This window comes from Oryctolagus cuniculus, chromosome 6 (assembly GCF_051225735.1).
Source record: "Oryctolagus cuniculus isolate XC-2025 breed Fujian yellow rabbit chromosome 6, ASM5122573v1, whole genome shotgun sequence".
In the NCBI taxonomy this organism is placed as follows: Eukaryota; Metazoa; Chordata; class Mammalia; order Lagomorpha; family Leporidae; genus Oryctolagus; species Oryctolagus cuniculus.
In genome coordinates this window covers 21248599-21392777 of record NC_142872.1, presented here as the reverse complement: position 1 = coordinate 21392777, position 144179 = coordinate 21248599, and the positions used below count along the sequence as shown (strand labels likewise).

General features: G+C 43.5%; 1 protein-coding gene and 1 long non-coding RNA gene across 19 annotated transcripts in view; one reads left to right on the top strand and one right to left on the bottom strand.

Moving 5' to 3' along the window:
- Positions 1-23837, top strand: part of RAPGEF6 (Rap guanine nucleotide exchange factor 6) — a 200629-nt gene extending 176792 nt beyond the window's left edge. For 10 of the 16 annotated variants that reach the window (XM_089335844.1, XM_070076077.2, XM_089335843.1 and 7 more), the window contains 7 exons: positions 3136-3356; positions 3555-3743; positions 6521-6655; positions 13336-13564; positions 15197-15699; positions 19526-19840; positions 20539-23837. In XM_089335844.1, the coding sequence (XP_089191970.1) occupies positions 3136-3356; positions 3555-3743; positions 6521-6655; positions 13336-13564; positions 15197-15699; positions 19526-19840; positions 20539-20564 (1618 nt within the window). In that variant the 3' untranslated portion in view covers positions 20565-23837. Of the gene's footprint in view, positions 1-3135; positions 3357-3554; positions 3744-6520; positions 6656-10316; positions 11035-13335; positions 13565-15196; positions 15700-19525; positions 19841-20538 lie in introns of those variants that run through there. The other 6 variants (XR_016236064.1, XR_016236065.1, XM_089335845.1 and 3 more) reach the window with 3 other exon arrangements.
- Positions 23838-39260: 15423 nt separating this feature from the next.
- Positions 39261-142565, bottom strand: LOC100353408 (CDC42 small effector protein 2). 3 transcript variants are annotated; one of them, XR_007918940.3, is made up of 5 exons: positions 110487-110651; positions 78315-78635; positions 45935-46036; positions 41886-42000; positions 39261-41498 (listed from the first exon to the last, which is right to left on the bottom strand). It is a non-coding gene; the product is annotated as a CDC42 small effector protein 2 (long non-coding RNA). The 3 variants fall into 3 exon arrangements; XR_007918941.3 differs by having other exon boundaries at positions 39261-41411; XR_016236066.1 differs by lacking the exons at positions 39261-41498; positions 41886-42000; positions 45935-46036 and adding an exon at positions 141917-142565 and having other exon boundaries at positions 78464-78635.
- Between the last annotated feature and the right edge of the window lie 1614 nt (positions 142566-144179).

Below are 144179 nucleotides of genomic sequence, written 5' to 3'. Positions count from 1 at the left end.
TCTTACCGCTTATTAATGGTGAATCCAACCCAAGTAGTCTGATTCCAGGGTCTACACCACTTTGTTTTAGTCAAATGCCATATTTTGCGAAAGTGAATACATCCTGTAAGTTTCTAGAAATGGAGGAAAGATCTGTTCATAAAGGTTGCATATTTGCAGTGATTTTCCAAAAAAAGCCAACCTTTATCTAAGCTGTACTTTAAAATTGAACTAGATCTACTAATGCCACTAGACATTGACTGAACTCCATTTAAATTCTTACAAACTTTAATGAAAGACTCCTTACCTCCCTTTAAAATTGTTACAGAATCAGAAACTGCCACCTTTTGTTTTTAAAGTAGTTTGAAGTCTCTGCTCATGCATCGCCTAGCTATTTGGAATCCTAAAAGGTTAAAAATCTCATAAAATTATATATTTAGTCCTTTTGTTTTTAGGTATAAAAATATGACTTTTCTTGATGGAGGAATTATGTTAAGACTAGTAAGTCATGGCATTAGATGGCTTTTAGTCCATGTTAAAAGAATTTTTTTCTGAGCCACCTCATTTACTTGAGTCTTGTCTTATTTGTGGTCTTGTTTTTTCATTAAAGTTTGATGAAACTTGACTTTTATTCTTTGTTCTCTCTTTCTGTGTGTTTCTCATGTACTATTATTATTTTTGTATCATACATTGGTGTCTTGGTCTTCTCTGATTTTTCTCACTGAAAATAGAAATTGATACCTGGCATTACAATTGTAATGAATTGTAATTGTAAAGAATATTTGACAGTATATTTTAGTGGGTATTTGGAGTGATTGAAATGTTAACACATTGACTGTTCAGGTTTAAAGTTGCTTTGTGTGATGACTGATGCTTGCAAACACTAGGTATTTTGGTTTCCCATAGTAGTACCTTTTGTTTTAGAAGTAGTTTAGGAGACTGCAATATTTCTGTTTTTTAAATTTGATATCTATCCTAGATTTTTCAATACTCTGCCCTTTTTTTTCCTCACATATCAACTAAAAGCTTTAAGTTTTGTATTATAATATTGAAACTTTAGTGCATTTCTTTGAATGCATGACATCAGTATTGTTGAATGTGTTATTGTTTGTAGCACCAAGAAAAATCACTATGGTGTCAAGTTACCACTGAGAATTTTTAGTCTGTGCTCTTACAGCCTTAGCTTTGGGTTTTTTATTGTGTAATATTCTTGTGCATACATAAACAGGAAAATACAAGCCAAGTCATTTGGTTTAGGTCTTTCTAAAACTTCATATTCAGAATATGAATCTGATGAATCTCTTTTTGAGTCATTAGTCCCTGGGATTATTTGGGTTGATTGGTTGGCTGGTTGATTGGTTGGTTTTTGTTTCCTGCATAGTAGTGCCCAATCTCTTAGTAATGCAGCATTTCTTAAAACATGTCCTGAAGAAAGATATACTGGGCTTTTAGATTGGCTTTGCAAATATTTAGAGCAAATCTATTTTTGATATCAGTTTTCAGAATGTTGTTGAACTTGTCAGATTCACTACACCTTTATAATCATTTGGTTCCTGAGAGTCAAAAGGGTAATTCATTAATCAGATTTTCTTCCAAATCATTCTGCGGGTCTTAAGGTTTCTGCATGTGGAAGTAGTAACAATCTTATCACAGTTTTGGCCAGACAAGTAGCGATTGAAGATTGCCGTTAAGTGTAAGACACACCTCTATTTCAAAGATCTTAAAATGTGAAAGAAAAAGGCTGGCACCCCAGCTCACTAGGCTGATCCTCCGCCTGCAGCACCGGCACACCAGGTTCTAGTCCTGGTCAAGGCGCCGGATTCTGTCCTGGTTGCTCCTCTTCCAGTCCAGCTCTCTGCTGTGGCCCAGGAGGGCAGTGGAGGATGGCCCAAGTGCTTGAGCCCTGCACCCGCATGGGATACCAGGAGGAAACACCTGGCTCCTGGCTTCAGATCGGCGCAGTGCGCTGACCGTAGCAGCCATTTAGGGGGTGAACCAATGATAGGAAGACCTTTCTCTCTCTCTCTCTCTCTCTCTCTCTAACTCTGCCTGTCAAAAAAAAAAAAAAAAAAGTGAAAGAAAAAAATAACTGTAATACCTTTTCAATTAGGTTCTACTTACTTTATTATGAAAACTAGGATACTAGTGTTTGTTTGAAACTAGGTATGTGAATACTGAAGAACAAATTGTATGATGGAGATCTGACATTTAAAATATTTGTATATAAATAGGTTAGCTGAGAAAATTCATAGGTGGTACCCTTAGCATTTTGGAACAGCAGCTGCCTTCATAATAAAGAGCATGTAAGAGCTTATATTTGCTGGCCTTCTTTAGAAGCAGGAGCAGCATTGTGATTGGTATTTTCTGTTGATTTTGCATGTAGTTGTTGTGGAAGGGGATTTGCCAAGAAATACAGAGTTTGGTGCAGCAGTGACTTGTGTGAATTGTGATTTTTTTTCCACCCAGCTTGCAGTTCCGGTATATTCAGAAGCATTGCAAAAGTAAAATCTAAGATCCTCAGTTGTAGAATCCAAATACTGCCTAACTATTCCAAATGTTATTGGAAGCACTAAGTAGCTTTTTATTGCATTTCTGATCTTGACTATATGCAATTAAATGTAAGATATCTTATTGGTTGTTCTCTGAAGTTTGACTAAAATCTGGTTACTGGTAAAATTGATTCACATCCTCTGAGTGAGTCTGCTGCTATAGGCAAGAATGGTGACTACAATATTGTGTTCAAAGCAGCACAGAAAAGCAAAGCCACTCAAAAAGCTTACCTAACAGCCTTGATGTAGAGATCTGACTGTGGATAGACTTGTCCTGATACTGCCCCTTGCCATATCTCCAGGAGTATAGGTGGCCTCCAGAGCTGGAGGGATGCCTTTTCTTTTCACAGTTGTGCCATGAATTGCATAGGCATAAACACTGACTAGCTAAAATATGTCACTCTTTTGAATTCTACACTTTGTCAAACCTGTTCTTAATCCAGAACATTGCCTTGTGTACCAAATTACTTTGCATTAATGCTCTTCATCTTTTAACTCATTTGTATCAGCATGCAATAGCATTAACAGAACAAAATCTTTTCCTCTTCCATCTCCTTGCTGAATATCATCTTTATAGCCCCTTATTGTGATCTCCATCTTCCTGCAGGTCACTGAGTCAAGGCAGCACAAATTCAAACATGCTGGATATTCAAGGAGGTAGTCACAAAAAACGAGCACGCCGCAGCTCTCTGCTTAATGCCAAGAAGCTGTACGAGGATGCCCAAATGGCACGGAAAGTAAAGCAGTATCTTTCTGGTCTGGATGTAGAGACAGATGAGGAGAAGTTCCAGATGATGTCCTTGCAGTGGGAGCCTGCATATGGTACCTGTGAGTACAGGTTTGCATTTATGTGACACTAAGGTGCACAGCAGCATGGAAACTTCTCCAAAATTATGCTGTGGTGCTAATAAATTGTTAAGTTTGTTTCACAAAAGATTATTGACATACTGCAAGCTGTTGTTTTTGTCATTGACAGTAGCCTTGCCTAAACAAACAGTTACCCTTTTTTTTATTCCCTCCTATTAGTACCCAAAAATGTAAATGAGAAAAGATCTGCTAAATCATCTGAAATGTCTCCAGTGCCTATGAGATCAGCTGGCCAGATTGCTAAAGTCCACTTGCATCAGCCCCACAGAGTAAGCCAGGTCCTTCAGGTGCCAGCTGTGAATTTGCATCCTATCAGGAAGAGGGGACAAACTAAAGACTCTGCGTTGAGTGAGTATTCACAGTTAATATTGCATTCTTCTAATTGCAATTTCCAGGAGACTTAGAGTTACAAATCATTTCAGGTGCTCAGAAGATCAGCTGTTGTAGGCCATGTAATAGAATCATCACTTCGTGGGTCAGAAATGTTTGATTTTCTTCCTGCATTTGAGGACCACATATATGTTTTTATTAAATCTGATATTGTTCTTTCTGTAATGCTGAAATCCATTCAAAACCAGAAAGCTTAAAGCAGTACATCTTGTAAAACCAAGGGCTCCCTGCATTCAGTAAGTTTAATCAGATATCTAGTACAGATGGAACTACAAAAACTGAGAATGAAATTAATCATTCTAAGAATGACTGTACATTGATTTTTCATTGATGTCTCCTTCTGAAAACTTTAGAGTCAAGAAGAGAGTATAAAATATGTAAAGGGTCCAGCTTTTCTGTCTAGAAAGTACAGTCTGTCCTTTAAATACCAAAATTACTTCTTTTGATTGTTTTCACAGTATCATAACTTAAACTTTTAGATGGAAAGCTAGATTACTTTTGGTTCCTAACATCGTTATTATTCAGTTCATGCATAGTACATATTCAGTAGAATTTTGTGAATATTAACGATCTTATTTGAGATATAAAACTGAGTAAGAGGCTGGCGCCGCAGCTCACTAGGCTAATCCTTCGCCTGCGGCGCCGGCACACCGGGTTCTAGTCCCGGTCGGGGCGCCGGGTTCTGTCCCGGTTGCTCCTCTTAGAGTCCAGCTTTCTGCTGTGGCCCGGGAGTGCAGTGGCAGATGGCCCAAGTCCTTGGGTCCTGCAGAATTCATGATTGTTTCTGTATGGGAGACCAGGAGAAGCACCTGGCTCCTGGCTTTGGATCAGCAGGGTGCGCTGGCCACAGCATGCCGGCCGCAGCGGCCACTAAGGGGTGAACCAAAGGAAAAAGGAAGACCTTTCTCTCTGTCTCTCTCTCTCACTGTCCACTCTTGCCTGTCAAAAAAAAAAAAAAAAAAAAAAAAAAAGACTGAGTAAGAAATATCCCCTCCTTTGCCAGATTTTCAGTCTGGTGATACAGGCACGTAGCAGGTACCTTGAGTGCAGTGTGTTTGCTGTTATGCCATAGCTGCTTACAGAACCAGGGAAAGAACAAAAGAGGAACTTCTAGCAGAGGCAGTGATAAGGTAAGACTTTGGAAGAAGAAGGTGAAGTCAGTCTCCGAGGTCACTGAGGAAGGAGGTTAACAGGCGGAGGCAAGAAGTTGGTGCCTGCTGAGTGCTGGCTGGGTGTTGGGGGCCCTTTGCTGCCTGAGTGTCCTTTGCGTTTGCAGTGTTGATGGACAGTAATAATGACACCTAAGACTGAGAGGCCACTTCGTGCTGGACACCATTCACATGCCTTCCTGACTGTGTATATTCTTGTCATCTTTAGGTTAGTTGTACAGCATCAGTGATATTTTGCCCTTATTTCATGGAAGGTCAGGGTAGCCCACACACTCCCAGTAGGTCATGGAGCTAGCAGTTGAACCCTGGCCGCTAGCTCTGAAGTACTTGGTTTTACCACTCTATTTAACAGCTCTCTAGGGTGAGAAGGAGTGGTTATAGGTAGGCCACAGTTAGAACTTGCCATGCTAAAGGAAAGTTGTGAGTGGGAAGCCATTGAAGAGATTGGAACGAGGGAAAATTAAGATCCAGTTTATGTTTGAAAAAGATGAGAAGAAAGCACAGTGAGACTGGAGGTAGAGGACCTGGATCCAAGACCTGTTTAACAGTTAAATTGGAAATTGCTTGGGGCTTGGAGTCCTTCAGTGTCTTTGAAATTTAGAATTGTATGCAGAATTGGCAAAGTGTAAGAACTGAAAGAGGGACAAGTTTAACTCTGGTGTCTTGGATATCCTCAATGGAGAGGCAGGGTTCCTTGTACCAGGTGGCTTTCTTAATCTTGCTGTAATGTGGCTTTTATGGATAAATAAAACTTTATTTAATGAACAGTAGTGGGATATACTATGACTTAAATTTTTTCATGATTCCAAGGCTTCTTGTCATCATAGTTGGGCTTACTTTCCTAGTTAAGAAGTGCATCAGTGGCTCTCTGACATTTCTTACAGAAGGCGTATGTAAAAACATCAGTACATTGAACAAAACCATTGCTAAGTTTGACCTATGCTAACCCAGACCAGCTTGGATCCAGAGTAATGAGGGAATGTTTCCAGTGGGCCCCATACTACTTTACTCTAAATTCGTGATTGTTTCTATTGTTTACTTCTCTCCTGTAATGTGAATTTAGTGCTCTTGAAAAGGGCTGGACTGGCAGCCCTGCACCTCTTCTGTATACTCTCAGCACAGACACACCGCAGGTAATGACAGTGCCAGTGTTTCCGCACTGCCCCTGCCACGTGCCTCGTTCTGAGTTGGAGAGGCCACCTCTAAAGGGGGGGAAGAGTTGGAATCCATGCCTTCTGTATTCAGATTGCAAACAAGTATGTCGATTTGGAGGGTGAAGCACCATATGCAGACTGTTAAATTGGTTTCCCTTATGCAAAAAAAGAAGCAAATGATTGAACTATTTTGGTCTGGTCCTTGCTAACAGCTATGTTGTTGAACAAGTAACCTGGAGGTGAGAATCTCTGTGTGCTATTACCTGGTCATTCGGTCCGTTTGTCATTTACACATTTCAGTTCCCTACACTAGCCACTGTGCATCATGGCTTTAGTTACGTAGTGATTTAGGCAGTGACAAACATTTTAATTGTGAAATGATGCTTATCTGCTTCTTTGGTTTTATTTTCAGGTACAAGTTTACCTCAGAAAGTTTTAGGAACAACTGATGAAACAAGCAGTAAGAAACATACGGAAGACACACTCTCTGTGGCATCCTCCTTACACTCTAGTCCTCCTGCCTCACCTCAAGGCTCCCCTCGCAAAAGTAAGACAAACCATTTCAAGCTAATTCTTCTCAGGGCCAGCAATGCTTCTCTGTGTGTATTTTGCACTGTTTAGTCTATAGCAGATAATAGAAAGCACAAAGAAAAGCATAACTGCTGGTGCTTATTTTGGATTGCTCATGTTTGTATTGAAGTGTTCAGATGCTTTTCAGGTATGGTGCTTCAGGTAGCTAGCTCTCCTATGCAAACTGTGATCCTTAACTTTCACAGAGTGCAAGCAAAGATAGGAATGGAGGCAGAAGACATCACCACATTGATCTGCACACAGTTTTTTTTTTTTTTTTTTTTTTTTTTTTACTTTGAAAGGTAGTTACAGAGAGGCAGAAAGAGAGGGAGAGATCTTCCATCCACTGATTCACCCCCCCAAATGGCCGCACTGCCAGACCTGGGCTGATCCGAAGCCAGTGGCCTGGAGCTTCTTCCAGGTCTCCCACACAGGTGCAAGGGCCCAAGGACTTGGGCCAGCTTGCTTTTACAGGCCATAACCGAGAGCTTGATCAGAAGTAGAGCAGCCGAGACTTGAACCGGTGCCCATATGGGATGCCAGCACTACAAGTGGTGCCTTTAGCTGCTGTGCCACAGTGCTGGACCCCAAGAGAGCATTCTTATATCCAGTGGTTCACTTCAAATGGCCTCCACAGCTAGGGCTGGGCCAGGGCAAAGCCAGGAGCTCAGAATTCCGTCCTGGTCTCCTACATGGGTAGCAGAGACCCAAGTACTTGGTCCGTCTTCTGCTACTTTCCCAGGTGCCTTAGCAGGGAGGCATTGGAAGCTAAAGCAACTAGGGCTCAAACCAGTATCCCCCCCCTCCTTTTTTTAAAGATTTTTTTATTTGAAAGGCAGACTTAGAGGGAAAGAGAAAGGAATCTTGTATCTGCTGGTTCACTCCCCAGATAGCCACAATGGTGGGACTGGGGCAGGCCAAAGCCAGGAGCCTGGAACTCCGTTCAGGTCTCCTATGTAGGTGGAAGAGCCCCAAGTACTTGGAACAACATCTTCTGTTTTCCTAGGCATGTTAGCAGGGAGCTAGAAAGGAAGTAGTAGAACAGTCAGGACTGGAACCACCACTCACATGGATTGCTGGCATTGTAGGTAGCTGCTTAACCCACTGCACCACAATGCAGGCCCCATCAAACCGACACTGATAGGGGATGGCAGCCTAACCCACTGCATCACAGCACCATCCCTTATCTGTGAAAATTCAAGATGTTGTCATACATTTGAAGTTTTCTGTAGAATATTTATAAATAAGGCCGGCGCCGTGGCTCAATAGGCTAATCCTCCACCTTGCGGCGCCGGCACACCGGGTTCTAGTCCCGGTCGGGGCGCCGGATTCTATCCCGGTTGCCCCTCTTCCAGGCCAGCTCTCTGCTATGGCCAGGGAGTGCAGTGGAGGATGGCCCAGGTGCTTGGGCCCTGCACCCCATGGGAGACCAGGAAAAGCACCTGGATCCTGGCTCCTGCCATAGGATCAGCGCGGTGCGCCGGCTGCAGCGGCGGCCATTGGAGAGTGAACCAACGGCAAAGGAAGACCTTTCTCTCTCTGTCTCTCTCTCTCACTGTCCACTCTGCCTGTCAAAAAATAAAAAAAAAAAGAAAAAAAAAAAAGAATATTTATAAATAAAAATTTCTACAGGAAATTATTTTTAAACAACTTTAAGGTTTAGAAAAAAGCATATTAGCTTGATGTTTTCCTTTTTTTAAAAGTAATATAGTATTATCTTTTGATTAATCATGATTTAAAATAACCTATACCCTTATGGATTTTTACAATTAAGCTTAGGGAGAACTTTCAAGATGAAAAACATGAAATCCTTATTCATTTCATGCATGTAGATGCCATTTCATGGAAGCGGCAAATGTGGCAAACTAAATAATGCACAGGATGGTACCCGAGCAGAGGGAGGACAACCTTATGAGTTCTAGCAGGAACCATAAGCTTCCAGAACTTGTCTCAGCTCCTGTGGTCTAAATTAAATCTCCTACCCTGGGGTTCATTCTTATTTGTGCCATTTGTGTGGCAGTGATGTCAAAATTGATTCTGTTCCCTGCTAACACTATGTTACTTCAGGCAGTTTATTTGTGAGATCACATTTCCTGCCCGTAAGATGAGGAACAATCCATCTATTTTAGGGACCTCATATAAGATTTAAATAAAATAGTATATGTGAAGCCTGATGCATGCTAAGTGTTTAAGTGTGTGGGAGTTTGTCTTCTCTCCCTGCTCTCTTGCTCAGCTGCCCTTTCCAGCCTCATATGCTTGAGACTGTCTATAATGCGCATTTAGATTTTACTAAGGAAAGCTTAATACAATCAGAACAGATAGTGCATAAAATGCGTGTGCTTCTAAAACAGGTTTCTAATCCTCTGTGAGTCATATACTTGTACACAGCTTTGTAAGACACTCGGAACTCTTTGGTCTCTTTACCTGTCCATGCAGTGCTACCCAAAGTGCCCCTCTTCAGATCCTAGTGAATGAGACTGGCAGAAGTACCTCTAGTCAGACAGGTAGTGCAGGTGAACAGAGCCCATGTGTCCCTAATGCTCATGCTCAGGAAGACTGTCATGTCCCCCACCGCATTATCCTAGTGTCGACAGTTGTCGAATGAAAACCTGGTCGGATCTAATTCGATGTTTTATGCCTGAATGTAGCATGTAAATAGAAGTATCAAGGATAGGAAAACACCCATTGATTGCTTCCTCCTTGCAACAGAAAACCCCCCTCAGCACGGGAACAGAGAAGTCTCTTCTCCTTTATGGCTTCAGTGTGTGGCCAACAATTGATCTTTTTTATAGATTCGAGAGCCTGTCACAGTCAGGTCTAGAATCTTTAGAGATCAAAAGAAGTTCTTCTACTCAAAACTGCTTGATTTTTCCAACAAATGTGCTATCAAAACCACAAATGAATATGATACTTGTGTTTGCACACACAGGTTCTTGCTCATGGTCTGTGATTGAACAAAGTGTCACTACACTGAGTACTTTATTAGGATCTGTTCCTAGTTTTTCTCAATTTTGGAATTAGGTCTTTGTTTGCTAACAATTAAGAAAAAAGCCTATTTGTGTGTTTTGTTAAAAGATAATTTAAATAAGAATATTTAAGAAGTAAAAAGTCAAGAAGTCTTAAACATTCATTTTCCCTAATGTTTAAGAATGGCAGCCTCGCTACCTTGGACTTACAGTAGGATCAGAAATTTTGCTTTATAAATACAGCAGTTATGTATGTTATTTTTATGTCTTACTTGGTTTTAAGTAAGCTTTTACTTAGTAAAATCTAGTTGAAAATTCTATTGACTTTTGCGAAATATTGTTATACTTGTCATGTTCTTCATTATGATATTACTAACATGGCTTGTTTTCTGATAGTTTCTGACAGGAGAAAAGTCTTTTCTCCCATGTTTTCTTGCAATGGCTATTGTGTTTATGGTGTAGTACATTTTCCATGCATTAAAAAAAGGTTGCTGGATTTCAGTTTTTCCTATATTGTCAAGATGTTGTAGTGTTTTTTTTTATTAGAGTATTGGTTTTTATTGACACAAAGTAATTGATAGTTAAGTGTTAAGTATGTAAAAACAAGACTGATTGTGATTGACTGGAAAGAATTAAATGACCGTGACAGGGTTTTTGCATTTTTCCCTCCAGTTGGCAGTTTTCTCTCTGATCCCAGCCTCCAGCTGCACCTCTCAGGGTCTTCCTCAGCCCCTCCCCGTGAGTCCAGCACCAGCATCAGTGGCCTGAGCTGCCCCGGAATAGGTGGGGTTTACTTGCAAAAGAAAATCCTTCAGATTACCAGGAGCACAGCCAAAAGACCAGACAGTTCCAAGAAGGCCACTGAGGAGAATAGAGACAGGACAAGTTGTGAGAACACAAGCAGGAAAAGAATGACATCCCCGTTTAGAAGATTTAGGGAAAGAACTCTTTCAAGGGAGAGACTAGTCAACAGCAAAAAAGAGGACGCAGATCACAAGCAAGCTGCAGACAGCTGTGAGCAAGTGAAGGATGTTGGAAGCAACATCAAAGATGAGAAAGGGAATGACATCTGCAATTCAAATAGCCGAGGCAACAGTAACAGTTTAAACTGCTTCTACACACGGTTCAAGTCTAAGAGGAGAAAGACGCTCTGACGAAGTTCCTTCAGTTTATTAATGTAAATGTAGCTTAAATTAAGCCCTTTGTCAAACCAAGATTGGGAGACAACTCAGTAAAATGCTATTACTTATACAAATAAAAATAAAAGATATTATTTTTATAAGCATTTTATATTTAATATACAGGTTCTGTAGCACAGTCATATTGATTGAAAGTGCCTTATTTGTACATGTTATTTCTCTAATGTATTGAGTTAGTAAACTTTGTGTTCTGATTTTTTGTAGTTGCCTTTATTTCCTCCTGCTAGCAACTGGGTGTGTGAATGAAATTACTAGAGGGAATTTTTAGGAACCAGTAGTCACTCTGAAACCTCCAATGACAATCTGGTCAGAATTTGCCTCAAGAGAATTTTATTGCCACAGTAGTGCTTCAGCTGCTTTATAAGCTAAAGACAATAGAAGTATGGAAGAGCAAGAAATTGCACCTTGTTCACGTACACTTTGTGTATCACATACTTTTCACATTTTTCTGATTGGGGGAGGAGGAGCTAATCTCAATATAGCAGGTTCAAAATCATCTAGAAAACTTGTTCTAAAACTACAATTACTCTGTCTAACCACAGACATCATAAATTTGAATTTTCAAAACTGGCCCAGCAGTATATATATATATATTTTAATAAGCTCTCTAGGTGATTTTTAGACTTGATTATATTTGTTTTAAATTTTTATTTATTTTCATTTTATTTGAAAGGCAGAGGAAGAGATCCATTCATCCACCAGTTTACTACTCAAATGCCAGCAGCAGCCAAGGCTGGATTAGGACAGGCCAAAGCTAGGAACCGAGAACTGAGTCCAGGTCTCCCACAGTGGGTGTCAGGGACCCAAATACTTGATCAATCCCTGGCTGCCTCCTAGGGTACACATTATCTGGAAGTTAGAATCAAAAGGTGAGCCAGGACTCAAACCCAGGTACTCCAGTATGGGATGCAAACAGTGAAGCAAATCTGTTCTATAAAATAAAAGAAAAACGATTTTTCTTTACAGGTAGAAATTTTTTTCCTGTTTTTTTGCAAAATTAATTGCATCTGTTTTCTTGGTTATCTTAAAAAAGCAACATTGACAGATGGCAGTGATCCCGTGTTCAGAGCTGTGAGATACATTTCAGGAGGGACTGAGTTGTCTGGATTTACCCTGCTCCAGACCCCATGAACCAGGTCTAAATCACATTTTCTGGGTCTGAATTTTTCTCTCTGAAATAGTTAATGAAACTACTTAATAAGGTTACTGTGCGACAGTTATTGTCCATAATGGCTTGCGTTTTATGTGAATAAATTCCAAGATCCTTAAAGCAGAGAAAGACCTGTGCACGCAGGTTGTTATCTTGGTTCTCCTAGCTTGTAGAAACTGTGGCCCTGAGAATTCCAATAACACAACCAAAGCCTGTAGTTCTGAGTGAGGTTGGCAGGCTTTTTTGATTCAAAGGTCATGCGGCTATTGTGCCCACTGCCATTTGTGAACAAGACAATAGTGCTTTTCTTTTGTCAAGATTAATGAGAGCATTTTTTTTAATCCTAAATAAAAGTTTCGTCGTGTCTTCATTTCTCAAAATAGACTATTACATACATTTAACCATCATGCTGCATACTTGGTTTTGGATCCTTCCACCTCACTCCATCCTTACCCCTTCATTCCAAAAAATGCAGAGGAAAATCTCTCTAACCATCTGCTGTGCAGTGTCAGAGAAAAACATAAACATGTAGACACTGGATTTTTCATAACACATTCTTAAATTTGTCAACTCAACTGTTTAATTCTACATGTTGATGAGGAAAAGGGAAATGTGTAAAATTAGGTCCAAATCTAAAATAATTAATTTAAAAATAATAAAACAGTGGCTCTCAGTTTGAGGCAAGCCTTCTTAGGTAGCATAAGCAGAGTACCTAGGGTAAGTATATTAGTTTGAAAAAGCAAAAATAGAATTCTTTCCCTTGAATCCTGACTTCCATCCTCATCCCTAGTGAAAAGTGGAATTTGTTTATTTGAAAGGTGGAATGAAACAGAGGGGAGGAGAGAGGTGTCTTTTGTCTACTGGTTCACTCCCCAAATGGCAAGGCCAAAGCCAGGAACCAGGTACTCTGTCCAGGTCTCCTACATGGGATTCAGGGACCCAAACACTTGGACCATCTTCTGCTGCCTTCCCAGACACATTAACCCGAAACTGGATCAAAAGCAGTGTAGTTGGGGCACAAACCAGCTCTCCAGTATGGAATGCCGGCATCATAAACAGCTGTCTAACCCACTGCAGCACACCATTGGCTCCCTAGGCTAATCTTAGTGATACTGTATTTTTATTTTCTTTTTCTTGAATATGGAGTTGGTTTGATGTGGTATGGGTAGATAGGTTAATGGCTGTGTAGGGAAATGTGTGGAGAAAATTGACACCATTACGTCTATTTGGATGGAAACTGAAACTGCTGTTGTCTTTTCTTCTTTTTTTCTTTATCCTCTCTGGCTATCCCCATCACTTATTCCCTGTTTTGTAGTTTGATAATTGTTGTTTTCTTGTTCAGGTTACACACTTACTCCATCAGCTAAATCTGACAACTTCTCTGACTCCAGCCACAGTGAGATTTCTTCACGGTCCAGCATCGTGAGCAATTGTTCTGTGGACTCCATGTCTGCAGCTCTTCAGGATGAACGGTGTTCCTCGCAGGTCCTGACAGTCCCTGAATCCACCAGAACATTGGAAAAGACAGAGCACCCCTCAGGAACAGGAGACCATAGTCATCATGGTCCTGGGTAAAAAATCCTTGTCTGTATGACCACAAAACCCAAGTCAAGTGGCCTTTGTCAAAAATGCTCCTCCATTGGAACTTTCCCTCCTTTTCTGCATGGTATCTATGCAGGCTCCATAAAAACAGAGTGCCAAGAACATGTTTTAGTACTGAATATAGACATAAGTACTCTTTTGAAAGATGTATTGTTGCTAATTTTTAAAGTGCTAATGAATTCAGTTAGCTTCCTATTATTATGTATATTTTCAATCACTAACCCAAAATTGCACTTGTTATTGTTAAAAGGGGAGGTTGTTCTTGAAATTCTGGCTGTAAGGGTAGAGGTTATGTTAGGTGAAGTACACCCAATTGTGTGCATTGTTAACAGGTTGGGTGACTAGGTGTAGTGCTTATTTTGCTTTCTGTTAGTGTAATTTGGAGAATAAAAAATAATCAGCTAGCAAAGGCTAAATTTTTTATTTATTTTACTTTTTTTTCAGACATAGAGCATGTTCCTATCTACTTGTTCACTCCCCAGATGACTGCAGTGGCCCTGGCTGGTCTGAGCCAAAGCTAGGATCTTGAGTTAGTGGAGGTCTCCTACATGGGTGGCAGGGACCCAGTCAGTCAGCTGAGGCAGCAGAGCTTCTTCCCAGTGTCTTCATTAGCAGGAAGCTGGACTTGGATGCTTGAGCTGTGCATCAAAGCCAGGTTTTGATATGGAATGTTGGCATCGCAACTGGCATTTTAACCACTGGCTAAATGGCCACCTTAATTTGAAAAATTTTTAACTCTACGTTTCTGTTTAGAGTTAAACAAAATGGAAATCTTTGAGAAAACATAAAAAAACTTGGTTCTACACTGATAAATGCTGTTTCTGTAAACCAAAGTTCAGCAGACTCTTCTTTAAAAGTTAGTATAGTTTTCAGATTATAGTATCTCTGTTGTACCTCTTCTGCTGTTGTTACATCAATACAAGCATCAACTATATAGAAAACAAGACATTTTATTAATAAACAATCAGAGGACCAGAATTGACCTTAGCTGTAGTTTCCTGACCCCCTGCCTATAGAGTATAGCTCTGAGTCAGGGATCGAGAAACTTTTTGTTTGTTTTTTGTTAAAGCCCAGACAGCAAATATTTTAGCTTTAGCAAGGTATTTATCTCTCTGTTGGGTTTTGTTATGTTTAAACCTTTCAAAATCTAAAATACCATTCTTTGTTTTGATGCAAAAACAGGCTGTTGGCTAAATTTGGCCTACAAGCCCTATTTTGAGGACCCTCCTCCTAAAAATGATAAACTGATTTGGTGAGTAGTTGAGGAAGTTATTATTGCTTGGCATTCTACAAGGCTAAGCTAAAATAAAATATGGTTCCTCAAGTTGGAAATTATTAATTCTGTATACATAGGACACAGTATATTCACCAGTTGTTTTGTTGACCGTGACTGAAGATGTGCACTTAATTTTATTCATTTCAAACCTCACCTTAGTATTTGAGAGATTGTGAGAAAACTTTGCTGACAAGCATTTGAGTTTGTTCATTATGCTATGCATGTTTCATACTTTGTTGTAGCAAGTAGTACACACATGGAGAAAGGAAAGTTTTTCCAGTAAGCCAATAAATTACTTCTAATTGGATCTTATTTCCAATTTTAGGGGCACACTCTCGAAGCCATCTCTAATCAAGGGTCTAGCTGTGTCATCTTCCATGAGCAGTGAAGAGATTTCTCATGAACATATCATTATAGAAGCAGCTGACAGTGGTCGTGGAAGTTGGACTTCCTGTTCCTCCAGTTCACATGACAATTTCCAAAGCCTTCCAAACCCAAAAAGCTGGGATTTTTTGAACTCTTACAGACATACCCATTTGGATGACCCCATTGCTGAAGTGGAACCCACTGACTGTGAGTCATATTCCTGTCCTAAAGGTTGCTCTAGAACTTGCAGTCAGTGTAAAGGAAGCCTTGAGAGTAATCGCTCGAGACAGAGTTGGGCCTCCTCCAGTTCTCTGTCTGACACATTCGAGCCAAACTATGGGACAGTTAAACGGAGAGTATTGGAGAGTGGCCCTGCCGAGTCCACTGAAGGCATGGACTCCAAGGATGCCACCGACCCAGTTTATAAAACTGTCACTTCAAGTACAGAGAAGGGCCTGATTGGTAAGTTGTGTTATTTTTAATTGCATCTTTGGTATTGAGAAATTAAGTGGTAAAAATATGGCATTGGGAAATCTTGGCTTAGAATTTTACTCCTTTGAACTTTTTCCACAAGTTATTTCCCCAGAGTTCAAATGAAAAGTTTGGTATGAAGGTATTTCATTAAGGGAATAGGTTGGTTTCTATTGTTTTTAAAATGTGTTTGTTCTAATTGAAGAATATCACAGTACTATGCAGAAATAATGCAGGGATTATTCCCTTTTGTCACCTCTTCAAGTGTTTTGACTGCGATTGCTACCTGTGATAGGAGCTTTATATCTTCTGTTACTGGTAGTTAGTGAAAATAAAAGGAAATGTGATGAAGTCCAAAACACTTTGCATGTATTTGCCTGGATGTACATCATAAGTGTTTGTGATTTCATTCTAAGCTTTTTTAGTGCATTTTGGTATTTAGCCATCAAATATTTTTGTGTGTCTTCTGTGATGTGTATATACTTGGATAGAACAGCTCCTGGTTTTCTATTAATGTAGAATGACTATACATACTTTGTGTTTTTTAAGATTTCTTTAGGGGCTGGCATTGTGGCAAAGTGGATTAAGCTGCTGCCTATGACGCCCATATTGCATTTGGGTGCCAATTTGAGTCCTGGCTGCTCCGTCGGTGATTCAGCTCCCTGCTAATTGGTTTGCAGAAGATGGCCCCAGTGCTTGGGCCCCTGCACCCTTGTAGGAGATCTGGCTGAAGCTCCTGATTGATCTCTGTCTCTCCCTCCCTTACTTTTAAAATAAGGTTTTATTTATTTGAAACAGCAACAGAGAGGGAGACAACAAGAAATCTTCATTTGCTAGTTCACTCTCCAGATGGCTGCAACAGCCAGGTCTGGGACAGGCCAAAAACAGGAACTAGGAACTCCATCCCGGGCTCCCATATCGGTGGCAGGAACCCAGTTATTTGGTTCCTCCTCTGCTAACTTCCCAGGAGCATTAACAGGTAACTGGATAGGAGGAAAGCACTCAGGGCTCAAACCGGAGCTTGATAGAGGATTCCAGTGTCAACAGAGGTGGCTTAACGCACTGGGCCACAATGCTGGCCCCTACTTTGAATCAGTATTATCATAGTCTCTCTTAATTCTATAGGATATTCAGGATGGTTACATTCAGTTATTAAAATTTAAAGAGAAACACACTGATCTTTTAGATGTCAGATTGCATTATGAAGTCGAATTTTAGTTCATTCATGTTTGCAAGGATTTTTTCATTATAAAAGAGCTTTTTTTTATTTTTGGCAAGTCAGAGTTACAAGAGAAGAAGGGACAGAGTAAGCAAGAGAGATCTTGCATCTGCTCATTCCCTCCCAAGTTGGCCACAACGGCCAGGGCCGGGCTTGGCTGACGTCAGGGGTGAGAAAATGTCTGGTTCTATCACATGGGTGGCACAGGACCAAGTACTTGGCCGTTTTCCACTGCTTTCCCAGGCCTTTAGCATGGAGCTGGATGGCAAGTGAAGCAGCCAGGACATGAACCGACACCCTTATGGGATGGCAGCATTATAGACTGTGGCTTTCCCTTCTAAGCCACCACACAAGCCACTATTATTATTACTTGTACTGGTATTATTATTATTATTATTATTAAAGCCTACTTTTAGCAATACTATTACCCAGACTTCCTTTACATCTGTAGATTAATAAAATTTAACTCCTAAAACACAGTAATCACTCAATCACTCAACAGTTAAGACTTCCTCTAAGACTATTCCCAAGGCAGCTTATGTACAGACATACACTACTGAGGAACAAATGAAGGTCTGGTCTTTAACAGGAAGCCAGAGTCAGGAACCAGGGCTGGTATCAAACCCAAGTACTCCCAATATCTGATATAGGCCAAATGCCCACCCTTCATGGTACTTATTTCTTTTTTAAAGATGTATTTATTCATTGATTCATTCATTTATTTAAAAGGTAGCATTGGGAAAGGGGTGGGGGGGCAAGTGTGCCCATGCTTCCATCTACTGGATGACTTCCCAGATGGTTGTCACAGTCAGGCCAAAGCCAGGAGCCAGGAATTCCCTCCTCGTGGGTGGCAGGGGCCCAAGTGCTAGAGCACCTTCTGCTGTTTTCTCAAGTGCATTGACATGGAGTTGCACTAGCAGAGCAGCTAGGACTCTATGGGATGCCGGTGTTGCAAGCTACAGTTCAGTCCCTGCACTGTCACAATGACCCCTAATGGTTATTTTTTAAAGTATTTTGTCTGTACAGGTAGTTGCATTGTAAAAGTCACTTGTTCAATCAACATGTATTCAGATCCATTCCTCCGTTGGATTTTTTAAGATTTATTTATTTATTTGAAAGTCCGAGTTACACAGAGAGAAGAGAGGCAGAGAGAGAGAGAGAGAAGTCTTCCATCCATTGGTTCACTCCCCAGATGGCTGCAGCTATATTGATCTGAAGCCAGGAGCTTCTTCTGGGTCTCCCATGTGGGTGCGGGAGCCCAAAGACTTGGGCCATCTTCTACTGCTTTCCCAGGCCATAGCAGAGAGCCGGATCGGAAGTGGAGCAACCAGGACCTGAACCAGCACCCTTTTGGGATGCCGGCGCTTCAGGCCAGGACTTTAACCCACTACGCCACAGTGCCGGCCCCCAAGTAATTTTTTTTTTTTTTTTAAGATTTGTTTATTTACTTGAAAGATGAGTTATAGAGAGGGAGGGACAGTATACTGGTTAACTCCCCAAATGGCCCCAATGGCCAGAGCTGGGCCAGGCTGATGCCAGGAGTTCCTTCCAGATCTGCCACATGGGTGCTGAGTTCTAAGGACTTGGGCCATCCTCTGCTGCCTTCCCAGGCACATCAGCAGGAAGCTGGCTCAGATGTGGAGCAGTTCCAACTCAAATCGGCATCTGTATGGGATGCCGGCACCACAGGCAAGTGGCTTTACCCACTACGCCACAGCACCAGTCTTGTTGTCTTTAGTGTCCACCAAAAATCAGAGAAATTTAAGGTGAATTTCCAAAAATTAGGTTTTTTTTCCTTGTTCTCCACTTAATCATAAAGCAAATGTTAGTAGGTACCTGAAGGAGTTTTTCTTTATCAAGAGTGGTAAAGTTAATTGCCCAGACTGGTAATGGGTCTCGAGAAGTGCCAGCTAACAATGGATTCTGTTTCAGGAAGATTGTGAAAAGACCCTGAACCACATGGCCCCATGGCCCCATGGATCCCATCATTTCTAAATCGTGAATGACTGAGAGAGAGAGAGAGAGCTTCTATTAGCTGGTTTACCACCCAGATAGCTACCATGGCCAGGGCTAGGCCAGATCCAAGCCAGGAACCTGGCACTTCATCTCAATCTCCCGTGTTAGTGGCAGGGGCCCAAGTACCTGGGCCATCTTCTTTTTTCCCAGGCCATTGGCAGGGAGCCAGATCAGAAGTGGAGCAGCCATGACCCGAATAAGTGGTATGATGTGGGGTGCCCACTATAGCACAACACCAGCCCCTAGGGTGAACTTTTAAATGTTTCTGACTTGGTTACATTTAGGGCCAGTGTTCAAGAGTTTATCAGACGTTTGTGTGATAATGAAGAAGGAAGCTTGTCATCAGCATCACCTTCATCTCTTTTCTAACTTGATGTTTATAAAACCATAATGCAGTTTATGTATTTTACAAATAGGGTTAAATATTAAGTTTATTAAGCTTTTTAAAAATGTTTTAAATCTTTCATTGATTTCAGATTTATTCACTTTAAGTTCTGTTTTGCCATCATAATAAGTCTCATGGTTTTTTGTTTGTTTCTCATATTTTTCATTAACATTTCCATTGTTTATTTTTCATACCAGTGTACTGTGTCACCTCACCCAAGAAGGACAATAGGTATAGGGAGCCACCTCCCACTCCTCCAGGATATATGGGAATTTCTTTAGCCGACCTAAAGGAAGGACCCCACCCGCACCTAAAACCTCCAGATTATAGTGTGGCAGTGCAGAGGTCCAAGATGATGCAAAACAGCCTCTCTAGACTGCCACCAGCTTCTCCCAGTAGCAACCCTGTGGCCTGTGTTTCATCAACGATTCTAACTCAGCCTCAGAGGCAGAATCCACAGCCATCACATCCCAAGTTAGCAGATGTGACTGATGCAGACAGCGAAGCAGATGGTATGTTGACACAGCACCCTAATGGCTCCTAAATGAACTGCTGAAGACACTAGATGCTCTTTACTCTGATACTTTTTATTAGTAATGTTTTCCTTAAGTGCCTTAGAAATCTCTGGTAAAAAAGATGAGAAAACCCCATGTGGTGGTGTGGTTCTGAGGTGGAGCTGACAGGCTGCTGGTGTCTGTGTGCCCAGCACCCTGGTGCCGGCTCTCACAGAGCCCTCCTGCCTCCGGTAGAGCAGCAGCGCCCTCCAGCAGGATGCGTGGAGAGAAGGCACTGGATGGGAGTGGAAGTGTGTTTTATGTTAATGCGTGCAAACTTAGGACTGGGCTTCAGGTGCCAGGAGACCTGGAATAATGCTGTTAGTGTTCTGCCTCCTAACAGTAAATGCCACCTTGACTTTGCAGCTGTAGCAACAGCCTGAGTAGTGGTTGACTTTATTAAAAATGAAGTTTACCCTTTTAAACAAGTAATAAAGTGATGTGAAAACACTTATGAGGCTGTAGTTTATCATCAACATTCAGTGTGGTCAAAAATTAGAAATGTCATTACAGTAAAACCTGGGCCTTGATACGGGATATTCAAGAGGATCTCTTGGTTGAAATTGACATAATTGTATAAACAGATAAAATTAGATTATTTTCTTCATTAGTATGCTGCTCTACCAGTAAATTTTGTTTTTATTTTTTATTTTCAGAAAACGAACAAGTTTCAGCAGTGTAGCCTTTGGATGCCCCTTTTGAAGACCACCGAAAGACACAGCGGAGCTGGCAGAACCACGTCATCCCACAGGCCGTTGCCAACCAATAGCTTGCTGCTACAACTAACCCAGAGGTTTCGTCCCCTGTTCTCTGAACAGTGAGATAGACCCGAGTCATCCTTTCTTTCATGTAATCCCTGCAGACAGTTTCCTCAGCTGTAGATGCTGTGCCTGGAGACGCTGCACGCCAGAACTGCCTTGGGACCACAGTTACAGAACAAATTCAAACTCAGAGTCATCCCCGTGTATATCACTGTAGATTTTCCTTTAACAAGTAATTTTTTTAATAGTGGTATTATTTTTTCCAAGCCATAGCTTGGGCTTATGAACATATTCAGAATGTCTGCCAATACCAAGGATATTCTTAGGTATTTGAAGAGTAACTTATTATTTAAGCTATTGTGTTTGTGTTTGCGTTTGGGAGCTCTTGCTAGTTGATGTTTAGGGTTGAGGCTGTAAAACTGTCTCTGGTCTGACCCAACAGAGGTCACCTGTAGGGAGACGGCACGCTTGCCTGTGCAGAGATGTGACTTGCTCCGGAGCACCGTGCAATGTAGGGCTCAGTGGAGTGGACAGGAAGCCCTTTGCCACTGAGGTGTCGGGAGCCTGCTGCTCGTGGGAAGGCCAGACGCGGCTGCCACAGGATTTCTGATCAGTCCTTTGGGAAAAGAGGGAGGTGATACAATGGAGCTTGTCGGAACTGTACTTTCCAGAAATCCAAATGTTGATGTTTGATGTTTAATGACATGTCTGAATTCTTGAAGTGAAAAATCATGCTGTATCTAATGGTAACTGAAAGTATAAAGCTATACACCCATTCAGTAGAGAACTCTATGGAAAACCTATCATGAAGTTTCTCTCAGATAAGGAGTTCTTTTCTCTTTTTAAAGGAGAAAAGGTGTTAGATGTTCATAGGTGTTAGGGTCACAAAGATGAATTTGTGTGTCTTCTGCAGCGTACGTACCACCCCACCTCGTACCCAGTCTGCATAATAAAGCTTGCAGCTTTCGGCTCCCGAGAGTCGTGCTTAGGAACCCGCCAGGGTAGAATTGGTTGAAAATACGTGGGAGAAACAGAAGCTAGAATTGCAGAAATGATTGTCTTGATTCTCATTTAGGCCTTGAGAGGACTTACCTTTCCATTCTCCGTGGGCATGGCATTCTTACTTTCATTATTAAAATTTCTGTAACTGTTTACTAGATGAGGCAGATTCCTCACATTTTTATATAACACTTGCTGTGTGTATTAAGTTTAAAATTTTTCATTTGCTTTTCAAGCATAAAGCCAAGTAAGAGTCTCATAGACTTCAGTGACTGCCAAAAAAAAAAAAGAAGAAAAAGAAAAGCCAAAGTCACAGAGGTACACTCACTACCCAAGCTAAACTTGGAGCTGGAATGGATCTGCTTCATAGTAGATTGGTCAGACATGACTTCTGTTGTAATAGTTTGCTCTTTTCCCCAAGCTGTGTCTTCCTCTCTCTGTTTTCCTGCCTGTTTCCTTTATTTTAAAATAGTGACTCACTTCCAAATGATAAATGTTAATAGTTTGCGTCCCCATCAAAAATGATTATGTCTTTATTTTAGGAAAAATAGCATGCCTGAAAAATCCCCCTGAAAGGAGGCAGGGCGGGGAGGAACATGGCCCTGAAACATAAGCCTTAGAAATTCAGTGTGATAGAAGGAAGCAGGCAGATTCCATAGCTTTCTTGGCCCTTTGAAGTGGGCAGTATCCTGAATCAAAAATCCTGGTTTGAATATCACACTGTGGTGATGTGGCCCATGATCAGCAGTCTTCCATTACAGATTTTTTTTTCCTTCACTGCTTTACACAGTATTGTTTTCATGTCCACAGCAAAACAAAGTGGAAAATATTTTTGCTATAACTACCTTTTTTTTTAAATCAACTTTGGGTATCTATTTTTGCCATTTTATATCCAGTACTCAAGAAAAAATGTGCTTTGTGCACAGTATCTGTTTATTTAGCAGGTCTTTCAAACCAAATGGAAGCCTTATGTGTCTTTATCCTTACTGATGTAAATAATACCCTGGGCGGAGAGTTTTGGTTTTGGACTTGCACATTATAGCTGCCTTTGTTTTATTTTGCTTTAACTGTGTGAGTGTTTGGATCAGCTGATCACATTGATCAGGAACTAAAGCCAAATGCTTTGTGGTTTGGTATGTTTGAATCTCTCAAAAACTCATGAGGTTTTGATTTTTGTATTTTAATTTGGGGTAACTTTTACCCCTTTGGGTTTTTCATAGGACTAAAACAAGGGAAGCCTTAACATGTATTCTCTCGGATTCCAAGTCCCCATTTGTCTTTAGTTGATTTGTGGCTTTAATGAAGAGACGAGTTGCCCTGTCTTCCCATTGACAACTCTGCATCTATGAGAGCAACTGAAGCAGTAAACCCTCGTGCAAACTCCTGCCGATTACTGCGTTACATACTTTCGTTAGTCTTTTGAGATCAGCAGTTTCTCCAAATGCTTTCAAAATAATCTTTGGGGAGAAAAAACCCTTTTATGGATTTTCCTAAAGGTGGTAATTCCCATATCATCATCATTTGTGTCCCCTCCTAGAGGGTATCTCCAGGCTGCAAATGTCGCAATACTCTTGAGGATATCTAAGAACAAACCTAAATTTTATCAAGTTCTTTCCCCTACATAGGAAAAGGGGAAAGTTGCCTTGTTTGGTTAAAATAATGATTTGTTATTCTGATAGAATTTTAAGTTTCAAAAAAAAATGTGATGTTAAGGAATGTGTGTCCACTTAGTATAGCCTTAAAGGCTAGGAAGAGGGGCTGAATCTCCAGAAAAGTGTCAAAGTTTTCAAACTTAACCTTGAATCCTAGTTCACCTTCAGCTTTTGTTTTGCTTTCTTAAGGCTTCTTTATTTTTCATACACATGATGCAGTTGAACTTAATTGTTTAAAATTGAAACATGTAAGCTTATCAGCAAAAGACAAAAATAAAATTGCACAGTTGTAATAATCAAATAACAATTGTACTGCACAATTCCATGATTGTAAGGTATCCTGTAACAAGCAATGTTGTCTCCTATTTTTTGATACCTCTTAAACTTATGTCTTTTAGAAAGACAGTGCCTCTGTATGCTTTTTGTATTTTTACTGAGTGTAAATATTTGTTATATTTTTGGTTAAGAGAATGTAAAAGTACCATTTATTATTATCATATCTAATACATTGGTGGAATCAATAAAGAATCTACATTAACTTTCTCCATATCTTATTATAAATGGGTGGTCCCGACTGAGTGACTGTACCCGTCATTTAGTGGTTCCAGTCTGTGATCCGCGTTGATGTGAACACTGTATTTTGTGTCTCTAGAGAAATTGGAGTGGCCCAGTTACTGTCAGACAGAATCTGTGAAATGCCTAGTTGTTGTTTAGATAAAGGCAGTCGTGTTTGATTGCCAACCAGAGAACAGTGGCTTAAACTCTACTGGGACACACAAGTTCACAGGCAAACTATCCAGGCTCAGATAGTAGCTCCAGTCCTGTGGAAGACTTGCATCCTGACTCCCAAAGGCATCATCTCAGTGCTTCCAGAAGGACAGAGAAGGGAGTCTTAGGGGGAAAGGTGTCAATGTGTTTCTGCTTACCTCTCATCAGAACCAGGTTGTGTGACCAGTAGCTGCAGGGAACCTGAGAAATGATCTATTTTAGCCGAGCAGCTGGTGTCCAAACAAAATGAGAATTGGTGTCAGTGATGAAGGAGAGAATAGATCTGAGGAGGGGCTGCCACACGTGCCTGCGTGCACCGTGTGGGGCAGTGCATGCAAACGCAGCCACCCAGTCTAGGGGATCACCCCCCAGGACTCTGGCCAAGGAGGAGATCTGCTGTAAGGCCCTGTGCAAAACCTTCCCCCATTCACTCCTCCCAGCGAAACACACACATACTTCGTGGCCATTTCTCCACAGTCTCACCATTCATTCCATTATTTAGAAAACACTCAATAGAAATGCAGTAGATGGAGTAATGGTACCAGAAAGATAGCGTACCCTAATATCTGGAGCTTGCTTCTCTGTTTTGGAAAAGGGTCTTGGCGGATGTTATTAAGCATCTGGAAATGATGAGGTTACTTTAGATTATCTGAGTGGCCCTAAAATATCCTTGCAAGGGACACAGAGGAAGGTAGCAGGCACAGGAGCTAAGTGTCGTGAAGACGGCAGAGAGAGATGCAGCTGTGAGTCAGCACCCACAGCCCCGGAGCTGGGCAGGGAGTTCTGCAGCGCCTCCAGGAAAGCGCTGCCCTCTGAGCCTGCTCGCTGCGCTTGCTTGCACACTGTCCTGGCCTGCGGACTGGGAGGGAATACATTTCACGAATCACCCAGCTGTGGTGATTGGTTAGCAGCTCTAGGAAAGGAATGCAGTTTACCCCCTGAAGTCCAGTCGCTGTGGCTAAAGGCTCTGGTGGCCCGGTAACGTGCCACAGGGCCTGTCTTCTAGCTCCAGGAAGCACTGGATGAAGCTAAGAGAAGAAGACGTTATCCCAGAGCCCTCCACGGCAGCAAGTATTATCAGCCTGTTAGTTTTATCGTTTCAAGCATTTTGGTAAGTGTGTGCCATGTGTGGTACCATGTTTTGTACTTTAGTTTTTAATTAATGACTAATGACAATATCTTTTTTAGGATTTATTTACTTGGAAGTCAGAGACAGGGAGAGACAGATCGTCCATCCACTGGCTCACTCCCCAGATGGCTGCAGTGACCAGTGCTGGGCCAGGCCAAAGCCAGGAGCTTCACCCACATCTTGCGCATGGGTAGCAGGTGACCAGACACTTGGACCATGTTCCGCTGCCTTCCCAGGCCGCTAAGCAGGTGGATTGGAAGCGGAGCATGTGGGACTTGAACTCAGTGCCCAAATGTGATGCCGGCGTTGTAGGAAGCGGCTTTACTCACTCGCCATTTAAAACATTTTGAATAACTAAAATGTGCGTAGAAATAAAATGTTAATGGAAAAAGCTTACCAAAACCATGACGGGAAAGTTGTAATTATTAAGGAAATTGAATCTGTAATGTAAGAGCCGTTGCACAAAGAAAACTCCTGGATGGCTTTACTGGAAAGTTCCACCAAACATGGAGGAGATAACTCTGAACTTACATAACAAGATGTCCAAAGCAGTAGGTTGATAGGGTATATGGTACTTCAAAAAGTTTGTGGAAAATGGAATTAAAAGGTGTGGTTTAAGCGCAAAAAAAAAAAATTGCAAATTCTTGCATCTGAGGGATTTTAAAGTTTTTCGAGAGGCCAGCATTGTCACTCAGAGGCTTGAGCCCCGGCAGCTCCACTTCAGATTCATCTCCCTACTGATGTGCCTGGGGAAGCCGCGGAAGGTGGCCCAGGTGCTTGGGTTCTTGGGCAACTCAGGTGGCATTCCAGGTTCCTGGCTTTGGCTTGACCCAGCTCTTGCCATCACAGCCTTTTGGAGAGTGAGCCAGCAGAGGGAAGATCTCTCTGTCTCTTCCTGTCTGTAACTCTGCCTTTCTAATAAATAAGTCTTTAATAATTTTTAAAACGATGGATTTAAAAATTTTTTTGCACCAAAACTTGTTTAATGAAATGCAGAGTAACATGGTGGGGGAGAGAGCCTCCATTGCACTGTTCATTCCCCAGATGGCTGTGACGGCCAGGGTTGACTTCATCGAGGTCTCCCAGGTGGTGGCAGGGCCCAGTGCCTGGGCCGTCTGCTGCTGCTTTGCTCTTGTCCAGGTGCGTTAGTATGGAGCTGGATCAGAAGTGGAGCAGCCAGGACTTGAACTGGTGCTTAAATAGGATGCTGGTGTTGCAGGTGGTGGCTTCTTCCACTGTACCACAACACCCTGGCATCAAAACTTTTTTTTTCCCCAAAGAAATCTTTGATTTAAGGAGTACAAATTTCATAAGTACAGCTGTACGGAGAAGACCAACTCTATATTAAGTAAAGATTTCAACAATTTACACAAAGACACACACACACAAAAACACTGTTTGAGAACAAGTTTTATAGTTAATTCTCCTAGTACAACTTCTTGAGGACAGAGGTCCTACATGGAGAGCAAGTGCACAGTGACTCCTGTTGTTGATTTAACAATTGACACTCTGATGTATGATGTCATTGATCGCCCGAGGCTCTTGACGTGAGCTGCCAAGGCTCTGGAAGCCTTTTAAACCTACAGTCTCTGTCAGTATTCAGACAAGGCTGTAAGCTGAGTGGAAGTTCTCTCCTCCCTAGAGAGAGAAGTCCATCCTTTCATGGCCCCTTCTTTCCACTGGGACCTCAGAGATCTTCATGTAGGACATTTTACTGCCTCAGTGTCTTGGCTTTCCATGCCTGAACTGTTCTCATGGGCTTTTCAACCAGGCCAGAATGCCTTAAGAGATGTGCATCAGAACTTTTAATTGCGTTTTCCACAAACTTCTCTGAAGAGGCTTTGTAGCACAGCTGGTTAAGCCACTGTTTGGTGTGCCTGGGGAGTGCCAGCTACTTTGTTGGCAATTCAGCTTCCTGCTCATACGTTCTAGAAGGCAGGAGATGATGACTCAAGTAGTTGGGCCGCTGGCACTCAGCTGGGAGACCTAGATGGCATTCTGGCCGAACCTGCACTGCTGTGGGCATTCGAGGAGTAAACCCGTGAATGGAGGCGCCTCGCTTCTACATCACTGTTAAAGTGAAAATAAGCGATAAAAATTAAAGTCATGTTTAGAAACTACCAGTTAAAAAACAAAAAGGCCGTAGAGTTGGAAAATACATTGTGGTTAATTATGACCTTCAAGGGACTAGCTTCCAGAATTCATAATATTAATACATACCAAATAATTGACAACACCCAGCAAAAAAATGGGCCAAAGACGTAGACACCTCCTAAAAGAAAATTGTTCATCCAACGTAGGGAGAGATGCTGAATCCCATGGTGAGAAAGACTCTAGGTGGGTTGGGGTTCGGCTAGGAGCAAGTGTTCTGTGCTGCTGCCTGGCGTGGTGGCTGATGATCCTGAGCAGGAAACTTGAAAGATTCAGAAACGTGATCCACCAGGGCCAGCAGGTGGCGCCATGTTACTATATGACCGGTTCTATAAAGAAATGAGAGTGAGGTAACTTTTTTTTTTTAAGCTTTATTTTTTTGAAAGAAGTCTTCCAGCCCCGGGTGTACTCCCCAAATGGCCACAGCGGCTGTAGCTAGGCCAGTGTGAAGCCAGGAGCCAGGAGCTGCTTCTGGGACTGCCACCTGGGTGCAGGGGCCCAAGCACTTGGGCCATCCTCTACTGCTTTCCCAGGCCACAGCAGAGAGCTGGATCGGAAATGGAGCGGCTGGGATTCGAATCAGCACCTGGCCACCTTTCCAGATACGTCACCGCCCCGTGGAATACTTGAGAGGAGTCTTCCTCTACAGAGGGAACAGACCTGAAGTGTCTCCACAGTGGGAAGTGCTGTAGGATTTCAAGCAGCTTCTAGTTGTAGAGAATGTGTACTTGTGAATGGACAGCCTGCTACAACCTTAATTCTGTGCTTCCTAAATTTGGGCTTAAGATTTAGAAACGTTCATTGTTGGTCTTTTCTAGGGGGTCCCAAGAGAAATGTACAGAAAATACAAGAGGTGGCGTTCTGAAGAGGAATGGGAAAGCAGGTAATGCGGGTAGGGATCGTGTGACACTATGCACTGAACAGCCGCGTGTTCGGGAGATCCCTGCAAGGTGTTCCTGTTTGCCTTGGCCGTGCCAGTCGGTGTGTGATGTTTCCTTGTGGTTTCAGTTTGCACAGGTTGAGCTTTTCATATTCCTATGGACCACTTCCTTTCCTGTCTCAGGAAATGCCTCGCAAGTCTGTCTTTTCCTCGTTGACCTGTGGGTGCTCTTTATAAATTCTGCATGTGATTGCCTTGGCTCCTCCCACTCTGGCTGCGGGGTGTGTGTGTGTGTGTGTGTGTGTGTGACACATCCTTTAACAGTGTCTCTTGTTGAAGAAGTTCCTAGTTTTAAGCTAACAAAATTTATTACTCTGTGCTCTGCTTCAGGAGTTTTTCCCAGCTCAGGTTCATGAGCACATTCTGTGCTGCAGTGTAAGCACTCGAGCGTTTTGTGGTTTAGGTTCAGCTGTGACACTGCTCGTGTGTGGGGTGAGGAAGCAGCAGGTCTCATTCTGCAACCCTGCGCCACCTGTCGGGAGGCCTGTTCGCCGTGCAGTTCTGCGCCATCCTCGCAGTGAATCGGGTGTCCCCTGTATGTGTGCGAGTCTACACTTGGGGCCGGTGTTTCACTTGTTTCTCCATCCGCCGGCACAGCACCGTCTTCATCGCGCTCACACTGGAACACGTACTACCGCCTGGTAGAGGAAGCTCCCCGCGCCGCCTCTCCCCATTCGGGAATAGCTTAGCCTTACTTACATCACCGCATTTCCAAGTAAACTTCAGAACCAGCTTTTCAGCCCACATACGTGTGCCCACAGCCTTTTGACTGGAGTCATCTTGAGTTTGTTAATCAGTGCGAAGGAAATTATTAGCGTCCTGAAATTTAGCGAAGCAGGCATGTTGCTCTGCGTCATTAGATGTTGCCTTGCCGTCTGTTTCCTTGGTCTAAGTGCTTTCGTGAAGGGTTTGTCTGTGTGTGTGTGTTTGATGGGGGTGGTTGTTGATTCCTGTCAAAAAGTGAAAGTGTTCAGTGTCGCGCTTTCATCCCTCTTACTAAAGTAATAATTAGACGGGCTTTAGACACATAATTCCCAGCTCACGTCAGTTCTGCTTCTTCCTAATTCTTTTTACTGTTACTGGCTGGAGCTTTCAGTCTAATGGTTGCAGATTTGAGAAGTAAAATGTCTGTATTTCGCCACTAAGTAGGGTGTGCTGTAAGGTTTTGTGTACACTGCTATCAGCTTGAGCAAGTTGCATTCCATGTCTAGTTTGCTAGCCCTTATTAACGATAAATAATGTTGAACTCTACCAAATGCGTTTTCTGAATCTGCCGAGATAGCTATGGTTGGTTGCCTCTATTCTGAGAATGTGGTGGCCCACTCAGTGTGGCTGTGTGACAAAACAGCTCACCTCGGTGGCACGAGACTGCCATTCGTGTTACTGCTCATAGCACAGCAGTGCTTAGTCAAGCTGGCTCGTCTCTTCCGTAGCAACGGAGACGTCTGCTCAGGGACCAGATGCGAGGACAGGGCCTGGCTAAAGGCTCGGGGCGGGGGCTCCTGTCCACTGAGTGCTGGCTCACCTGAGTCCCAGACCTTGGCTTGGCGGACCTGTCTGTGTGTCCGCATGGACTTGGTCTCCTGGGGTCCCTGAAGTTGAGTTTCAAGGTTGTGCACTGGGACTGAGGCAGGCACGCTGTGACTCTTCACCCCAGTGTGTTCAGCTCAGCAGTCCCGGGGCTCACCCAGGTTCAGTGGCAGGGACAGGTTAACACAGTCCACACACAGCCCCAGAGCTGCAGCCTCCAGCGCGGTGGACTGTGGGCCCCCGGGGCTGGCGTGCAAAGCAGCATCGCGCCAGCCTTGTTCAAGCCAGCACGGGCGTACAGGCATGCGGGCGGCAAGGCCGCCAGGAGAGGCTGTGCATGGCGCTCGGGGAAGGCTGTCTATCCCGAGTGCTCTTGGCTGGGAAGAGGAGCACACGGGCTGGAGCTGTCTGTCCCTGGCCGTCGGGTCGCCAGGCAGCACACAGCGGTACCTGTCGCTGCTCCTGAGCCTTGGAGTCCCTGCGCTTGCTAACTGGTGGTTACTTCATTTAACTGTCAGATTGTTTACGCAGCAAAAGGAATCAGAACGCCTTCGGCACCCGTCCTGTAGTGCTAGAACAGAGAGGTGCGTGGGACTGTCAAACTGGGATCAGAGGAAACAAGCAGGCATGGTCCATGGTCTGCGAGGTCGGGCCAGGAGAGACTGGCTGACTTCCCGCGAGCTCGGCCTTCTCTGGGCTGAGCCGCCTTCTTTACACGCTGCTTCCTCCAGTGGCTGCCATTTGCCACGTGCTGTCTGGGCTCTGCTTGCACAGCGGGGAGCAAGGCCAAGGCACAGGCCGGCAGTTTGTTCTGAGACGAAGCGGATGTTGACCAAGGATAGAGCAGCTGTGCTGTTCAGGATTTCCCCAAAGGAACTGGGAAGCCAACGTCCCTGCAGAAGCGTGCCGGCAGGTATTTGTGCGTCAATGCAAAACTGTGGGTGCAGTCGGTGAGCAGGTACGGGCGATGTGAGTCAGTGTCACTCAGTGCTGAGACGAAGTGAGTTCTCAGGCCGTGAAAACACATGGAAGAATCTTAATCGCATATATTTTATTAAAGATTTATTTTATTTATTTGAAAGGTGGGGTTAGGGAGAGACAGAGCGAGGTCTTCCATCTGCTGCTCACTCCCCAGTTGTCTGGAGCTGGGCCGGGATGAAGCCAGGAGCCAGGAATTCCCATCAGGGTCTCCCACGTGGGTGCAGGGGCCCAAGCACTTGGGCCATCCTCCACTGCATTTCCAGGCTAGCCCGTCCGCGTGTGGGCCTGGGCCTGAGAACCGGCTGCTGTGACTTGAAGAGAATCAGTAACAGGAAACTAACGACCGCGTGGTGGCAGCACGCATGGGCGGGTGCTGTGTGCGAGGGCAGCCACCCGGGCCCAGGACGCGCGCTGGGCCGTGCCCTAGCTGGCTCTGGCGCTGCCCGCTACGTCCCTGCGCCCCTCCAGGGAGCCATGCGTGTAAGTGGACTTAGAGAAAAGTGAGGTGCGGGGCCCTCGGGGTCTTCGGAGCTGATCCAGAGTCCCCTGCGTCTCCCTCCCCTCGCTGGCTGCCCTTGGCCACAAATGCCTCGTGAGGTTTATTAGGTTTATGGAAATTTTCACATTCTTTTTGTGGCATTTTGTGGGCCTCTGAGCCAGTGGCAGGGTACGGTTAGGCACACTGACGCTCTGGCGCGCCCGCGGCGCCGAGGTCAGACTCCGTGCCCGCTCCGCCCTCGCCCCCGGCTGCTCCGCTCTCCCTGCTGCGGCGGTGACCAGCGCGCGGTGGGCACCGGTTGGCATGGAGTCCCGTGTGTCTCTCTGCCTGTGCGCCCTCAGGCTCAGCCGCTTGCAGCTGTCTCCCTTTGCAGCCTCCAGTGCACTGCGCTCTATGTGCAGGCTGCATTTTGGTTCGCACGCGGGGTGTTCCCACCTTGGCGCCTGCAGGTGGCGCTGCCTGACCGAGGGTGTGCACGGATCTCCTGAGCCCTGCTCTCAACCCAGAAACGGGGTTGCGGGATCAGATGACAGTTCTGTTAGGTGTCTGAGGCGCCCCCACGTGGATCCCGTGGTGTCTGTGCGTTCTGCCTTCCCGTCTCTCCAGCCTCTATACATACCGACCATCTTCGTGGATGTGAGGCGGTGCTTCGGTGTGGCTTTGATTTGCTTTTCCCTAATGATTGGTGAGGTCGAGCATCTTCTCATGTGCTCGTTAGTCAACTGTGTGTTTTCTTTGGAGAAATGTGTATTTAAGTCCTGTTCCGGTGTCCCTTGCGGGTGCAGGGGCCCCAGGGATTTGGGCCATCTTCTGCTTTCCCATGCGTGCAGCCGGCACTCAAATCGGCGCCCATGTGGGATGCCACCGTCACAGGTCCAGGTCTTCCAGACCACAGCACCGGCTCCTAGGTTCAAGTCTCAGATCCTTTTGAATTTCTCTATATGGTTCAAGTTAAAGTCTGCTTCATTGTTTTATATGTGGTTATCCTATTTCCTAACACCATTTGTTGAAAAAAAAAATGTTTTGATAATGGTAGATTTGTTCTAAAATCACTAAGTGCAATAGTTTCTTCTTTGTCCTTTATTTGTCAAGATCTTTTTGGATCTTAAAGGTTTCTTGAGATTCTAAATGAAATTTAGGATGTGATTTTCTATTTCAAAAAAAAAAAATTGCATTTATTATTGGAAGGTCAAAGTTACATGGGGCCACTGCCTGCAGTGCCGGCATCCCATATGGGTGCCGGTTTGAGTTCCTGCTGCTCCACTTCCCATCCAGCTCTCTGCTATGGCTTGGGAAAGCAGTAGAAGATGGCCCAAGTCCTTGGGCCCCTGCACCCACATGGGAGACCTGGAAGAAGCTGCTGGTTCTGGCTTTGGATTGGCTCAGCTCCGTCCATTGCAGTCAATTAGGGAGTGAACCAGGGGATGGAAGATCTCGACCTCTCTCTCTCTCTCTCTCTCTCTCTGTGTCTGTGTGTGTAACTCTGACTTTCAAGTAAATAAATAAATCCTTAAAAAAAAAAGTTACAGAGAAACAAGGTTCATTCCCAAGATGGGCACAACGGCTAGGCTTGGGCTGGGCAGAAGCCAGGAGCGAGGAGCTTCATCTGGGTCTCCCACATGGGTGGCAGGAGCCCAAGGACGTGGGCCATCTTCCACTGCTTTCCCCAGGCCATTAGGGAGCTGCATCAGAGGTGGAGCAGCAGGGATGCCAGCAGCTTTACCCACTACACCACAACACCAGCCCATCACTGGGGTTTTGATGGAGATTTCGTTAATACTGTAGATTAGTTTGGGTAGTACTGACATAGTAAAAAAAAATTGTCTTCTTGGGCCGGCCTTGTGGTATAGTGCGTAAAGCCATGGTCTGCCGTGCCAGAATCCCATATGGATGCAGGTTTGTGGCTTAGCTATTCCACTTCTGATCCCGCTCCTTGCTCATGGCCTGGGGAGAGCAGCAGATGGAGTGGCCTGCCATCCACATGGGAGACCTGGAAGAAGCTCCTCCTGGCTTCAGCCTGGCCCAGTGCTGGCCATTGTGGCCATCTAGGGAGGAAATGATGGGGCCCTCTGTCTTTCCCTCTAACTCTGAAACTAAATACATCTTTAATTCTCCTCATCAAAGAACATAGTTTTTTTTTTTTTTTTTTTTTTTTGTTTGTTTGTTTGTTTTTGTTTTTGACAGAGTGGACAGTGAGAGAGAAAGGTCTTCTTTTTTCCGTTGGTTCACCCCCCAATGGCCGCTGAAGCCAGGAGCCAGGTGCTTCTCCTGGTCTCCCATGCGGGTGCAGGGCCCAAGCACTTGGGCCATCCTCCACTGCACTCCCTGGCCACAGCAGAGAGCTGGCCTGGAAGAGGGGCAACCAGGACAGAATCCGGCGCCCCGACCGGGACTAGAACCCGGTGTGCCGGCGCCGCAAGGCGGAGGATTAGCCTAGTGAGCCGTGGCGCTGGCAAACACTTTCTATCAACTGAGTTGATAGTGTGCGTTTTCTGTTTTGTATACTTGGTCTGCTGGGTAGTTTTCATACGTTGAACCATCTTTGCATTGCTGGGATAAACTCCACTTGGTATGGTTTATTCCTTTTAATGTGTTGCTGAAACGTATTTAGTTTTTTCTTTCCAATTTATTTATTGGAAAGTAGTGGGAGACAGAGGGGAAAGTATCTCCCATCTACTGGTTCTAGTCAATTTAGTATTTTCTTGAGAATTTTTGCATTGTTTTTCCTCTGGTTGTTTTCAAGATTCCCTGTGTTTGAGCGATGGGTTTCTTTCATTGGATCCTACTTGGAGCTCACTGATTTGTATTTATATATTTGTATTTATATATTCACTTCTTTCCTCAAATCTGGGAAGCTTACAGCCAGTATTCTTTGAAACTAGGCTCTTGTCCCTCTTTTCTTTCTTGAATCCCTGTAATGTGTATATTGGTTGGCTTGATTGTGTCCCAGAAGTCTCTTAAATGGCAAACTTGTTAAATTTTTTTTTCTTCTCTCAGTAACTGCATATGACAACCCCATTGCTGCCACCGAAGGATAACCACGGTAGTGTATGTGTTTCAGAGTCTTCCCTGGGGTACCCTCCTCACTCTGCATCAAAGAGGCACACTTTGATTTCTTGATTCACCAGCTTTGTTCACAGTTTCACATATCCAAAGATGAGGTTTTATAGACTTGGCCTTCTTCCCTCTCATTCTTGTTGTATTGTCATATTTCTTATTTGTTAAAATTTTATATTTTAAATGGAGGAGCAAGGAGAAAGGGAGCGAGCTGTCAGCTGATTCACTCCCCAAGAGCACGCAAAAGCCACACCTGGGCCAGGCTGAAGCAGGCCTCCCATGCAAGTGACAGAAACTCAGTCATTGAAGCCCCCACTGCGCTCCCCACGGTTTACGTTGGGAGTCAGGACCCAGAGCCGAGGATTAGACCCGAGCACTCGGATGAGGGGTGCCATCATAACCAGTAGGACAACGTGCCCGCCCCTGTTGGGAATATTCTAAGCACGTGTATACAGAGAATTCGTGAGCTCCAACAACATACACAAGGGAGAGTAACACTTAGTTCTCCTTCTCTTCTGTACAACTTCTGAACTTGTTTTCTAAAGTGTAATTCATTTCATTAAAGGGTATATGCATGTTGTACCTGGATGCTTTGAATTACCCCCTGGAGCTGGGCCAGCTGATGAGGACTCTGGACAGTAGCACCCCTGCCAGGTGAGCTGTTAAAGAAATTCAAGTATTTTTCTCAGCAATTGTGCTGGTCAAACAATTCTCCATGCGGCACGTTTGTTAAGTGCCTCCTGCCCAGCCAAGCCTGTTGTAGGCCCTTGGGATTTAGCCATCCAGGGTTGGAAAGTGCTAGCCCTTTGCATATGTTTCTGGTTTATGCAAGAATACCCTGAATTGTCTTTTTGTATTTGGTAGCAGTAAGATGTGTTCATTCAGTTACTGAGATCTTCACGGTGTGAATCTCTCTCCTGCACCTCCAGCTGTTTGTCCAGAGCACTTCTGTAACCCACTTACTTACTTGTTTTAAAGTCTGTCTGTCTGCACCCACACTGGCAATCAAGTTCCTGGAGGGTAAAGCAGGCTGTTTTGTTCATCACTGTATTTCCAAATGCTTAAACATAGACAAAGGTAAAACACAGTAATTAAACACAGTAAGCTAAATAAGCCTAAGACGTTATGAACTGTGCACAGAATGCTCAAGAAAAATTTTTTGGATGCTGAGATCTTCCCGTGCAGTTGTGCTAGTTCGGTCAGTGTGAGTGTCCTGCTCAGGGAAGTGCTGGGCAGGTTGCTTTCTTGTGCCCCCTGGTGGTGTGGAGGTGGCAGAACCTTTCAGAGGCAGTGCCTAGTGTGCCCCACCTTTGGATGGGATTAATTTTGGTCACAAGCATAGTTGGGAGAGGTTGTCATAGGCCAGGCAGCTCCCTTTGGCCCCTTCTACACATGGCCAGTTGCCTTTGGGCTTCACCGCCGTGTGGTTGTGACATGGCTGGAGACCCTGCTCAGGATGCCAGCACCATGCTCTTGTACCTCCAAAAGGGTAAGAAGCTAAATACACATTTCGGCGGCAAGTAGCCAGCGGCAGGCATTGCTACCGCAACACCAGACAGACTCATGCGGGTGTGACCCACCTGAGCATGCTTCTCATAGACAGCTTTTCCAAAAGCACTCCTCACTCAGCTGTGGGGAGGACCTCTCCTGGTCCTGTTTCAGACCTGGAAATCCTGCAAGTTCACGCCCTCTGTTCTCAGTCTTGCAAAGCAGATGAAGTGTTTCCAGGAAGGGGTTGTGAAAAAGCAAGTCTTTGATTCCTCTTTGTTTTGACATCTCAGTTGAGTACAGCTGTGCACAGAATTCTAGTTGTGAGAAATTCTCAGATTTGTACAACTGTTCCATTTGTCCCAGACCACAGAGTTACTGCCGAGAAACCAGGCAATCCTCAGAGGATAAGGGAATAACCAGAGAAATTTCCAAAGCTGAACAACCAAGGCTTTTTTTTTTTTTTTAAAGATTTATTTATCTGAAAGGCGGAGTTAGAGATCCTCATTCTGCTCGGTCTCTCCGCAGAGGGCTGCAATGGCCAGGACTGGGCTGGTCCAAACCCAGGAGCCAGGAGCTTGTGGGTCTCCTACGTGGGTGCAGGGGTCCCTGAAGCACTTGGGCCATGGTTCACCGCTTCCCCAGGCCATCAGCAGGGAGCTGGATCGGAAGTGGAGCAGCCGGGATCCAAACCGGCACCCTTGTGGGATGTTGGCGCCGCAGGCAGTGGCTTTACCTGCGCCAGCCCCGGGCGTCTTTAGGGTGAAAGGCCCGCTGAAGGCTGGTAAATGAAAAATGCAGACATAAAGGAGATCATTAAGCGCTTACGTCACCCTATTGAATGGCAGAGGTTTCCCCTCTGCTGCTTGACTCTGCAACTGCCCTGAACTGCCGGGGCTGGGCCCTGCCAAAACCAAGGGCCAGGAGTTCCACTCTGGGGCCCTCTGTGGCCGGCAGTAGTGCAAGGCCTTCCCGGGGTGTGCATTTAGCAAGACGCTGGATCAAAAGCAGAGCTGGGATTCGAACTGGGTACTCAGTAACAGGCAAGCCGCAGCCCTGCTGCTCTGCCAAATGCCTTCCCCTCCCCCCACCCTCCTGGAAGCATTTTCCTTGCTTTCTTTTCTTGGTCTGGCCCCGAACCCTCTGGCCCTTGTCCCTCCCATCCCTCATTACTTACAGGATGGTTTCTTCCTCAGCTACCGGATCACATTTGTCCCTTCAGAATACAGGTTGGAGAGAGGAGAACGGACTGTTTGCTTGTTTGCGGTTTGCAGGAGCGGCTGACCTGTGGAGCCCCGTGAGCGAAGGTGCGTGTGGTGCAGGGAAGATGTGGCTGCAGCCACAGAGGAACGCCTGTCTCCTGGACAGAACTCAGCAGCAACAATCGGAGGTCAAACCTCCACACGCTTGTGAAAACTGTTTACAGGGTAAAATGTTTATGGCCTTGACAAAAAGTAGTCTAACAGTCTGTACCCCTGCTGAGACATGAGTGAAACGTGCAACACTGGTTTTTAAAGAAAGAAACAGCAGCAGTGGTGCTGGCAGACAGGGCACACTGCTCAGGGGCGTGGCAGCAGGCGGGAGACTGGGGACGTGCAGCCCAGAGGCAGAGCGCACGCGCTGGAGACACACACGGCCACGTGGAGGCCACATAGGCTTAGATAACTGAAGGCAGGGGAGGTACTAGAGATTCTGAAGGAGGTATCTATCTAGTACCTATCTAGCAATGCTTGCTGGACCAGGGCGGGCTCTCAGCAGTTACGTGCCTGAAATGCTGAACAGTGAGCCCCAGTGAGCTGCGCAAGCCCTAAGCAGCACTGGAGCGGAGTTCACGTGAGAACGAAGCTGGGCGTGGAGCTGAGCACTCCCTCCTCCCGTGACGAAAGGCACCAGGATCGCATTCTGCACACTTGCTCCTAAGGTCACCGATTAAACACCTGACTGTCGTCTTCAGAGACGACAGTAAATGCTTCCAGTAAATGCTAAGATTTTTTTTTGTCCCGGGCAGGCCTAACGAAGGCCAGGACAGGAATGAACAGGATGATGCTTTAGGTCACAAGAGGCCCAGGGGCTGCAGACACCTGAGGGACAGGATTATTTAAAAACAAAAAAAAAAAAGCATAACCTGGAACAGAAAAACAGTTCAAGGGAAAAACATGAACCGTCAGATAAAGGCGATATCCAATGGTTGTCGTTGTCTTCACTGGACCACCTTGGAGACAACACAGGGTAGAATTTCATTCCGTTTCTTCCCAGGTGACCAAAGCATTCAGTAGAGGGCGTATCACTTGTAGGCACTTTGACTACACTTTTTTTTTCTTTTTGACAGGCAGAGTGGACAGTGAGAGAGAGAGAAAGGTCTTCCTTTGCCGTTGGTTCACCCTCCAATGGCCGCCACGGCCAGCGCACCGCGCTTATCCGAAGGCAGGAGCCAGGTACTTCTCCTGGTCTCCCATGGGGTGCAGGGCCCAAGGACTTGGGCCTTCCTCCACTGCACTCCCTGGCCACAGCAGAGAGCTGGCCTGGAAGAGGGGCAACTGGGACAGAATCCGGTGCCCCGACCGGGACTAGAACCCGGTATGCCAGTGTCGCTAGGCAGAGGATTAGCCTAGTGAGCCGCGGCTCCGGCCTTCGACTACACTTTCATGGATGTGTCTTTGTGTATGTCCTTCAAAAGCAGAAACTCAGAATACAGGTCCATTTCTGTAGCTTTGAAAGGCTGCCAAAGACCTCCCACCCAGCGGTTTACTCCCAAGCTGTGCACAGCATTCAGGCGTGGCCAAGCCGGGAACCTGAGTCCCTGGGAAGCTGGGACTGGGACTTGCACCTGTGGACAGCCCCAGCATCAGCCTAACTGCAGATCCTTACTAGGATCGTTAGAAATCATTGTCAACAACGGATTTTAAGCCAGTTTCCTTGTAGAGTCTTTGACAGGGAGTGAGGACAGAAGTCACCGGAACTTCCCGAAACTCTCTTCCCTAATTTTCTCACGGACCCATGCGCATGGCCCTGTGCAGTGAGGTCTGTGGTCTGTGCGAGGTGGGAGTGCCGACAGCAGATGTTCTTCTAACCCTTGGTTAGCTGTGACGTCTTAGCCATGGGGCTGTCCTGGAATCACATGATGCGTAGCAGCCCACGGCTCCCCTTCCTCAAGCTGTGACAACCAGAAATGTCTACTGACAGTGCCACATGTTCCTTGGGGTGTAAAATCACTCTGTAAGGGAGTCACCCTGAATCTGCTGAATACAAAAGTAATTTAACAGGTTAAAGAAAAATAAAAAACCCAGGCATGAATCAAACCTCTCTAAGTACATATTAAATTGAAACCCTCTTTTAACATGAAAAGCATGCTGAAAAGGTGCTATATGTGGATCCCTTAAACAGAAATGGAAGATTATTCAGAGAAAAGAAAACAAAACAGGATTGGAAGAAAACATTTATTGAATCAAAATCAATACTTTCTTTTAATATCTATAAGCCAACACTGAACTCACTTTATTCAAGAATGAACACAATGTACAAAAAAAGTATGCTTATATTATAAAAATATGTCAATTTTATCTTCTGGGTGCTAAGCAGAAGTCATTTTAAACAAAATCAAGGCAAACTTTTCTCTAATGAAACTGCTATAATTTAGTAACACGAGTGAAAGCGGATGCTGCCCCAATCCGTGGGATCACTCTTCGTCCCGCTCCCCTCGCCTGAGCAGCTGTTAGCAAAGTACTGACAGCGTCGTGAACCTCGAGCCGGACCTCCGTTGATTAAATTATCTTCGATTCAGAGAGGTGTTGCTAAAGGGAGCAATGCCTCCTGGGAACCATGGCCCCACGTGTGAACGGGGTTAGCCGCCTCCCTGAATAATGGCACGGGCTGCTCTACAGGGGTCGTCCCTGGGCCTGTGGGGTTACGGCAGCTGCACCACAGCAAAAGGCTGAAGCGCCCAGCCCAGGGTTCACCGTGAAACACTCTTGCGCTGCCGGCACGCACTGCTCCTTGGAGAAGCCGCAAACATAGCGATGAGAATAAAGAATAAAATAAACCAGGAGCTGGGCGAAGGACAACGGCTCCTGATCCTCTTGTTTCAGGAGCAAAATGACAGGCACAACAAGTCACAACTGAAGTAGACAATCATTTCAGTGCTCATAATGCCAAAAACCCTCATCTGTCAGAGAGCTCACACCAGCAGTGCAGCTGGGCAGATCCCAGGATGCACCATGAATTAATGACAGCAGAGGAAGTGAGGTTTAGAAGTTGTTAAACTGCTTATTTCTGAAGAGTCCAATGTTTTGCCTTGACAGATTGTTTCTCTGTGCTTGGAACTGGCAGGTAGGAAGGCTCAACATGGCAAAACACAAGGATGGAGTACGCTGGTGCTCTACTCTGGGAAGATGCGGAGGAGAAATGCATTCATGTTTTGCCTGCGTCAACCTGACACTCCGCTCAGGCAGCGTTTCGCCAGCACCTGGGACTAAGGTAAGTGAAAGCAGAGGGCAACGGTTCCTCAATAGCACTGCATGAAACGTTAATCCTACCAAATACCGTGGGATAGGCCTAAATCGGACCTGGGGTTTAAGCAGAACACAAACCACTGACTGGGGCGTAACAATACTCTGGTGTAGAAAAAGAAACATTTACAGAAGTATCTGAAATACACAAAATCAGCAAAGGATAAATATATTTTGGAACCTGAGCCAAGGCTGTTTTCCCTGGCAGTGGTTCAGCCAGGTCAGTGTGCTGTTCTTGCCGACTTCCATGGCCTGCAAAACATGTACACTTCAGAGAGGCCTGGCGGAGTGCACTGGCCACAGCGCCACACACTGGACAGCGTCGTATTAAACGTAACTGAACAGGTAAAGGGAGACGCGTACACAGAGCAGTGAAGATGCTCAGAATCAGACTGGCGGAGCAGACTGCCCCACACGCAGATACAGAACCACACCTTTTCGCATTCACAGGTCCTGGCGCTCAGATAAATACCCTGACCATTTACAACAGACGAATGCTGTCAGAACGCTAGCGTTGCTTTTACTGCAATTCCAACCAGACGCCACGCTGCGCCTCCACACTGGGCTGCGAGGTGCTGTAGCAGCAGCAGCATCACTAACCCAGAGCAGCGAGGACCCTTCAGCGCTGCATCCTGAGGGCTCCCAGCGAAGCGCCTGCAGAAAGCACACACAGCCCTAGTCTGTCGACGTTTCAGATAAAAAGGTCACGCCTGTGGGTCCCACCCCTTGCAAGTATGCATCCGTGGTGACAAGTTAGCAAATAACAGTGTGTCCCTGCTTACTGGGAAAATGCTAAGGCAGAGGGGGTGGAAGTGAAAGAACAATGTTTAAAATGGAGAAGAACTACAAAATGGTGTTCGCATTCACAAAGAAAAATCATGCTGCGGTCAGATCCACACTGATTAAACTGGGAAATCCAGCTACAACCCCAGAGCTCTGTCCAGGAGTCCAAAGGCATGCACGGCAGCTGAAGGGAATGCAGGGCTCGGCTGACAGAATCTTCTTGAAGCAAAACAGTAACATCTCAGCGGAGGAATCACAAGGAGGTGAACAAGCTGTCATCACACTTCTTGTTTGTAATTAAAAATAAGAGAAATGCAATCACAAGACCAAATTTAGAGAATAGTGGACAAAAAATATAGAAATTCACAATAACCTACAAACCAAAAGAAAAAAAATCAAATTACTTTCATATTCTCAGGGTTTATCATTTTAGAAAGTAGCCTTTTAATTTGTAATGTAAGAGTTCTAAATAGTACGCTGTTAACTACAGAACTACTCATGAGACAGTGCCCGTGTTCCCAGTCATAACTGCACTGCTGTTTAAAGGACACAGAAAGCAAAGCCACCTCCCCTTCCGGACATCTCAAAGGTTTTCAACTTCGTTAAAAAACACAATTTAACACTGACACGCCAACTCCTGTAACTACCTAGGACATTCCCTTGAAACACACTCAGCCAACTAAAATATTTTTGCCTTCCCCAGCGCTCCATGAAGGCTGGTGGCGCCTATGCGGGGGCCTCATCCGCCCCAGGTACTCACGGGGAGGGAAGCACGGCTATCCTGCCTTCGTGTCCACCAGCTGCATCTGCACGTTGGCAGACATGCCCCCGCCATAGCCGCCCTTGGACTGCATTTGGTTCTGAATGGAGCTAACCTAAAAATAAAGCAAATGAAAATGAGGTGCAAGGTTCCGTACAACTGAAGTGATCCTTCTGGTACCGTCTTAGCTGGTGTTTTCAGAAGGACAACTTTGGGAAACAGTAATAATCCCATAAACAGATTTCCAGTTTAAAAGGCAAATGATGAGACTGGTCACTTTAAATAACTGCAATCAACTTAAGACATCTCATAGTTGATACCTTAATTACTTAGAATAAAATCAGAACGAACAGAAACTGGACCAGCAAACGTAAGTCTTACCATCTTAATTAATACAGCCTCACAAAGTTACCAAAAAAATTCAAGTCCAAGAATCCAAAGACAGATCACAGTCCAAGTTTGTTAACACTGTTGTAAGTAGGCGAACTATTTGTCCTCTTTGCATAGCAGGCTTCTTATCTGCTCACTTTGACAAAGTCATCTGGAAGCAGAATCAAGGAGTCCAGCTAGACAGCTGGAAAGCAGTGACTAGCAGTAGCGTCTCGGAAGCGACGAGCACCACGGAGCAGGAGCCGTCACTCTGGGGGAGTAATGCGTGGCCTCAGCTCCCAGGCCAGCACACTCCACAGTCCACTCATCAACACTAAATGAGCACTTCCTGTGATACAAAGCAGGCCATGCCTGCTTCTTGGTGACCCTAAGGGAGTGCATTACGTTTAAAGAAGGAAAATGCCTGCCTGCGTTTGTGTTGCAATAAGGCAGGTTAAATATGTGCTAACAGAAGATACTAGCAAAATATAAAATGCAGTGGGACATCTAATATACAAGAAAAATACCTGAAATCTATAAGCCTGTTTTTTTTTTTTTAATAGATTTTATTTGAGAGGTAGAGTTACAGACAGTGAGAGGGACAGACAGAAAGGTCCTCCCTCCATCGGTTCACTCCCCAAATGGCCGCAACAGCTGGAACTGTGCTGATCTGAAGCCAGGAGCTTCCTCTAGGTCTGCCATGTGGCTGCAGGGACCCAAGCACTTGGGTCATCAACCGGCACCCATATGAGATGCCAGCGCAGCAAGTGCAGGATTAACCCATGGCACCAGCCCCTCAGGCTTGTTTTTAAAAAACAGGATCTCTGGTTTTATGCCATTCTAAAAACTGAAGTATTCTTCCTCTAATCTTTCAGTGTTGAGACTCATTATCTCACTGTGACTGTGGATATATAGTATTCTGAGTTGTCTTGGGAGAACAATGTATTTGGTGGGGGGAGGGGTGGAATTACAAGTCTTCTGACCATCTAATAATACAGCTTAAGCAAAGCTATCTTCTGTGCATCGAGTCATGTCCATAATACTAGCTGCTCAGTCCTTAGCATATAAAAACTTAACAGAAATTACTTCTTTAGATAAATAGCATATCTATTTGTGGTTATTACTGCATAGGAGAACCTAATTGTATGAGTTAGGCTTCTGCGAGTAGGATTGAGACTTTTAGCAGACTCAACTGACTCAGCAGTTCCCTCCACAACAGCCTCAACTCAGCTCAGGTGGTGGAGACGGGGGAAAATGCCGAGTATTGCTTAGCAGACCACCAATTCATACATGAACTGACTACTACAAAACGACTGGGGGGCAGCGCTGTGGCGTAGTAGGCCAGAGCCTCCACCTGGGGCACCTGCTTCATTCCATGTGGACACTGGTTTGTGTCCTGGCTGCTCTTCCTCCAATCCAACTCTGTTAATGGCCTGCAGAGGACAGCTCCAGAGCTTGGGCCCCTACAACGGTGTGGGACACCCGGAAGAAACTCCTGGCTTCAGATTGGTCCAGCTCCAGCCATTGAGGCCATTTGGGGAGTGGACCAGCAGACGAAATACCTTTGGGAGACATATTAGTCTGGAAACAATGACATAACTTCCTAAAAAGTCAAGAGAAGGCTTCCTGGAGACTCGGAGCACAAGCCCCTTCTTGCTGGTCAACAGTCTCACAGTTCTCCCCTAGTGTAAGGCAGGCAAAGGAGTTATGCATACGACTGAGAGCCTTTCACTGAGACACGATGCAGAGGAGGAGTAATTCACATGTACATGAGCAAGATGTAAATTGCTACTTAACATCCAAACTAAACTTAATTCTTCCTGTATACTTTTAAAAATCTGAAGAAGAAAGTATCTGCTGCTAAGAAATTAAAATTCAACAAAACAAATTTGAAACAATTCATTCTAATTATACACCCCTAAGAACTTCAGAAGTTCATGAAAAAACGTGTGCAAAACACATTTTAAATCGGTGCATGGTTTTTCATAATATGTGCTTGTCCCATTAACTTCTTGAAGCCCCCTTGTATTATAATAACCACAGTGATTCGAGTAATACGGTCCTGTGTGATCTTTTCACTCTGTGATCCAGAAAACGAAGCTATCGAAACCAGTTTACACAAAAGCAGTCAAGTGAAACAAAGTACTCTTCCTACAGATTTAGAACAAACAAGCTGTTTCCTTTCCAGGAAGCCACAATGTCATTCCTTTGCTTACCTAGGAACTGGGGGGACAACTCTGTTGGCGGTATCCAGGATACTCACCTACCTATTTTAAAAGTCCCTGTTCTCCTGTGCTGTCTGGGGCCAAGGCTGCCTGGTCAGTGTGGGTCATAATTTGTGTTTCAAAGGCTTCTTGGCTTTCTGGTTCTGAACACTAGGGATCACCAAGGACCCATTCACTTTAGGCAAGGGGGAAAGAGGGCCGTATGCCTGTGGCTTCCTTAAGGGCAAAAGTGAGGCAACACCCAATGAGAACCCTCATTTGTGGCTTCTAATACTGCATTCTGATTTTCTCTTAAATGGTAGGGATTACAACAGTTTTGCTAAATAACTCTAAATCCTTGCACAATTCACTGAAATCTCTAATTACAACAAATATCAGATTGTCTATATTTTTAATTTTTCAAATTTTACTGCCCAAAACATCAAATTTTGCTGCCTTGCTCTAAGAGACATATATGAGAACTCAGAGTAAACTGGTAAACAATAAATACTCTAATGTTAGGTAGAAGGTAATATGTTATGAATGGAATGCAGTAAAAATGTTTGTAAAATCAGCTGTGGGGCTGGTCTTGTGGCACAGCAGGTAAAGTCACTGCCTACAACACCAGCTCATGTCTGGGCTGCTCCATTTCCAATCCAGCTTCCTGCAAATGGCCTGGAAAACAGCCTACATGTCTGCACTTTTGCCACCCACATGGGAGACCCACATAAAATGCTCCTGGCTCCAGCCTGGCCCAGCACTGCTTGTTATAGCCACCTGGGGAGTGAACCCCAATAGACAACTGTCTCTCTTTCAAACAAATAAATACTTTTTTAAAGATTATTTATTTGAAAGGCAACTTACAGTCAGAGAAAGAGAAACAGAGAGAGGAGAGAGTTATTCCATCCTCTGGTCCACTCCCCAAATGGCCGCAACAGCTAGGGCTGGGCCAGCCAGGAGCTTCTTCTGGGTCTCCCAAGTGGGTATTGCTTTCCCAGGCACATTAGCAGGGAGCTGGACCACAAGTGGAGCAGCAGGTCTTGATCTAGCACCCTTATGGGAAGCTGATGCTGCAGGCCACAGCTTTAACCCACTGAGCCACATGGCCAAAATACATAAATATATAAAGAAAAAAAAGTCAGCTGCCTGGCAAAAGTCCAACATTATTAAAAGGCTCATCTCTTGTTCCTTTTTGGTGAAGGCATGAGAATCAATGGAACTATCAACCTCCATTCTGAATTCATCCTTTTAAGTTTTAAATAATTTATTCAAGAGAAGGCCTGAAGAATTTAGTACCAAAACTAAATACATAAGTTGGCAAAGTAGGAGTGATGAGGTTTTTCATTTTTTCTCTCCTGGGCTCACTGTCTGTATTTCTATTCAATGTCTACACAGCCATTCCGCACTGTGTCTCCACAAACAGGCTTCCTACTCTGTGCCTCAAGGCTCTCGGTGCATGAGCATCAGCATACTCACTGAATTCATCCCACTGAACAGGTCTCCTGATCCTACGTGAGCCGTGTGTACAAAGTTGGTTGGCTCTCCAATCATACTTCGGTCGATCCGTCGTCGCCTTTTCTAAAATGTGGGGAACAATGTGTTGAGAAAATGATCTGACAAAAAAGTTACTCTGACAGATTTATAAACTGTGCATAAATGACTTTGCTTAATAGTACAATAAATTGATCAAGGACACAAAAATATCTAACTCTTGGACTAACACAATGACATCTTATGATAACCCACATATTTGTACAACCATTTAAGATTTCCTTTTTTTTTTTTAAGGACACAAGTATAAAATGATCATTAGTCTCCATTGTTAGTAAAAAAGCACACTGATCACAAGCTGACTTTATACCCAACTACCTCCAGGTCCATCTGCTATGCTGTCCTGTGGAGACTGTGCGATCTGGCCCTAATGTGTTCACTGTTGTTTGCTGCTCTTTCCTGGCTATGATGGGAACTCTGTTCAAACTCACCCAGCCTGGGGTTTGACTCTCAGAAATTCTGGGTGACTTTCTCAGGGTGCTCGTTCCCTGTTTCCCAGTGACTTCAGCAACCAGCAGTCCCTTTCCCACCAATATGTCCATGCACCTCACTGAACGCACCTCCTGACCCTGCTGTTCACTAAGCATGTGAGATTTTTCCACAGATACACGTTAATATCTTGGACCATCCCGAGTGTCCCATGACCCCTGAGAGACAATATTCTATTTGGGAGAGGGCCCAGGCATAGCCAGATTAGTGTCCTGAAACCAACTCTACCTCCCAGTTTCCCTTCCTCAACAGTACACTGCTACTGAAACAGCAGCTTGTCTCAAAACCAAGGCAAGTTATAAATTTGTGTAAAGCAGCTTTTAAACATAAAATTCTAATGTGCACATCTATTGGCGTGTTCACAAACCCTCAAATCTTATCAAGACAATCCCACATGGCAGAATTCTATAAAACCACACAAGCTAAAGGTGGAATGCAGGTTGGAGGCGATCAAAAGGTGAAGCCATTGTAGTTAACACAGTTATTGTTGTTGCTATGGTCATGATGGTAAAAGGCAATTGATTACTTTGATTCAACAGCAGAGAGGTAAAGAAGTGGATGAAACTGAAGAGGTGTTTAGGCTGGCGCCATGGCTCACTGGCTAATCTTCCACCTTGAGGCGCCGGCACACCGGGTTCTAGTCCCGGACGGGGCGCTGGATTCTGTCCCGGTTGCCCCTCTTCCAGGCCAGCTCTCTGCTGTGGCCAGGGAGTGCAGTGGAGGATGGTCCAAGTGCTTGGGCCCTGCACCCCATGGGAGACCAGGAGAAGCACCTGGCTCCTGCCATCGGATCAGCAGTGTGCCAGTCGCAGCGCACCGGCCGTGGCGGCCATTGGAGGGTGAACCAACGGCAAAGGAAGACCTTTCTCTCTGTCTCTCTCACTGTCCACTCTGCCTGCCAAAATAAATAAATAAATAAATAAAAGAGGTGTTTAGTGACTAAAATCACTATCTGTTCACTGGCTGCATTTGGGAACTGACAGGGCAGCAAGAGTTGAGGGGTGTGTACAGTCCTTGAGATCTGAGTAGAGAAAGTGAAGAACCCTGGACTAACAACACCAGAACAACACCAGGTTCTAGGCAGATGATTCTGTTTAAGACACACTGAATTTAAAGACATGCGAGAGATGTTCCCAAGAGGGCAAGGTGGATATAGGGAAGCAGGGTTCTCAAAGAGATTAAATGGGAAAGGAGTCCACATTTCAAAGGTTGAGTGGAGAATTAACTCTCCAAAGGAGGCCCCATAGACAGCCTGAAAGTCAGGAGGAGGTTCAAAGGTGTGTCACAGAGGGAGCAGGCAACAGAGTGGAGAAGCAGAGAACCAACAAGAGACAGGCCTTTCACTGGTTTCACACATGGACTCAAAGGGTACCTCAGTGAGCCCCAAGTCCATCAAGCAGGAAGACCCAAGAGTATCTAGACAACTCTAGAGGGAAGTCCACCTCTGGACAGGAAGAAGAGCAGCAGCTGAAGAGAGAACAGGGAGTGAAGGCAATGGTTTCCCTTTACGATGGGGAGACTTGACCTCCTGTTTCTGATGGGAAATATCCAGGGAAAGAGGTAAAGAAAAAGGATTGCCAGTGGTAAAAGGTTCCAGAGAAGGCAGGTCACAGGTCAAGGGGTTCTTGTGACATCTGTCACAACACTCCTAAAGAACCAAAGACGGACACTCAGAATAAGTGAATACTAACATACGCAAACCTGTTTCCAGGCACACTATGGACATTTAAGAAATGACTGTGTGTGCACACGTGTGTTACATTTAGAATTCAAGACAGACACACGATTTACATCATGTGCAAACCAGGGGAATCCCAGCGTCAGGCCTCTGCAGAGAAAAACAGGAAATGGTGCACTTGGCACTGCTGTCAGCAGCACAGCCACTGAGCTTCCTGGAAACGCGCTGTACTCACTAAGGGGGACCTTTAACACTGTCCAACTTCAAATTCTGCCATCCTTAAAATACTAACTTTTACTCTGCCCAAGGTCAAGAACTAGGGTATGCAGACATGAGTGGTTGTGCTGATGTGGAGGCAATTAAACAAACCATCTCTTCCACAACATATCTGCATGCGTTTCAACAAGCACATTATTAAAGATAATGAAGTAATCATTTAGAGCAGGCCCGCGGAGAAGGAAATGACAGGGCTACTTTAAAAGGAGTTGCTATACTGTGAACACTGTTTGTATCCCGATATGGACAAACCAACCTTACATATACACTTTTTTGTCAATGGAGAAATTTTAAAACTGGGTATTAGATGATTATTTTGGGGTAGGATAACACTGTTATAAACAAAGACGTCTTGGGTGAGTCTCAGAATAATGAAGTAGAGTCAAAGACACAGCAATACAAAAAGGTACATACTCTGACTCCAATGCAAACTAATGTATGCTGACAGAAAGCCATCGGCGGTTCCCAGGGGAAGGGTTCCCACACAGACACCTGAAGAACTTTCAGGGGTGGTCAAAATATCCACAATCTGAGCCGCGCTGAAGGTTCCAGTGATATATGCCACAAATGAAACCGTGCACTTTAAAACATGCCATTCACAGTGTATCACTTATACCTCATCAAAGCTGCTTTATAAAAAAAAAAAATTGAAATATTTCAGGGTGAAATGTGATGTCGATCATTTCCTTTCAAAGTGTCTGGGTGAGGAGGCAGTTAGAGCTAGCGTGAAATGGCCCCTGTAACTGCTGAAGCCAGGACTACACGTAAGTTGAGGGACCGTGGAGGTCTTTGCCTACAGCAATACTGTAAAAACTGTGTTACTTCATGTAGCTTCCTCCTACTCCTCCTATGTCACATAAAAAACTGTGTACTGTATTACAGTAAAAGTGGAGACACCATTATGAGTAACAAACATCTGTAATGTATCATTTCATGTCTGATTCCTACGAGAACTTAATATTGTTCTCATTCTTTCTCATGCCCTGGTACTTCACAAGTTAACTCCTTATTCTTCTCTTGTCTTCCTCCTGTATCTGTTACAAGACATTGTGCTCACAGTACTTTCAGTTTTTAGAAAATGGGTTGCGCATCTGGCATCGAATATGCCACCTGGGATGTCAAATGCCTGTGTCAGAATGCCTGGTTCTAGCCTCAGCTGTTGTGGGCATTTGGGGAATCAATCAGTGGATGGAAGATCTCCCTCTGCCTTTCAATATGCAAAAACACACACCCCACACGAGTTACCATTTAACATCAGGCTAGCTCCAACGCCATTATAGAGTAACACTGCGACTCATATACAACACACACACACTTCTCTGAAAATAACACAGAACAGCAGACATAAACAGATGCAGCGGCAGTGCGTTCAGTATTTCTGTGTCATTTCTCTACAATTCTCTCAGCTGTGTCCTTCCCCGACTGTCAGTTTTAGTCTGAGGCTGTAGCAACAGAGCTGTAGCCAGTCTAAGTCTTCTGTATGTGTACAGTGGCAAACAGAGGCCTTGCTCTTCATTAAAAGAATATTTTCCTGAGATGTCCAGAGAGCTTCTTCAGGCCTCTCTATAAGGTTTCTACCCTCTTTCTTGAATGAAGCCCTCTCACTGGTAGAATGACTTGCATGGGCCAAGCTCCTGAACTCAACGCTGAAGGAGATGAGATTCCCCCTCCAAGCTCAACAAAGAGCCTGATCGAGGACCACAGCTGTGTGGATGCTACATAACAGATGTGATCACGGTGATAATGTCCATCAAGACAAATGCCTGCTTAAAAATCACTGGGAAAGGGGCTGGCACTGTGGTGCAGTGGTAAAGCTGCCTCCTGTGGTGCTAACGTCCTATTTGGGCACCGTTTGGAGTCCTAACTGCTCCACTTTTGATCCAGCTCCTTGCTATGGCCTGGGAAAGCAGCGGAGGATGGCCCGAGTGCTTGGGCCCTTGTACCCACATGAGAGATCCAGAAGTTGTTCCTGGCTCCTGGCTTTGGATCTGGCCCAGCCCTGGCTGTTGCGGCAATTTGGGGAGTGAACCAACAGATAAAAGATCTGTCTCTCTCTCTCTCTAACTTTGCCTTTCAAATAAATATATAAATCTAAAAAAAAGTCATTTGGCAATATTTATTTTCAAGACTTGGAATGTAAGATTCAGAGAAAGGACTATTCTGAGATGGGTCTTCCAGGACATGTCCCATTGGTAACTGCAGACTGCTGACTACTAGGTCTACCTTCTCTTAGTGAGACATCAGACTGCATTTTCGACTGCTTGCTGCACACCACCATGCCACTGTTGACAGGATTTTCAAACGTCCTGCTCAAAATGGAATGTATACTCTTACTTCTGTAACCCGTTCCTCCTCTTTATGCCCTATCTTGCTAACAACATTACCAGAACTACAAGCAGCTTACCAGGGCATCCCACTCTGCCTCTCTCAGTGCCAGCTCTTCAGCATCCTGGTCCTTAAGTACTCTGCACCTTCACTCTCCCCATTCCCATGTGGCCTTATTTCAAGCTCCCCTCACCTCTCACCTAGATGGCTGAAGCAGTTTCTGATTTCTTCCAGCTTTACAAAGTTCTTTTCCTTGCTCATCCTGTATCTACATCTCCCTCTCCAATATAACAATATGATCATGTCATTCACCATTTCCAAGCACCTCAGTGACTTTTCAAAACTAGGATATATTCAAAACTTCACAGCACGTAACAATCCCTTTATCTCTTCAGGACGGTCTTTTACTACTTCCTTGCACTGTAAGCTTGCCTTTGCTACACACACTTCTCCACTTATGCCGTGCCCTCTCACTTCTGTACCCGTACCTGGAGGAATCTTACTACTTTATCTCCTCTAGGCTGGTGCTCCCAGAGAGCCTTGTGTCCACCTCCAGTGCCTGCTGGTAGCTGTACTCCTTCAGAAAGAGTGCATACAAAACTGGTGTTCACAAGGGCCACCACCATATGTGACACGTGGCAATTTATCAGTCAATTTTTGAATACATGTATAAACTTAAACATACAGCTTTTTAAGCCTTAATTTTTCAAACATATTTTTGTAGCAATATCATTACCCAGACTTCCTTTACATCTATAGATTAATAAAATTTAACTCCTAAAACACAGTAATCACTCAATCACTTAACAGTTAAGACTTCCTCTAAGACTATTCCCAAGGCAGCTTATGTACAGACATACACTACTGAGGAACAAATGAAGGTCTGGTCCCAGGGGGTTCACGGCCAAGGGAAGAGCACAGCATGGTGCTGCTGAGATGGTTCTAGAAGCAGACATACATGGCAAAGGAAGAGAATGGAAACAGCTGGATTTTGGGCAGCGGGACAATAGTGAATACTTTCAGGGTACAAGACAGTACTCCCTTACACCAATTTGGCCTGAATAAATGAAGGGTTCAAAGATAAACCAACTGGCCTTGGTGACCTAGAGAAACTCAGCTCAGCCGTGCAGCAGACTCTCCCATCTGTGAATCACATAAAATAAGATCAAAACTTCCAAACTGTGTTATCGAAGTATCGCAGCAAACACCCAGAGACTTCGCCAGGGATTTTCATTTCGAGGGAAACACGCAGACCTGCCTTATATGATACTATGGGAACTACAAGCTTGAGATAATTCCCCATTTCAACACATTAACATGCATTCTTCTTCAGTGGTGCATCTCTGGGAAGCTGGGCTGTCAGTGGTTGCTGTGAAAAGTAAGCACTGTGCCCCAGTTCTTGAGGAGGTGGAAGAGAGGGTGGTAGTGGTCACTTTTGACCCGGTGGTCTGAGAAGATGTATGATGCCCGGCAGGCACAAATACCCCCTAAGTAACTGTGGTTATTTTACAATGAAATGTCCATGTTATTTTCTCAAATGACAACAGAGTTACGACACAATTTCTAAGTTGTGTGGGCCAAATTACTTAATAAATATATCTGTACAATATTTTTCTTGGCACTGGAGCCCTGTGGAAAAAATTCCTGAGTTAAGGGCACTGAAAACAAAGCTTTGGAGCCTCTGAAATAAACTTAAGTTAGTTTTTTGAAACAGTGATAGCGTAATTAGGTACCAGGCATTTCTAAAGCAATTGCTAGTTTTTAGATGATGCCATGGACAGTGACTCCCTGTGTGTATGAGCTGAGTCTGAATTCCTGCCCATTGTCCGTGCACTGCACACAACAGATGAAGACATTTTATAATACAAAGGATCTTCATTAACATAAAAAATGCAAACACTTTGCATGGGAGTGGTGTCAACAAGCTACAGGAAATGCTCTCACTCCAAACCTTTTTAAAGGTCTGAGCACTTAGTGCAATAATTGAAATGTATGTTCTATGCACTAACAACATTGCATTATGATTTATTTGCTTACAGTTTAGCTTTCTACATTTCTAAGAGTTCTGTGACAGCTGTGCCTGACACAGAAAACAATAAATGGCTGTTGAATGAATAAAAGGCTTTAAACAAAACAATGTCAGCTCAGTTCTCTGAAAACCTTGTCCTATTCAATATTATGACCAAATATTTCTCAAGAACCTATTATATACAGATGAGGTATTGCCAATTATAACAGAGTTTCCAATTCAGCAAAAAATCACTTATCTGCTGCCTTGATTCTCTCTGCTTCATAGAAACTGCAGCACTACTTTAGTTTTATACTGGGTAGACCCGTTCACAGTTCTCCACGCTCAGTGCACACCAGAATCCTGGGAAGGTTCTTTACAATGGAGGTTGCTGAGCTTACACACAGTATTTCAGGTTGGGATGGGCTGGGTTTTTTTAGTAGCAAAATGGAAGTTTAGGGTATTCTAGACCTACAACGAGTTACACATTTTTTACAGTTCTTAAAAGATTTGAGGCAACTTTAATACTTCTACCAGAGTTGACAGATACTCAACTAACCATCTGAGACTTCACTTCTACGCTTCTGTAGAAACAGACCCAGTTCTTTCCAGTGGACAGATGCCACTTCTTCCTGCACACTTTGTTTCTTTTGGATACAGCAGGCTCCCTCATCTCCTTTGGGGAAACCAGTTCTTCCAACCCCAACTGTATGATTTTTACAGGCTGCCTACCACAACAGTCCAAACAGTGACCACAGGAGTATGCCTACACACAGAGGAAGCCAGATTTCTTCCCGGGGAAGGCCTCAAGCAGGAAGAAGCCTCACTAAAACCAGGAGGATGAATCTGGAGCTCAGGGCAACCAGCCTGCAGTCACAAAGTAAAATGCCAATGTGCAAAGAATCAGGAGGCAGAGGAGCAGGCAGTTAGCAAAGCGATCAAGACCCTGCTTTGGACACCCACATTCAATAACAGGGTGCTTGGATTCGACTGTCAGCTCTGCTGCCAGTTCCAAGTTCCTGCAAACATGCACACTGCAAAGCAACAGGTGATGGGGCAGGCAGTTGGGGCCCTAACATCCACATGGGAAGCCTTGACTGAGTTCCTGACTCCAGGCTTCAGCCTGGTCCAAAGCTGGCTGTTGCAGGCATGTGGGGAGTAAAAATGGACAATTTCTATCTTTCAAATACAAAGAAAATGAATATGTTAAAATTGCTTAAACAAGATACTTATTAAAAAAAAAAAAAAAGAGAGAGAGAAGAAACAAGAGAAGAGAGCCTTAACAATGTACCATGTACCGGATCTGACTTTCCTGTGGGTGGCATTATGAGCTGATAAAATCACCCGTGCAATCTGTTTTCCGATATTGTAACCTGATTAATGTTAAGAGACAAATGGGGGCCGGCGCTGCAGCTCAGTAGGCTAATCCTCCACCTTGCGCTGCCGGCACACCGGGTTCTAGTGCCAGTCGGGGCACCGGATTCTGTCCCGGTTGCCCCTCTTCCAGGCCAGCTCTCTGCTGTGGCCAGGGAGTGCAGTGGAGTGCACCCCATGGGAGACCAGGAGAAGTACCTGGCTCCTGCCTTCGGATCAGCGCGGTGCGCTGGCCGCAGCGCACCGGCTGCGGCGGCCATTGGAGGGTGAACCAACGGCAAAGGAAGACCTTTCTCTCTGTCTCTCTCACTGTCCACTCTGCCTGTCAAAAAAAAAAAAAAAAAAAAGACAAATGGGAGAAAAATGAGAAATAAGGTACTAAAGAAATTAAAAACCAAGACAAAAACTCATTTTTCAATAAATGAGTTGCCTGCTTTGGATTCCAAATTCTCATATTTAGGTCAAAACTGACTACTATTACTAAACCTTTTCCATACAGCAACTTGTACTGTATCTTCTCAGGGAAAAATAAGTGACATTCTACGAAATCTGGCTTCCTGAGCTTCACCACTCTGGAAAGCGAACTGTGGTCCTCAAGTGGCAAGGTTTATTTAAGGACCCACCTCCTGGGAGCGGTACTGTGGCAGCGTGGATTAACCCTCTGCCTGTGGTGCTGGCATCCTGTATGGGTGCTAGTTCCAGTCCTGGCTGCTCCACTTCCAATCCAGCTCTCTACTATGGCCTGGGAAAGCAGTAGAAGACGGCCCAAGTCCTTGGGCCCCTGCACCTACTTGGGAGACCTGGAAGAAGTTCCTGGCTGTGGACTGGCACAGCTCTGGCCGTTGTGGCCATTTGGGGAGTGAACCAGTGGATGGTTCTCAGTCTCTTCCTCTGTCTATAACTCTACCTCTCAAATAAACAAACACTTAGAAAAAAAAAAAAAAGTCACCTCTATAGCTCCATTTCCAGAGGTCACTGCTGAGAAATCAAAACAACCAGCTAAAATTATAAGGAGGGATCCATGGCAAAAGACAGAAATGCAAGTTATTTCATCCTGGAAACATTTATAAATAAACAGGGGTTGCTCTCATGCATTAACAGTCCAATCTTAAACAGTTCTACCTGTTTCAAGAAGACAACCAAACTTTTCGCATTCAGTATAAATTTCACAATTTATGAGATCAGAAATTTTCAGGAAATGTTTTAAAACACTGGCACCGGTTCGAGTCCCAGCTACTTCACTTCTGATCTGCTGTGGCCTGGGACAGCAGTATAAGATGGCCAAGTCCTTGGGCCCCTACACCCATGTGGAAGACCTGGAGGAAACTCCTGGCTCCTGGCTTCAGATCCGCACAGCTCCAACTGTTGTGGCCAACTGGGGAGTGAACCGGCGGATGGAAGACCTCTCTTTCTGCCTCTCCTTCTTTATGTAACTCTTTCAAATAAATAAATAAAAATCTTTCAAAAAAAAAAAAAGGAATATAAGAGCAAAATTTACAACGACCCTTCTCAAAGACAAAACTGCCAAAGGCAAAACTGAAGGAACCAGCTGTCTTTAAATGAACACAATTGTTTCTCTCATATTTACAGCTACTACCTGGTTTAAGACATACATTTCAAGAATGAAAACTAAAGTATAAAAAGGTTCTAAAAACCAATCTGAAGTAGCTTTTCAAATACTAACATGTTTTCCAATAGTGGCTTTTTAAAAAATATGTATTTATTTATTTATTTATTGAAAGGCAGAGTTAGAGACAGAGACAGAGACAGAGAGAGGTGTCTTCCATCCACTGGTTTACTCCCCACATCGCTACAACGGCCAGAGCTGGGCCAATCGGAAACCAGAAGCTTCCTCCGGGTCTCCCACGGGGATGCAGGGGCCCAAGGACTTGGACCATCTTCTACTGCTTTCCCAGGCCACAGCAGAGAGCTGGCTAGGAAGTAGAGCACCTGGGACTCGACCCGGTGCCCATATGGGACTCCAGCACTGCAGGCAGTGGTTTTACCCACTACGTGACATGCCAGCTCCTTGTTAAAGTCTTTATACTAGCAATTTCTGTGACTACAGTTCCAGCTGAGATTGTTACTGTGACCCGTATGAACATCTACCCTCCTTGCATTATGTACGAGACACTTAATAGGTATTACACAAAGAAAACAGTATGTAATGTGATGGCTTATGTTGACATGATTAGTGAGACAGATCTGTACTGGACTTCTACCTTCTAGAACTGTAATGTGTTGTTATGAAGCCTCTAAACTTGAAACACTCTGTTACAGCAGTTTCAGGAAACGCACATAGAGACTGGCACACACTCAGCTCTCCAGCCTACTCAGCGCCAAGCTTTCCTGTCCCCTCTTCTCTTCATGCCACTGTGCTGGCAGCCACACTGAAATGAACAGGTAACCATCCTCCATTTACTATCTAATTTTTTTTTATTTGACAGGTAGAGTTATAGACAGAGAGAGAAACAGAGACAGAGAGAAAGGTCTTCCTTCCGTTGGTTCACACTCCAAATGGCCGCTATGGCCGGAGCTACGCCAATCCGAAGCCAGGAGCCAGGTGCTTCCTCCTGGTCTCCCATGCGGGTGCAGGGCCCAAGCACTTGGGCCATCCTCCACTGCCCTCCCGGGCCACAGCAGAGAGCTGGACTGGAAGAGGAGCAACCGAACTAGAAGCCGGTGCCCATATGGGATCCCAGCGCCACAGGTGGAGGATTAACCAAGGAGCCACAGTGCCAGCCCCTACTAATTTTTAAAATATCAAGCATTTTTACTCTCAGTACATACTATTTACAATTGAGAATACTGTAATAAATTTATTTTCTTGTACTATGTTTACTGTTGGGAGTTAGTTTTGTTTGCTTAATTTTCTATGAAACTATCAGTAATGGTTCCAATATCCTCCATAAATATCTTGTCATATGACTGGGTCAAAGAGTTAAATGACAGGTCCAGAGTCTGACTTTTCAGTAACTGGTATGGGTTTTTTTACTCAACATTTCCTTTAGCTGAGAAATTCATGGCTTTGTTAGTTCAGGGAAATTTTCAGTGTTATTATCTTGATAATTCATTTACCTCCAATGCCTCTATTTTTCTTATAACTTTCTGTCAAATCTTGAACTTCCAAGACTGATTATCTAATTGTCTTAATTTTTATCTTCTATTGTCTGTCTGTCTCTGTTTTACTTTCTGGAACCTTTATCATCCAGCCCCTCTCATAAACTCCTGTATTCATGTGATCATATATATTACTTCCAGACACTTCTTAGTACTAGTCTGCCCTCAGCCTTCCTTTGCAAGCATGTGGTTCTGCTTTAGTAGATCAAGTATCTCAATCAGCTGAGGTCTATGGTCATTTTTACTTTTTTTTTTCTATTCCCTGTATCATTCTCTTCAGCATCCTTTTATTCAGTAAATATCTTTAAGTTTTCTGAATGTTGAGATGCACAATCCAAATGTGGCTTAGCATCGACTGAACACCAGGTTCCATGAAGGGTGATTAGATGATGCGCTGCAGCCATCAGCAGACGTCTTCTGTAAAGCCAGTCAATGCCCCGCAGAAGGATCTGCTGAAAGCCAGCCTGAGGGGTGGACTCTGGCTGCAGGCATCCTACGAGACAGGCAGGAAGAGGCAGCTGGCTGTGCTCCACAGTATCCTCCTCCATGTGCAGTTAGGCTGTGGCTGCATTTAATTAAGACAGGGCCCACCCATCATCCGGGTGCTTTGTATTATCTCTTATCCTTGCAACTGCACCTCTATATTGTAAAAGCAGGACCCAGCCACTTGTGTCTCCCTTAGCCCAGGATGTCCTAGCCTATCCTTTATCAAAGGGAATTCACTGACTTCAGAGAGTCAGACAGCTCGCCTGACAAGGTTCTAATTACCAGACTCAAGGAATCATTTGCTTCTTCAACAGATGAGAACCCTGATGACCAGTATAGTCAGGTCTGGGCAGAATCTAACTGCCACCTTCATTTAACCCCCAGACCAACTGTGACCCACCTGGCCATCATAAATTCCTGAAGAGCACAGACAACCAAATGAACATCACAAGTACCACTGACCAACTATGAAGCTGGACACGAGCTGATCACGCACCTCTCAGCCCCGGTTCCAGTCTATAAGAACCGTCACCCCTAATGCTTCAGGGAGCCTGAGAATTAAGTAATATATGTCTCCCTCCCTACTCTGCTCTTTGCAATAAGTGGCTACTTTCTTACACCACCCTGAAGACAGTGGTTGGCTTTCTGCCTACCAGGCAAGCAGACATTTGGTCGTTCTAAAGCAACACTTCCAACTAGTTTGGGGTGCAGTTGGCAACATCCTTGGCTACCTCTTCTCTTCATTCCCTTTTTCTTTCCACAGTTTGTCTTTTTATGCCTTTATATTCCTTTAACACCACATAAAGGGGGGGGGGTGGTTTCAGAAAGGAGAATATTTGCGCATTTGTTCAGTCTAACATCTTTTCTTACATTACACAAGTGGATCTTTTTTGATGGTGACTGACACCCAAACCAAACATTTCTCAGAACAGACCAACAACAAGATCTGGTAGTCCTGTTCACCTCAAATAAAATGTGCTTGAAGTTACACAGAAAAAAAAAAAATACTAAAACCAAAATAAACAGAAACACCTTGAGAGAAGTGCAATTTATGAACTTAACACCCATAGTAAAAGCATTCACTATATGCCAAGAACTGTGCTAAGCACTTTACATAAAGTATCCTGATTACTGTATTTCAATCTATTAACTACTTCAATATATTGTCACTTTTCTCATTGTAGGGGGGTTGGATTAACCTGCTCAAGGCCAAACAGAAAATAAACACAGGCAATGGAATTCAAACTCTTACGAGAACTAGGCTGCACATGAAGGGGTAAACTTGTTTGGTCTTTCCTAACACTTTGGGGCTCCTAAAATTGAGGCCATTTTCCATAACTAAGTACTACTGAATGCACACTTGTCATATGTTCCTTATTAATTTCAGCTGCCCCTAAAGCAGATGAGAAAACGGCAACAGTAATATTGCCTTTTTGTTTCATGTAGAGACACTGGTCTGAGTCCCCAGTTCCTTGCTGCGGCATGACCCATTCCCATCTGAGGATGGGCGCTATCTGTCCCTCTGTATCTCACAAAAAGAGAAAAAGGAAAAAATTCAAAAATCCCAGTGAAGACATTATCCAATGCTACCCAGGTAGGCACTACAAGAATAAAGTCAAAAGTAAAGTAAACCAACACAAAGAGGAAAAGCAAAAGAGGAACTCAGAATGACACACCTGTACATCATTAATGTACAAAAAAGAATTGAACTGAGGTCTGAAAAGACGACAGACAGGGGCGAGCACTGTGGTGCACAGGGTTAGCAGGCATCCTAAATCCAAGGCATCTGGAAAAACAGCTCAGGATGGCCTAAGTACTTAGGCTCCTGCCACTCAACATGAGAAGCTCCTGGCTCCTGGCTTCAGCCTGGCACAGACCTACCTGGCCACTGCAGCCACCTGGAGAGTGAAGGAATGGATGGAAAATCTCTCTCTGCCTTCCAAATAAATGTCTTTAAGGAGGGTGGGGAGGAGGAGGGAAAGACCAGACAAAAGATAACAATATTCTGTGACAAGGAGAGCCATTTAAAATACTGCACATAGATGGTTTCACCATAACTTAACAAACTAGGAGTGTATATTTAGTTGTACAACCTTGTAATTCAACTTCACACCCAATAAGGGTATTCATTTCCATTTGGGTACAAGTTACTGAACCATGTATTATAAAGAAGACTGGTCATGCAATGCTGAAGGCTCTGCCATCAATTCACTCGTGTTAAATTAACTTGGTCTTCTAGTGAATTTCTTTACATGGTTTCCAAAACTGAACACAAAGGCCACAAACATTTGACTATGTATCTAGTTTGCTTAGAAGCCTTTGGGGGGAAAATTATCCTATTTATTTGAAAGGCACAGTTACACAGAGGGGGAGAAACAGAAATCTTCCATCTGCTGGCTCACCCCCAAAATGGCAGAAATGGCCAAGGACAGGTCAGACAGAACCAGAAGCTGCCTCCAGGTTTCCCTTGAGGGTGCAGGGGCCCAAGGATCTAATGGGATCTCTTTGAGGGTTAGCCTTGTTCTATCTCCGAAGAATAAACAGTAACCCTAATTTGTTCGACTTTTACGTTATGAACTTTAGGATTATACACAAATTAGAGATTTAACATCTTTTATTTTGTATGCAGTTTCCAGCATGGTTAGGCATTAATGCAGTTCAGTGCTTTTGGTTTATCCTATTTCTTATTAACTCTGGTGGAAATAAACGCAGTCAATTCTTGACCTATGTGCTAAATAATAATAGAGCTTAACTTTTAGAAAATATGAGAAACAAAAGTAGTAGCTTTACTGTCTTCCTCTTACATCCCAACAGATCATTTTAAACATGGGTCATGTGAGCATATTGCACATTGCCAACCGCTGATTACAGAACAAGTCAGAGCGTGAGCTCTGGCATTCAAAACAGGATTGTATTTATTATAGCAAAAATACTTACTAGGAAAAACAAAAGGAAAAACTCAAAAAAATCAGATGAATGGAAGGGGAGAAAAACTTGTCTTAGTCAAATAATTAAAATGTATATACATGTACAGAGCAAACCTCCACTTTAGTTTCTTGGCACAAGCCCATCAGAAAATACTGTCTCTCCTTAGTTCTTAAAATCTTCCTTCTCTAGCAAGAGTTGGTATGAGCTCCTAACTGGCAGCTTACTTGAAAACCAAAACGGTTTTGAAAAGATCCATTGTTTTCAAGTCATCTGACCACATCTAGGAGACTGCTATGTTTATTTAGAAAACAGTCCTCAATTACAAGTTCTGTCACTGTGTCAATGGTGTAAAAGTCTGCATCTTTTCACGAGGGCGGTAAATTCTTAAAATGGCTGAAGTCACTTCTATGGCGTAAAATTTTCACTTTACTGATTCTCTGGTTTCATAAATGTTGACACAGCAAGAATAAAGAGGATGAAGGCTTTGTCCAGGGTTTGTGTAGATTACATTTGATTCTCACAGGGCCATGACATATAGAAATAGAAAAAAAAAAAAAGGAATACTAGTAAGGAGCTTATATTTCATCTTTTAAATCAGGTACAGTCTACACAATGCACTGTTGAAGAGTGAAATGTTCATGTGTATGTCATGTACTCTATGACTAATGACAAGCTAGTATTTAAATAATTCTCTAGGACTGGTACTTATGCCTGTAGCATAATGGATATTTTAAGAAGCATTTTAAAAAAGTCTTATTCTGTAGTATAAACATGTAGTAAAAGCAGTTTTTTTTTATCCTTCCCTAAAATTTTTTATAGTGAGTTGAACATATTACAGGTAGTTTTTATTATGAGCTCTCATATGCAAGACATATTCTAGTTCACAGTTCTCTTTTCAAGTACTGAGTACTTTGAAGTGTGGGCTAGTCTTTTATCACCTGTGTACATAGTAAAAATACTTCTGATTTTTTTGACACTTAAATTACATCTACTTGCTGTATTGAGCTTTCTTTTAGTCCCTCATAAAGTTGTTTGTTATGTAGATTATTCCTGTATTTGCAAGTAGGGAATCCTTTTTGTTTTTATTTCTAATTTGTTTTCCACTTTCACCTGTGAGGTGAAAATAATTTTCATGCAATCAAAAATTTAGCTTTAAAAGGCTTCTAAGTAGTCGCCAGCATTGTGATGTTGAGTAGAGCTGCCACCTGCAGTGCTAGCATCCCATATGGACTCCAGTACCAGTCACCACTATTCCAGTTCCAATCCAACTCCCTGCCTGGGAAGGTAGTGGAAGATGGCCCAAGTGCTTGGGTCCCTGCACCCCTGTGGCTCCAGTTTTAGTATATGTGCTTCCAAAATGAGCACCCTGTGTGGCTCCAGATGAGACTCCTCGCTCCTAGCTTCTGCCTGGCCCAGCTCCGGCTGCTGTAGCCATTTGGGGAGTGAACTCTGTTTAACTCTGCCTTTCAAGTAAATAAATAAATAAATCTCTTTAAAAATTAAAACTCTGAAAATGCCATGTGCTGATGAACACTCAAACTATAGGAGGAAAGGTAAAATAGTAACACCATATAAAGCACATTGATCTTAAACATGAACATATCAGAAATCAGAGCCCATAATTTCATTCCCAGGTGTACGCTCTAGAGACAGGCATCTGCATGTTCATCAGCGTACACACATGCACACATACCACAGAGAATTGTTCACAACAGTTCCATTCAGTTAACAACTCAGATTTTCAAAAGAACACTAACAGATCAATCTAGGATGGTATTCACAAACAACAAAACAAGTTCAGCTGTGTGTATCATATGCATCACTTTTTTAAATCAAACACTGAATCACAGAACAAAAGATCTCTTCTAGTAATGATTACTTTTAAAGTTTAAACAGGTAACCTAAAACCATGAGGTTTAGGGATATGTAGATGGTAAAATGAAATACAACAAAGAAATGATTGGCGTAAAATCCAGAATAGCAGCTCCTCTAGGTGTTGGGGCAACGATGTAAATGGAAATGATACAAGCTGAGAAAGTCCCATTTCTTGAGAAATATTTGCTTTATGATATAAGCAGGGACTTCAAACAGTTTGTAGAAAATGAAATTAAAAAAAGTTTACTCTATGGCGCCAGTGCTGTGGCTTAGCAGGCAAAGCTGCCGCCTGCAGTGCCGGCATCGCATGTGGACGCCAGTTCGAATCCCAGCTGCTCCACTTCCGATCCAGCTCTCTGCTATGGCCTCAGAAAGCAGTAAAAGATGGCCCAAGTCCTTGGGCCCCTGTACCCATGTGGGAGACCTGGAAGAAGCTCCTGGCTCTGGATCACTGCAGCTCCAGTCATTGCGGTCACTGGTGAGTGAACCAGTGGATGGAGGACTCTCTCTACCTCTTTCTCCCTCTGTGTAACTCTTTCAAATAAATAAATAACATCTTTAAAAAAGAAGTTTATTCTGATACAAAAAATATGGAAACCCATATATACTTTGTCCCTAACACATTTCCATGAACTTTGAAACTTTATGCATGAATTTCAAAAATTTCTGCACCAAAATAATCTTTTATTTTAATTTTCCTTGATAACTTTGTAGTACTCTCATCTTGGTTTCATAATTATTAAACTGTACATTTGCATGTAAAATAAAATTTTAAATTTCTTTTTTGTATCGTGGTTAAGTAAGTGCTTATCTTTTAGAGATAAATACTGAAATATTTATGCATGAAATGATGTAATATCTCAGAATTGGCTTCAAAATAAAAGATCAAACAAGAACAAAACTGTTGAAGGTGAGAGACAGGTACACGGAGTTCATCATACTATGGTATACTTCTGTATATGTTCAAACATTTTCAGTAACAGGTTTTTTTAAGGCCTTTATAGAAATAGCTAAAAATAAAGACACACCAGTTTCATGAATCCGAATACTCACTATCCGTAGATTCAACCCAAGTCTAGCCCAAATTCAATTAGGTCTTCTGGAAAACTTGACAAACTAATTTTTTAAAAAAAATATTTAATATTTACTTGAGCGGTAGAGTTACAGAAAGAGAGGGAGAGACAGAAAGAAAGTTCTTACATCTGCTACTTCACTCTCCAAATGGCCACCACAGCCAGAGCTCAGACGATCAGAAGCCAGGAGCTTCTTCCAGGTCTCCCATGCAGGTACAGGGGACCATTTTCCACTGCTTTCCCAGGCCATAGCAGAGAGCTGGATCAGAAGCAGAGCAGCCGGGACACCAACAGGCGCCCATGAGATGCCGGTGCCACAGACGGAAGCTTAGCCTACTACTCCACAGCGGGGACCCCGAGAAACTAACCTGCAAACGGATATGGAACTAACACTGAGCAAAACATTAGAACAGGGACCGCACTGTGGCATAGCATGTCAAGCCACCGCCTGCACTGCCAGCATCCCATATGGGTGCCAGTACGAGTCCTGGCTGCTCCACTTCCAATCCAGCTCTCTGCTATGGCCTGGGAAAGCAGTGAAAGATGGCCCAAGTCCTTGGGCTCCTGCACCCACTTGGGACACCCAGAAGAAGCTCCTGGCTCCTGGCTTCGGATCGGCACAGCTCCAGCTGCTGCGGCCAACTGGGGAGTGAACCAGTGGATGAAGACCTCTCTTTCTCTGCCTCTCCTTCTCTCTCTGTGTAACTCTTTCAAGTAAAATAAATAAATCTTAAAAAAAAAAAAAAAAAAAAAAAGAGGTGCCTATCAATAAACAAGACATTGAGCAAGTGAAGAGATGCTCAATTTTACCAGGCAACCAGGGAAAAAAATGTTAACACCATGACATCCCATTTTACCCTTCAGATTGGCAAAAATAATAAAGTTAGAAAAGATCAAGCATTAAGAAAGATGCTGTAAAGCTGTAACTATTGCACACTGCTGTGGCAGCAATTATCATTTTGTGGCACAAACCTGTGAAGCCAATCATGTCTATACCCCACCACTCATAATTTCTACTTCTAGATACATATGCTAAAGAAGTAAGATCACTAAAAGATACATATGCAATAGGAAATACATATAAAAAAAAACCCTGCACCATAGTCTGTAATAGAACGACCCAGAAATTACTCTTATGTCTACCAATAAGACATCTGTATTGCAGTGTCTTTTAACTGTTTACTGGTATGCACTGTTACATGTTTACTTTCACTGTATAAAACAGATTACATAATTTCAAAGAGGACTTAAATTGTCCTTTACTTTAAATGCTAAAACACATTATGACTTTTGCTAATGTCACATTTTAAGTACCTTAAAACTGGGGCTGGCACTGGGACAGAGCAAATCAAGTCACTGCTTGCAACTATGATAACCCGTATCACAGTGCCAGTTTGAGTCCCAACTATTCCACTTCCAATCCAGGTTCTTCCAACATGCCTGGAAAGGCAGTGGTAGATGTCCCAAATAAATAGACTTGCCATCAATGAGGCAGACCCAGATGGAGCTCCTGCCTTGTGCCTGGCCCAGACTTGGCTGTTGCAGCCATATGGGCAGCGAACCAACATATGGAACATGCTCCCCTTCACTCTGCCTTTCAAATAAATAAATCTTTAAAAAGAGTAAAAACTGCAATAATCATATTGTTTGTTAAGAAATAAAAGGCTTACTTCACCTTATGGTACAGCAAAAAACTAATCCAAACCAAACCAAAGATGAATTCAAGAAAACATTAAAATAAAATTCTCCCCTGCCATTTATAAACTTAGTTTTTGAAAGTAAGTGATTTTCGGGCCAGCACCGTGGCTCAATAGACTAATCCTCCGCCTAGTGGCGCCAGCACCCCCGGTTCTAGTCCCAGTCGGGGCACCGGATTCTGTCCTGGTTGCCCCTCTTCCAGGCCAGCTCTCTGCTATGGCCCGGGAGTGCAGTGGAGGATGGCCCAAGTCCTTGGGCCCTGCACCCCATGGGAGACCAGGAGAAGTACCTGGCTCCTGCCATCGGATCAGTGCGGTGCGCCGGCCGCAGCGGCCATTGGAGGGTGAACCAATGGCAAAGGAAGACCTTTCTCTCTGTCTCTCTCTCTCACTGTCCACTCCGCCTGTCAAAAAAAAAAAAAAAAAAAAAAAAAAGAAAAGAAAAGAAAAGAAAAAAGAAAAAGAAAAAAAAGTAGCCTGCTATACATTAAATGATTAAAAATTCATTAAATTTTAAGGTGCAATTTCATGTATTTCATATACACAGATTTAGTGATACTTCCAACTCTACCCTCCCTCCCACTCATGCTCCCACCCTTCCTCTTATTCCCTTTTTACAATGATCTACTTTCAGTCTACTTTATATTCCTAAGATTAATCCTACACTAAGTAAAACAACAAACAGTAAGAAAAAAATAAAGACACTGTTCCTCAACAGTAGAGGCAAGGGCTACAATCATCCAATCTCACTATGTCCATTTCGCTCCTATACATTACATTTTTGGTACTCTATTAGTTACCACAGATCAGGGAAAACACATGCTATTTGTCTTTTTGGGACTGGCTTTTTTGACTAAATATAACGGTTTCCAGTTACATCCATTTTGTGGAGAATGACAGGATTTCATTCTTCTTTATGGCTGAGTAGTATTTCATAACACACACGCCACAATTTCTTTATGCAGTTATCAACAGATGCACATAAGGGTTGATTCCATATCTTAGCTATTGTGAATTCAGCTGCAATGAACATAGGGGTAACTTTTTTCTTTTAAAGATTTTATTTATTTATTTGAGAGGTAGAGTTACAGACAGTGAGAAGGAGAGACAGAGAGAAAGGTCTTCCTTCCATTGGTTCACTCCCCACATGGCTGCAAAGGCCGGAGCTGCACCAATCCGAAACCAGGAGCCAGGTGCTTCTTCCCAGTCTCCTATGCAGGTGCAGGGACCCAAGCACTTGGGCCATCTTCTACTGCCATACCAGAGAGCTGGCCACACCAGAGAGCTGGATTGGAAAAGGAGCAGCCAGGACTAGAACCAGCACCCACATGGGATGCCAGCGTCACAGGTGGAGGATTACCCTACTGTGCCATGGCGCCAGCCCCAAGATAACTCTCTCATGTAGTAATTTCATTTTGTTTGGGTAATTCCCAGGAGTAGGATGGCTGGGTCATACTGTAAACCTATTTTCAGCTTTCTGAGATATCTCTATACTGCCTTCACAATAGCTGTACTAGTTTACATTCCCACAAACAGTAAATTAGGATACATTTTTCCCCATATCATTGCCAGCATTGTTTGCTGATTTCTGTATGACAGCCATTCTAACTAGGGTGAGGTGAAACCTCACTGTGATTCTGATTTGCATTTCCCTGGTGGCTAGTGAACCTGTGCATTTTTCCATGTGTCTGTTGGTCATTTGAATTTCCTCTTTTGAAAAATGCTCAGAGTCCTTTGCCCATTTCTTAACTGGATTGCTTGTTTTCTTGGATTGTTTCTGAGTTTCTTAAGCTCTTTATAGAGTCTGGATATTAATCTTTTATCAACTCCATATTTTGTGAATATTTTCTGCCATTCTGTCTGTTGCCTCTTCATTTTGCTGTTTCCTTTGCAGTACAGGAGCTTCTCAGCTTGATGTAATCCTATGTGTATATTTTTACTTTACTGCCTGTGTTTCTGCCTATGCCAGTGTCTTATGGTTTCCTCAATGTTTTCCTTTAGTAAATTGATGGTATCAGGTTGTAGATATTTATTGAATTTCTTTTTTTTTTTTTTTTTTTGACAGGCAGAGTGGACAGTGAGAGAGAGAGACAGAGAGAAAGGTCTTCCTTTGCCGTTGGTTCACCCTCCAATGGCCACCGCGGCCGGCGTACCGCGCAGATCCGATGGCAGGAGCCAGGAGCCAGGTGCTTTTCCTGGTCTCCCATGGGGTGCAGGGCCCAAGCACCTGGGCCATCCTCCACTGCACTCCCTGGTCACAGCAGAGAACTGGCCTGGAAGAGGGGCAACCGGGACAGAATCCGGCGCCCCGACCGGGACTAGAACCCGGTGTGCCGGCGCCGCAAGGCGGAGGATTAGCCTAGTGAGCCGCGGCGCCGGCCCGATATTTATTGAATTTCAAGTCCCACCTAGGGTTGCCTTAGAAGGAACAGACCAAATTATTTTGCAGGTTAGACCTTACTACCCATGGTCTGGAGCTCTAGTCACCTCATCAGACCTGTTGGTTCATTCTCTCAAGCTGCAGTAATGGCTTTCACGTTTTGCAGAACACCTAAGATCCTCTAGCAGTCGACTGGCTTCCTCTCTGTTTCCTCAAGCACAGGGCACCTCCCTTATTTTGTTTCCTTACTTTCTCGCAGTAGGTCCAGCACCATAACCTACATTTCACCCCACATACTACCATGGGTTGAATCTGTACAACAAAAATGGCAGAAATAAAAGCTACCTAAGGGAATAAACCACCTCACAGCAGAAAACATGCCACACTCCATCCCAAATGGTGACTCACAGACCGAGGGGGGACAGCATGGGCAGCACAGCCTCCAAGTCTAGGTACAAAGTCACACTCAAACCACTGGAAAGTTTCCGTCCTTCCTCTTGGTTTCTTCACTCACAACCGTCAGTGATTTCCCATTTCACAAAGAATAAAAAGGTGTCTTCTCGACCTGGAGGGCTGAACAGGAAGTAGCCCTTGGTCACCTCTCCGGTCTCATTTCCACCACTGGTCAGCCTCCTGGCTTTCAGTACGCTGCCTTTTTTTATGTTTCTCTCACACACATCACCTTTGCACTTTCTAACCTATCTGACTACAATGCTCCTTCCTGTATGCGGTCTGCTCCCTTAAATCCTAGCTTACACTATCCATCAGAGGAGCTCTCTCACAACATCCTACTTCAATTAAGAGCCCCATTTCTCGCAGATTACTTTCCATCTTCTTTTCCCACTTTGTTTTTCCAAACAGCAGTTGTCATTATCTGGTATCATACACATTTATTCATAAAGCAAAATGTGTCCTCTACCAGTGTGAGAGCCAGGAGAGCAGAAACAACATCTACTTTGCTCACTGATTTTTCATCAACACATGGCTCACTGCAGAAATGCCAGGGTTGTTGTGTGCACTAATACATGGGAACTTGTCGCTCCCCCTCTTCGTGGAGGAGCAACACTAAACCCTGCCTAGGCTTCATATCCGAGTCACGGCACCATTATGTCGCTCCCCGTCTTCGTGGAGGAACGACACAGGACCCTGCGCTGTTCTTTCGTCTGCTTGGCCCTCCCCGGGTTTGCTGCTGGTTCTTCCCGGGTTGGCTACTGTCCCTTCCCGGGTTTGCTGCTGGTCCTTCCTGGGTTGGCTGCTGGTCCTTCCACCTCCGTGGAAGGGCGGTTCCCCCTGCCACATTCCCCACTTCCGCGGGGGAGCGGCACACCGCCGGCCAGCTCTCTCGGGGGCTGCACAGGTGTTCCTTCAGCTAGATGTTCCCCTTAGATGTTCCTGGTGCATGTTCTCTCTCTCCTCCTTTATAGTCCTCCTCCGCCAATCCCAACTCGGCTGCCCACACGCCGAGTACGCTGCTCTCCTCCAATCAGGAGCAGGTCCTGCTGTTTATTGGCTGAACTGGAGGCAGCTGTGTAGAAGCTGTTTTCTTCTCTCCCAGCGCCATATTGTGGGAGAGCAGATGCATAGAATAAGTCTTAATTCCAGTAACTTAGTCTAGTCCGAGTTGCTCCCCACAGATCCCCCTTTCTTTTTATTTTTTGGCGTTGATACGCGCCTGTCTTCGGTCTCCCGCGGCACACACTCTGCTCTTCTTGCTAGAGTTGCCACAGGTTCTTACAAGTCCTATCAATCAGGCAAACCGAATCCGGGTCCTCTCTTCGCCATGTTGTGAGGAGGTTTTTAGGTGCTGATGCGTGCCTGTCTTCGGTGACCTGCGGCTCATACTCTGGTCGAGCCGCCTGCTGGTGCTTACCGCCTTACTAATCAGGCAGACCGAATCCAAGCCTTCTCATTGCCATATTGTGGGGAGGCCTATTGGTGTTGATTCGTGCCTATCTTCGGTGACCTGCGGCTCATACTCTGGTCGAGCCGCCTGCTGGTGCTCACCGCCTTCCTAATCAGGAAGACCGAATCCAAGCCTTCTCATTGCAGTATTGTGGGGAGGCCTTTCTATTTCTCTATTTCTCTATCTCCGGGCATTCCTATTTCTCCCATTTTACTTCTGTCTGCCAACATTCCTATTTCTCTCATTTTACTTCTAAACTTCTGTTTCTCTTATCCCCGCGGCTTCCCGGCGCCCGCCCCGAGGCTGCTTCTCGGCGGCTTCCCGGCTGAACTGCTTCAGCCCGCTTCTCTTATCTGCGCGGCTTCGCGGCTCTGCGCGGCTCGGCTTCGCGCGCACACTCCGCAGTCTCGCACTAGCCCAGCGTTCCCTATCTACTTGTGCCCCGCACGCTCTCTCTGCGCGCGGCAGCCTCCGCGAGTCACACAGCCCCAGCTCACGTCTCCGCCACTAGTATTCAATCTAAGTTCCCCGGGCTAACCTGGCGAATTCAACCCAGCTCACGTTTCCGCCCCACGATCTGGCTTCCCGTCCTCTGCTCCCCGGGCTAATCAGACGGATCCCAACCTGGCTTACGTTTCCGCTTCTGGTTTCAACTCTTTGCCCCCCATTCCCGGGCTAACTTGAGAATCCCAAAGTGGCTTTCGTCTCCGCCTCGGCCTGCCCCCCGCGGCTTCAATTTCCCTAACATTTTTCTCTACCCAGTATGTTTCCCCAAGCTTTCCTCCAACAATACTCCTCCCTCATTTCTCCTGGCCTCTCCCCACAGTCCGCATCCGAGTCTGTTTGTTCTAGCTTTCACTTTCGCTTTCGACCTTAGAGATTTCTCCCAGCTTCCCCCCGTAGTCCGTATCTGAGTCTATGCCTAGGCTTTCAATAACTTCTTCCGGCACCTTTTTCGTCCGGCTTTTCCCTAGGCTGTTTGCTAGTCTCTCTCTCTGGTATTTTCCCATTTCTTCCCGTTTCTTCCCTCCTAAGTTTCCTATCCGAGTCACGGCACCATTATGTCGCTCCCCCTCTTCGTGGAGGAACGACACTAAACCCTGCCTAGGCTTCATATCCGAGTCACGGCACCATTATGTCGCTCCCCATCTTCGTGGAGGAACGACACTAAGCCCTGCCTAGGCTTCATATCCGAGTCACGGCACCATTATGTCGCTCCCCATCTTCGTGGGGGAACGACACAGGACCCTGCGCTGTTCTTTCATCTGCTCGGCCCTCCCCGGGTTTGCTGCTGGTTCTTCCCGGGTTGGCTACCGACCCTTCTACCTCCGTGGAAGGGCGGTTCCCCCTGCCACATTCCCCACTTCCGCGGGGGAGCGGCACACCGCCGGCCGGCTCTCTCGGGGGCTGCACAGGTGTTCCTTCAGCTAGATGTTCCCCTTAGATGTTCCTGGTGCATGTTCTCTCTCTCCTCCTTTATAGTCCTCCTCCGCCAATCCCAACTCGGCTGCCCACACACCGAGTACGCTGCTCTCCTCCAATCAGGAGCAGGTCCTGCTGTTTATTGGCTGAACTGGAGGCAGCTGTGTAGAAGCTGTTTTCTTCTCTCCCAGCGCCATATTGTGGGAGAGCAGATGCATAGAATAAGTCTTAATTCCAGTAACTTAGTCTAGTCCGAGTTGCTCCCCACAGGAACTGTGTGTACATGTCAAAATATACATTTCAAGGAGAATAGCATTACAGAAAAATCAGTGCCAAGGGAGAAATAATAAAAGTAAAGGCATAGGATATAAAGAGAAAAGTTTTTTGGGGGCTGGCGCTGTGGCACAGAAGGTTAATCCTCCCCTTCCAGTGCCGGCATCCCATGTATGTGCCAGTTCTAGTCCTGGCTGCTCCACTTCTAATCCAGTTCTCTGCTATGGCCTGGGAAAGCAGTGGAAGATGGCCCACGTCCTTGGGCCCCTGCGTCCATATGGTAGACCTGGAAGAAGCTCCTGGCTTTGGATCGGCGCAGCTCCGGCTGTCGCGGCCATTTGGGGAGTGAACCAGTGGATGGTTCTCAGTCTCTTCCTCTGTCTGTAACTCTACCTCTCAAATAAATAAAAAAATCTTTAAAAAAAAAAAAAGTTTTTCTTCCTGTAAAATCAATGTTCATGTTTTTTAAGGATGCCTTTGAAGTTTACCAACACTTTGATGCTCAACAATAACTCACTGCAGTTCTGTAACCAGTGACAAACATCTTCTCAAAAATTACTTTGCAGGGCCAGCACTGTGGTGTAGCAGGCTAAGCCTCCACCTGCAGTGACAGCCTCCCTTATGGGTGTCCTTTCATATCTCAGCTGCTCCTCTTCCCATCTAGTTCTCTGTTATGGGCTGGGAAAGCAGTAAAAAATGGTCCAAGTGCTTGGGCCCCTGCACCTGCGTGGGAGACCTGGAAGAAGCTTGTGGCTCCTAGCTTCAGAAAGGCTCAGCTCCACCCGTTGCGGCCATTTGGGGACTGAACCAGCAGATGGAAGACCTTTCTCTCTGTCTCTCCCTCTCACCCCCTGCAAATCTACCTCTCAAGTAAATAAAAACAATCTTTAAAAATATGTGTGCGTGTGTGTGTGTGTGTGTATGAATAAAAATTGCTTTGGAAAGCAGCAATTACCCAATTTTAAATCTACAAACTTAGCTCTAACAACAGCAACTACATCATGTATAGTCAATTAAAAAGTTTTGAATCTTGGCTGGCGCTGTGGCATAGCAGGTTAAAGCCCTGGTCTGAAGCACCGGCATCCCATATGGGCACTGGTTCTAGTCTTGGCTGCTCCTCTTCCAATCTAGCTTTCTGCTACGGCCTGGGAAAGCAGAAGATGGCCCAAGTCCTTTGGCCTCTGCACCCATGTGGGAGACCCGGAAGAAGCTCCTGGCTCCTGGCTTCAGATTGGTGCAGCTCCGGCCATTGTGGTCATCTGGGGAGTGACCCAGCAGATAGAAGACCTCTCTCTCTGTAACTCTGTATTTCAAATAAATAAAATAAACCTTAAAAAAAAAAAGTTTTGAATTACCACAACTCAAAACATTACACTGTGTATTATAATGGGTTGAACCAAAGGAGTAGGAGGAGAAAAATGATTATTAAGCTAATACTCAGAAAAATGCATTCTATTTTCTTTCCAATATTGGCTGTTCCTTTTTTCACTCATGGAATGTGCAAGAGCAGAAGGGAGTGATCAACAGTGAGTGGGCGAGCTGGCATGCAGCACTTTACTTCAGTAAATACTTCACGAAACTTCAGACATGACCATGCAGTTTCAGATAAGGCAATCTTGATAGAGTCTACTAAGACATCAAGTGGCAAATTTTCTTAAAATATAAAGAGTAATGAAATTCTTCATGCATTTTTTTAAATTGGTTACCTGATACCAACAAGCAAGTCATTCCTCCACTATGGTGACCACCATGGACATGTTAAGTTTTGTGGAATTTTTCTCATCAAGTCAGAAACGTTAAGAAATCAGATGCCCAAGGAATTTTTTGTAAAATATTCTATATAAATATGTGTTTGTTGAACAATGACACAATATTGACATGATAAATGCTGTATGAAAAAAAATGAAGTTTCAAATGTGTTAGTGTAGCATAAAATTTATTTCTGATGTGTCATGCTTGTAACCACCGATGTAGACTCCTGATATATAAATTCCTAATCTGTGTCTTTCTATTTTAGTTATGGTGTCCCTCTATTTTAGCTATGTGTGAATATTAGTAGTAAATAAATCAACCTTTAGAAACATGGCAATATGACTTCTAGTTTTTGGTCTTACACATGTGCAACAAGGAAGTTATCACTCTCATCCTTCAAAGAAAAAAGAACAGTTCTTCGTAGATCCATTAGAGAACTCAGTTTACAGAGCAACTGCTGTCCCCAACCTGCTGTCTTAGGCAGGCAGGTAGGCAGCCACAGAATCACAGACCATGCAGAGAGGAAACCTCAGCAGGATGCCGGAACTAAAGTGGAAAACCCTTAACGCAATTAATTAATTGCTGTAGGCTCAGTGTGAACAAGTTTGAGTTTCACACTTGGGCAGGAAAAAGACATAGGGGAGCCCACTTCTGAGGGTTTATCCCCAGGAATTGAGCTACGTTCTCACAGTGCAAATCAGGGAAAAATACATCATGTTTCAACAAAGGGCAGGAAAGGTAGCCGCGACACAGCAAGTCAGAGCACTCCATTCTTGTTAACAGAGGCCTGCCCTCAAGAGGAGCAATTTTACTATACCCTAAGCATCTGGGATTTTACCACACCAACCAATCTGGTGGGAGGAAAATACCCCATGCCAGTTTTCTCTAACCTTTTTGTCTCACCTGAAAGAGAAGAAACAAAACAAAACATAGAAGTCCTTTGTGTGGGTCACACTCCAGGGAGACAGTCAGACTGACACCTACTCACAGCATGATATGCCATTTCCCCTCCCCTACACTTCCCACCACTGTTCCCACAACACAGGGGATTACACAGGGGAACAACTGCACATCTCAGACCTTATTTAAGAATATGTCTCCAGGGAAACCCGAAGACAACACCAGATAAAACCCACAGGCCACCAGAGGAAATTTTATCCTCTGACACCTACAGCCAGAGCAATAGTTAAATGGCCTAATCTCCAGCCAGATAAACAGAAAACCTCACATTAAAGATCTATTTACCATCTCCTTTGGCCCCACATATCCTTTTCTACAAACAATAAGGCATACTAAAAACATGGCCAAATGTCTCAAGTGTTCCATATTTTTTAAAAAGATTTATTTATTTGAAAGTCAGAGTCACATGGAGATAAGAGAGGCAGAGAGAGAGAGAAAAGGAGGGAGGGGTCTTCCATCCACTGGTTCATTCCCCACTTGGCCGCAAGGGCCAGAGCTGCACCAATTTGAAGCCAAGGACCAGGAGTTTCTTCTAGATCTCCCACGCTGGTGCAGGGGCCCAAGGACTTGGACCATCTTCTACTGATTTCGTAGGCCATAGCAGAGAGCTGGATTGAAATGAAGCAGCCAGGACTGGAACCGGCACCCATATAGGATGCCAGCACCACAGGTGCCACCTTTACCCGCTACACCACAGTGCCAGCCCCTCCATAATGTTTTGAAGTATTAGTGAAGGGGACTGACATCCCAAATGGGTACCGGTTCATATCCCAGTTGCTCCACTTCCAACCAACTCCCTATTAATGGACTGGGAAAAGCAGCAGAAGACTGCTCAAATGCTTCAACCCCTGCCAACCACATGTGAGACCTGGAGGAAGCTCTGGCTCCTAGCTTCAATCTGGCCCAACACTCATCTTTATGGCAATCTGGGAAGTGAACCAGTGGAGGGAAGATCTCTGTCTCCCTCTCTCCAACTCTTTCAAAATAAATAAATGTAATATTTGATAATATCAGATTATAAATTATACACAATAACATAGCTATATGCAGTTTTAAATTTTGTTCACTCAAACACACATACATTTATTTCACAATTAGAATCAATTAAATGGGCCAGTGCTGTGGTGCAATGGGTTAAAGCCCTGGCCTGCAGCATTGGTTTAAGTCCTGGCTCCCCCACTTCCAATCCAGCTCCCTACTAATGCACCTCGGAAAGTAGTGGAGGATGGCCCAAATCCATGGGCCACTGCAACCACCTAGGAGACCCAGAGGAAGCTCCTGGCTTCGGATCAGCTCATCCCTGCCCATTATGGCCACTGGGGAATCAATCAGTAGTCGGAAGACCTCTCTCTCTGTCTTCCTCTTTCTGTAACTCTGTCCTTCAAATAAATAAAATAAATCTTAAAAAAAATAACAATATAAAATAAATTAGGAACTTTGCTAGTAAAATCAGGATGAGCAAGGATGCTCAGCCATCACTGAAACTATTCACCCATTGTATTATAGGTCTCAGTGAAGTTAAGATTTCAACAGCCTAAAAGGTTCACATATCAAAAAATTACTTACAGTCACTATTTAGAGATATATAGACCATACAAGCATTTCAACTAAATAAAATTACTAAAGTGTTCAGGAAGATTCTGGATGAAAAACTACTATAGAAAAGAGTTTTTGTTCTACTTAATACTATTGGTTGAACTCTTCAATTAATACACAATTATTCTAGGTGTTTAAATTTAACTGAAAAGTGATCCCTGTTAAATTTAAGAGTGGGAATAAGAGAGGGAGGAGAGGTACAATTTGGGACATGCTCAATCTGACTTGCCCCAAATGGTAGAGTTAGAAACGTGCCAGAGGATTCCAATTCAATCCCATCAAGGTGGCATGTACCAATGCCATCTCACTAGTCAAAGTGATCGGTTTCAGTTCACAATTGATCATAATGATAGGATTAAAAGGGATCACATAAACAAGACTAGTGTCTGCTAATACTAACTGACAGAATTAAAAAGGAGAGGGCCACGCTGTGGCTCACTAGGCTAATCCTCCGCCTGCAGCACCGGCACCCCAGGTTCTAGTCCCGGTTGGGGCGCCGGATTCTGTCCTGGTTGCTCCTCTTCCAGTCCAGCTCTCTGCTGTGGCCCGGAAGTGCAGTGGAGGATGGCCCAAGTGCTTGGGCCCTGCACCCGCATGGGAGACCAGGAGGAAGCGCCTGGGTCCTGGCTTCGGATCAGCGCAGCGCGCTGGCCGCAATACGCCAACCGTAGTGGCCACTCGGGGGGTGAACCAATGGAAAAAGGAAGACCTTTCTCTCTGTCTCTCTTTCTAACTCTGCCTGTCAAAAAAAAAGAAAAAAAAAGAATTAAAAAGGAGAGAACGATCCAACATGGGAAGCAGGATACACAGCAGACTCACAGAATGGCAGATGATGTGCTAAATAGCACTCTGGCCTCAGAATCAGCCCTTAAGGCATTCGTACAAACCAACAGAACAAAACTTTAAAAAATGTACTAAAAATACGCAAAAATCTATATAAATGAAGACTTGTACTATATTTTTCAACAGGATAATTCAAAACTCTAAAGATGTCAATTCTGTCCTAATTATTCTCTACATTCAATGCAATCCTAAAGAAAACACCCAAAGAGCTTAAAGTATGCATTATGAAGTATCACATAGGAAGAAAAACTAAAATGAGTTAACAGTAACAAGGAAACGTAACCACAATCCAGCTTAAAAACTAAGACATGACCAACACAGGTGAAAAAGAAGAGGTATGAAAATATTTAGGGGCCGGCACTATGGCATAGCAGGTAAAAGCCGCTGCTTGAAGTGCCCAAATCCCATATCGGGTGCTGGTTTGAGTCCCGGCTGCTCCTCTTCCAGTCCGGCTCTCTACTGTGGCCCGGGAGGGCAGAGGATAGCCCAAGTGCTTGGGCTCCTGCACCTGCATGGGAGACCAGGAGGAGGCTCCTGTCTCCTGGCTTTGGATCGGCGCAGCTCCAGCAGTTGCCGCAAATTGGAGAATGAATCAGTGGATGGAAGACTCTCTCTCTCTCCTCTCTCCTCTCTCCCTCTCTTTCTCTCTGCCTCTTGTTCTCTCTCTGTTTAATTCTGACTTCCAAATAAACAAATAAATCTTTAAAAATTTTTTTACCCTGTGAGATAACAAAACATACTAACTAACTGTAACAATCAAAACCATAACAATGAAACCCATATAAATATATAAAGCTAAAAGGCATCTTGTGGCACAACCAATCCCTGGAAGTGATTTCACATGCAGAGCAGTGAAAACGGGGATGGAAAAAAATAGGGGTTACTTTCATTTTTCAATTTTCTCCCTTGTCTATACTGTGCTCATGTACAAACTAAAAATTTGTGTACTGTGTGTGCAATTACATTTTTAAAATATAACCCTCATTTTTCCCTTTATGTTACTACAAAATTTAAACAAAAAAAAGAACAAAGTTAAAATCCTATTTTGTCAGCTATCCAGCTAGCATTCTCCAATGTAGTACATCTGCTCCTGAAGACACAAAGTAAATATGATCAGGGCCCTTAAAGAATTTCAATGTGGTGGCAGAGACTGGATATAAAAAGCTCCAGGCTGTAACAGAAAAGTGAACTGAAGAGATGAGGTATTATCTAAATCAGTGGAAAGCATGGAGAGACTTCATAGTGGTGAAATTCATTTTGGGCATTATCAATGATGAATAGAAACTTGGAGGTCAGTGGGCTGGAGTCTGGTAGCATTGAAATACACACAGGATTAAGGCGCAAAAGTGGGGCATTTGCCAAGAAGTCAGCAAGACCAACTACCATCTATATAGTTTTGGGCAAAACAAGTAAACCTATTAAAACAAGTAAACCAAAGTATAGATATATTCGTTGAGAAAAATGATATGGTAGGTCAAGAAGTACGCAAGGACAATCTATCTGCTGCAGCTTCCACCACTTCCAGCTGTTGATTTTGAGGCTGACTTGGTTGTTTTACCTCTCCTGTCTCCCCTCTCTGGTCTTTAGATTTGTCTACCTGGTAGAAGAACACAACTTCTTCAGTCGTGGATAAGTCTAGCACAATTCTCGATACACCATATGTAGTCCCAACACATTAAATGCTATTTCTTAAAAGAAGTATCTCAAGTTCCACTGAACTTTTCTCTATGACATTCCCTAGACCTGCCCTGCAATTAACTGCTAAAGTCCCAATTTTTAGTCTGAGAGCCACTGGCATGTTTACTAAGCACCCCACCCGATGCAGACACACAGGACTTAATACTTACGGGCTGAGGCTGTTCTGCGATACAGCAGTTGAAACACAACCAGAATTCACTCATGGTTACAGTTCAAGGTACAGTGTAGCAGCAGTGAGGATTCCGAATTTCAACTCAGGCACACTCCTCAATAAGATGAATGTTCAGTAAAGCCAAAATAATATTGTTATTTTATTGTGCTTTTGTTCCTGGAAGTCAAGTATCTTCCACAATTTAAAGAAAAAGTCAGATTCTTTTCTCGCTTTGTTTCTGGTTCTATAGAGACATGCTTCTGCACCACCAGAAAGTACAAAAACTGTTGTCTTGAACTTATAGTCTATAGCAGGGAGTCTAGGAAAGAAAAGAAAAAAAGTTAACTTTAGTCTTGAAAGCATTTCTTTCTTAAATCTGTGACAAAATTCAGAGTAGATATTACCACACAAACACCGAAAAATCAAGACTTTAAACAAACTGATACCATGTTCAACAAAATTATTTTTTCTGTCATGTGCTGGGCTATAACACTGAAAGCAAATAGAAAACCTTGCCCTCACAAAGCATTGTACTTTATAGCCATGAAAACATTTAATTTTTTCAAGAATTATTATTTTTAACACTGACTATCAAACCTAAGTCTTTAATACTAAGAGGAAATACTAATCATCATTTCACTAGTTGAATCCTTGGTGTTCATACACAATCCACATAGTAAGCAGTCATCAACACTAAGAACAGAAGTAACCATAACTTATCAAAAACAATAAACAAAATTATCACCCTACCCATCGAATTTTGAAATGTACATCAAAGTTTAATAGCGGTTTAGTTAGGCTTCCTTTTGGGAATTAGCCACTGGATTCCCACCCCTACCAACAACTCACCAGAAAGGGTGTTGGTCAGACTACTGCATATCCCACAATGGCAAATAAAGCTAAATTAAAGATAATCTGTCAGGCAATTTCTTATGTGGTGTTGTACAAAGAGTGAACCTAATTTTCTTTTTTAATATTTATTTGACAGATAGAGTTAGAGAGAAAAACAGAGAGAAAGGTCTTCCTTCCATTGGTTCACCCCTCAAATGGCCACTACAGCAGGAGCTATGCCAATCCAAAGCCAGGAGACAGGCGCCTCCTCCTGGTCTCCCATGCCGGTGCAGGGCCCAAGCACTTGGGCCATCCTCCACTGCCTTTCTGGGCCACAGCAGAGAGCTGGACTGGAAGAGGAACAGCCGGGACTAGAAGCCTGCGCCCATATGGGATGTGGGCACCGCAGGTGGAGGATCAACCAAGTGAGCCATGGCGCCGGCCCCGAACTTAATCTTCATTCCCAACTACCAAGCTGCAGACTTTAACAATAACTTTATACCCCATATTGCATGTAGTAGACAAAAAAGCAGACAAAAAAGAAACTCAGATGACATGAGTCCCTGCTTGCAGCCACCCCAAAGACCAGTTTCACCTGTGCACCTGAGTGCTGGTTTTGTTTTTGCCTACTATGAAATTTGTTTTTATCACTCATAGCCTACTGTAGTGGCCAAAGGAAAACATCTAGTACACAGATGCACATACAACTTGAAAGCCAAGAAGTATGAAACTAGGCTTATCAGTGAAGTAATAAATGACAAGCTCTAAGGAAAGCTATCATGAGAAGCAAAGAGTTTAAGAGAATTGTGAAGAACAGCAACAATTTTATTATAGGGAGAAGAACGGAAAGGAGGTGGGATGTTATCAAAACGAGAAAGAAAACCCAGTTAAATGTGGTGTCACTGGAACCTTCCAAGGGGAATTTAACTGCCACTGAGAGAGGGAAGACTAAGAACTCCTCATTAGGCTGTGCAGCAAACAGAGAATTACTGGTCATGGGTAGGCCAGCTTCAGTAGGTAGTGGGCAGAAATCAGATTACAGTGGATCAAGAACTAACTAAAAGGAAAGCAGAGTCCAGAACACAGATAATGTTGACCATAAAAACAGATATACAAGCGTGGAATGGGAGGCAGAGTGAAGAAAAAGAGCCGTCCTTCAAAAAAAGTAAATAAATAAATAAAAGATGCCTTGATTTTATTATTCAAGGAGATGTTGGAACATTTTGCCCCAAGTGGTGAAAAACAAAACATGTCCTTATAAATTTCTGAAAGAAACCTCATCCATCATTTATAAGCTTTGCCAACTATAAATCGATAACTACCACCCCTGAACACTAAGAGAAATTAAATCCCTCCTTTCTGCTATCTGCAAAATACTGCCTCTCAACTAAGTAAGGCAAAAATGGCAGCTATTTTTATAGGTAAAAATCTTCAGAGACAAGAGCACGTTGTCTCATAGGAAGTAACAGGTACAAAGCCAGCTCCCTGGCTGTACAGCCTAGAGGACAAGTTCTCCAGCATACTAAAGGGAAAGGACATGTTCACAGTGAAGCATACATTCAAAGAGGATGAGAATTAAGAAAAATTTACAATCTTGCCTTTACAAGTTTCAGAATCCACAATATTTACTGTAAATAAAGTTGAATATTCCTTATCTCCCCCAAATGCAAAGCCGAGGAACTGGCAGACTTCATACACTAAACTGGGTTAATACTGTGATGTTTCATTAGCTCAGAAGAAAAGTACTTTTCATTTATTTCCTCTATCCAACTTTAAGAGGAAAGGGTTAAATTCATATATCACAAACAGTATTTCAATGTGGATATTTATTTAACAAGCTTAAGCTCATCCAAGATTAATGACCTTGGCCATTAAAAAGTCATTTTAAATGAAATCTCTTTTTAATCAATTCTATGAAATTAAGTATGCCTTTGTTTCAAAGTGAAAATTCTCCAATGTTCATCATTGCTGTAGTTCACAGAGGTAAGGAGCTACTGTGCTGTTCTTCTAATCTGTTTGATTTCTCCTATCAACATCACATATTCTCATTTACATCCAAAGCACCAGAAGCAATTTTTTTTTAAAGATTCTATTTATTTATTTGAGAGGTAGAGTTACAGACAGTGAGAGGGAGAGACAGAGAGAAAAGTCTTCCTTCCATTGGTTCACTCCCAAAATGGCCACAATGGCCGGAGCTGCACCGTTCCAAACCCAGGAGCTTCTTCCAGGTCTCCCATGTGGGTGCAGGGGCCCCAACACTTGGGCCATCTTCTACTGCTATCCCAGGCCACAGCAGAGAGCTGGATTGGAAGAGGAGCAGCCACGAGGTGCCAATATGGGATGCCAGCGCCGCGAGCAGAGGATTAACCTACTGCACCATAGCGCCCCCACCCCCAAGCAATTTTCCTGAGAACTATCTTCAAACATTAATTTTACTTGGGGGAGCACTGTATTTTCTTGTGCTTTTCTAAGTAAGTGCTTCTTTTGTTCAACACTTAAAATTATTCAGTGGCTTCCTACATAAATACTTTAACATCACCACATTTACCCAAATTCACGTTTCCCTCCTGTTTAGAATCAAACAGCTTCGTATTTTGTGCATTTTAAAAGACACATTTTCTAGGAGTGGGCTAAATTTAGCCTACTGGTTAGAATGCGCACAGCCACACGGGAACACCTGGGTTCAATTCTCAATTGTGGCTCCAATTCTTGTGAAGGAGCATTGATGGTTCAAGTTACTAGGCTCCCACTAACCCATATAAGAGACCTAAAGTGGGTTTCTGGCTCCCAAAAGCTCCCCCCCACCCACCCAACTCTCAAATAAATAAGTATCTTTTAAAAATAACAAAATGTTCATTTCCGTATACCATGTACTAAGTTAAGAGTAACACAGGTCAACACTTCCTCTTCTGTAATGTTTAGGTCAAAGACAGCTGCCCAAAGTACAACAATGCTTCAATGTATTTCAACCCAGATAACAAACCTGCTGAAACACATTTTCAACCAAGAAGATGTTTCCAACTCCAAGGGTCTTTATTTAAGTAAACGTATAAAACCAAACATGCCTGGTAATGTAAGATCAATATTTTTATCTTCTTGCTTTTCTAAACAAATTTAGAATTTTCTTCCCAAAGTTTATATAGTTTAGACACATTTATATATAAACACCTTCAGAGAAGTATTGAATTCTTCTAAAATATTTCAATTGAGCCACGACTAACTACACTAATAGTTACCTGCACTTCTTGAGATGAAAGTTGTTTAAAACATGTCCATTTTTAAAACCTCGTAATTTTAAAAGTGTTCAGACAGCAAAAAGAGTGTCACTCTGCAATAACACCATCATCTAAACCAGGCTTTAAACCCAGCTGAGCACATTCCACACATAAATAAGAGGTCAGACCGTCTCTATCACAAAGACTATTTCACAGACACATAAATACTTTTAGAAAGAGACCTGATGCCTTCCCAGGGGGTGGGGGGGTGTGTGTGGCACAGCTCCCTTGGGATGTACCCCATGTGAAGAGATAGATAAGTCTAGGCCTCATAACTTACAAGGCCTTAAAGCCCACCTGGTTATTATCAGGCCCCCTTCTGTCAGTTTCTATTTGCCTCTCAATAGGAAAACTACTTCATGGCTTAGACAGCACCTTTCTTAGGTCCTCTAGTAATGAGTCTGTCCTTTGTTCAAGACCCTGTCTAGCCCACTTGGGGCCTCATTCCTTTATAATCATAGCCTCTACTCTAACATCAATGGCTCTACTCCCAACCTGTTTGTATTGATGGTCTTCTCCCCCGCTTAATGCTGTATGATTTTTCAGGATTTCCTCCACAGACAAAACTCCTCTACCTGCAAAAGTTGAGTGGCCTTTCTCCCAGTCTTGGTTGGGATCAGCTTTAAACCACGTCCATCAAATAGTCCTCACAAGGGTCCAGAGACCTCCCCCACCCCATTTCCTCTCCTCTATGAAATCCTCTCATTACCTGGTTAATGCCACTCTTAGGATCTCATTACCTGGTTAATGCCACTCTTAGGATCAATGGTTGCTATCTCACCCTGTCTTTTACACTACAGGGTCTGTTTAACTGCTTCCAGGAGTTGATAATGGAATGAACCAAGGCTTTCAGCAACCAGGCGGTTAACCAAATGCTGCTACGGGGATATACTCGGCTCCCCACCCAGGAGGCAGCAGCTTGAGACATCACCCCATGCCAGCAAAGAGTACCTTGTTGCCCCACGTCAGCAGGTAGTAGCTCTAAAGACAGATCATCTTCCTTCTACCCCTCCTGCACTTTTGGGACTAATGTAATCCCATACAACTCCTGCTTTATAAAAAACAAAAGGAGGGAATGTTAGTAAAATGGCACAGTCTTATTTATGGTGCGGTCTACATCCTGACACATCCTAGGCTCTAGCCCCTTCTGCCATTGCTGGAAGCCAGGTGGCCACACAGCCAAAACCGGTGTCAGCCCCACCCACATCCTAATGGGACTGGCTGCTCCTGCTTCCCCACCCGCCCCCATGCCCGCAAAGTTTTAAAAGGACCTTTTCCTGAACACAAGGCGCGCGCGCGCTCTCTCTCTTCCTCCCCGTCTCCTGAACTCCGTCTCTCTTTCACTCTCCTGTCTGTCTTTCCTTCTTTGCCCCTTTCTTCCAGTCTGCCATATTTCCCCCAATAAACTCTTTCCCTTAAAAAAAAAGAAAGAAAAAGAAAAAAGAAAGGGGCCGGTGCCGTGGCATAGGTTAATCCTCTGCCTGAGGCACCAGCATCCCATATGGGCGCCGGTTCTAGTCCCGGCTGCCCCTCTTCCAATCCAGCTCTCTGCTATGGCCTGGGAAAGCAGTAGAAGATGGCCCAAGTGTTGGGGCCCCTGCACCCACATGGGAGACCTGGAAGAAGCTCCTGGGTTTGGATCGGTGCAGCTCTAGCCATTGCGGCCATTTTGGGAGTGAACGAACAAAGGAAGACCTTTCTGTCTCTCCCTCTCACTGTCTCTAACTGTAACTGTAACTCTAAAATAAAATAAGGGGAAGGGGAAAGGGAAGGGGAAGGAGAAGGGGAAGAGGAAGGGGGGGTGAGAAAGAGACCTGAAAGGTAACATCATGGAACTTCCTCATTCAACAGCTTTTATTGAATTTATCCAAGGCTACTTTGCTACTGACTGGCAGAGCTTCCTCAAATTAAAATCTCAGTCTCTTGATTTAGGAGATTAGCCAACATTAGTCTCCCCTCCTCCTCCTCATTCCCCATCTAAATCAAATGCTATAGCTTTCTATCTATCTGAACAGTTTTACTACAGAGAACTTTAGAATTTTTGGCAAAGATTCATTCACTCATTCAAAAAGGCAGAGTAACAGAGACTGAGGGAGAAACACAGAGGCACAGAGAGATTGATCTTCCGCGAGCCAGTTGCCAGTTCCTTCGCCAAATGCCCGCCACACCCAGGGCTGAGCCAGGCCAAAGCCAGGAAATTCCATCTGGGTCTCACAAGTGGGTGGCAGGGGCCCAAGTATTCTGGCTATCATTCACTGCTTTCCCAGGCAAATCAGCAGGGAGCTGGATTAGAAGAGCAGCTGAGACTACAACTAGTACATTGATGAGTGATGCTGGTGTCACAACTGGCAGCATAACCTGCTGAGCCAAACGCTGACCCCTACTGCAGAGAATTTAAAGAAACTGTGCAGCATCCTACCAACAATTTATTAACAGTTCTTTAAAGCAATGCCCCCAAAAATAAAGCCTTGATTTGAAATGGGGAACAGTTGCGCATCTTTACCCAAGAGACTTTTTAATTTTTTTCTAAATATAACATGAAATATTTTAACTGCAAGTACTGACCATGCTCAGTAATTGGGGAAGTGATTCAAAAGTTCAGATTTTATACCCGGAAATTAAAAATCTGTGGCAGCTACAATACTTCAGTAATTTTCAGAAATGTATGCCACAGCAATGCACAAGCTCTGTCACAGTTCTGCTATCACTGCTAGTTTCACTTGTCTGAAATGAAGACCTAATTAAATGATGCATGTAAAAGCACTGCATCTATGATAAAGAGCTATACTGATACAAGATGTTCTGATTATGCGTATTAAAACAGCAAAAAGAATGAGGTAACAAAGAAAGGCTATAATTTGCTGCAAACTTCTAAGAAACAACCTAAAAATACAAAAAAATGATAAATTCATATAAAATAAAAATGACAGCTCCATGAAATATAGATGACTCTCACAGTTGTTGAGCAAAGAAACACAGCACAATACAAAACCCATTTCTATGATTTCAAGAACAGGTTAAGCTAAACTGTAGTGTAGAGATGCATACGTAGCTAGAAATGCAAGGAAATTATTATAATAAAGTCAGGAGAGGGCTGAGGGCAGGGATTAAGAATATGAAGGGATGAATAAGGGCTTCTAAAATGCTGACAACATGCTGCCTGTTGACCAAGGTGGTAGCTACATAGCTGTGTACTTTATAATTATTTGTTAAATAGTACACTTAAGTACTATGCAATTTTCTATGTGTTATATTTTTAAGACAAGATATAAATAAAAGTACTAACAATTAGTAGTTGACCACAACGAACTGATGACCAGGGATGAAAACGCAAACACAGAATCAAGTAAAAACGAACATCCTTGCTAGGGGCTTTGAAGTACTAGGTAAAATTATGGGGAAGGGTTCAAAAGATCTTTTAGATGCCCAAGAAGTTTGTGCCAGATACACAAAATTTATCAATGACCATGTCTGAATTATCAAACTTATTCATAGCACTAAAGCACTAAACTAGTTGAAATGGCTCTTGATTTAATTGGTGTGACGATATCCTTTTGAAAAAATAAATTCATTAAGATGAACTTTGAAACTATGTACTTGTAACAGATCTACTTTTCTGTTGCTAATCAAAGTCCAAACAATCTATTATTCCCTGAAATCACTTATAAACAGCAAAGGTAGGGGTACATGGAAATATCAAAACAGGAGGGGTACTTTTCCTTATATTTGAATTACTAATTATAGATTGACCTTTCCTATGGGCTCGTCCAAATGCAATCACACAGTATACACCTTTTTGGAATTGACTTTTCATTTAGCATGCTTTTGGGATACATCCATGTTACCTCTTAGTCATTCATTCTTTATTGCTAAGTTGATTCCATACTGTATGAATATTGTACAACTTATTTATCCATCTCTCTTCTTAATGTGTATTGCTTTTTCAGCTTTTTGGCTGTTAAAATTAAAGCTAATATGAACATGCCTGTTTGTGTGCAGAGGTTTTCATTTCTTCTGGGTAAATACCTATGAATGGAAATGATGGATCATATTTTAAATACAGTATAATGTTTACCTTTAGAAGAAACTAACCATCAGTTTTCTAAATAAGTTGTACTATTTTACATTTTCTCTACCTCTCACATTTCTTCTCCCAATTAAGAATGACTCCCATGTTTACTTTCTCCTCACTTGGTTTTTTAAATTTATTTACTTGAAAGGCAAAGTTAGAGAAAGAAAGAGAGCGAGCATCTTCCATGTGCTGGTTTACTCTCCAAATGGCTACAAGGGCTGGAGCCAGGCTGATCCGAAGCCAGGAGCTTCTGTGGCTCTCTCCTGTGGTGCAGGGGCCCCTGTAGTTGTGCCATCTTCTGTTGCTTTTCCAGGTACATTAACAGGGAGCTGGACTGAAAGTGGAGCAGCTGGGACTCTAACAGGCGCCCATTTGGGATGCCAGCACAGCAGGCGGAGGCTTTACCCCTTGCCACAGTGCCGGCCCCTCCTCTCACTTTAATGATCTTCCTTTGAGGCTGGTGCAGTGGTGTGGTAGGTTAAGCCTGCAATACCAGCATCCCATATGGGCGCTGGTTCATGTCCTGGCTGCTCCACTTCCAATCCAGCTCCTTGCCTATAGCCCGGGAAAGCAGTGGAAGATGGCTCAAGTGCTTGAGCCCTTGCAACCATGTGGGAGACCGGGAAGAAGCTCCTGGCTTCTGATAGGCCCAGCTCAAGCCACTGCAACTACCGGGGAGGGAACCCGCGGACACAAGACCTTTCTGTCTCTCCCTCGGTCTGTGACTCTGCCTCTCAAATAAACCTTCAAAAAAAAAAAAACAAAAAAAAAAAAACTAATAATCTTCCTTTACTTTTCTGTCAATCTATTCCTTTTTTTTCAATTTCTGTCTCACTTTTCCATTTCTTTACCTACTCCCCCTAAGTCCCTCCTTGGTTCTCAAGAGTTAGAAATACATGACACACAGAAGATTCCCAGTGTATCAGTTGATAGACTAAAATCTACATTGGCATTCTGAATTGTTCTCATGAGTATAGCTAAACATTTATGCCCATCTGTTACTGAACATCTCTTGCAGACTCTGGGTCACATCAAACCAGTATGTGCAAAACTAAATTCACTGTCTTTTTCCTCCACCTATCTCTATTTTACTTTTCTTGGTGGGTGCCTCTACAGGGTTTACAAAGCAATGCACATTCAAATTATATCCTATACTTGCAGTTCTCTGAATAAAACCATACAAGGAAATACCTTCTTCCATTTAAACCAATCTTTGCTGCTTTTCAAAATGGCAGAAGCACAGAGATGTTTTTTAAAATGAATGAATGCATGTGGCCAGCGCCGTGGCTCACTTGGTTAACCCTCCACCTGTGCCACCGGCATCCCATATGGGCACCGGGTTCTAGTCTCGGTTGCTCCTCTTCCAGTCCAGCTCTCTGCTGTGGCCCGGGAAGGCAGTGGAGGATGGCCCAAGTGCTTGGGCTCCTGCACCTGCATTAGAGACTGGGAGGAGGCTCCTGTCTCCTTGTTTTGGACCAGTGTAGCTCCGGCCATAGCCGCCATTTGGGGGAAATGGCGGGTGAACCAACAGAAGGAAGACCTTTCTCTCTCTCTGTCAAATAAAAAAAAAAATTAAAATGGATGAATGGGGCCGGCACTGTGGCATAGCAGGTAAAGCCACTGCCTGCAGTGCTGGCACTCCATATAGGTGCTGGTTCATGTCCCGGCTGCTCTACTTCCGATCCAGCTCTGTGATATAGCCTGGGAAAGCAGCAGGAGATGGCCCAAGTGCTTGGGCCCCTGCACCCGTGTGGGAGACCTGGAGGAAGCTCCTGGCTTCTAACTTTGGATCGGCACAGCTCCAGCCACTGCGGCAACTGGGGAGTGAACCAGTGGATACAAGACTTCTCTCTCTGCCTCTCCTCCTCTCTCTGCATGTCTCTGACTTTCAAATAAATAAATTTTAAAAACATAGAAATAAAATGAATAACAAAAGCCTGTTTAAACAGAAAAATCTCTGACCTATCTCCATGTATTAGTGGCAACCATTTTTAATTTACTGAGTTGTTTCTTCTGGTACTTATAATTATAAATGAGACGCTTATTGTTAATTCTTTTTTTAAAAAAAGATTTATTTATTTATTTGCAAGTCAGAGTTACACAGAGAGAGGAGAGGCAGAAAAGAGAGAGAGACATCTTCCATCCCCAGTTCACTCCCCAGATGGCCACAGGGCTGCGCAAATCCAAAGCCAGGAGCCAGGAGCCTCTTCCGGGTCTCCCACGTGGGTGCAGGGGCCCAAGGACTTCGGCCATCTTCTACTGCTTTCCCGGGCCATAGCAGAGAGCTGGATCACAAGTGGAGCAGCCGGGTCTGGAACCGGCACCCACATGGGATGGCGGTGCTTCAGCCCAGGGCATTAACCTGCTGCGCCACAGCACCAGCCAGGTTTTTTTTTTTTTTTCAGAAATTTTATTTCTAAAATTATCAATTTTTGACTAAACTGACCTTCTCCTTTTACCAACAAACTAAGTATAAAGTGATATTTAAGCCGGCGCCGCGGCTCACTAGGCTGATCCTCTGCCTTGCGGCACCGGCACACCGGGTTCTTGTCCCGGTCAGGGCGCCGGTTCTGTCCGGTGCCCCTCTTCCAGGCCAGCTCTCTGCTGTGGCCAGGGAGTGCAGTGGAGGATGGCCCAGGTCCTTGGGCCCTGCACCCCATGGGAGACCAGGAGAAGTACCTGGCTCCTGCCATCGGATCAGCGCGGTGTGCTGGCTGCAGCACGCCAGCCACGGCGGCCATTGGAGGGTGAACCAACAGCAAAAGGAAGACCTTTCTCTCTGTCTCTCTCTCTCACTGTCCACTCTGCCTGTCAAAAAATAAAATAAAATAAAAAATTAAAAAAAAAGGGAAAGTGAACCAGGATCGGTATTAAAGTGGTTAAAAAATTTATTTCAGCTAATTAAATTATTCCTTTTGATAGCAATGGTGTATTTTCCTCGAAAGATTGAAATGTATAGATAATTGATAATTTATATAACTATGTCACACTTAGCTACCAATACAGAGAATTTTCAATAGTTAAATAATTCTATCATGACTGGTCTAACCTATCAATAGTAAACAAATTCCCTTCAAATAATAAATTGCTTTAGTCAGGCTTTCTTCTCATGGATATCAGCAAGTTAAAAGTTTTGGAAGAAAATGCTTGTCTAATATCCAGTTACTAGGGGAACGTCTGCCAAGTGTTTTGTATAAGATGACGGGAAGGAATTAAAACAGTTTACAAGAACGAAAAGTATGTGTAATTCGTGCTTCCTGGTCAGGCAAGGAAGTCCCTATCAAACCCCTGGGGACTAGAAAGCCAGCTGAGCAGACTACAACCTTTATCTGGGTCTACAACAAGGCAAAAGGTGAGGTGGAGACTTTGATAAAACATCATATTTACACTGGTGATTTGTAGCCATTTTCTCCCTTCAAAATGGATCCATACATCACTCGATTTGGCAATCACTGACATCATCCAACATTTCACCTGCTACAAAAACTCCTCTTCTACACAATGGGCTCAACATTCATTTTAATAAAATGGAAAAAAATTTCAAACACTTATCCTGATGTCGCCCTCTATAAAGACATTCATGAAGAACCCTAGCGGTTTTTTTTTTTTTTTAAAAAGATTTATTGGGCCGGCGCAGCGGCTCACTAGGCTAATCCTCCACTTTGCGGCGCCGGCACACCGGGTTCTAGTCCCAGTCGGGGCGCCGGATTCTGTCCCGGTTGCCCCTCTTCCAGGCCAGCTCTCTGCTGTGGCCCGGGAGTGCACTGGAGGATGACCCAAGTCCTTGGGCCCTGCACCCCATGGGAGACCAGGAGAAGTACCTGGCTCCTGCCATCGGATAAGCGCGGTGCGCTGGCCGCAGCGCGCCAGCCGTGGCGGCCATTGGAGGGTGAACCAACGGCAAAGGAAGACCTTTCTCTCTGTCTCTCTCTCTCACTGTCCACTCTGCCTGTCAAAAAAAAAAAAAAAAAAAAAAAAGATTTATTTATTTGAAAGGCAGAGTTACAGAGAGAGAGGCAGAGGCAGAGGGGGAGAGGGGGAAAGGTGGAGAGGGAGACTTCTATCCACTGGTTCATCCCCTAAAAGGCAGCAAAGGCTGGAGTTGGGCAGATCTGAAATCAGGAGCCTGAAGCTTCCTCCAGGTATTCCAGGTGGGCGCAGGTTCCCAAGCGCTTGGGCCATCTTCTGCTGCTTTCCCAGGCCATAGCAGAGAGCTGGATCAGAAGTACAGCAGCTGGGACTCAAAGTGGCACTTATATGGGATGCTGGCACTGCAGACAGTGGCTTTACCCACTATACCACAGCACAACTCCCCCCAGCATTCTTTAACAGAACAGTTTTCCACACGATATCCCAAGAGGAAAAAGATCAAAGTGATTTACATCAGATTCCTCCTTCCTTTGTGCCAACTACCTTAATTCTGTATTAACTTGATGTTTTCTCCCCCGAAAAGAGAGATATTTTCAGTTTTCACTAATTATTTGGGTGGGAAAAACTTACTCAATGTTTGCAATAACACAAGTATCATATTCTTTAAAGAACTCTTTAATTTTTCCTCTGACAGGACTGCAAAAAAAAGTGTATCAAATAGCATTATCAACATGCTTAACATGATAGCTGACAAAAAGTATCGTGAGATTATTATTTTTATATTCCATTTTCCATGAACTTTTTGAAGTACCTGAATATACTGCTATTATATTTATTACAATCAAAATAAATCAAACATACTACCACAATAACATGCCTCTTGATATATTTTTTAGTATTAAAAAGATGAAATTTATTTTTTTACAGACTTATTTATTGGAAAGGCAGAGGAGAGGGGAGGGGAAGGAGGAGGATGAGCGGGAGGAAGAACGGGAGGGGGAGGGAAAGGAGGTCTTTCCTCCGCTGCTTCACTTCCCAAATGGCCACAAGGGCCAGGGCTGGGCCAACCAGAAGCCTGGAGCCCAGAGCTGCTTCCAAGTGTCCCACATGGATGCAGGACCCCAAACACTTCAGCCATCTTCCGCAGCTTTCCCAAGCACATTAGCAGTAAGCTGGATCAGCATCTGGGACTCAAACCAGAACCAGTGTCCATTTGGGATGCCGTTGTTTCAAGCAGCTATGCCATGGCACTGGCCCCAAATTTTATATTTTAAGCTTTGGACAAAAAGAAAGCCAATCTTCTCACCTTTACCAGTAAAAAAATTTTTAATCTAAAATCTTCCAAAATTATTTCCAAAGATTGAAGGAAAAAAAAATAAAAGGTTCCTAGAAAATATACAGAAACCTTCTGGAAATTCCAGATAAGATCCAAAATTAAATCAACACCATCAATTACAAACAGGTATAGGTCGTCTTGCATTGTTGGCAGCACACAGAGGCAATAGGTTTCATTTAGTAAGAATGAATTTATTTATACTTTTCCAAAATAAGATATCATTAAATTCCAGAAAAACACAGTTTAAACTCCAAGACTTCCTTAAACTTTAATGTCTATGTAGGCTCAATTAACAAAAAAATTCAAGCTGTCAAAAGGAAAAATTTGAAGTTATCTTTAAGAATTTTTTCACTCTGTGCATTTATGTATTTATTTTTCTAAAAATGCTAAAATATGACTCAAAGTAAGGTAAGCTTATATTTCAAAGAATCTTCAAAGTATCTTGAAAAGTGTATTCAAATAAATCTGTTATCCTCCTTAGTTAACCCATATATGAACTCTAACAATAAGACACGTTGACTAAAATTAAGAAAAATTAACCCAGAACTCATATACAATGATAAAAGTTTTTTGTTTTTTGTTTTTGTTTGTTTGTTTTTTGACAGGCAGAGTGGACAGTGAGAGAGAGAGAGACAGAGAGAAAGGTCTTCCTTTTGCCGTTGGTTCACCCTCCAATGGCCGTCGCGGCCGGTGCGCTGCAGCCTGCGCACCGCGCTGATCCGGAGGCAGGAGCCAGGTGCCAGGTGCTTCTCCTGGTCTCCCATGGGGTGCAGGGCCCAAGGACCTGGGCCATTCTCCACTGTACTCCCTGGCCACAGCAGAAAGCTGGCCTGGAAGAGGGGCAATCGGGACAGAATCCGGCACCCCAACCGGGACTAGAACCCAGTGTGCCGGCACCACAAGGCGGAGGATTAGCCTAGTGAGCCACAGCACCGGCCGATAAAAGTTTTGTTCTGTAGACCAACACAGCCCATCCAGACTGTACACTTCACACCCAAGAGGCCTTGAAGGCCTTCACAAACTTGAGCTTGGATCCTAAGAATGGTAACAGAGCTAGTTGCTGCTAAAGATGTTAAAATATGTATGCATGTGGGATTTCAATGACTGGTTAACAGCTACTGTTCTTTTAGTTGCTTTGAGAACATGATATCAAGGAAAAAATACTCCTCTATCTCCTTCTAATCATAACATGGAAATCACTATCTTTCCAAGCAGTGCTGGTAGTTTATATGTAACCATGAGAAGAAAACAGAAATGATGCTTTAAAGGATGTCTTATGGTATGGCAATCTCAAAGATAAACAGTCAAGTAAGTTCATTTTGGGCACAATATAAAGAACACACACACACACAAAGCAAACATAAAATACCTGTAATGTCATATTACCAGCTAAAAAACAGTACCTCCCAATGCTATATTAAACATTACGTACAGTCTATCAGTGAAGAGACCGAAAATCATACACATATTTAGCCTCCCTGTGTACTTCTTCTCTTAAATTGAATCAGGTCATCAATATCCTCTTGCTGTTACCACCACCTAACCAGAAACATACTTCAGTACATATTCTTAATGTGGCATTTCAACATTTATGTACCACAGACAACAGCAGCAATTTTTTTTAAAAGATTTATTTATTTATTTGAAAGGCAGAATTACAGAGAGAGAGAGAGAAAGAGAGAGAGAGAGGGAGGTCTTCCACCCACTGGTTCACTCCCCAAATGGCCGCAACAGCCAGAGCTGGGCAGATCTGAAGCCAGGAGCCAGGAGCTTCTTCCAGGTCTCCTACCCAGGTGCAGGGGCCCAAGGACTTGGGCCATCTTCTACTGCTTTCCCAAGCCATAGCAGAGAGCTGGATCAGAAGTGGAGCAGCCAGAACTCAAACCAGCGCCCATATGGGATGCCAGCACCATAGGTGGCAGCTTTACCTGCTATGCCACAGCGCCGCCCCAATAGCAACATTATTAATAAACAGACAACAGCAGCAGAGAAGAACAAGACATGCTTCTTACTACCAACTATATTGCAAAGAAGTTCAAGAAACAGGTAGGAAAACAAGCAAATTTGCAATGTAGAACATTTCTGCTTCATTTTGCTGAAAGTATACATGCATCTATGTGCTAGACATGGGTATGTAACAATGATTAATGGTGATTTAAAAAGAACTGAATGCTGAAAAATGTGTAACTCAATAGCTACATTACATTCCAATCTATATAATCATTTTTCCATTTCAGTTCTCTGCTGAAGCAGTGGTTCACTTTTGTATATCATTCGGTCATCTGCTAGGACTGTGACAAGGTCACGCAGGGCCTTCCAGCAGTTCACAGGTTTGGAGCACACTAACTACTGCTGCTTCAGGCCCTGATGAAAACAGGTAAGGTAAAAGTTTCAAACATCTGAGTACCTTTGTAGACTTCATAAAGCTCAGTGACAAAGCCAGGGTTCAATGAAGGGGAAAAATGAACAGAATACATACTTAGGCGACGATGAAAACTAACACTTTTCAATTGAACTCATCAGCAATTTACGAAAAGCTAATGCTTTCATGCTGTACGGTAAGTTGGTTTTTCAATCTTCTTTTCCCCCCACAGAAGAACACAGTAATTATGATCTCCGATGTAGACACGCTGATGGAGTGGTTCTTCCTCAACAAGCGAAGTCTCCACAACTTCATTTTCCAACAGAAGGGGGCTCTGCCTGATTTTTATCACATAGTTCAGTGGTCCATTAATGAAAAATTATCATAGGGGAAAACAAGGCATTCTTTTCAAAACTTTGAACTGCTTCAGGAACAGTAAACAACCTGAATTCCCAGTTTTCACATCACACTATTTCTAGTGGGGATATGTAAGAACAAAACTGGAGCAGAACCACCTACTCCATACAGACTTGAGGAATTAGAGGTAGTTAGTTCAGGGCTGCCACTCCATCAGTGATGACACACAGTATGAGATCTGGGAAGCATTAGCCTATAGGATTATTGTATGCTGGTTTTGCAGTAGAGGTACCTACTGAGCACTAAAGAAGTAACTGTGGTTGTTCTTTCACAAATCGATTTTTATTTTATTTTTTTGACAGGCAGAGTTAGACAGTGAGAGAGACAATGGTCTTCCCTTTTTAGTTGGTTCACCCCACAAATGGCTGCTGTGGCCGGCGTGTTGTAGCTGGCACTGCACCGATTTGAAGACAGGAGCCAGGTGCTTCCTCCTGGTCTCCCATGTGGGTGCAGGGCACAAGGACCTGGGCCATCCTCCACTGCACTCCCGGGTGGCAGCAGAGAGCTGGACTGGAAGAGGAGCAACCAGGACAGAATCTGGCACCCTGACCAGAACTAGAACCTGGGGTGCCGGTGCCACAGGCGGAGAATTAGCCAAGTGAGCTGTGGCGCTGGCCCACAAATCAATTTTAACTGCTTGTTCGTATATCATGTAGTCAGTAAACAATTTTTTTAATGCTCAATAGTCAGAACCCTTTATCAAAAATAGAGAATTAACTTTTTAAAGCATTATGTGGGCCGGCGCCGCGGCTCACTAGGCTAATCCTCCGCCTAGCGGCGCCGGCACACCGGGTTCTAGTCCCGGTCGGGGCGCCGGATTCTGTCCCGGTTGCCCCTCTTCCAGGCCAGCCCTCTGCTGTGGCCCGGGAGTGCAGTGGAGGATGGCCCAGGTGCTTGGGTCCTGCACCCCATGGGAGACCAGGAAAAGCACCTGGCTCCTGGCTCCTGCCATCGGATCAGCGCGGTGCGCCGGCCGCAGCGCGCCGGCTGCGGCGGCCATTGGAGGGTGAACCAACAGCAAAGGAAGACCTTTCTCTCTGTCTCTCTCTCTCACTGTCCACTCTGCCTGTCCAAAAAAAAAAAAAAAAAAAAAAAAAAAAAAAAAAAAAAAAAGCATTATGTAACAGGATCCTCCCTTTCATACTCAACCCTGTTATAATGGAAGGTTTTGATAATGAGGTTATAATAATGAAGATTATTTCAGAAATAGATATACTAAGGCCGGCGCCGCGGCTCACTAGGCTAATCCTCCGCCTAGCGGTGCCGGCACACCGGGTTCTAGTCCCGGTCGGGGCGCCGGATTCTGTCCCGGTTGCCCCTCTTCCAGGCCAGCTCTCTGCTGTGGCCAGGGAGTGCAGTGGAGGATGGCCCAGGTGCTTGGGCCCTGCACCCCATGGGAGACCAGGAAAAGCACCTGGCTCCTGGCTCCTGCCATCGGATCAGCGCGGTGCGCCGGCCGCAGTGCGCCAGCCGCGGCGGCCATTGGAGGGTGAACCAACGGCAAAGGAAGACCTTTCTCTGTCTCTCTCTCTCTGTCCACTCTGCCTGTCAAAAAAAAAAAAAAAAAAAAAAAGAAAGAAAGAAAGAAAGAAAGAAATAGATATACTAACCAGTCACAAGAAAACATGGATTTCTTATCCTGTTTCTTAAGAAGGTACATTAAACAATCGGTGATACAAAAATTTCCTAGATTTAAAGAAAACTCCAGGGGATGGTGTAGTGGTATAGTGGGGTAAAGCCACCTGCTTGTGATGCCGCCATCCCATATGGGTGTGGACTTAAGTCCTGGCTGCTCCACTTCCAATCCAACTCCCTGCTAATGTGCCTGGGAAAGCGGTAGAAGATGGCCCAAGTACTTGGGTTGCTGCCACTCATGTGAGAGACCCAGTTGGAGTTCCTGGCTCCTGACTTCCACCTGGCCAGCTCTGATTATTGTGGTCATTTGAGGAATGAACCAGCGATGGAAGGTATCTCTCTTTCTCTCTCCCTCTGTAACTCTGCCTTTCAAGTAAATAAATATTTAAAAAAATAAATAAATAAAAGCAAATCCAAATAGACTATAAACCTCCGATATGGGGAAAAAAAAAATGGGGGCCAGCACTGTGGTGTAGTGGGTAAAGCCACCACCTGCAGTGCCGGCATCCCATATTGGCTGCAGAGACCCAGCTGTTCCACTTCTGATCCAGCTCTCTGCTATGATATGGCCCGAGAAAGCAGCAGAAGATGGCCCAAGTCCTTGGGCCCCTCCACCAGCGTGGGAGACCTGGAGGAAGCTTCTGCCCTTGGAACAGCGCAGCTCCAGCCATTGCAGTCAAATGGGGAATGAACCAGTGGATGGAAGACCTTTCTCTCTCTCTCTCTCTGTGTATGTAAATGTGACTTTCAAGTAAAATAAATAAATCTTAAAAAAAAAAATGAACACCTGAGTATTAACCATTACACTATATACTTTGAGAAATATCTAATTTAAGTTTTACAGTCCTTACAGATGATTATTCTTATTATGGAAATGAGAAAGCCACAAATCAGACACACATTAGGGAGCTTGAAGACAGACTTTTTCTGTATATCCTTTTTAAAAGCTGGTTCAATGCTACCCTAAATAATAATTACTTAGGACATACTGATTATGTTAAGCTCCATCAAGGTAGAATCTGAACTATCATTTTTTCTCTTACTGCATTTAGCACTGTAACTTGTCCCAGCATCTGCAAATAAATAATAAATTAATTTCAACAGAAAATATATAATCACACAGTACTGAAGAACCAGGATGGAATTTGGCATGGTGAAAACCTGTGTGCTACAATAAGTTCGACCACTTTTCAGGTAAGTGGCTTTATTAACCTACACCCTCTCTGAAAGGAAATTTTCAGCTTAGAAGGATTATGCCAACTTTGCAGGAATGCTCTAAAGCTGGATTTACCAAGCTCAGTGCCACTGATATTTTGGCCTAGATAATTTTTAGTTGTGGGTGGCTGTCATGTGCACAGCCTTTAAGCACCAGACCCAAGTATCATGAGTTGTGACACACAAAAATGTCTCCAGATACTGCCAATGTCTCTGGGAACTTGGTCCTTTAGCTGAGAATCACTGCTATAGAGAAAAATATAAAAATGAACTTAAAGGAAGTCTCTACTCCAAAGACTCCGCTTCAGATGGGAGGGTTAAGGAAAAGATTCCCAGAGTCAGAAGTCTAATGATATTCTCCTAAAAGCAACAATCAGAAACACAAAATTCTAACAATCTGAAGTGATGTATTGTTACATAGCTGCCAATCAGAGTGCCAATTCCTACACAATGAATTTCATCAACTTCAGTTATGTGTATATCTTGGAAGTTCTGAGGTCATAAAAAGTTGTTAGGTTCTGCCCTGAAGTCCAACTAACTACCCCACAACTACAACACTGGAGAGACCATGCAAACAGGCACACGGCTTCACAGTGCCTATTGTTCCCAGCCATCTAGCTTTCCTGACCAAAGCACCACACATGCAAGGACAATGCATACGATCCCCCAGTCCTGCTCACCTGGTAGCTGAATACCTTCAAATGGTCTTGTGGTTGTTATACCAAGAACGGCCAGAACCCGCCTAAATTCCTGATCCTCAAAACTGAGAAATAAAATAGTTATTGGTTTAATTGGCTAGGTTTTGAGGTGATTTGTTATCTCAAATCTTTATATGATTACTTTTATACTGTATATATTTTACATGCACATTTTTTCACTTAAATATTTTCACGTATTTCAGAGGAAATCTTCATATAACTATCTTCACTGGCTCCAATGAGGTCATCCAGTTTCTCACTAGATGACAAACTATCACGGGCTTCGGGTGTCTTCCAAAAAATCAACCCTCATGTGGGAAAAAATAAGTAAATCTAGATTTCAGAAACATTAATGGCAATAACAAAAAGAAACAAACTGCTGGAGACAGAAAAAGCTGTCCTATACCTGGTTGAGAGGAAACTGGCAACCTACAACCAGAAGCAAAGGGCAATAGAAGTAAAAGAAGTAAAAAGACACATGAACTAAAAATCACCCCTGAGTCTCCCTAGATTGCCTCCACATGGAAATTAGCAGCACCAGACTAGATTTCTTTGTGACCAGGATAAAATCAGGGCAGCACCAAAGACCAGTTACTGGAGAAAGCCCAGAAAAATAGGTACAAGCTTGCAAGTCATGTTCTACCAGCTCTTGGCATGGACTCTCCACAGTGGGAGGGGAGGAGAGAGGTGCATCTTCTGGGCTGGCTGAGTATCCCTCATCAGAACCTCTTGGCACCAGAGCAGTTTCAGATTTCAGAGCTTTTCATGTTATGGAATATTTACAAAGATTTTAGTAATTGCACATTTCTAACCTAAAAACTGAAAATCCAGAGTGCATCATGTCAGCATTCACAAAATTTCAGATTTCAGAGCATTTCAAATTTCAGATTCTTGGAATGGGGATGCTCAACCTGTATTATTATTATTATTATTATTATTATTATTATTGACAGGCAGAGTGGACAGTGAGAGAGAGAGACAGAGAGAAAGGTCTTCCTTTGCCGTTGGTTCACCCTCCAATGGCCGCTGCGCTGCGGCCGGCGCACTGCGCTGATCCGAAGGCAGGAGCCAGGTACTTCTCCTGGTCTCCCATGGGGTGCAGAGCCCAAGCACCCGGGCCATCCTCCACTGCACTCCCTGGCCACAGCAGAGAGCTGGCCTGGAAGAGGGGCAACCGGGACAGAATCCGGCGCCCTGACCGGGACTAGAACCTGGTGTGCCGGTGCCGCAGGCGGAGAATTAGCCTATTGAGCCACGGCGCCGGCCCTCAAACTGTCTTATTATTTATAAGATTTTAAAAAACAAAATTAGGGGCCAGTGCTGTGGTGTAGTGGGTTAAGCCTCCACTTGAGGCACCAGCTGGATGTAGGTTCAAGTCCTGGCTGATCCTCTTCCAATCCAGCTCTCTGCTGTGGCCTAGGAAAGCAGCAGAAGATGGCCTAAGTGCTTGGACCTCTTACCCACATGGGAGACCCAGAAGAAACTCCTGGCTTCAGATCAGCCCAGCTGTGGCCATTGCAGCTATTTACAACCAGAGAATGGAAGATCTCTCTATATATATATAACTATGCCTCTCAAATAAATAAAATCTTAAAAAAAAATATGATCAGAAGTTGGCTCAATTTCCACCTGTCCTTAAACTCACATAGAGGAACACAAACTTGATAACACAGAAACAGATCAGGTGACTAATACACCCTCCCCAGAGACTACTACCTTAAAGCTCAAGAAGACACGTGTGGAACATAAAAATACACTAAGAAGAAGACAACACACTAAACCACTCACACCACCAAAAGCCGAATTATAAAGATGGAAGACCCAACAATGCTCTTTAAGAAGTGAAGACCAGGGGTAGGTGCTGTGGTATGGTGGGTAAAGCTGCCGCCTACAGTGCCGGCATCTCTTATAGGTGCCAGCTGGAGTCCCAGATGCTCTACTTCTGATCCAGCTTTCTGTTATGGCCTAAAAAAGTAGCACAAGATGGCTCAAGTTCTTGGGTCTCTGCACCTATGAGACACCCCGAATAAACTCTTGGTTCCTGGCTTCAAATGGGCTCAGCTCCAGCAGTTGCAGCCAGCTGAGGAGTGAACCAGCGGATGGAAGACTTCTCTGCCTCTTTCTAACTCTGTGCCTTTCAAATAAATAAATAAATAAATAAATAAATAAATAAATAAATCTATCTTACCCTTAAAAAAGTTAATGGTAATGAAGATTTAAAGCTACCCTCTAAATGGATCAATCTGCTTATAATGGTTACTCCTGAATCAATTACTACAGTCAAGGGAATGGAATTCAACTTTTTTTTTTTTTTTTAATTTTTTGACAGGCAGAGTGGACAGTGAGAGAGAGAGATAGAGAGAAAGGTCTTCCTTTGCTGTTGGTTCACCCTCCAATGGCCACCGCGGCTGGCGCGCTACGGCCGGCGCACCGCGCTGATCCGAAGGCAGGAGCCAGGTGTCTCTCCTGGTCTCCCATGGGATGCAGGGCCCAAGTACTTGGGCCATCCTCCACTGCACTCCCGGGCCACAGCAGAGAGCTGGCCTGGAAGAGGGGCAACCAGGACAGAATCCGGTGCCCCAACCGGGACTAGAACCCGGTGTGCCGGCGCCACAAGGTGGAGGATTAGCCTAGTGAGCCGCGGCGCCGGCCTGGAATTCAACTTTTAAACCAAGAGACTAGGTAGGATTCAGCTGCGTAGCTCAAGCCAATGAGAGTCCACAAATACAATGGAAGGAAGGGAAGAAAACCTGGCATGTTGCAATGAAGAGGAAAAAGTATGGAACAGTGAGGCGGCAACAATGCCTAGAAAGCTTTAATTAAGGTGTAGCACAATTTAAGGTTAGCTACTAATCATATAATCTAGGGTGTTCCGGCTATTACAGAGTCTGGCACATAATAAGACATCTGGGAGGTACGCAAAGAATCAATGGAGGTGTATCACACTCAATTTAAGAGATTCTTGGGCCTATCAGCTACAAAAAAAGACTGGACTTTTAATAAATGCAAAAATCCACAAATGAGAAGATGGCAAACCTTTTTCAAATATTCTAAGTTTGTAATTAACAAAATGAAATTAGAGGTCACTGCTGTGGCCTAGAAGGTTAAGCCAGTTTGAGACCCGGCTGCTCCACTTTCAATCCAGCTCCCTGCTAATGCGCCTGTAAAAGTAGCAGAAGATGGCCTAAGTGCTTGGGCCCCTACTTCCCATGTGGGAAACCTGAAGGAAGCTCCTGGCTCCTGGCTTTGGCCTGGTTCAACCCTGGCCATTATGGCCATTTGGGAAGTGAGCCAGCGGAAAGATCTTTCTTCTCCTCCTCTTCCTCCTCCTTCTCTCTATCTCTGCCTTCCAAATAAATTTGAAAAAACATATTTAAAAAAAAGAAATAAAATTAAAGCCTGAAAACCCAACTACTATGTTGCATCTATTCAATTAACTGTAAAATGAGGCAATGTTCAACACTGGGAAGAAACAAAAAAACCAGCAATCACACACACACTGTAGTTACTATGTAGACTAATTCTAGCATAAAGCACTCAAAATGTTTATATTATTCACTGCACTAGAACCACTTGTGGAAATTAAAAAAAAAAAAAGGAAAACAATACCTATGTGCACAAAAATGTTTTATTGCAATATTCCTTATAACAACTGGAGGAAAAACCCACATGCAACCTAAATGACAATGAAGTAACACATTTTGCTTTAATGATAGGTTATATAGCCACAGTACAGTGTTAAAGAGGACATATTTAAGGTTATTCAGCCACATTATAGTGTTAAAGAGAATATACTGAACAAATTTCATCATTTAAAGCCATCTAAATAATTCAATAACCTTGAGAAATTTGTGTTAGAACTACTATGAGCATTTTTTGTAAAAGATTTGTGAATTCGCTTGAAAGAGAGAGTGAGAGGCAGACAGATAATCTTCCATTCACTGGTTTACTCCCTAGATGGCCGCAATGGCCAGGACTGGTACAGGCTGAAGCCAGGAGCTTCCTCCAGATCTCCCATGTGCGTTGCAGGGACCTAAACATTTGGTCCACTTTCCACTGTTTTTCCCAGGCCATTTGCAGGGAACTGGATTAGAAGCAGAGCAGCTGGGACAGGAACCAGCGCCAATATGGGATGCCACGGTTATAGGCAGTGGCTCCACCTGCTACGACACAACGCAGGCCCTGAGCATTTAATTTTTAAAGTTACTAAAAAAATAGGCCTAAAAGCTTGTTTTTAAAAGTCTGACAAATTTGCTACCCTATGTTCTGAAAATATCTACTGTTCACCAAGAACAAGCCGACAACTATATTTCAGATATAATCCACAGAAACATTAACTTTCAAGAGTATTCAAGGTATTTTTATATTAAAGGAGGATATAATATAGCTACTCTTAATGAATGAGCAGTTTATGTGTAGAAAATTTCAACATCTGCTGTGCCAAAGAAAGTGCTGGTATTATTTCTATGAAATGCTTTATATTTTTATCTGTTTCATTAGCTCAGCTCCATATGAGACCACTGACTGCCTTGATTTCTGGAATCCTGCCCCAATTCTTTCCTCCTGGGCCTTGTTGCCAGGGTTGCAGCTGCACAACCAATTCTTATTAAAATGTGTGTCTTTGAAATGCAGGTCTATGGAGAGGGATATAAAGGATTTCATTATCTTTTCTCAAAACTCAGTGAGGATTAAAGGCTCACCCTCCCCAAGCCATACCACCATTTGTACCCCTTTCTACCAGCTCACACTAAATATAATAAACACAGCAGCTGTCTTAGACAACCATATAAAAGTAGCCATAAAGGAGTAAACTGCACAATAATGAATCTTAAAGTCTAGCGAAAGTTATTTAAAAATTACTTCTAATATCTGAGACATAGTTGGCAGGTTACAACCAATTTCAAGCAACAACGTGATTTTCAAAATAATACTTGTAAAGAATAAACACCCGTATAACAATTTAAAATAAGTTCAGAAATTAAAGTCAGGAAAACAAAAACTGCAATTTACTCAAAGTGTAAAATACTTCGTAAGTTCGTAGTTTTCTTGTAGAACATTCACATCCTTAACATTTTCTTTAAAGAGGGGGGAAAAATTCCCATTTTTAATAGAGTCTGATATACTTGTTCTCTCCATAGAATCGTTAACAAGTGTTTGACCTTGTTCTTGAATAACCTTACAACCACATTTATCCTGCGGGAAAAGTTAACACAAAACCTGAAGACTGTGAAGATGAAATTATTTACAATTAGAAGTAGATCAAATATTGCGATACAAAGTAAAAATAACCATCTTTTTTTTTTTTTTTTTTTTTTTGACAGGCAGAGTTAGACAGTGAGAGAGAGACAGAGCGAAAGGTCTTCCTTCCATTGGTTCACTCCCCAAATGGCCGCTACGGCTGGAGCTACGCCGATCCGAAGCCAGGAGCCAGGTGCTTCTTCCTGGTCTCCCACGTGGGTACAGGGGCCCAACCACTTGGGCCATCCTCCACTAGAACCCAGGGTGCCAGCACGGCAGGCAGAGGATTAGCCAAGTGAGCCGCAGCGCCTGCCAATAACCATCCATTTTCTATTATGACATATTCTTATCAATGCTGGTACACCACTGGAATTCTTTTAACATGTAAAATCTTAGAATTTTAACTATTTTAGGGAAAAGCATTAAGGTTGGCACAATTCCTTGGGGTTAATAATATCTCAGGGGCCAGTGCTGTGGCTCAGCAGATTAAAGCCTTGCTGTGCAGAGTTGCATCCCATACAGGTGTGATTCCGAGTCCTGACTGTCCCACTTTCAATAAAGCTTGCTGCTAGTGTGTCTGGGAAAGCAGTGGAGGATGGTCCAAATGCTTGGGCCCCTGCCACTCATGTGGGAGCTCCTGAGGAAGCGCCTAGCTATGGCCTGGCCCAGCCCTGGCCATCTAGGGACTGAACCAGCAGATGAAAGAGATCTCTATCTGTAATTCTGCCTTTCAAAAAAATAAATTTAAAAAAAGAATTCTTGCCGGTGCCGCAGCTCACTAGGCTAATCCTCTGCCTGTGGCACTGGCACCCCAGGTTCTAGTCCCGGTTGGGGCGCCGGATTCTGTCCCGGTTGCCCCTCTTCCAGTCTAGCTCTCTGCTGTGGCCTGGGAGGGCAGTGGAGGATGGCCCAGGTCCTTGGGCCCTGCACCTGCATGCGAGACCAAAAGGAAGAACCTGGCTTCTGGCTTTGGATCAGCGCAACGCACAGGCCATAGCGGCCACTTGGGGGGTGAACCAACGGAAAAAGGAAGACCTTTCTCTCTGTCTCTCTCTCTCACTGTCTAACTCTGCCTGTCAAAAAAATAGGGAAAAAAAAAAAAAAGAATTCTTAGTCTGCTTCCTGGGTGATTCATTTACAGTTGACTGAAGAGAAAACTAGGGATTGTAAAGTGAAGGTTAAGATCTCCTTAGGAGGCGCTGAAATTCTCAGACCATGCACTTCAAGTCAAAGAAACAAGGCACACTGAGATACAGTTCCAAAACAGTGACTATTTGTTGCATTTTTAGGTAATCTAATTGAAATCATTAATTTAAATCTACTTTATAACTTCATAAACTTTAAGGACACAAGAAATACATGATTAAAACACAAGTCAAGACGGCCTCACTCTTCAGGATGGGTATTAACAAAAAATAATTGTTGTCAAGGAGATAAAGAAACTGGAACTCTTGCACACTGTTGGGATTGTAACGTGCTACAACTGCTATGGAAAGCATTATCACAGGTCCTCATAAAATTACAACTAGAAATATCACAGGATCCAGCAATCCCACTTCTGGGATATATTCAGAAGAACTAAAAGGCAAGTTCTTGAAGAAATCTGCACACTCATTCACACCAACAACATTCACAAGAGCCAAGTGGTGGAAACAACGCAAATGTCCATCTGAACAGGTAAACAACACATGGTACACAAGAGTCACCCCTTGGTATCAGCAGGCATTGGTGCCAGTACCCCACAAAGATAAGAGAATTTCCAGATGCTTAAGCCCTTTACATAAAACACTGCATATGACCTACAGGCCGGCACTGTGGTATAGCAGGTGATGCTGCCTCCTCCAGTGCCAGCATCCCACATGTGTGCCAGTTCTAGTCCCAGCTACTCCTCTTCCAATCCAGCTCTCTGCTATGGCTAGGGAAAGCAGTAGAAGATGGCCCGAGTCCTTGGGTCCCTGCACCCATGTGGGAGACCTAGAGAAAGCTCCCAGCTCCTGGCTTAGGATTGGCTCAGATTCGGCCGTTGTGGCAAACTGGGGAATGAACCAATGACGGAAGACCTCTCTCTCTGTGCCTCTCCTCTCTCTGTGTAACTCTGACTTTGAAATACAAAAATAATAAGTAAATTAATTAAAAAAACCACCTGTACCTGTTCAGCACAAGTGCATTTTTTTCACCATTTTCAATGTCATTGGCTGAATCCACAAAGTGAAACATGCAGATACAAAGGGCTAACTGTATATACAAGAGAATATTGTAGTATAGCCTTAAAAATGAGTCATCAGACCAGCATTATGGTGTAGTAAGTCAAGCAGACGCCTGCCCTGCCAGCATCCTGTGCTGACGCTGGTTTGCGTCTCAGCTGCTCCACTTCCACCTAGCTCCCTGCTTATGCGCCTGGAAAAGCAGCAGAGGATGGCCCAAGTGCTTGGGCCCCTGCATGCACATGAAGACCCAGTAAGAGTTTCTGGGTTCAGCATGGCCCATCCTAACCATTACTGCCATTTGGGAAGTGAAGCAAAGGATCAAAAATTTTCTGTCTCTCCCTCTAACTCTGCCTTTCAAATGAATAAAATAAATATTAAAAAAAAAAGGAAGCAGCATGTACTACAATATGTATGAACCTGTAGATATTACACTAACTGAAATATGTCAGCTGCAAAAAGTTAATATTGTGTGATTCTACTTACTACGAAGTATCTAAAATAGTCAAATTTATAGAATCATACAGGAGGTACGTACTTGGAGGGAAAAAGAGAGACAGGAGGTTTTTTGGTGCGCAATTTCAAAAAGTTCTAGAGATCTTTCTCACAACAGTGCAGATATAATCTAACACTACTGAACTGTACGTTATCAGTTAAAATATATCTTTGTGTGTGTTTTGGAGAGACAGAGAGACACAGACAGAGCATGCTCCCATATGCTAGTTCACCTGCCAGCAACATGGCAGGAACCAAAACTCAACTGAGTCCTCACCACTCTCTCCCAGGATCTGCTTTAGTAGAAAGTAAGAGCCAGAGCCCAGAATCAAGCCCAGGTACTCCTCTGTGGGACACCAGTACCTTCACTGGCTTCTTAACCACTGGCATAGCCCTAGGAATACAGATCAATAACTTGATAATTAAGGATTAAAAGCCTTTACAGGCCAGCGCCACGGCTCACTAGGCTAATCCTCCGCCTAGCGGCGCCGGCACACCGGGTTCTAGTCCCGGTTGGGGCGCCGGATTCTGTCCCGGTTGCTCCTCTTCCAGGCCAGCTCTCTGCTGTGGCCCGGGAGTGCAGTGGAGGATGGCCCAGGTGCTTGGGCCCTGCACCCCATGGGAGACCAGGAAAAGCACCTGGCTCCTGGCTCCTGCCATTGGATCAGCGCGGTGCGCCGGCCGCAGCGTGCCGGCCGCGGCGGCCATTGGAGGGTGAACCAACGGCAAAGGAAGACCTTTCTCTCTGTCTCTCTCTCTCACTGTCCACTCTGCCTGTTAAAAAAAAAAAAAAAAAAAAAAAAAGCCTTTACTGTATGCGCTTATCCTTAACCCTAAATCTCACTTTTAGGAACTGGCAGAACACATTCACGGACGTGCACAGAGACCGAACTTGGGAGTGGGCACCAGGGCTGTCTTGATCCCATGTCCATGATGGACACAGCACTGAGGGAATTTTATTTTTGAAAATACAGTATCACAGAGTTATTTGAATTTTTTAATCGACCAAGTACGTATAATATACAAAGTGTATTTTTCAAAGTATCTTCCTTTGACTCTGTACAATAACACCGCAAGGGTCTCCTTTGAGAAAGGTTTAATAACATAGTATTCAGGTGGTCCAGAGAAGAACAATGAAGAGCTCAGTAGCAGTGGTTAAGGGCATAAACCTCAAAGCCTAACAGATAACAGTTAGGATCTTAACTTCCTCCACACTGCATAATTCCTGATAAAGATGCTGATCCACTCCTGTTATTTTCTCAGGTGCAAAGATGAACACAATTTACTTAACAATCAAGTCAAATAAAGTTGAAAAGTACTTGACATAGAGCCTCACATTTAGCACTTCAACTAATGTAAGCTATTATTAATAAAAAGCTATTCACTCCCTTAGTAAAAAGAGACATTACACAGCATTTATCAAAGTACTCTGTCCAAAAGACAAAGAACTCTAAAACTCCAATACACGTCTACCCCAAAGATTTTGAATGAGGTCCTATACCTGTATGGTATCTTCTCAGGAAAAAACAATTTTAATGAAGAATTAATTAATTTAAAGTCAGTCAGAAGACAGTCCCCATAATTACTTATTTTACAGTTTCAGAGGCACCCAGGGTTCAGCAGAAGTCTGCAAAAAGCCAACAATCACTGCAGAGGGCCGGATGCTCCATTCTTCTAAAACACTAACCCAACTGCAACTGATACGAACACAAATGCACACAGTAATATTCATTTAACGTCTCTTCCACTTAATAAGCTTTTTTTTGTAATGGCATGAACCACGTATTTGCTTACCATCTTAGCCCTTCTACTTAATATTTGAGTATTTGAATGAATCAGTAAATGGACAACCTTATCTGCCACCCTGCACACCTGTACCACAGCCCTATTTGCCTAATTTACAATTTAAGTTTTTCTAAGTCTGTGTTTTCATTATACACAGAATGAATGATGGGAAGATATATCTGTTAGAATGTCTTCATATACATGTAAGGGCAAATCCAAAGCCAACTGGATTAAAGAAAGAATTCACTGGCTCACCAGCAGAGTAGATGTATACCAACTACAAGAAAGGCTTGTTCCAGCAGCTCAACTGCTGTGACGAGGCGATAGTTCTCTCTACTCTGCTCCTTCAGTGTTGCCTTCTTATTTGACTATCTTTATTTTCAAGGTCAGAAGATAGCTGCCAGAAGTTCAGTGAGTATGTTTTCAAGTTGAAATTCAGAAAATTTAATACGTGCCTTTATCTCAACATTCTTAGCAAATATCCTAAGATCTACTTTGATTGATAAGGCTTAGGCCACATGCTTGCCATGACTGCAGGCATCTGGTCCAGTGCTTAAGATGCTCGTTAGGATGCCCATATCCCATGTCACAGCCAGAGTTCCATACACAGCTGTTGATCCCAGCTTTCAGCTAACACAGACCTCAGGAGGCAGCAGGTGATGACCCAAGTACCTGAGTCGCTAACATCCACGTCAGAGAAGTAGACTTCAGGTATCTGGGGCAGAACCAGCAGATGGGAGCTCTCTGTATTTGTATCTCAGTCTCTCAAATTAAAACAAAAATAAGCCTAGCAGATTATCTGATAAAATCATAAATGGATCTTATTTCATGCTTTCTCAAGATTATAATACCAGGATTTAAAAGACAGACAGGTACATGGAGGGGGGCAGTTTATCTCATAAAACTTTAAAATATGAGCAACTAAGTAATCCATCCTACAGCTCAAGACCCTCCTTAGAAAAAAGAAAAAAGACCCTACTTAGTTTATTCACTACCAAATCTCATCTCCCTTCTGGCCCCTCCCAAAGTACAACTATGTCCTAAGAACAAAGCAGGACATACACTTCAGGGAATCTTTGTGAATGTACATTGCAAAGTCAAATAAAAAATATTCCCAAATTATACTTTTTACTATCTATGATTCTCATTTCTATAATGAGTACAGAACACAAGACAGAAACTATTCTCTATTTTCATAACAGAGAAGAAACTGAAAATCCATTTATTAGATTTTGAGTCAATATTCAAACTGAAGAGAAGCTGGTTCTGATGACAAAATGGAACAGAAAACAAAAGGTAAAAACCAAGCAACATTTTCTACAAGAGAACTAACCACGTATACACAAGTTATAGTAACAGTTATATAAGTTATAGTAATTTTAAAGAAAAAGCCAAACTTTGGGGCCAGTGCTGTGGCTCAGAGGGTTAAAGCCTCGGCATCCTATATAGGCACCGGTTTGCATCCCGGCTGCTCCTCTTCTGATCCAACTCTCTGCTATGGCCTAGGAAAGCAGTGGAGGACAGCCCTAGTCCTTGGGACCCCACACACACATGGAAGACCCAGAGGAGGTTTCTGGCTCCTGGCTTTGGATCAGCTCATCTCCGACCAGTGTGGTCATTCAGGGAGTCAACCAGTGGATGGAGAACATCTCTCTGTCTCTGTTTCTGTCTCTGCCTCTCTCTGTGACTCTTTCAGATAAATAAAATAAAACTTAAAAAAAAAAAAAAACTTCACTCGCAATCTTAGTGAGAAGCAATGTGGTTAAAGAAAAGAATGTGAGTTAAAAAGAAAATCTCTGAATTTATTAACCTCTGGAGATTGGCTGTTCAAATACCAAATGATGCAATTCAGTCACTATGTTCTGATGGCATCACTAAGAAGACAGCAGCAATAAGGGTATAAACATAGCCCTGACTTCTACTGTTCATCAAGTGCTTCAAAGGCAGCAGACTCCAACAAATGTTACTATTACCAAGCAGAAATGCATGAGACACTAAAATGAAAGGGCTTGGGTAATCAAAAAAGGATGAAATAAATTAATCCAGATGATTTCTGTGGCAAGTAACACAAAATCTCCAGGTAAAACTGTTTAAAGAGTGAAAAAAAAAAAAATCAGGTAAGGTGGCTCCAAGCACATTACAAGGGGCTCTAGTTCTACTTCTCTGCAAGTTCCTTGGTTCTGCCCTCCTTTAAGTGAAACATCACCTTCAGGCTACTAGCAACTTGGCTGCAGCACTTACAGATGTCACATTCCAGATGTCAGATAAAACGAGCTCTGTGGAGAAGAGGGATGATCTCTTGTTTTCTCAAAAGCATGAAAACCTTCCCCAGAAGTCTCTGCCAGACTTCTCTTTCTCTTTCATTAACCAAAACTGGCTCTCATATCTATTCCTAAAACAATTACTCCCAAAAGGAGTGAGTTCTACCACAACAAAGATCAGAACGGACATTGGTAATGACCATGACTTGACAGACCTTGGACTGCAGAAAAAATAAAAGAAAAATACATAGACAAAGGACAGGATGTGCCCAAGGGGAGGAAGAAAGTCAGACCCTTGAGTCACACATTAAAGACACTACTGGAGTTTAAAAATATATATATTTTAAACTGCACTGTGGTGATTTCTCTAATACAAACATCAACTTACTATCTGCCAGTAAAGGCTAACAATGTAGAAAAAGTCTCTTTTTATGGAGAGTACGCAGGTTATTAAAATAGGGAAAAGTCAGACTTACCACTCCTCAGCAATGGAGCCATCCATTCAGTTACCTCTGGGGTGAGAACATTCCATTTGCTGCACACAGATGATTTTGCACACAGACTGTCGACAATTGTTCCTTGAAGGTTTCTTCTCATTTGGATTTGAGGTTTCACTCAAAAATCCATACTCCTGGCCTTATCTGCAAATTAAAGTACGAAATTAGGAGGCAAACCCATAGGAAGCACTTTCCTCCTCCCCCATCTATAATTAATACAGCCACATGAAAACTGAATTTAAACACTAAATCACTAAGCATCACGTTCAAACGAAACCACCCACATTTCAACACCCTACAGAACTTACTACACACAGTTACCACCCTTTCTCCTCATATAAATTTGGTGCTACTTCCGTATTTATCAGGTACAACTCTTACAGAAAGTTGCCCAATGGGCAGAAGTCAGAACACAGGTATCTTGGGTGGATTCACTCAGAGGACTTGGGGGCCGGCACCGTGGCTCACTTGGTTAACCCTCTGCCTGCAGTGCCAGCATCCCATATGGGCGCTGGGTTCTAGTCCTGGTTGCTCCTCTTTCAGTCCAGCTCTCTGAGTGGCCAGGGAAGGCAGTGGAGGATGGCCCAAGTGCTTGGGCCCCTGCACCCACGTGGGAGACCAGGAAGAAGCACCTGGCTCCTTGTTTCAAATCGACGTAGCTCCGGCCGTAGCGGCCATTTGGGGGGTGAACCAATGGAAGGAAGACCTTTCTCTTTGTCTCTCTCTCACTTTCTAACTCTGTCAAACAAATAAAATAAAAATAAATAAATAAATAAATCAGAGGACTTGAAATGAAAATCCAGTTTTCTGACCTTTCTGATCTTGAAATATCAGAAGATCTAGCCATACCGGGCCAACAGTCCCACAGATAACAATCTATCACAGTTGATTAGCAACTAACCCTCTACATTGGGCATGTGGCTCTGGGCTGTGGTCCTCCACTCTCCTTTACACAGCAACCTGGCTGTTGGCTACCCATCTAGATGCCACAGGCATCTGAGCTTGCAAACTTTGCTGAGTATTTACAACAGCTAGCTAGGAATACTTTACTACTGCCAAAGCCAAGCGTGTTTTTCTGCCTCAGAGATAGCACATATTATAAAAGGCTAACACAACGCACTCTGAAATCAAAGGTTTGTGTTCTAAATCTGCAAATGAGAAGTTATGCGTGTATTCAAGCCTGTTTCTAACCTCTTTAAAATACTCCGGGGCTGGCACTGTGGCGTAGTGCGTAAAGCTGCTGCCTACAGTGCCACCATCCCATATGTGCACCGGTTCAAGTCCCAGTTGCTCCACTTACAACCTGGGTTTCTGCTATGGCCTGGGAAAAGCAGAAGAAGGCCCAAGTACTTGGGTCCCTGCACTTGTGTGGGAGACCCAGAAGAAGCTCCTGGCTTCTGGCTTTGGATCGGTGCAGCTCCAGTGGCTGCAGGCATCTGGAGAGTGAACCAGAGGATGGAAGACTTTCTCTTTCTCTGCCTCTCAAATAAATAAATAAATATTTTTAAAAAATCCTTCATTTTCATTCAAATAAACACATAAGCTCATTAACACTGTAAACAACAGGCCTAAAACCTAACACGACCAAGATGAATCTGCCTTCTCCATCTCAGTAAACTGCCATGTGATCAATGTAGTCATTGCTCCAGTGACAAAAGTACAAATCCTTATCATAAACCCTCCCTCCTCCTCCAAAACGATCACCTAGCAATTGATTCTCCCTCTAAAACACATCACCTCCCCACACTAGTTTGTTTGATCATTGCCAATTGCAATATTGGCAATTAAAGTAACAAGGTATGTACATGGTCAAGAGTTCAGTCAATATATTCTTTAAAAGCATATACAGGGACCAGTGCCGTGGCTCAGTAGGCTAATCCTCCACCTGTGGCGCAGGCACTCCGGGTTCTAGTCCCGGTTGCTCTCCTTCCAGTCCAGCTTTCTGCTGTGGCCCGGGAAAGCAGTGGAGGATGGCCCAGGTCCTTGGGCCCTGCACCTGCATAGGAGACCAGGAGGAAGCACCTGGCTCCTGGCTTCGGATTGGTGCAGCGCACCAGCCGCAGCGGCCATTTGGGGGATGAACCAACGGAAGGAAGACCTTTCTCTGTCTCTCACTATCTAACTCTGCTGTCCAAAAAAAAAAGCATATACAGGGGCCAGCACTGTGGCGTAGCAAGCAAAGCCGATGCCTGCAGTGCTAGCATCCCTTATGGGTGCTGGTTTGAGTCCTGGCTTGGCTGTTTCACTTTCGAACCAGCTCTCTGCTATGGCCTGGGAAAGCAGCAGAAGATGGTCCCTGCACCAGCATGGGAGACCATGAGGAAGCTCCTGGCTCCTGATCAGTGCAGCTCCAACCATTACAACCAACTGGGGAGCGAACCAGTGGATGGAAGACCTCTCTGCCTCTCCTTCTCTCTCTGTGTAACTCCGACCTTCAAATAAATAAATCTTAAAAACACACACACACACACACACACACACACACCATTTGGATGTAACTCCTAGGATTCCAACCATAGCAGCTTGGTAATGGCACAGTGGGTTAAGCCACTGGCTACATCCCATACAAGAACCAGTGTAAGTTCTGGTTGTTCCACTTCAGATCTAGCTCCCTGCTTGAAGTGAACTGTGTATGGAAGCTCTACCCTCCCCCTATCCCCCTTAACTTTGTCATTTAAATAAATAAATGAATCTTTATTTAAAAAAGATTACAGCCATAAAACCAGCAATTACCCACTCAGAATCAGTTATTTTGTCAGAATTGCCTAAAAGTTCAACTATTCAAATAATGTTAGCTTGAAATGTAAAGGTTCCATATCAAAATACTGGAGATGCCATACATAACATTGCAAAGTACTGATATTACATTTTATGAACTTCTCCATTTCTTCAACTGCAGGCTGACAGTGAACTAAGAGGCCACACTTCATTTGATGATTAAATTTAAAAAGGGGGGGGGGGTGTTAGAAGTCAGCTTGCAGGATACAAGATCAACACTCAAAACCCAATTCTATTTCTATAGAACTGTTCAAATTCTGGAAAAATTTTGACTTACAATGCATCAAATATGAAGCAATTAGGAATAAATAAATGATATACAAAGAACATAAATAAATGGAAAGCAACACTTTAAATATGCAGTTACTTTTATAACAAAGTTATTCAATCTATATTAATAACTAGTAGCAAGACTAATAAGGACTCTCTCACTGTATTGTTTGAAATTTGTGACCAAAACCTTTCTTTTCAGGAAATAACTCTTCAAAAGTGTAATAACTAAATGCTAAGGATCAGAAATATAACTACTGATTACAAGAAAGCATATGCCAAAAACAGCACTCTATTTATATAGTATAATTTGGCTGGGCAAAAAGACAATGTGGAAGATTTCAACATTTAGTTGGTCATGTTTCATACAGTACCTTTGTCTTTCATTACATTTGATTAGAATTAGATTTAAAAGTTAAGTCACTTCACTGTCAACCAAAAATACATCTTAACAATCATTCATTGAGAACTTATCTGGGTATTAACACTAAAATGTACTTCAAATTCTGTTCAGAATTCATGGAAAAGTCATGAAATCAGATCCAGTTTAATTTGGGGCATTTGTTTGTGTTTTCTGTACCATATGAAGGCACGACTATCCTCATCTGCCTGCTACTTATACTGACAAGACAGAGTAAATGCATTATTTCCTGAGCTGAATTTAAGCATTAAATTTTATTTTAGACAAATCAAAAGCATGTATCCCCATCTCAATATAGATTTCTAGTAAATCTCAGTTTCATTACAATGCTGGGAAGAAAATGGATCCATCTTTCAGGAAATAAGTTAACAGTGCCTTGTGTACTTGTAGGACAGTCACAAAGAGAAATTTGCCACTTCTTCATCATCCCAAATGACAGAACTAGAATGAATGAGTGGATGCTATATGTTCCACATATTAGAATATCTTCTTGTGTCACTACTGCCAGAAACTAGAATGTCCTGATCTGCCATCAGAGAGCAGGATGTTAGGATAAGTGATTCAGAATTCTCCCAGAGTTTATTTAGACCAGTTTTACAATTTCTTCCAATTCTAAGATCCTCTCATGAATTTAAAAACAAAATGTATTTTTAAGTGCCTGACCCATCACAATTCAAAAGTCTCAAATTTAAGCTGATTAAACCAGAAAAAGCTAACATCCTAAATCTTACAGTAACATTTTTGTTTCCCCAGTGGATAGTAAATTATCAGGCCCTGATGCTGAGTGAAAAGCATGTTCTTAAACACATGTCCAATTTCCATGCTCATTTAATATCAAACACTAAGTTTCATTTTTCTAAACAAAGAAATATAAATCTGTTAGGGAGAAATACAGATCTGTCAGAAATCTAGTCCAAATTTTTCATTTCACAGACTCAAAAAAGGTAGAGAAATTTGTCCCCAAATCACATAACTCATTAGTATAATATCCAATAACACTGAAATAAATCATTGCCATTTATTCTCTGTAAGCACACACTGTAAAGAAATGCATATAACCATTCACTTAAGCAATTCAACTGAAAAGTTATCTGGGAAATAACATAGCTGTGATGACAGTGTTCACACAGTTAGGTTTGCTTCTTGGTACTATTTGCTGGTACTGATAATATTCCTAGATTCTACGAGAGTAAGATATAAAAGGTTACAAAAATGGATATGGCAAATAAGGCAAAAATTTTAAGCCTAGAAAGAACCTATTTCTAATGGCTGGATTTTCAGAATCTGGTGGGGTTGAGATTCATATGTCTCAGTAAGAAGCAGAAGGATGAGGTAATAAGGACAGGCTACTGATGGGAATGCAAAGCACAACCCCTTTGGAACCAGTTCAGCAATTTTCTTATCAGATAGTCTCACAGTTATCATGCTCCATAGCAAACCCACTCCCCCATTAAACGAAAACACATGTTGACACCAAAAAATACAGGCCACAGGAAGCAGGACGTGACAGCAGCAATTAATAAAAGAGTCAATCTGTTTGAATTCTGGCCCTGCCACTTACGAGATGCGTCAAACAGGCAAGTTACTCACCCACTCCATGCCTCACTTTCCTAGACTCTAAAATGGAAATAATTCATATGGTTATTGTAAGGTTTAAACTGGATTAATATACATAATATGCTTACATGTTCTGACACAAAGTAAGTCTTCAGAAGTGAAGTTGTAAGGAGACACTTTAATGCCACTTACATTAGAGCTGTAAATCTACATGAGCGTGGGGAGTTTATCCCCCAAAATTTCCCTTTCATAAGATTAGGAATCTGGCATCCAGTCCTGGGTGTCGTATTTTAAGAGACATTAAGGGGCCTGGCGCTGTGGCACAGCGGGTTAATGCCCTGGCTTGAATCACCAGCATCCCATATGGATGCTGGTTCTAGTCCTAGCTGCTCCTCTTCCAATCCAGCTCTATGCTATGGCCTGGAAAAGCAGTGGAAGATGGCCCAAGTCCTTGGGCTCCTGCACCTGCATGGGAGACCTGGAAGACGCTCCTGGCTCCTGGCTTCGGATGGGCCCATCTCCGGCTGTTGCAGCCATCTGGGGAGTGAATCAGCGGATGGAAGACCTCTCTCTCTGTCTCTACCTCTCTCTGTAACTCTGCCTTTCAAATAACTAAAATAAATCTTAAAAAAAAAAAAAAAAGAGAGAGAGAGAGACAGACAGACATTAAGGGCCATCACTGTGGCATAGCAGGTTAAGATGCCGCATGTAGTGCCGGCATCCCATATGTGCGCCAGTTTAAGTCCCAGCTGCTCCACTTCCTATCCAGCTCTTTGCTATGGCCTGGAAAAGCAGTAGAAGATGGCCCAAGTCCCTGGGGTCCTAACCCACATGGGAGACTCAGAAGAAGCTCCTGGCTCCTAGCTTTGGACTGGTGCAGCTCCAGCCATTGCGGGCAACTGGGGAGTGAACCAGCAGATGAAAGACCTCTTTCTCTGCCTCTCCTTTTCTCTCTGTGTAACTGAATTTCAAATAAGTAATAAAAATAAAATCTTACAAAGACATTAATACATTAGACTGTGTCCAGAACAGAAAACAGGTGAGAGTCTGAAAATTACATCATATGAGCAAAATGTTAAGGAAACTACAGAAATTAAGCCTAGCAAAAAGCAACAGGAAGATAAAACAGCCTTCAAATACCTGTAGGCCTGAACACAGCATGTGAAAGAGCAAGATGATCTAACACAAATTGCCATAGGAGGTGAAACCAACAACACTACACAGAAGGTCCATGAAAGTAATTTTCGGTTTAAAAAAAAAAGGAAGAGCCAAACTTAGGGCTGGCTCAGCCCCAGCTGTTGCGGCCATTTGGGAAGCGAACCAGTGGATCAAGGAACTTTTTCTTCTCTTTTTCTCTCTTTCAAAAAAAAATAAGTGAATCTTAAAGAAAAAGGAAGAGCCATCTAAAAGTCTAAATGCTCAAAAAAAGATACTGGAATGCCTAGAAAGGGGTGACTTAATGATCACCAGAAGCTTTTAATTATCAGAGAAACTAAAAGGATTCCAACATTTGGAAGAACATTACACTAAACAACATCTATAGTTACTCTTCGCAATAGCTACAATCATGTCCCAGAGTCTGTGTGGCTGAATTAAAAACCACAAGAAAAATAACAATGAGGGAGCAGATGCTGTTACTCAGTCCAGCTGCCTGGGATGTGTGCATCCCATACTGGAGTGTTTCACGCAAGTTTCTGCTCCTCTGCTTCTGACTGCACTTTCTGCTCATGTCCCTGAGAAGCACTTGACCCAGTGGAAACTCAGATGGGGGTTCCTGGCTCCTGCAGCCATTTGGGGAATAAACGAATGAATCAATCTCAATCAGTCTCTGCCTTTCAAGTACATAGGAATTTTAAAAATTCTTTTAAAACAGGCACAAGATTTACCTGTTTGTTTTGCAAACAACACAGAAAAATTATGGGTAAAAATGAGTACATTAGATTTTTCTATAATAAGCATCTCAAAGAAAAATAGTAAACATTTTCAGATTAGAAGTTTCATTTTCATTTGACCCTGTGTGAAAAAGAAAGATATCTAGGCTCTAAATTGTCATTCTATTCAGATATAAAATTTATTAGAGGATAAAACTACATAAAGAAGAATTACTTAGGATGTATTAACTTTTAAAAAGATACTCTAGAGTGGGAATAAGAGAGGGAGGAGATGTACAGTTTAGTGCGTGTTCCCTCGGAATTACCCCTAAGGGTAAAACTAAAACTTGCATGGGACTCCAAATCCCAATAAGCTGGCAGGTACCAAGGCCATCTTACTAGTTAAACTGATCAGTTTAAGGCCCACGGCTCACTTGGCTAATCCTCCACCTGCAGCACCAGTGTCCCATATGGGCGCGGGATTCTAGTCCCGGTTGGAGTGCTGGATTCTGTCCCGGTTGCTCCTCTTCCAGTCCAGCTCTCTGCTGTGGCCTGCGAAGGCAGTGGAGGATGGCCCAAGTCCTTGGGTCCCTGCACCTGCATGGGAGACCAGGAGGAGGCACCTGGCTCCTGGCTTTGGATTGGCGTAGCTCTGGCCGTTGCAGCCATTTGGGGAGTGACCCAGCGTAAGGAAGACCTTTCTGTCTCTCTCACTGTCTGTAACTCTACCTGTCAAATAAATAAATGAAAATCTTTAAAAAAAAATGTATAACTGATCATAAAGAGAGGATAAGTGTCAAAGGGATCACATAAACAAGACAAAATGTCTGCTAATAATAACAGAATTAAAAAGGAGAGAATGATCCAACATGGGAAGCAGGCCACATGGCAGACTCACAGAATGACAAATGCCCCAAACAGCACTCTGGCCTCAGAATCAGCCCTTAAGGCATTCAAATCTGGCTAAAAAGACCATGAGAGCATTCAGGCTTGGAAAGCCAAGACACTGTGGCAAAAAAATGACCTAAATTAAAGATCTCTGTGAGTGAGATCCTGGTGGAAAGAAGGCGCCATCAAAGGAGGAGGTACCTTTCTCCGAAGGGAGGAGAGAACTTCCACATTGATTATGGCCCTGTCTAAATACTGACAGAGTTTGTGGTCACAAAAGGCTTTGATAGCCTTGGCAACTCATGACAAGAGCCTCGGGTGATCACTGACATCATAAATAAGAGTGTCAACTGTTAAATCAACAATAGGAGTCACTGTGCACTTACTCTACATGTAGGAACTCTGTTATTAATGAGCTGTACTATGAGAACTAATGGTAAAACTAGTCTTCAAACAGTACTTCATACTTTGTTTCTGTGTGGGTGCAAACTGTTGAAATCTTTACTTAGTATAGAGTTGATCTTCTGTATATAAAGATAATTAAAAATGAATCTTAATGAAGAATGGGATGGGAGAGGGAGTAGGAGGTGGGATAGGAGTATGGGTAGGAGGGAGGTTATGGGGAAAAGAACAGCTATAATCCAAAAGCTGTACCTGTGAAATTTACATTTATTAAATAAAAGCTTTATAAAAAAAAAAAAAGATACTCTAGAGTGGCCGGCATTGTGGCATAGCACATAAGGCTATCACCTGTGATGCCAGCTCCCATATGGGCACCAGTCAAGTTCTGGCTGCTCCATTTTTTATCCAGTTCCCTGCTAATGCATGGGAAAGCAGCAGAAAGCAGCACAGGTATTTGGGTTCCTGCCACGCACATGGGAGACCTAGATGAAGCTCCTGAATTTTGGCTTTGGTCTGGCCAATGGAGGAAAGGTGTTCCTCTGACTTTAAAATAAATAAATAAACCTTTAAAAAAAAAATCTAGTATATTAAATGTCTGCCTTTTTATTTACACGCTTAGAAACACAAGGAATTTTTAAAGTTTTCCTGTAATATGATTATGATGGCTATGGGTACAAGAAGAAAAACTACAGAGAAGAATGGACTTAAACAAAGGCTTCATTCTCTGTGCTGTCATATTTGATTATATCAGATGCCAAACTGATCTGAAAAGTGCCATTTGTACACAAGAACAAAGATGCAAAAAAATTAAAAAGCATCAGAATTTATCAAGTCATCCTTATCCTATGACTTTCTTTTAAAAACTGATTAAAATGTCTAAATTAATAACACTGTCATCTTTAACTTACTACTACATGTATCTACAATCTGCTTACTTTTATTTTACAGCACATAAACAAAAAAATTCTACTTTCATTTAAATGTTAGTTTTAAATAGTATGCTCCACTGTCAAGTTTGAGTTCATTAAGGGAGGCAGAGCAGTCTTAACCATCCAGAGGAAAGTGCTTTTTAAAAAATCTCTTATAAAGGCCGGCGCCGCGGCTCGCTAGACTAATCCTCCGCCAAGCGGCGCCGGCACACCGGGTTCTAGTCCCAGTCAGGGCGCCGGATTCTGTCCCGGTTGCTCCTCTTCCAGGCCAGCTCTCTGCTGTGGCCAGGGAGTGCAGTGGAGGATGGCCCAGGTGCTTGGGCCCTGCACCCCATGGGAGACCAGGAAAAGCACCTGGCTCCTGGCTCCTGCCATCGGATCAGTGCGGTGCGCTGGCCGCAGCGCACCGGCCGCGGCGGCCATTGGAGGGTGAACCAATGGCAAAGGAAGACCTTTCTCTCTGTCTCTCTCTCTCTCACTGTCCACTCTGCCTGTCAAAAAAAAAAAAAAAAAAAAAACTCTTATAAAAAAATTAAATTTATAAATCATTATCTTCCCATACAACTTCTTAAAAACCTATTTACCTATGTGGAAAGCTACAGCAGAGAAGTAATCCAATCAAAATGGGAAGCGTCTTACATCTGGGATATAGCCTCTTCTCTCTTGTGTGTTGAAATCTTTTTTTTTTAACTTTTATTTAATGAATATAAATTTCCAAAGTACAGCTTATGGATTACAATGGCTTCCCCCCCATATCGTCTCTCCCACCCGCATCCCTCCCCTTTCCCACTCCCTCTCCCCTTCCATTCACATGAGGATTCATTTTCGATTCTCTTAATATACAGAAGATCAGTTTAGCATACATTAAGTAAAGATTTCAACAGTTTGCTCCCACACAGAAACATAAAGTGAAAAATAATAGATGATTTTTTAAATGATGATGAAATCAGATCAGACCTATTGTCATGTTTAATCCCAGTGAGAGTCAAGTTGGGAATTGATAATTTCTTCTTTTTTTTTTTTTTTTACAGAAGATCAGTTTAGTATACATTAAGTAAAGATTTCAACAGTTTGCACCCCCATAGAAACACAAAGCGAAATATACTGTTTGAGTACTCATTATAGCATTAAGTTTCAAGTACAGCACATTAAGGACAGAGATCCTACATGAGGAGTAAGTGCACAGTGACTCCTGTTGTTGACTTTACAAATTGACACTCCTGTTTATGGCATCAGTAATCTCCCTATGCACCAGTCATGAGTTTCCAAGGCTATGGAAGCCTTTTGAGTTCACCGACTCTTATCTTGTTTAGACAAGGTCATAGTCAAAGTGGAGGTTCTCTCCTCCCTTCAGAGAAAGGTTCCTCCTTCTTTGAAGACCTGTTCTTTCCACTGGGATCTCACTCACAGAGATCTTTCATTTAGGGTTTTTTTTTGTTTTTTGTTTTGTTTTGTTTTGTTTTGTTTTGTTTTCCCAGAGTGTCTTGGCTTTCCATGCCTGAAATACTCTCATGGGCTTTTCAGCCAGATCGGAATGCCTTTAGGGCTGATTCTGAGGCCAGAGTGCTGTTTAGGACATCCACCATTCTATGAGTCTGCTGAGTATCTCGCTTCCCATGTTGGATCACTCTCCCCTTTATTTATTCTATCGGTTAGTATTAGCAGGTACTAGACTTGTTTATGTGCTCCCTTTGACTCTTAGTCCTTTCATTATGATCAATTGTGAAGTGAAATTGATCACTTGGACTGGTGAGATGGCATTGGTACATGCCACCTTGATGTGTGTTGAAATCTTAATCCCTGGTATCTCTGTATATGTATAATTAAAAATAGGGTTGTTGGAGACACACCCAACTCACAATGGTTAAATCCGTGATGTTTCGACTTACAATGGTGTCAAAGTTCATCACATTCAGTAAAAGCATACTTCAAAATTTGAATTTTGGTCTCCTCCCAAGAAGTGATATGTAGTACCATACTCTTGCAATGCAGAGCAGCAGCCATGAACTACAGGAGACAGCCACTTGATCAAAAGGGGAAACAGATGATACTCTATAGCATACTGCGTTACTGCTGCTTTTTCTATACAGGTATTCAGCAAATGTTATGAGATATTCAATAATTTTATTATAACATAGACTTTGGGTTAAATGACTTTGTCCAACCATAGCCTCATGTAAATAGTCTGAGTACATTTAAGATAAAGTAAACTAAACTATGGTATTGGTAGATTAGATGTATTCAATACATTTTCAACTTACAATGAGATGAATGAGATGTAATCCTATGTCAACCATGTGTACACATTTAATTTGTCCCAGCATCATTATAAGCTCTCAATTTCATCATTCTCTTACAGAGGAAATCAATCTGCATTTTCAGTCAGGCTTTGACACATTAGTGCCTAAAATACCAGAAACTTTTGATAGCTTGTAAAAACCAGAGGTTTCTCATAGTTCTGGGAGTCTGGGAGTCCAAAACCAAGGCACTGGTATAATCTGACTGGTGAGAGCACTGTGCAATTGGGTCTTTATCCTCACATGATGGGAGGGTACAGGTAACTCTCTTTATAAGGGCACCTAACCCCAAATTACCCCCTCCCATCACCAACACCTTGGGGCTTAAGGTTTCAACAGATGAACTTAGTAAGGACACCAACATTCAGGGCAGAGCATTACTCAACTCAAGAGTACTAAAATCTGACATATTTCCAAGTTACGCTATCAAAATATCTCTGTTCAACCACCTAACATTGTAATTAACATGTATAGATTAAGAAGATCTGCATTTGGAATAGACTTAGTAATCAACTGTTATTCCAAGAGAATACAATAAAATGGTTTCTAGATTATTTTAACATCCTGTGCCAGAGTAGAGACAGTATTCTAAGTTATTTTTAAAAAATCACCATGCCAGGTGGGGAGTAGGGGGGCAGCATTGTGGCAAAGCAGGTTAAGACATCGCCTGCAAAGCAAGCATCCCATATGGGCTTTGGTTGCAGCCCTGGCTGCTCCACTTGAAATTCATCTCCCTGCTAATGCACCTGGGAAAACAGCAGAAGATGACCCAAGTGCTTCGACCCCTGCCACCCACACAGGAGACCCAGATGCAGTTTTAGGCTCCTGGCTTGGACATGGCCAAGTTCCAGCCACTGCAGTCATTTGGGGAGTAAACCAGTGGACAAAAGCTCTCTCTCTCTGTCTCATTCTCTCTCCCTGTAACTGACTCTCAAGTAAATAATGAAGTTTATTAAAAATAAAGAAGCACTATGGGAATAGTATTCCCATAGCTAAGGCGCCAGTGTTCCACACAGGAAAACCTGGGCTTGATATTCAACAGTGGCTCCAGACTCCAACTTCCTGCTAATGTAGACGTTGGCAGTAATCGTTCAACCAGCCCAGCCCTGGACATTACAGGCATTTGGGGAACGAACCAATGGATGGAAGCTCACTCTGTTTCTGATCCCGCCTCTCAAAAACATTTGTTTAACAGTCACCACGTATATGAATTCATGCATCATAAGTACTTTTGTCATATAAACATTTTATAGTTAATTTAGACAATAACAGTTAATCAAAAATGGAAACAATGTACTACTTTCCAAGTACAGAACACCAGAAACCTACAACCACAGAACAGTTTTATTATTTCCTATCTTGCTTATAAACCAGGCACACTTAACACACATATTCTGCCTGGCTTCTTGTGAAGGCCTTTCCCATGCCCAAACTTTTATAGTGACTCATGTTTTCTTCTGGAATTCTTAAGGTTTTCTTTTTTATACTCAACTCTGGAAAATGGAGAATCTGTCTTGGTAAGAAGATACAGTTTTTTCTAACTTTGACAATCACTTGCAGGAGGTTCTTGTTACTACTGGTCTGTAGAGTACTACAATAACTATACTGGTGTCATTATAAAGGCCAGTTACACACTTCTTTAAAACAAAGCTTTCAGTTAAAACTTAAGAGTAAATGAAATCAATTATTTGAACACACACACACAATTACCAATTACAGCGAAAGATAACCTGCTCCCTTTACTCCATAGTCCAGTCCTCAACCTAGCATAAAATTTAATATTTTACAGGGGTCACATCAGCCTGGACAGTTTACTTTGCTTTTATTTATTCACTTGAGTGAAAGACAGACAAAGCTCCCACCTACTGATTCATCTCCCAAATGCCCACAATGGCCAGAACTGGTAACCTGACCCAGGTTTCCCACATGAACAACAGGAACCCAATCACTTGAGCCATCACTGCTACTGCACAGGGTCTGGTATTTGCAAGAAGATGGAGTCAGGAGCCAGAGCTGGTATGGATCCCAGGTATTTCTATATGAGATGCTGGTGTTAACTGTTGGGTTCAAGACCTGGCCCTTTAGAGTTGTAAGGAAATCAATTTTCAGGTTGCCAACTTCTTCCATACTCTTTTTGTGAAACTGGTATGTCTAAATATTATTCCTTGTCATTTTCTTCCAATCTTATCACAATGCCTCTTCTATTTTTGGAATCAAAGTCACACCTCTTACTCCTCTCAAACCTTAGTATGTATTACCTCCAAAAATCTCCAGTGCACCAAAGGGATCACTGATAGAGATAGGATAATCTCATAAAAGCAAAACAAAAACACAAAAAGAGATGAGAGGCCTTATGCTGCAAACTGAACAAAATTCTTTGCCTTATTAATTGAAAATCAAGCTCAGAAAAATTTAAAAATACAAGTCAAAGTCCCTGGATGAGGTACTGACATGCTCATTAGAACTGAAAAATAACTCAGATGATGGCTGCTAAGAAAACACTCCCCTCTGACTAGTTTGATCACGAGGACTAGCAACTGGAATTTATAGCAATATTGGCAATTAAAGTGAAAAAGTATGCACATGGTAAGATTTCAGTCAATATATTCTTTAAAAGCATATACAGGGGCTAGTGCTGTAGTGTAGCGGGTAAAGCTGCCACCTCCAGTGCCAGGATCCCATATGGGCACCAGTTTGAGTCCCGACTGCTCCACTTCCAGTCCAGCTCTCTGCTGTGGCCTGGGAAAGCAGAAGATGGCCCAAGTGCTTGGGCCCCTGCACCTGCATGGGAGATGCGGAAGAAGCTTCTGGCTCCTGGTTCAGATCCCTTCTGCTCCAGCCGCTGCAGCCAATTGGAGAGTAAACCAGTGGATGGAAAACCTCTCTCTCTCTCCTCTCTGTGTAACTCTTTCAAATAAATAAATAAATCTTGAAAATGTTATAGAGAATATGAATGAAGCTTAAAGATTTTAGCTTGCCAACACAGAATAATATTTAATAGCAGTGTTCAGTAAAATTATCTTCCATAGTAACAGAAATGTAATGAGCTGCTTAAAAGTAATCAACTTGAAAAGAAGTGGATGGGTGGGAGCTAGCACTTCAATTTCAATGACTGAAAACACCCATGTCAAAACCTAATCCTGGCCGGCGCTGCGGCTCACAAGGCTAATCCTCCGCCTTGCCGAGCCGGCACACTGGGTTCTAGTCCCGGTCGGGCGCCGGATTCTGTCCTGGTTGTCCCTCTTCCAGGCCAGCTCTCTGCTGTGGCCAGGAAGTGCAGTGGAGGATGGCCCAAGTACTTGGGCCCTGCACCCCATGGGAGACCAGGAGAAGTACCTGGCTCCTGCCATCGGATCAGCGCGGTGCGCCGGCTGTCGGCCGGCCACAGCGACCATTGGAGGATGAACCAATGGCAAAGGAAGACCTTTCTCTCTGTCTCTCTCACTGTCCACTCTGTCAAAAGAACAAAAAAAAACAAAAAAAAAAAAAAAAAAAAAAAAAAAAAAACAATCCCTTGTTCCTTCAAAGTATTAAATAGGCATCTGCACAGGAGAACTGTTTCCAGGCGAACCTAACACGTTCTGTTCCAAACACTGGCCAACTGAAGCTACCATCTCTAACTTATTCTCAATGGCAAAGCATCTGAATTGCAGTACTTGGAAGTTATTTATCATATGGTTTCTTTTAATGACACCTACTATATAAAAACTACCCATCAGTTTAATATATCATGAAACATGACAGATATATAAATATTTTTGTATGCAAAAGCACACTAAACTTTTCAGCACTCTTTCTCAAAATTTTATGAGGAAATAAAAAGTTTTTAGAAAGCTCCATATCAAAAAAGTGTAACATCTCTTCATTCTAGATTCTAAGTAGAAAACTTTCACTAGACTTACTAGTTTATATATCATCTCTAAAGGTTACCAGAAATTCTCACATTTTCACAAAATAGGTGGAAGTAACATAAATAAGAAAATAAAATATTTAAATTGTAAGTTGGTTCAATTCTATAAAAATACAGCATTTACAGCAAAAAGTAAGGAAACTTCAGTTTTATCTGCTGGAAATTTCATCCAAAGAGCAACAAAACTTAAAAGAGTTTTCATAAGCATCAACTTATTTCCAACTGCGAATAGAACTGATACACTGCCTTATGAAAATAACAGAAAATTTTCAATTCACATGAAAGAAAAAGAAGATTTTCTGATCAAATTAAATCAGATCTCTTGACACTTTAAAATCAAACTGCATGTAAAATTTTCTAACCTAGCAGAAGGCTTCTGCTGAATGTTGGAGATGCTGGCCTGCTCAGGTAGCACTTGGTATTCATTCTTTCCCACCACTCACTATACTTGCCTTCTTGTACCTCAGAAGTAGGGGAACAAAAACAAAAAACAAACCACCCCCCCCCCCCAAAAAAAAAAAAAACCACACACACTCCACTTCCCAGACTTTCCCTTCCAATTAGCATTCAGAATGCAAATAAGGCTCCACTAATAAGAAGGCCTCCGGTGAGATTTGGAAAGCGGAAGTGAAAAGGAAACTATCTTTCTGCTGCTGACTTCAGTGGTGAACTATGAAACAAAGGACTTTTCGAAGCAGTAGCAGTAGCCAACGTGTAGTCACCAGATTTGAATGTATCTAAAACAGGCATACCCTCAGATCCAGTGTTTGTACAACTCAGCAGCTTCAGCATCCTGATCTCTAGCCTATGGTCTTATGCTCCTGAACATATTAATCCAGTGACAGCCCTTTGATTCCGGCCTTTCCAGACCATCTCCAGATTTTATACACTCCAAACCCCCTATATAAAATATATTTCTGCCTGAAAATCCTACAGTAGTGTCTGCTTCATGCAATGAACGTTGAAAGATACAGTATTGTTTAAGTCTAAAATAGCACCACCAGTATTTGTCCTCTTCCTCCTCACTTTAGAACTTAAATTTAGAATTATTTTATACTACTATTATGAAGTAAAGTTTTGAGGCCAACAAGAAGAAATAAAAACTCTCTTAGCTGCAACTGAAAATTATTCTGTTTATGATATATACTAAGTGTATTCTAATATAAAATAGTAAAACTCCTGACACTGAATTATCTTGGCTTTCCTTGGTTGAATAAAATTGTGTCAGTAATATACAAAGCTAAATATGTGACTTTTTTTTAGTTTCTTTTAGCCCAACCATAAAAGAAATATGCACTTGTTTTAAGTCAGTATGAAGGGGCCAGTGCTGCGGCGCAGTGGGTAAAGCTGATGCCTGCACTGCAGGCATTCCATTTCAAGTCCCAGCTGCTCCAGTTGCGATCCAGCTCTCTGCTGTGGCCTGGGAGGGCAGTAGAAGATGGCCCAAGTTCTTGGGCCTCTGCACCCGTGTTGGAGACCCAGAAGAAACTCCTGGCTTCAGATGGGCACAGCTCTGGCTGCTGCGGTCATCTGAGAAGTGAGCAGGTAGATGGAAGACACCTCTCTCTCTCTCTCTCTCTCTCTCTCTCTCTGCTTTTCAAATAAATAAATAAATCTTTCAAAAAAAAAAAAAACAACAAAGAAAAAGAAGAAGAAATACTAGCTACTGGTAATTATTAAAGTTGAACTTGTTCTCCCCTTTTAAGACACATTTCTTTTGCAAAAGGACAGCTGTTAGTCTTAAAATACATATCTTTTGCATACAACTGTTAAGCTATACACAAATATCTCAATTTCTCAGGAAATGTAGAAATAGTTACTTTCTTGCTATTTTATTCAGCAACAGTTAACTCATCCCATCCTCATCAGTTCTACTGCTATTTTAACATTAAACTCCTTGAAGTCAAATGCCTCGCACAAAACAGTCCCCAAGAACCACCCTGCTCCCAGACAAGAAGATTCAAAGGTCACTGCAACAGAAGTCCACCTGGGTTACATACATTTTCAGTTTCCTGATTGCAATTTACTTTAAAGTGCAAAGTCCAAGTGGCTCCCCAAGCTAGGTTAAAGTAATATGGTGTATTAGAAAGAAAGTGAAACAGTAATATTTCCTACAAGCCAAGTACTTTATTTGTGTTACCCCACTGAATCCTAAGAAACCAATCACACTCAGTTAAGAAGAAAAAGAAGAAAATCACCAAGGTTAAGAACTTGCCATACAGCAAACATGACAAGGTTAGGGGTGCAACAGAGCTGTGTCTAACTCCGAGGTAGCAAAAGGAAGATGGACTTACATTGAAAAAAATCACACCAGTTAGCCTATCATTCTGCCATTTACCATGTGACTAATGTCTAGACTTCTTTCAAGTATTTAAGTGCCGCTTTTACCAAAAAAACAGTCATTACTTGCAAAACATGAAAATGGGAGGGTAAAAATTCACAGAATCAAACTTCCAAAAATTCCAATTTTTTAAACCGTAAAATGTTTGGAATAATTTTAAACACTACTCTCAAATTTATCTCAAGATTGGCTTTATTTCCCAATAAGCACAGCTACTTATGTATTTGTTCATAAATGCAAGTACATCATGCACTGAAAAACTTTTTTTTAGGAACTGCTCATCTCCACTTCAGACAACTAACAGTATCATTTCTCAGCAGAAAAGGCCGCACCAACTACAAGGCTTTTTTATTTTTCTTTACCACATGAAAATGTTTTCAGCAACATATGCACCATCCAGGAAGTAAGTAGCACTATGTGGTAAGAGAAATGGCTACTGACAAAGAGAAAATGACTGCAGGCACCTGTGAGCAAGCAGTAATAAAACACAGACCAGGACAAGGTTAAAAACAATTAAGACAAAGCAAGACATCAACAATCTACTCTACCCCAGGAAGTGGAGGTCACTGTGGTAAAGGAAAAAAACTATTTAAGTTATACAACTCTGAATAGATAAGCCTTAAAAACTGCTCCTTCAAAAGTCAACTACCTAACAAAATTTGGACTAAAGATAAGGACAGCAATACTACCTTGCAATAGGCATCAAACAGACAGAAGGAAGCTCTCCAAAATTTTTCATCTGAAATTATTTTAGTATTAAGGTATCAACAGGACATGGGGCAAAACAAAAAAGAACATCTATAGGTCTATATTTTATTTTACTCTAAGACTATTATTTAAATAATTCTAGTGTACACAGAATCATGTATGATTTGGGGTTCTTTAAAATTTATTAAGAGACGGGGCCAGCACCGAGGCTCATCTGGCTAATCCTCTGCCTGTGGTGACGGCATCCCATATGGGTGCTGGTTGCTCCTCTTCTGATCCTGCTCTCTGCTGTGGCCCAGGAGGGCAGTGGAGGATGGCCTGAGTGCTTGGGCCCCTGCACCCACATGGGAGACCGGGAAGAAGCACCTGGCTCCTGGCTCCTTGCTCCTGGCTCCTGGCTTCAGATCGGCGCAGCTCCGGCCATTGTGGCCATTTTGAGGGTGAACCAACGGAAGCAAGACCTTTCTCTCTGTCTCTCTTTCTCACTGTCTATAACTCTACCTGTCAAATAAATTTTAAAAAGAAAATTTACCAAGAGAGATAGAGCAATCCTCCATCATTGGTTTACTCCACCAGTAATCCAAGGCCAAAGCTAAAATCAGGAGCTGGCAACAGAATCCAGGTTGTCTCCCATGTTGGCAGCAGGAACTCAACTACTTGAGGCATCACCTCTGCCTCTCTGTATGAGCAGGAAGCTGGAGTCAGGAGACACAGCAGGTATCTAACTCAGACACCCTGATGTGGGATAGAGGTGTCTTAACCCCAGACCAAAGAATGGCCCCATGTGGATAATGGTGCTAATGCATAGCAGGTAAAGCTGCCTTTTTTTTTTTTTTAAGATTTATTTTATTTATTTGAAAGAGAGTTACAGAGAGAGGTAGAGACAGAGAGAGAGGTCTTCCATACGCTGATTCACTCCCCAGATAGCTGCAATGGCCGCAGCTGCGCAGATCCGAAGCCAGGAGCCAGGAGCTTCCTTGGGATCTCCCACGTGGGTGCAGGGCCCAAGGATTTGGGCCATCCTCCACTGCTCTCCCAGGCCACAGCAGAGAGCTGGATCAGAAGAGGAGAAGCCAAGACTAGAACCAGCGCCCATATGGGATGCCGGTGCTTCAGGCCAGGGCTGTAATCTGCTGCGCCACAGCGCCGGCCCGAGGTAAAGCTGCCTTCTGCAGTGCTGGCATCCCAAATGGGCACTGTTTGAACCCCGCTGCTCCACTTCCAATCCAACTCTCTGCTATAGCATAGGAAAGCAGTAGAGGATGGCCCAAGTTCTTGAGCCCCTACACCTACATGGGAGACCTGGAAGAAGCTCCTGGCTTCGGATCAGCCCAGCTCTGGTTGTTGCAGCCATTCGGAGGATGAGCCAGCAGATGGATGATCTCTCCTCTCTCTCTCCCTCTCTCTCTCTGCCTCTCTCTCTCTGCCTCTAACTCTGTAACTTCACCTTTCAAATAAATAAATAAATCTTAAAAAAAAAAAAAAAAACAAAGAAGAGGAAATCAAGGGCTCCAAACAAAGAAATGACAAGTGGATGAAATTCTCATAAATTGATCAGTACACACTGTATAAATGTCTTCAAACATATAGTACCCATAAATATGTACTATTATTACATGTTAATAAAAAGGCATAAAACCTCGTGGAAACTTTAAAGAAAAATTTAAAGGGGGCTGGTTTTTGTGAGAGCACTTAGGTCACCACTTGGGACAATCACATTCCAGTGAGTGCTTGAATTCCAGTCCCGGCACTGCTACCACTACTACTCTCTTCCTAACGCATACTCTGGAGGGCAACAAGTGATGATTCAAGTGCTTGGGTCCCTGCTATCATACCCACACGGGACACGAGACTCCCACACTGAGTTCCCAGCTCCTGGTTTTCACCTGGCCCAGCCCAGGATGTCACAATCCTGAAGGAGTAAACCAGCAGATGGGATCTCTCTCTCAATCTGCCTTTCAAATAAATAACATTTTTCAAAATTTACACTAAAAACACAAGAAAGATTAAGTTGACAACTGATTTCATTCAACACTTAATTGAACATTTGTTCAGTACCAGGTGTTGTTCTGGGTATTGTGGAAAGCAATAAACAAGACAAAGGAAGTACCCAATTTCATTTTTAAAAGTCAAAAATGCATAATTTCAAGATCTGATAAATACTATGAGATAACCAAACAGTAGGGGCTGCTGTTGTGGGATCAAGGGTTAAACCGCTGTTTGGGAAACCAGCATCCTTTATGTGAGGGCTTTTTTGAGTTTTCAGTTGTTCTGCTTCAATGGTTCCTATTGATGGCAAGGTGATAAAAGACAGCCCACATATGTGGGTCCCTGACACCCAAGTGTGAGACCAGAATGACATTCCTGGCTCCTGGCTTTAACACGGCCCAGTCCTAGTGGTTGTGGGCATCTGGTGAGAGAACCAACAGAAAGATCGATGTCAATTTGCATATGTGTGTGCGTGTGTGTTTGTGTATCTCCTTCCCTGTCACCCCACCCTTTCAAATTAATAAATCAGTGTAAATTAAATAAAACAGTGACTAGAGGGTCTATTTTAAACTGAACGGTAAGGAAACAAGGATGTGTTAAGCCAAGATCTGAAAGACAAGGAGCCAGCCTTACAAAGATCTGTGAAAAATCACTTCAAATAGAACAACTAGTAAAAAAGCCCTAAGTAAGAGGCAGACAATGTGGCATGGTGGGTGGAGCCACAGCTTGGAATCTCTACATTCCACATCATGGAGCAGGTCCCATGCCAAGTACTCTGTGTTTCTGATCCAAATTCCTGCTAACATACTGGAAGACACCACATGCTGGTTCAAGTGCTTCAATTCCTGCCACCTACAGAGAAGACCCTGTTCTTGGCTCTTGGCTTCTGCCTGCCTCTGCCCTGGCTACCGTGGACATTTGGAGAGTCAATCAGCAGATAGAAAATCTCTCTGTCTCTTCATCTTTCAAACACACACATCAATCTAAAAAGGTACTGGGGCTGCTGTTGTGGCACACTAGGTTAAACCACAGCCTGCAACACAGGAATCTCACATGGATGATAGTTCAAGTCTTGGGTGCTCCATTTCCAGTCCAGCTCCCTGCTAATGCCCCTGGGAAAGCAGAGGAGGATGGCTTCAGTGCTTGGGCTCCCACACCCATGTGGGAAACCTGGACGAACCTCCTGGCTCCCAGCGACTGCAGCCATACTGGGAGTGAAACAGCGGATGGAAGAGTGATATCTCTAACTCTGCCTTTCAAAAAAATAAATAAAAATCTTCTAAAAAATGAATATGTAGTTAAGAATGTTTAAGCATTGGGGCCAGCACCGTGGCGCAGCGGCTTAATGCCCTGGCCTGAAATGCCAGCATCCCATACTGGTGCCGGTTCAAAACCTGACTGCTCCACTTCCAATCCAGCTCTCTGCTGTGGCCTGGGAAATCAGCAGAAGATGGCCCAAGTCCTTGGGCCCTTGCACCAACGCGGGAGACCTGGAAGAAGCTCCTGGCTTTGGATTAGCACAGTTTCGGCTGTTGCGGCCAATTGAGGAGTGAACCGGTGGATGGAAGATCGATCTCTCACTCTCTCCGCCTCTCCTCTCTGTGTAACTCTTTCAAATAAATAAATAAATCTTAAAAAAAAAAAAAGAATGTTTAAGCATTTTTAATTTAAGAACACAAATGTGTGTATGTACATAATACTACTCAAGAGAGTTGTATATGCTGTGTAGCTAGCTGCTAGTTTACCATGGAAACACTACAAATATACCTATGTGCTCTCTTTTTAGGGGTAGGCAGTAAACAAGCAGTGTAGAAGTAGTAGGAGAGGGCATGCTAACCAAGTGTTCTACGCTGAAAGTCCCTCCTTTAAACTCTGATACTTCTATTTGAGCTGTCTACCCAAGAATAAAAAATGCTAAGAACACCATCAGACTTTCTAAGTAATAGTAATAGTAACTGGTTTACTAAAACAAGTTTGGGGAAAAAATAGAAAAATTTTGACAACCAATCTCATTTGACTCTATATCCCTGATATTAAGAAAAAAGTATAATATAGTCTAACTCCATGTTAATCACCAACAACCAGAATTGAAAATAAAAAAAAAAAAAGGCTCAAAAGAATATGGGGCCGGCGCCGCGGCTCACTAGGCTAATCCTCCGCCTAGCGGCGCCGGCACACCGGGTTCTAGTCCCGGTTGGGGCGCCGGATTCTGTCCCGGTTGCCCCTCTTCCAGGCCAGCCCTCTGCTGTGGCCCGGGAGTGCAGTGGAGGATGGCCCAAGTGCTCCCATGCACCCGCATGGGAGACCAGGAGAAGCACCTGGCTCCTGCCTTCGGATCAGCGTGATGCACCAGCTGCAGCGCGCCGGCCGCGGCGGCCATTGGAGGGTGAACCAACGGCAAAAGGAAGACCTTTCTCTCTGTCTCTCTCTCTCACTGTCCACTCTGCCTGTCAAAAAATTAAAAAAAAAAAAAAAAAAAAAAAAAAAAAAAAAAGAATATGGGACAGCCAAAAAGTTTATAAAGTGATACCATCCTACTTCCAGATTAGGCTTTCCGTTTCTTTTCTTTTTTTAAAATTCCATTTGCTTCACCTATCTTCATTCCTTGTCTACCTCCTCTGACTCTCATCATTTTACTTTGTATTTTCACTTCCATACACAAAAATTGTTCTGAAGTTTACCTTTTCTCTTGTATATAAATTTGCTTCCACTTAATTCTTATAGGATGACAGGGTTTCAGGTGAAGTGAAATTCTGTTTCAAAAACATGTATACAGTCTGTTGTGGAAGATGCAACCATTCACTTGGCAAACCTAAGTGTCCACCATGTGCTATGCACTGTTCTCATCACTGGGGGCTGCGCAGTGAGTAAAACAAAGCTCTGTCCCTAAGGGCACTAAAGCATGACTGTACTTGGCAGGTTCATGAAATTTAAGAAGGCCTATACGGCTGCAATGGAGTATACCAAGGAGTAACTAGTAAGGACAGGAAATCAGAGAGGCAGGTGGTACAGATGATGGAAGGTCTTACAGACATTTTAAGTATACTGGCTTTCATTTTATGGAAAGCCACTAAAAGGTTTTGGACAGAGGAGTACAGTAATCAAACTTTCATTTTAAAAGGATCACCATGGTTGCTCTGTTGATAATAGAAAAGAGCAGAAGCAGCAGGACTAGAAAGCAGGCTACCAAAATAACACAGGCAAGAGATGACAGAGGCTTACAGAGGTGGCAACAGCCAAAGATAGCACATTTTTCCTTAAGGTACCTTTTAAGGTAGATAAAGGGACATAACTTTCACAGTACATTATTTGAATTAGATGTAGAAGACTAAGAAAGAAGCTAAGAATGCAGACAAAACACCCAGTTAGAAAAATTCAAAGATGCTGTTCACATTTAATAAGATGAGGAAGACTGGAATGGAACAAATTTGAGGCTATTTGGGATGCTTGTCACATCTAATTGAAAATGCTGAGTAGGCAAACAGATCTTTTTTAAAACGTCTGGAGCTTACAAGAGATTTAGACTAAAGATAATCTTTTTAGTTTGAAATAACATAATTCAAGCTAGAAAGGATGAGATCACAAGAACTAAATATAAATATAAATATGGAAGAGGTCTAAACGGAGCTCTCGAACACGGCATTATTTTTTAGAAGCAGGGACAATGAAAAGGAACCAGTAAAATAAACTGAAGATGAGCAGGAGCATCCCAAATGGAAAGGAAAAAAAGTTTCAAAGAAGACAGCATTATCAACCAAGTCGAATGCTGCCACTGCTGCTTCTCCACTGAGATGCTGATGATAAAGAAATGAGTAGGGAAATTTACCACTAATAACGTCAAAAAGAGCAGCAGGTATACAGAATGTAGGAGGTAAAAACCAACTGTAATGGTTCCGACAGACAGGAAATACTGGTGACAGCAAATACCAACTTTTTTGGAGAACATTAACTAAAGAAAGATGTGGCATTAGGGAAGTTTTTGTTGTTGTTGTGGTTTTATTTCGCCCTATCTTTAGCTATATGCTGGTAGAACTAATATAGTGAAAATGGTTCGGCTCATTCCCACATAGGAGCCTGCCATCAATACTGAAGAATGCAAGGAGCCGGCACCGTGGCTCACTTGGTTAATCCTCTGCCTGCAGCGCCAGCATCCCATATGGGCACCGGGTTCTAGTCCCGTTTGCTCCTCTTCCAGTCCAGCTCTCTGCTGTGGCCCGGGAGGGCAGTGGAGGATGGCCCAAGTGTTTTGGCTCCTGCACCCGCATGGGAGACCACGAAGAAGCACCTGGCTCCTGGCTTCGGAGTGGCGCAGCTCCGGCTGTGGCGGCCATTTGAGAAGTGAACCAATAGGAGGAAGACCTTTCTCTTTGTCTCTCTCTCTAACTCTGTCAAAAAAAAAACAAAAAAAAACAAAAAAAAACTGAAGAATGCAATGCCCCTGTTAAGAGGATAGAGCCAAGTAAAGAGTGGATGTGATTGTGATAGAAAAGCAGGAAATACAGACAGTATGGGTAAAAATGCAGGGAAACATTTTCTTTTGATTGCTTTAATTTAAAAAAAAAAAAGATTTATTTATTTCTTAAAAAGCAGAATTACAGATACAGAAGGAAAGAGAGACTGAGATATTCCATCTGCTGGTTCACTCCCCAAAGGGCCACAACTTCCAAGGCCTGGGCCAGGCTGAAACCAGGAACAACGAGCTGCTTCTTCCAGGTCTCCCACATGGGAGCAGGGGCCCAAACTTCTGGGCCATCTTCCGCAGCTTTCCCAGGCTATCACAGGGAGCTGGATTGGATGGGGAGCAGCCAATCTGAACCAGTGACCATACAGGATGCCAGCATCATAGGTGGTGGCTTTACCTGCAACACCACAACACCAGCCTCTCTCATCTTTTAATATACAGAAAAACAGTCAGCAGCTGAAAATGAGGAAGGGAAAAGAGGTGCTGGAGACTTGAAGAGAGGGTTTAAAACAGTCATTTGGAGGAATGGAGATTGAACCAGGGAAATATACTAGGACTGTCGGCAGTACAAAGGGCCCTTGTGATGTCAGTGCTCATGAATTTAGAGGGATACCTGGATAATGATGGGTTTATTTTCCTCAAACCATGCCCAACTCCCCAGGTTCCAGGGGGGACAAGATGGAGAACTGGATACAATGGATGCAGGGTTGGGGGCACCGTCCAGGAAAGGATAATGAAGCGAAGAACACTGCACGAGAGCTAAGCATATATGCAGGTAAGAAATAAGAGTGGGCCAGAGGCAAAGCAGGGCAAATATTCAAGGGATGATGGCGAAGAAAGAAGGCCTTGAGACTGGGGGAAAAAAAAGGTGGGGGGGGGGGTCATACAGAAATGCTTTGATGTTGGGGGTACTTGAGAGAAGGATTTGAAAGAATGTTAAGGCCTCAACAGTGAAACTATGTTGCATAAAATAACCTTAACAAATCACAGACAGTTCTGGTTAAAATGTTATTGAACTACCTTAAAGTGTAAAGCATAATCTCTCCTTGGGCAAGGCGAACCTGCAGATGAGGTAAACTGGAAAGCTAAACTGGAGCCAGAGAAGAACTACACCATAAGAATTGTAAATGGAGGTTCCCAGACACAGAATGCCTAAGAAAATCGTTTCCAGTACTCCTAAAGAGTCAGCTGTGGACAACCTGCTCAAATCAGCAAAAATGCCAGATCACAATCAGACAAGCTGCATTAAAACCATACCTTTCTCCCCATAACCTCTTGTCCTCACTGGGCTAAACTCTGAACAGGTAAGGAAACCATTTTTGAGGAGTTGGCAAACTAAAAAGAGAAGCTGATTCGGATTCTTTCTCCAAAGCCAGCTTGCAGGTCTGAGCTGGAGCAGAACAGTTCTAACTTGTCTAGGAGTGTGAACAATAATTAATATACCAACCTGTACCTTTTAATAACCAAAGATTATTATTGACAAGTGACCATATGACTTATAACCTCAAAGGGACTGGAAAAAGTTGTATGATCTGTTTAACAGTTCATCCAGTGGCAGAGAAAAGATCAGCTTGTAGAGATGGTTTGAAGGCACAGTTAGAAGAGTGAAAAGTTGTTTTCCACTTAAAACCTATCACCTATCAAGCCCCAGTTCCACAGATATCCATAATTTCCCATGATCTACACAACACAGAATATACACAATAGGACTCAAGAGCTTCCTTAGCCCTGGCAGCTCATGACAAGAGCCTCGGGTGATCATTGACGTCATAAATAAGAGTGTCAATTGTTAAATCAACAACAGGAGTCACTGTGCACTTGCTCCCCATGTAGGATCTCTGTTCTTAATGTGTTGTATTATGAGAATTAATGGCAAAGCTAGTCTTCAAACAGTACTTTATACTTTGTGTGTCTGTGTGGGTGCAAACTGTTGAAATCTTTACTTTGTATATAGTTGATCTTCTGTATATAAAGATAATTAAAATGAATATTAATGAAGAATGGAATTGGAGAGGGAGAGGGAGGTGGGATGGGTTGGGGTGGGAGGAAGGTTATGGGGGAAAGAACCGCTATAATCCAAAAGTTGTACTTAGGAATTTTATGTTTATTAAAGCTTTCTATAAAAAAGTAAAAATAAAAAAACAAAATACACACAATAATGTAGTAAAAATTCATTTTACTTAAGCAAAAAGTGAGGACTTTATTAATTCAAATTAAAAAATGTATGTTTTAGTATAAGATGATTTTAAAAAATCTGATAGTAAAGATTTTCTAGGAAATCTTAGAACAAATTCCTAAGTGCGTTAGCAACAAAATGGAAATATCAGGACTTACCATTTGCAAAGGCATCTAGATTTCATGCGGACTTATCTAATGCTTTCTAGGCAAAAGAAGTGTATTTGTCTTTTAATTTTGATTTTTAAAAGATTTATTTGATAGAGTCACACAGAGAGAGAGAGGAGAGAGAGAGAGAGAGAGAGAGAGAGAGAGGTACTCCATCAAATGGTTCACTCCCTAATTAGCCACAACAGCTGGTGCTACGCTGAATTCAGGAGCCAGGAGCTTCCTCCGGGTCTCCCACGTGGGTGCAGATGCCCACGGACTTGGGCCATCTTCTGCTTTCCCAGGCCATAGCAGAGAGCTGGATTGGAAGTGGAGCAGCCAGGTCTGGAACTGGCGCTCAAATGGGATGCTGATACTTCAGGCCAGGGCGTTAACCTGATGCGCCACAGCGCCAGCCCCTAATTTTGATTTTTTTAATGAATTTATTTGAAAGGCAAAAGGACAGAGAGTTCTCATCCACTGATTCATCTGCCAAATGCCTACAATTGTACAGACATCACTGAACCTGAACCCCAGGTGTAAGCCAGAACAGAATTCAATCCAGGTCTCCTACGTGGATGGCAGGAACCCAATTGCTGGAGCCTTCACTGCCAACGTCCAGGGTCTGCATTAGCAGGAAGCTGGAGGCAGAAGCTAAAGGCAGGCATCAAGTTGAGGCACTCCAATCTAAGAAGCAGTTGTCTTAACAGCTAAAGCAAACACCCACCACAGGAGTTTGTTTTACTATAATCAATTTTGACTAACATACATTTACAGTTATTTTATAAAGTCAGGATAAAATTAAGTTACTAGCAAGTCTTTTTTGGCATTTGAGAAGCTCTTTTTAAGATGGGGATCTCAGAGCAGATTCAGCAAAATCCTGCTAATGTTCATTATTTGTTATAATTACAGAAAGGTCTATTACACTTAAGCTTTGCTGAGGCACCAGGATGTATAAAGTTAATAATTAATGAGCCAAATTCCAAGTTTTTCCAGATAGCATGGAAGAAAATGTTAAATATCCTTATCTAACTAGTTGGTAAGCACAGACAACCTAAAATTTCCCCCTGCAATCTAAATCACTACTAACATTTAACATTCAGTAAAGCGCAAAATACTTTTCTCAAAAACTGAAATTAACACTGCAACAGATCAAAACCAATATGCATTTTCAACTGTGAGAAAAATCTTATAAAACCTTAATATCTCAAAATCCTAAAATAGAAATCCAAACACTTCCATGATTTTAAAAGACAATCCAAAAAATAACAATCTATCCTAGACAATCTAAGAAATCAGTTTTTTATAAAGCACTTTTGAAAACGTTTAATACAAACACTAATTGAGAAACTCTCACAACCTATACAGATGAATCAGGGCACAGCTGCAACATGTCACATCAGCATTGTTCTTAATCACTTTATTAATCATATCTGACACAAGAAACTACTCTAAATCATTCTAAAGGGCCCTGTCAACAAATGAATGATCCCTACACTCACATACTCCAAAAAGAGCCACCAACATTTCAAGTACTCCCACATTTATAAAATGGGATAATCCATTTATTTAGCCTTAAAAAATATGAACTACTCAAGGTGGGAATAACACTTTGAAAACAGACTTTTTAAAAGAACAAAAATTAAAAAAAAAAAAGAACAAAAATTACCATTCTGAATAATGTCTTGAAAAAAATCACTGACATGTCTCAATGTTGCTGACTATCAAGAATTCCCAAGTGGTTACGCGACTCCCACCCACCCACCACGCCAAGCACTTGTTAACAACACAGTTTGCTCATTTACTGCTATGTTTCTCAGCAATACCAGACCCAGCGCTGTGTTTCAGGTAACTCTTCCTACACTACAGTGTTCAAAGTAAACTATTATGACTCTCTACCACTAAAATCTGAGAGATGACTTTGCTCATTATTCCTAGAAACAGCCATATAAAGCTAACAGCCAGTACATCTAAAATGTAAAAGTTCTTTCTGAACAAACTAATTACCTAGAACAATGTACAAAGTGTAAGTATTGATAAGGCAAAAGGGCACATATATTCAAAAGCTAAATGTAAAACAATTAGTTGCCTACATTATTCTGTAATGATTACGGCTGACTTTGGAGTGCATTAATTTAGACTCTGAAGGGGCCAAACAAAATGAATAAACACAGTCACATCATTTAAAAATGGAGATACATTCTGAGAAATACATCCTCAGGTGGTTTTGTGGGAACATCATAGAGAATAATTACAGAAAGCTAGGCCTCTCAGGGGACATGTAGTTTACTGTCAATCATAAGGGCCTTACTTGGTACACACCTGTATTGTTTTCTAAACATATGTAAATATGCATAGACAAACCAATCTTATGTTCAGAATACATTCAATACAAATCTTCCCCTCTTTCTAATAAGGCTTTTTTTCCCCTTACACTTTTAATACTAGAGGGAAAGTCCAACTATGGAACCACAAGTTACTATAACCCTTCCCTTTTCAGCTCTATCAAGTCAACACCATATTTGTCAATCAAAAGGCCAAAAGAAAATCCCTGAAGAGGTGCTTTATTTAAAGCACTTTATATAGTAAATGAATCCACTTCATCTTTTGGGATTTTTAAAAATGGAAAATGCTGTTATTCCAAAGATTATTTACAGAAAACAGAACTACAAGTGCATTACCCTTCAACAAATACACTGCACCAACACCTCCTAATAGGAAATTTTCAGAATAAAAATACTGCTTTGTTAAACCTCTTCCTCCCTTCATCTTAAAATGTAGATTTTATTAAGCTGACATTATGAAAGTGTAACCAAATAATTTTAGCCTTAAAAAGTTACTTATTAACCTTTAAAAAGGCTGTTATGAATTTACACTTCCTGCAGTTCCCCCGCCATCTTCCCGGACTCAAGCAGGCACCCGCGGTGTAAGAAGTCAGTCCCCACTTGCAAGCTCCAGAAAAAGGACAGACATCCACGCTCAAGTGTAGGAGGGTAGTCACGGGTTTTGTTCACCCCAGCAACTCAGCATGCAACACAGGTCTCACCTCCCGGTAGTTGCTTAAAGACTATGTGCCCAGCACACGGTTACATTTAATCACATTAGGACACCGGCTTTTTCCCAAGTCCTCCCTTACTCAAGAAGACGCACACGACCTTACCACAATCCCTCATCAGCACTTCAACTTCTTTACTCATAGTGAAATAGCTGATTCTCAAAATACCACCCTCGCATCTCTTTATCTTCTCGGTTATTTTCAAAAGAAATTAAATACACAGATTTTTTTAAGAGACAGAAAATGCGTAACAATTTTTCTCAAAATGCGAAATTCCACATTGCAAACGTATTTTGTTTGTAATCCTGATGACAACTGATTATTCATCAACACTTATGTGTTGGGCAAAAACCAAAACCAAGAATATAAACAAAACTAAGTGTTGTTTCCCAACCTTTCTTCCTGAAGTCTGAGTATTACCAGATGGGAGACGAGCTTTGATGTTTCAGGATTCATTCATTCGCTTCCCCGACACTGTACCAAGCACCTACCCCGTGCCAGGCCCTTTAACAACACGTTTCAGTTGTGTCCAGCGGCAGCCACCGCCGAATTCCCGCACACAGAGCCGATCCTCTGGAGCAACTGCGGCTGAGGACCGGACACGCGGAGTCAGCCGCCCGCGGCCGCCGTCGCCTACCGCCTGCCGCATCCGCGAGCCGCCACCTACCACACCCGGCACCCAAAATCACACCCCAGGCGGCAGGCGCCGGCCAGGACAACCTGTACGAGTGGCCGGGCTCCTCCGAGGCGGCTGCCGGGGTGCGTTCCGCCCGGGGCGCCTCAGCGATCGCGGGCCGGGGGTCCCCGCGCCGCGCCGCTCACCTGGAGGACGCGGGCCCCCTCGGCCTGCCCCTCGCCGCACCCTCCCGACGCGACCCGCAGAATCCGGGGAGGGGTCTGCCCCGCCGTTTCGCAGCCAGCTGGCGGGAGGGCTTGGCTGCCTCAGTCGCCGCCTGCTGGGAATTTCGAACTGAGCCGTCACCGTCTCCTCAGAGCGAGAGGCAGAACAGCCAAAAAGGCAGGGACCCCGGGCTGAGGACCTCGCCCAGACCTGAAAATGGAGCCGCAGGCTCAGCCCACAACCCGCAGCGCGCGGCGGCCAGGGCCGGGCCGCGCTCGCCCCGGAGCCCTCGGGGCGCTGGTTCGGGGCTTCAGGACCCCGCCTAAAGAGCCGCGAAGGAAAGGCGCGAGGGCCGGCGCGGGACTCACCGCTGCCTTTGTCTCGGCCGCCCGCTCCGGCCGCAGCCGCTCTCGGTGCCGGCTCCGCGGCTCCTGCCACCCCCACGCCCGCAGCTGCGCTCCCCAGCGCGCTCGCCGCTTCCTGGCCCCGCCCTCCCCGCCCAGCCTCGCGCGCGGGCGGGCGGAGCTGGAGGCGGCGCGCGCTCCCACAGCGGCGGGAGGGCGGGGCGTCGCCGCGCAGCTGCGGCAGCCGCGACGCCGGCCCCGCCCACGGCCAGGCCAGGCCCCGCCCCCGTCCCGCACGTCGCCGCCTCCGGGATGGGTCGGCGGGTGAGCTGCGGGACCCCTCGGCGGCTCGCCCAGCGTGGGCTAGGAAGCCGCGTCGGGGGCGACCGGAGATTCGGGGGCTGGGGCTGCGGCCGTCGCGGGTGAGGCCGCGGCGCTGGAAGATGGCGACCAAGGCTGGGCGCGCGGGAGCCTCTTCCCACCTTAGTCGGGGGGACTCGCTCCCGCGGCCCGGCGAGGGAGGGTCGCCGCAGGACGCGCGCTGGGGCTGGGGGCCGAGGAGAGGCGGATCTCCCGAAGCCCTTGGGCCGCCGTTCGTTTCATGAACGTGGAAGGCGGCAGCATCTGGAATCAGGGACTTGCTGGAGGCGGAGAGCATCCACCTGGCATTCAAAAGGTGTGCTGGGCCTCCGTGCCTCTGGCTGTGTGTTAAGCACGTGACGTGGGAAAGGGGGAGAGCCTAACACCCCTGAGGCAAGCCTGGGGCCGCGCTGCTTTGAGCTTGATGCGGTGATGCATCGCAGGTGATGACTGGGCGTGTTTCCAGTTAGGCCAGAACACCATGCCATCCTCGAAGAAGGCCTGCTGGTTGTACATTCTAGATAAATCAGGAAGGGGGAGTTTAGCCTAGTGGTGAATATACTCACATCCCGTTTCAGAGGAGGGCCTGCGCTTGCATTCGTCGCTCTGGCCCCTGACTCCTGCTTCCTGGGTGCAAGGGTGATGGCTCAGGGAACTGGATTGCATTGCCTGCTCCTGAGTGGCTTTTAGGAATGAACAAGCGATTGGAGCGCTCCCTCTCATTTTCTGTGTGTGCTGGCATTGTGGCACAGCAAACAAAGCCCAGCCTGGGACGCCAGCATCCCATGTAGGCACCAGTTCTAGTCCCTGCTGCTCTGCTTCCCACCCTGCTAATGCACCAGGGAAAGTAGCAGAGGATGGCCCACGTGCTCGGGCCCAGCACCCACGTGGGACACCTGGAAGGAGTTACTGGCTCCTGGCTTCACCTAGGTCCTTCCGGCCATTTGGGGAGTGAACCAGTAGGTGGAAGAATGTCTCTCTCTATTTCTCTCCCCTCCCCTCTCTCCCTCTTTACCTTTCAAATTTTAAAAATCTTAAAAAAAAAAAAAAATCACACTACTTCCTGCCACCCACATTACTTCGAACATCTCCGGCCTCAGTCACTCAGCTACTAAATGGTCTCTCTGCTCACCTTCAGCTCAGTTTATTATCACAACAGCCAGAATGTCCTTTTAAAAGGCAAATCAGCTCGAGCCCCATCTGATCCAAGTCCACCAAAAGCTCCATATTCCATCCATTGTAAATGCTGTCTTTCCAGTGGCCTCCAGAGTCCCTGAATTCGCCTTTCCCATGAGTTCTCAGACTTCATCTCCAGCCACTTGTCCGTTAAATGTTCCTGAAGACTACAGCTCAAGGAATGGAACTCCCCTCACTGTCAGCTTTTCTCTAGTCAATATGATGTGTCTGCACTGTCCTTAAAATTGTTACCAAGTGGGGCTGGCGCTGTGGCCTAGTAGACAAAGCTTCCGCCTGGGGTGCGTACATCCCATATGGGCGCCAGTTTGAGTCCCAGCTGCTCTTCTTCCAATCCAGCTCTCTGCTATGGCCTGGGAAAGCAGTGCAAGAAGGCCCAAGTGCTTGGGACCTTGTAACCATTGTGGGAGAACCAGAAGAAGCTCTTGGCTCTTGGCCTCAGATCCGCCCAGCTCCAGTGCTTGCAGCCATTTGGAGAGTGAGCCAGGGGATGGAAGACCTCACTCTCTCTGTTTTAACTCTGCCTCTCAAATAAATAAATTAAAAAAAATTTTTAGCAAGTAAAATGTTCCAAAAGAAGGACAAGATTACAAAATTGTCACTTCACAATGTAGTCACATAATGTACACTTAAAAAGCTGATAAAAGAAAATGCAACTTTTGATAGTCCTAAAGAAACCGTGTTGCCCAGTTACTAATCCATAACTGGAAACATTAACATCAAGGACAACAGG